The 144,179-nt window shown below is 43.0% G+C and overlaps 2 protein-coding genes across 2 annotated transcripts; one reads left to right on the top strand and one right to left on the bottom strand.

Moving 5' to 3' along the window:
• Positions 1-6,980: 6,980 nt before the first annotated feature.
• ZBTB2 (zinc finger and BTB domain containing 2) lies at positions 6,981-15,458 on the top strand (the record flags this gene model as incomplete). The annotated part of the gene is made up of 2 exons (XM_079716488.1): positions 6,981-7,153; positions 14,087-15,458. 2 exons carry the CDS (start codon positions 6,981-6,983, stop codon positions 15,456-15,458), a joined length of 1,545 nt encoding a protein of 514 aa, XP_079572614.1.
• A 13,915-nt stretch (positions 15,459-29,373) lies between these two features.
• AKAP12 (A-kinase anchoring protein 12) lies at positions 29,374-133,543 on the bottom strand (the record flags this gene model as incomplete). Its single annotated transcript, XM_079716649.1, has 3 exons — positions 29,374-34,358; positions 72,959-73,073; positions 133,376-133,543. 3 exons carry the CDS (start codon positions 133,541-133,543, stop codon positions 29,374-29,376), a joined length of 5,268 nt encoding a protein of 1,755 aa, XP_079572775.1.
• Between the last annotated feature and the right edge of the window lie 10,636 nt (positions 133,544-144,179).

The following is a 144,179-nucleotide window of genomic DNA, read 5'->3' as shown; positions in this document are numbered from 1 at the left end:
GAAGAAACACGAGGTGACATTTTAAAATTGAAAAATCCTTCCAAAATATAGCACACATTAAATTGATGAGAATTTTGGAGTTAATCTAGGAAAAACAGAAACTGAACTTTTACCCCCAAATCACCCAACTAGTCAGGGGCCAACCGATGATGGGAACTCAACACTCTTCTCCTCTCTAAACATGTAGTTTTTAATTTATTTAACAAATATTGAACCTCAGACAGTATGCTTAGGCACATGGGATAAAGTAATAAATGAAAAGTAGCACTCAATGCTGGCTTTCCAGAAGCATCAGGCAGGTTCACAGAGGCTCTGGAGGTAAGAAGACCCTCCAGTCTTGAAGGTCAGGGAAATTTTGCAAAGGACAAGTAGAGCTGGGGGGAGGGGCAGGCAGTCAGTGGTGGTCCCTCTGCAAGTGGCACATTCAAAGGTCCTGCACAGAAGTTCCAAGGCCCAGTTCAAACAGGCCCCGTCTCCTGACCATGTGAGTAGAAATCAGGTTGCTGAGCTGCTCAGCTTTGAGAGGGAGGCCCCTGAGCAGTGAGTGTTATGTTCTGTTAGGAGCCCAAGAACGGCCTGGGCATTCAGGACATTTTCTGGGCAAAGAAAACTGCAGTTTATGTCAGTTCACCCGGAATTTCCCAAGTGAGTGAAATACATCATTCTGTCTTCCTTATCGTCAATATACTCAGATAAAACTGGATTTGTGATCGTGCCTGGACTTCAGAACAGTGGGACACTTGTTGATCACTTGGTAAAGACCACCAAACAGACAGTCTTGTATCAAGAAAACAATTAGGCACAACTTAATGTCATAAAGTAAAACTTGATGTTGCAATTTTTTTTGCATTAGAAAAAAATTTTTTCCATCTGTTGAATATAGTGCCACTGTCCTTCCTCTAGAAGTATATTCTGACGTTATGTCCTGTCTACCTTTTTATGTTGAAAAGCCCTCCATTCCTAGCAGGTATGTAAATATTTTGTCTTTTTTTTTCAAAATAAAGAGGGAGCACACTCTGTTGGACCCTCAGTTTCAAGGTTGCTTGGTTTGTTTTTAGTAGGTCTTGGCAGCCCAGAAGTCTGGAAACCAATAGTTTAGATTAGCACTAGAGCATGGAATTCAGAGTGAGCAGCGGTGAGGTCACCTGTAAGCCGTGTTGAGGAATCTGGGTTTCATCCCGAAGGCGGTGGGGAAACAAGAGGAGGATTTTCAGCAGGATGGTAACATCAGATTTGCCCTTGAAGAGATGGTTCTAGCTGTTCCATACGGATAGGTTGGAGAGGCTAGAGCTGGAAACGGGAAGATGAGTAGGGAGGTAGAGTTAAGGCATGGGGTGGGACAAAGAGTTTAAATTGGTGGCACATGGGTGGCGTATGGGGAGTGAGAGGTAGAGGCCTGAAAGGGGAGTCGGGGTTCCTGGCTTGCTCGAGGGGTAGATGATGGAGCCACGCACTGAGCTGGGGACACAGATGGAACAGGTTTGTGTCGATCGCTTTTATTGTCCCTTTGGGATCTGAATTGTTTTGCCTAGACTGAATTTAGGGTTCCTTTGGGGCAGCCAAGTGAGAGTGGACCAGATCACCACAGAGAGTCTGCAGAGTGAGAAGTGGGCTGTGGACCAAAGGCAGAGGAGCAAAAGAGGAATCTTGATGGGGATTAAAATAGAATAGCCAGAGGTGAGACGAAAACCAAAGTGCGGTGGCCTGGAAGCAGGGCCCGAATATTTATGGAGCAGGAAGAAGGGTATTGAATGCCGCAGAGAGGTCGAATAAGCTGCTCTTCCATTGGGCTGGGGAGCAAGAGGCCATCAGTGACTTTGGTGGGCAGTGCAGGGCCATTTCAGTGCTGGCGGGCAGCAGCAATGTGGTTGGGTGAGCAGTTGATGGCGGTGAGAAGAGCAGATGTCCATTTCCTCAAGGAGGGGGTAGCCTGGAGCACAGCCAGCCCATGAAGTCGCTGCATCCTCAATCTACGCAGCACGGTGCAAGGAAAGCCTCATGGAAATGATGATGAAGGGGGCCGTGATAAGGAAAGAAGATTGGGGAAAGGGCAGTACTGTCAGCTGGATGGGGGTGGGGCGGGAGCTCCCTGAGATGCTCCAAGCCCGGTACCCTCTCCTCCCTCTACCTTCTTACCCCGTTTTCTCAGGTTCATTCATATATGTGAGAATCTAGGGGGTTGTTTTTCTTTTTCCCACTGAGAAAGGCTTTTTGGTCTCTAGAGTAAAGAAGATTTTAAAAAATTGATCTGTATGGGATTTTCCCCCCATGTGAAATATGAACATATGACACATTTTCTTTGTTTCTCCTTTCATTTGGTTTTTCCACTTTTCAGAGACTCCGGACATGTGTTCTGCCTTCTGTATTTGAAAGACACATTCAGTTCATTTCCTATTCTAGATGCCCCTAAATTGAGATCCTAAAATAACTAGTAGACCCTCTTTAAAAATAAACATTTTGCAGTTTTATCATAGTTTTATTCCTATGATCTGAATAAGATACTTACGTTAGTCCGTTTTGGAACAAGGGGGGAGCCATACATTTTGCTAAATCGAAGAGATGATACATATCCGTTCATGTAAAAACCCCAAACCTCAAAATCGTCCTATAAAATATTGATAAATTTGATGAAAATTTTATATGTCAAAAATCTCTCTAAAACAAAAGAGAGAAAAATATTAGCAACATATGTGACAAAGGGCTCGTTTTCTTTATATCCAAAGGGTTTTACAGATTGATAAGGAAAAAGAACAAATAACCTGATAGAAAATGGGCAAAGCTCATGAAGAGAAGCAAGAGGACATAAAAATATACTTCAGTTCATCATTAAATCCATAGAAGGTAAAAAGTGATATTGGCAAAAATTCTTTAAAAAGTGATAATACCCAGTGTTGGCCACAGTGTGGGGAAATGGGTGGGGTGGATGGACACTATTGTGTGTCCATAATATTTGAATCTCTTATAACAAGTATATACACTTTAAAGTAGCCATAAAAAATCCCCTATTAATTTTAAACAGACATACTTGTACGTAGTGTGTTCCAAAAAAATCAAATGAACCCCAGTTTAAACCCTACTTCTTGTTCTTAGGGATTCTATAATCTTGGGCAAGCTACCTGACTTCTCTAAGCCTGATTCCTCTTTTGTAAAATGTGGTTAGCAAGACCTCAAATAGCTCAAGTCAGTGTGAAAGTACATGAATGACATATAGGTATTATACTTTTTGTAGAGAAAGGCAAGTTAGTAAGATGGGAAAGGAAGTGTTCTGGCACTTTTCAGAGAACAGCCTTGAAGGCAAGTTTCTAAAGTTATATCCTGGTGGAGGTCAGATGAGAGCGATATTTCTTAGTCATCCCGGTTACTTTGCCACCTGGCAATGTCCCTGTCTCTCCTTCCTGATCTTCATGCTTTCGCGTTCTCTGACATACGCAGAAAACACTGGGAACTCAGTTCCCGATCCACGCCACTGACGTTCACCTGCAAGCAAGACTACAGTCCAGGTCTCTTCACACTCAAACTCCTGCAAACAGGGATGGCTCTCCTGCCTTTCATGCTTGGATATAGCTCTTGGTAGAAAACACAATACTTGACATTCTGGAGTCTTGCTTTGTGACCAGATCAGTCTCTTAAAGTAGCATTCCACTTGGTTCATTTATTTTAGGGCACACTTGTCCATTTCTGTATCTGCCAGATCATCCCCAGAACCTAACCCTAACCCTAGAACAGGAAAGAGGGTGAGGAGTTAAGCACCAGCTGAGTAAGAATCGATGTGTTTCTGTTTCTATTTTTGTTTTTAAGCTTACTGGTAATGCTTTCTCCACAGTCGCTTCCCTGATTCTGAAGTTAAGCATCGTGGTGATCCATTTTTAATCTAATTAATTAATGTGTGATGGGCCTTTCTTTTTTAACGTTTTATTTTGAGATAACTGTAGATTTCCATGCAGTCACAAGAAATAATACAGAAAGAGCTCATGTACCCTTTACCCAGTTTCCTCTAATGGAAACATCTTGCAAAATTCTGCTCCATCACAACCAGGGTATTGACACTGACACCATTGAGCTGCAGAACGTTTCTGTCACCACAGGGCTCCCTCCTGTTGCCCTTCTACGGCCAAGCATCACTGCCGTCCTCTCGCCTCGCCCCTCCGCCACTAATCTGTTCTCTACTTCCGTAATTTTCAAGAATGTCATGTAAATGGAATCATACAGTATGTAACCTTTGGGGACATAATTCACCCAGGTTGTTGCCTGTTTCTGTAGTTCGTTTCGTCTTAAGGCTGAGTAGTTTCCTGTGGTTTGGGCATACCACGTTGTTTAACTGTTCAGCCATCGAAAGGCATCTGGGGCACTTCTGGTTTATAACCGAGGAATAAAGCTGCTGTGGATATACAGGTGCAGAAATGAAAACCTAAGTTTTCATTTCTCTGGGATAAACGTCCATGTGTAAAATTGCTGGGTAGTATGGTAGTTACTACATATTTAATTTTTAAAGAAACTGCTTACTTTTCCAGAGCGGCTGCACCGTTTCACCTTCCCACCAGCAATGGCATGAGCAGTCCATTTCTCCGCATCCTTGCCGGCACTTGATTGTTGTTCTTTTATATTTGGCCACCCTGCTAGGCATGTGGTGAATCTCACTGTGGTTTTAATCTGCTTTTCCCTAATCGCTATTGAACTGTCTTTTCATGTGTTTGTTTGCCATCTGCATATCCTCACTTAAGTATTTTGCCCATTAGGTTTCTAATCCGATTGTTTTTGTACTGTTGACTTTTGAGAATTCTTTATATATTCTAGATACTAGTCCTTTATCACATTTTTTTCTCCTACCTTTTAGCTTGTCTTTTCATCCTCTCACCAGGGTCTTCCTCAGAACAAAAGTTTTTAATTTTTATGAAGTACAATTTATCAATTTCTCCTTTTATGGTTAGTACTTTGGATGAATCCTAGATTCTCTAAAATTTTATCCCATTTTTTCCCCCCAAAATTATAGTTTTGGTGTTCTACATTTAAGTCTGCGATGCATTTTGAGTTAATTTTTATATAAGATATGCGATCAAAGTTCTTTTTCTTTTCTTTTTTCCTTTTCCTTTTTTTTTTTGGTCTATGGAAGTCCAACTGATCCAGCACCGTTTGTTGAAAACTGTTCTTTCTCCACTGAATTATTTTTGTGCCTTTGTCAAAAATCTACTCTACATATTTATGTGGGTTTCTCTATTCTATTCCATTGATCTGTGTGTTTATCCCTCTGTCAGTACCATACAGCCTTGAATACTGTAGCTATATCATGCATCTCGAAATTGGATAGACTGATTCCTCCCGCTTTATTACTCTTTCTAAGAACTGTTTTAGCTATGCTAGTTTCTTTGCCTTTGCATAAACATTTTAGAATATTCTCATCTGTATCGACAAAGAAAATCTTGCTGGGATTTTGAAAAGAATTATATCAAACCCATATATCAATTTAGAAAAAATTGATTTATATTATGTGTTCCTAAACATAAATACAGTATGTCTCTTCATTTATTTAGATCTTCTTTGATTTCTTTCACCAGCATTTTGTAGTTTTCAGTATACAAGTCCTATACGTGTTTTGTTAGATTTACATCTATGTATTTCATTTTTTGTGTGATTATAAATGACATATTTCTAATTTCAGTGTCCACGTGTTCAGTGTTAGTATATAGAATTACAATTGGGTTTGTTTGTTTGTTTGTTTATTTTTGGCTGCGTTGGGTCTTTGCTGCGCGGCATGTGGGACCTTCCCGGACCAGGGGTCGAACCTGGGTCCCCTGCGTTGGCAGGTGGAGTCTTAACCACTGCACCACCATGGAAGCCCTACAATTGGTTTTTATATGTTTATCTTGTATCCTGTGGCGTGGCCAAAGTCATTTAATAATTCCAGGAGGTTTCGTAGATACCTTGGGATTTTCTGTGTATATAAAAGTCATGTCATCCGCAAACGGGGACAGTTTTATTTCTTCCTTTCCTGTCAGTATGCCTTTTATTTCCTTTCTTGCTTTATTGCTCTAACTAGAATATCCAGTACTATATTGAATAGTGAGAATGGACATCCTTGCGTTGTTCTCAATCTTAAGGCGAAAGCATTCGCTCTCTCTCCCCATTAAGTATACTGTTAAGTATAATGTTGATATTTGTGTGCTGGGCTTTCATAAATGCTGTCTGCCTGTGGGAAGGAGCACATCAGGAGTTTACTGATTTGATACACCGGCTCCCCCAGAGGCAGTTCCCCTACTACAAATAGATTGAGGCCACGTGGTTTGCTGGAGTGAAGTGTGAGGAATAAAGACGTTAGAACCTTGGAGTCAGGGCATTCAGATTTAAATTTTGACTCCCCCCACCTTCTGGCCAGATGGGCCAGGCTAACTACTCGCACCTCTGGAAGCCCATTTCCTCCTCCACAAAAGATGGAGAAGACGACCCGTCCTGAGCCCTCACCCTGGAGGAGTAACCACGTGGGGTTATTATAGCCCTGCCAACGGCAGCCCTGTCCACACGGCAGGAGCTGGAGGATCGTCCAGACTTGGTGAGATCTTGGCCCTACCCTGCTGTGGCTACACCCCAGCACCTTAATTTACTTCTCTCTCTGGAAGGTTGGACAACTTCTGATGGATCATTAGAATTTGCGTTTGGAATCTTAAAGTCAACGACAAAAGAATGTTTGCTGTCTGGCGGGCTGACTGCTCAGGTTCATTTCCTGGTTTCTCCACTTACCATCTGTATAAACTTGGGCAAAGCACGCAGTCCCCGAATTCACCGTAAATTTCATCATCTGTAAAATGGGAGTAACAACAGAGCTACGTCACAGGGCTGTTGTGAAGACTGAGTGAATTTATGCAACATTTCTAGCAGTGCCTGACCTATTAGCCGGGACCATTACTATTGGTGACTCTAAAGACACTACTTATTTGTGAATCGTCTTTCTTAAAACCAAATTGTTTGCTTTGCAGATTTTTTAAAAAATGGATTTGGCCAACCATGGACTTATTCTTCTGCAGCAGTTAAACGCTCAGCGCGAGTTTGGTTTCCTGTGTGACTGCACGGTTGCCATCGGCGATGTGTACTTCAAGGCACACAAATCAGTTCTTGCTTCATTCTCCAATTACTTTAAGATGTTGTTTGTCCATCAGACCAGGTAACTAACGTAGTTGATAATAATCTAATGACTGTAGACTCTGCACTTCCGTGGCCCTCCTTCCCATGAACATGCTCTTTGCCCTCATCACGACCGGGGGTCTCGCTGCCTCTCCCTGGGTTCCCAGTCCCTCATCACCTCACTTGCCCCGAGCAGCCCCTCCACCTCCAAGTAGCCACGCTGGGGGTCACCGACACAGTCAGGATCGGCAGGGTCGGGTCCACTACGAAGGCAGCTTCCTCTCACTCCTCCGGCCCCGTCCCGGCTCTCCCCCAGACTTTGAGTATTTATCCTAGTCTCCTAATGAGAAGCTTGGCGGCATGAATTCCCACAGTTTCCTTCTTTTCTCTCTTAAAATGTCTCAATCTCCTTATCTTCGCACAGTCTTTTTCTTCCCATCTCTCTGTCGTGGAGAAAAGGGCCCCTGATTGTCTAAGGAAAACAATCTTCCTCCTGCCCTTATGCTCCCAGATCCTACCCTGCAGTTTTCATTCTGTACTTTTCATGTTATACTTGTACCCCCACTGCCATCCCCAAGCCTGTGAAGGCTCAGCCCTTCCGTGACACCGCTGTCTACCTGCGTGATGGTGCTGCTTTTCGTTTCACTGTGAAAGTTCTACAAAGGATGACCTATGGCCTCGCTTCTCCTCTCCTCATCCCACACTCTTCCTCTCCGTTGGCACTGTGGTTTCCACCCGTCGCTCCACTGGCATCATTTTTCCAAGGTCGCCTCCTCATCAGAATCACTGCCTCCTCCCAGTCTCTGTCGTCCTTGTCCCCTGCAGCATTTGCGACTGTTTTCTTCCTTCGGAAGGCTTGTCACCTGCATTGTGATGACTCTGAATCCCCCTTGTTTTTCTGCCTTCTCCACAGGCGCCTCCTGCAGTTTTGGTGAGTGGGGTCTCCACGCTGCTTTCTCTCTGCCTCTCCTGATGGGCGCTCATCTTTTCCTGGATCTTGCCTCTGCTGGAAACCAGTTGACAGCTCTGGGCTTGATCTTTCTCTGTCTCCAGAACTCTATTTCCCAAGGCTACAGGCTGCCTGCTGGACATCTAGAATTGAATATCCTCTTTTATTTCATTTTGCATGTCTAAAACTGAATTAAGTCTTCCCTGAAGTCCCTTCTGACTTCCCTATTTTTTTTCTCTTCAAGTAAGCCATACTAAAAATCTCTCTAAAATCGTATCCCGTCGGCGCCCAAATCATGTTTTCTTCATAATTACCTCTCACATTAGTTCTTTCCTTCCCTTCTCACTTCCATTTCCTAATCATTTTCCACGTTACTGTCAGATTAATATTCCTAAGCATTGCTTTGATTGGAGTGTGCCTTTGATCCGAAACCTCCCAGATTGTGTTACTCCTTTGATTGGAAACCTAGAGGACACCCATCACACATCAAAATAGCACACAGATTCCTCATTGTGTCTTTCAAGGCCCTGCAGGCATGAAGCCTGACCTCCTTCCAGCCTCTCTCCGACCTCACTTTGCTGGCCTTTTGCCCACTCCCTGAGTCCTAGTTTACATATCACCTCTTCCGTGACCTCCGCCCCCCTCTTCCGTGACCTCCGCCCCCCCAACAATCAAGGGAGCCCAAATGATCAAAAGCAGTCTCTTCCTCTCTCAATAGCACTTTATTTATGCCGTTTTGTAAGAGCAATATATTTTCCCTTTGTTGTTGTTATCTGCATACTTACGCCCCTCCTCATTTGTAAGATGCTTGAGGGCAGAGACTGGGTTTTACAAATGTTTTTGAACAGTTGCAGCCTATAGTTCGGGGATTTGTGCATAATAGTCACTTGATAAATGTCTAGAGGAGCAGAATGGGGGATTAGTAGGATTAATGGCAGGCGGAGCTTGCTTTATCTTGGGACACTAAGGATGCTCCTGTTTCCTTCATTGTCAGAGACATCACAGCTAATAGGCACTGGAAGTCTCTACGCAATGAATTAAATTGTCTTGCAAAGGGACAGGTTTTCATTTTGAGGAATAAAAGAATATAATGTAATGAGTTTTAAATAGATGCAGGAAACTTAAGTGTAGAACAGTAAGCAGATACCTTTCTAACAAAGGAATGTGATATTGGTGCAGAGTGGAGCCCCAAGTTTGAGCAACAGTGTGTTATTGCCCCAGAGCTGGCACGTGCCCTTTGGGCTGCCTGAGGCCTTGACCACCTCTGGTGAGAGGAGAATACTGCACAAAGACCAGAGCCATGCTTTTAACTGCTGGCTACTGTAGAGAGAGACCAAGAATACAGTTTTTTCACACTTAAGAGAGTGTTTTATGTCTGCAGTTACCACTAGATGTCTCTGTCTTATGGACACTACTCTAAGTGAACGTTTTAAATCATGTATCACTGCAGACTTGGAGCTCTCAAAAATAAAACAGAGACAGGCCTTGCTAAGTACAACCTCTGACAACATCTAACGTTATTTTTAAAGCCTTACTTTCAAAGTTCTTTAAGCCCAACTTTTACTTGAAGGGTCTAGTGAAGGAAAGATTGAAAATGTAAATGACTGTGAAAGTTTACAGGAAGGGCTTGTAGCTGTGCTAAAACTATATTTTTCCTTCATAAAAGTGTTACGTCACAGACATCGGCAAATCAAACCGCTTAGGTGTAAGCATATTGTAGAGAGCTGTGTCCTTCCCAGAGCACTTGGAAATGACCAGAGTGGCCCAGAGCGAGCTTGAGCGAATCGACAGGAGGTCTGGCGGACTGGGAGGGACAGCCGTCAAGGACAGCGATGGCTGGAACATGACATAAGGAGTCTTTTTGGGTTTTTTTAATTGGTTGATAACTTTTTTTCTTTTTTTTTTTTTGGCTGCGCTGGGTCTTCGTTGCTGCACACGGGCTCTCTCCAGTTGCGGCGAGCGGGTGGCCACTCCTCGCTGCGGTGCGCAGGCCTCTTCTCGCGGTGGCCTCTCCCGCTGCGGAGCACGGGCTCCAGGCTCGCGGGCTCTAGAGCGCACGCTCAGTAGTTGTGGCTCACAGGCCCAGTTGTTCCGCAGCATGCAAGACCCTCCCGGACCAGGGCTCGAACCCATGTCCCCTGCATTGGCAGGTGGACTCCCAACCACTCAACCACTGCGCTACCAGGGAAGCCCTAAGGAGCTTTTTTTTTTTTTTTTTTCCGTTCGGTACGCGGGCCTCTCACTGTTGCAGCCTTTCCCATTGCGGAGCACAGGCTCCGGACACGCAGGCTCAGCGGCCATGGCTCACAGGCCCAGCCGCTCCGCAGCATGCAAGACCCTCCCGGACCAGGGCTCAAACCCATGTCCCCTGCATTGGCAGGTGGACTCTCAACCACTGCACCACCAGGGAAGCCCCCCTAAGGAGTTTTTTTAAATAACTTCTGAAGTGCCTTGAATGTGTCTATGTGCTTCTGCTTTAAGAAAAGAAAAAAAAAAGAACAAATCAGGATAAATGGGTGTCTGGAAACCTCCCAGAGCCCTGGGCACTTGCAGTAGACCCCAGGGACACGCCGCTTTCCTCTCCCTGGGGACTCCTCACCAGCTCTGCGGCCCCTGGAGTCCTTCCTTCTCCCTCTAAGCCTGGCTGAAGTGTGGACGGGGCCTCCCCAGCCCCATCCCTTCTTTGCCATCAGAAACTGCATGAAGTTCTTTAAAATTTGAGAGATTTACTGTCCAGTCACCTCCATTCACAGTCGGTAGACAGAGGACAACCTATACAATAACAAATAAGGGGAAATTATAAAACGTACAACAGTTTTTCTGGAAAGGGGCCCCGCTTTGGATTTACGTCTCATGGATGCTGAAAAATATAGCCCTGCTTTGTATTTACCTCTCGTGGATGCTGAAAAATATAGCCCTGCTTTGGATTTCTACCCTTCCCTCTTCTTTGCCCTGGGGACAGGGGGGCTCCCTCTCCCCTCCTCCTGCCTGGAGGAGCATTCCTACCCGCAGAACAAAAGGTGCCCTATAGTCTCCTGGGGTGATTTGCATCTCTGAAGGCCTGTGGCTTCCTGGTTCATTAGGCCTTTGCCTGGCCCTGGAAAGATCCCCACTACTTCAATCTGGAGTTGATTGCTTACATTATGAAAGTATTCTTCACCACACCTAATCCCTGCAGCTTTATTTTGAATATGGGATTTCCCTAAAGCATCTAAATATGTTCTAGTATACACATAATATTGTAGGCACTTACCTTGTGCTTAAAGGGAGGACCACCTGCATTTGCATTCCTATTTAAAGGAATATAAATAACTTAAAGGACTATAAAAAGACTCCCAATACAGACATGAATGATCTGTGTGTCTTTTTTAAAAACAGAGTGACATAAACTCGTCCTCTTTATACCGTCAAAGGGGTGCTGGTTTTTAGGCTTGATCTTTATTCTTTGGCTCCCATACTTTATAGTCAAACATTTTCCACACAATTATTTGTATGCAGTCATGTTGAAATATACACACATTGATAGCGATGCAGTAATTATTCAAATCTATTTTGTCACAAATTGCTATTAAAGTCACTTTACCCCCTTTTTTTAACAGAATAAAATATTAAATTTAGAAGAGCAGAATATACTGATACTATTTTAGCATATTGGAAAATATTTGTTAATAAGATAAATAGCTTAATAGTAATAGTAAATCATAATAGTAATAAGTGGTATAATCAAAAATGATTATAAATTCTAAAGGCATTCAAGGAAGGTGTCTTTAAACTTAAAAAATGCACTGTCCTGCTTCCCTGGTGGCGCAGTGGTTAAGAATCCGCCTGCCAATGCAGGGGACACGGGTTCAAGCCCTGGTCTGGGAAGATCCCACATGCCGTGGAGCAACTAAGTCCGTGTGCCACAACTACTGAGCCTGCGCTCTAGAGACCACGAGCCACAACTACTGAGCCCTCGTGCTACAACTCCTGAAGCCCGGGTGCCTAGAGCCCGTGCTCCACAGTGAAGAGTTAGCCCCCGCTCGCCGCAACTAGAGAAAAGCCCCCGCTCGCCGCAACTAGAGAAAAGCCCGCGCACAGCAACAAAGACCCAACACAGCCAAAAATAAACAAATTAAATAAATAAATTTTTTTAAAAAATGCACTGTCTATAGAATATATTCACTCAGTATGTGATAGCACACATACCTCATAATATGTATTATTATTAATTTTTTTTTTTATGTGTGTGGTATGCGGGCCTCTCACTGCTGTGGCCTCTCCCGTTGTGGAGCACAGCCTCCGGTCGCGCAGGCTCAGCAGCCATGGCTCATGGGCCCAGCCGCTCCGCGGCATGTGGGATCCTCCCAGACCGGGACACGAACCTGTGTCCCTTGCATCGGCAGGCAGACTCTCAACCACTGCGCCACCAGGGAAGCCCCCTCATAATATGTAGATGTACATCTCACTGATTTATAATGATGCATTAGAGTTTCCCTAGTGGCCCAGGGAGAGTTCTTGGGACCTTTATATTATTGCTGCTTGAATCATAATGCTGTTTCTGGGATGATGCAAACACTAAAGTCTAAAAGTTATAAAATCAATTTTGCCACAACTGCTTTAGCTACCTCAGATAAATCATTTAACTTTGGGGGACCTCAGTTTCCATGTCTGTCAGATGGGAATAATCAGATCTGCCTCATATACTACACAGGGTTGTCTTAATGCTCCAAAGAATCTTGGTGCTTTGGCTTAGGAGTTAGACTGAAATTTAAATCCCAGTTCCATTGCTTACTAACTCTGATATTGAGCAAGGTATAAATCCCTTTGAACCTTAACTCCTTATCTGTAAACTGAGAATTAATGGCAATTAAATGAGAAAATGCCTATAAATCCCAGCTGCAGGGACATCCCTGGTGGCGCAGTGGTTAAGAATCCACCTGCCGATGCAGGGGACACAGGTTCGATCCCAGGTCCGGGAAGATCCCCTATGCCGCGGAGCAACTAAGCCCGTGCCCCACAACTACGGAGCCTGTGCTCTAGAGCCTGCAAGCCACAACTGTTGAGCCCATGTGCTGCAACTACTGAAGCCCATGCACCTAGAGCCCGTGCTCCACAACAAGAGAAGCCACCGCAATGAGAAGCCCGTGCACCGCAACTGGAGAAAGCCCACGCGTAGCAATGAAGACCCAAAGCAGCCAGTAAATAATTATTAATTTTTTAAAAGATAACTGGAGAATATTAGAAACAATTTTTTAAAAAATCCCAGCTACAGTTCTAATGATGAGGATGATTACGTTTGATAAGGAACTGAGTTGTCCCAGAGCTGCTTTTCATGCAGTCTAGCAGTGCTGGGGCAGTGATCTGACTCCATTCGAGCTAGAATGTGGTTTGCCTTTCCTGTTCTTCCCAGCTCTACAGCACTCCATCCTCATGCTGGAGAGAGCAGAGGGTTGCAGAGCAGGGGTCGAATGGGGTTTTCCTTTTTCTCACTTTTGTTGTCTTGCTCTTAGGCACTAGTCCAGCGCCCCCATGTTATATTGTTTGACTCTTACCTTGAAAGATCTGCTGAGCTCTGGATGGCACTGGATCAATACAGAGTCCTAGACATTTAGCTAAAAGATCTGCAGGTCAGTGGTTCTTAACCATCTACTGGGTCACAGGCCACTCTGAGATAGAAAGCAATGGATCATCTCCATAAAACACAAAGTTTTTTTATATATGATATAATTTTACGTAGATTACTAGGAGAAAACCTGCTTCAAGAGTCTATGAGTTAAGATACCACATTGGTTTAACATGAATTTTCCTTTCTCAGTCCTTTAAAATATCTTTACTGTATTTCTCTCTGTTCTTAATAGGATTAGAGTTAAATTATATAGGTTCCAGTATTCTAGTTCATGAAACGAACAGTAAGATATATGTGAGATGGTCTTGTTTCATTTGCCTTTGTAAGTACCGGGTTTTCCCCCCAGGCTTTCTGTTGTCATTTGAGTCATGAATTGACATTCACTCACAGACTTGTTTTTTACCTGTTTCTTTCAGTGAGTGTGTCCGTTTGAAACCCACTGACATCCAGCCCGACATCTTCAGCTACCTCCTGCATCTGATGTACACGGGGAAGATGGCACCTCAGCTGATCGACCCGGTGCGCTTAGAGCAGGGGATCAAGTTTCTCCACGCTTACCCGCTGATCCAGGAGGCCAGCCTGGCCAGTCAAGGAGCCTTTTCTCATCCTGACCAGGTTTTTCCGCTGGCATCTTCCTTGTATGGCATTCAGATTGCAGATCATCAGTTGAGACAAGCCACCAAGATTGCTTCAGCGCCGGAAAAACTTGGCCGAGAGCCACGGCCACAGACGTCCAGGATGAGCCAGGAGCAGGTGCCTGAGGCCTCCCAGCTCTCCCAGCTGCCCTCGAATCTGACCCAGGTGAATCGGACACACATGACCCCCTCGGACCCGCTGCAGACCTCACTGTCGCCCGACCTCGTCTCCACTCCTGTTCCTCCCCCGCCCCCCGGGGAGGAGACCAATCTGGAAGCCTCTTCCTCGGACGAGCAGCCCGCGCCCCTCACCATAGCCCACGTCAAGCCGAGCATCATGAAGAGGAACGGGAGCTTCCCCAAGTACTACGCCTGCCACCTGTGCGGGCGGCGCTTCACGCTCCGGAGCAGTTTGCGGGAGCACCTCCAGATTCACACGGGGGTCCCCTTCACAGCCAGCCAGCCCGGAGAGAGCCGCGTGCCCCTGTCCCTCTGCAGCAACACGGCGGACCTAGGAAAAGATGCCATGGAGGTGCCGGAAGCGGGGATGATCAGCGACAGCGAGCTGCGGCACATCTCGGACTCGCCCATAATCGACGGGCAGCCGCACTCGGAGACGCCGCCGCCCTCAGACATCGCGGACATTGACAACCTGGAGCAGGCGGACCAGGAGAGGGAGGTCAAGAGGCGCAAGTACGAGTGCACGATCTGCGGTCGCAAGTTCATCCAGAAGAGCCACTGGAGGGAGCACATGTACATACACACCGGGAAGCCTTTCAAATGCAGCACGTGTGACAAGAGCTTCTGCAGGGCCAACCAGGCCGCCCGGCACGTGTGCCTCAACCAGAGCATCGACACGTACACCATGGTGGACAAACAGACCCTGGAACTCTGCACCTTTGAGGAAGGCAGTCAGATGGACAACATGTTGGTACAGACGAACAAACCCTACAAATGCAACCTGTGTGACAAAACGTTCTCAACTCCCAATGAGGTTGTTAAACATTCATGCCAAAACCAGAACTCAGACGTTTTCGCCCTAGACGAAGGGCGGTCCATTCTCCTGGGCAGTGGGGACTCTGAAGTGACGGAGCCCGACCGCCCAGTGTTAGCTTCCATCAAAAAGGAACAAGAAACAGTGTTGTTAGACTGAATGTTACTTATCTTTTTAAAAAACTGTCATTTTTACAAAGACTATCTTCCTTCCCTTCCCCCAACTCAGAACTCTCGTTCTCCATGGCATGATACAAACAGGCCCCCTCCCCTCCCTCCCCCTCCCCCGACCCGTCCCCAGCCCCCCCTCCTCCGTAAAGGCTTTGTGCATTATAAACCTGGAACATATTTACTTTAATTCAGGGGATATTGGAAAGATAATGGTCAGTAGTACTTATAAGCTCAAATAGACTTCGAGAAGTTTTGGATGATTTAAAAGCATACTTGGAACTAATGACTGGTATAGAACAAAACAAAACAATTCGAATGCAATTTGGTAAGCTAAAATTATGACTCCCTGGGTAATAAGTCTTCCTTCTCAGAAAGACAATGTCTGAAAATACAGCATGCTGCTTAGAGATACAGTGGGGCTCTGTACTATGCAAAATCTAGAGGTGTGGGGAAACTTTAAATCCAAGAAAACGTTCTTAGTATTTATCCTCCAGAGGTCTTATTTCAGAATGCATCCTTTGAGATTATGTCCAGTTAAGAAAAATTATTAGTTAAGAAATCTACTTGAACAAAACACAAAAGAGAAAAAGTAATAATGTGATGGCAATCTTAATTGTTGGATAAAACATGACAAGCTGTGAGTTTGTGTGTTTGGAAGAGAAAACGTGTGGATACTTGATGTAAACAGGTGAATTAATGCAAATGCCTTATCTAATTGCTGGCTTCTTTCAAAGTTGAACAACAACAAAATACTGTGTTTTAGTTTCTGACAAATTTGTCAGTTTTAAAAATCAGATTTGAGGGGCTTCCCTGGTGGCGCAGTGGTTGAGAGTCCGCCTGCCGATGCAGGGGACACGAGTTCGTGCCCCGGTCTGGGAGGATCCCACATGCCGCGGAGCGGCTGGGCCCGTGAGCTATGGCCGCTGAGCCTGTGCGTCCGGAGCCTGTGCTCCTCAAGGGGAGAGGCCACAACAGTGAGAGGCCCGCGTAACAAAAAAAAAAAATCAGATTTGAAAGTACTGTTCTATAGATTGTCTTTCTGAATAGAAAACAACATGCCATTCTAGCAGTTGCCAGTGGTAAATTTGTTTTTAGCACCAGTCAGCTGCTTTTAAATCAGTGTGTATATGTGGGAAAAGATAACAGGAATATGCATCTTACAGGGAAACTTGTGAGCAGCTGTAGCAACTTTAATGAGTTTAAATGTTAATGCTAATAGTTTACTGGCAACATTCATTGAAGCATCAAAAATGGCAAAGAGAAATCAGGACAAAACACTTAACTGCTGTTTGGGAAAAAAACTTAATTTTGATGTTTAGTCTCCAGTTTTTTTTTTTTTAAACACTGAAATTTCCTCCATCGGCCTGAAAGCAGTAAAAGTTGTCCATTAATCTTCCTTTAGGCCAGTCTCACAGGATAAAACAGGAGCCAGAAATAAGGACCGAAGGGGAAAGGGAAGAACAGTTAATAACTGTGCTGTACGTATATGTTAAAAACTGAATATCCCGTCATCCTATCTCATGTATAGTTGAGTTCTCAGATTTGTAAGTTTTTATACATACTTTCATTGAATAAACATTTGACTAAATGGGTACATGGTTTTATCTATGCATTACTTTGTCTACCCAAAAAGATGCAGGAAGGCCAAGTAGACAGCATTGCCCCAAGAGTCAATTTCTTGCTGTGTCTCCTTCTCTCTCTGTCTGTTGAACTTTGGGCAATTCCCCTACCCTGAGTGGTACTGTCTCTATTTGTAAAATGAAGACAATAACTGCATTGGATCATAAGACTGTGAGAATCAAACGAGTCCACAGTATAAGAAGATGCTATGAAGAATCAGGGTTTGACCACGAATGGGTCTAGATATTGTCTTATCCAACTTTGTTTTACAAGGAGGTAAAAAAGAGGCTAAGGTGTTTGCCTAAAGATGACACAAATACAGACTACATAAACCTAGATTATTAAATATTAAGAGGTTTCTACCAATTTCATCTTTTTTAAAAAAAACTACAGTAGTCCCCACTTATCTTCAGGGGATACATTCCAAGAACCTGAAACTGTAGACAGTACCAAACCCCATATACCCTATGTTTTTTCCTATACACACATACTTAAGTTTAATATATAAATTAGACACAGTAAGAGAATATCTGGGGCTTCCCTGGTGGCGCAGCGCTTGAGAGTCTGCCTGCCGATGCAGGGGACACGGGTTCGTGCCCCGGTCCGGGAAGATCCTACATGGGCCTGTGAGCCATGGCCGCTGAGCCTGTGCGTCCGGAGCCTGTGCTCCGCAACAGGAGGGGCCACAGCAGCGAGAGGCCCGCGTGCCGGAAAAAAAAAAAAAAAAAAAAAAAGAATATCTGAATTGCCAGCATCACTACTCTTGCGTTTTGGCGCCATTTTTAGTAAAATAAGAGTTACTTGAACACAAGCACTGCAATACCCTCACAGTCGATTTGATAACCCAGACGGCTACTAAATGACTAACCGGCGGGATACGCTAGGCAAAGGGGTGATTGACGTCCCAGGAGAGATGGAGTTGGTGGCACAGGATTTCATCCTGCTACTCAGACGGCCGCAATTTAAAACTTATAAATTGTTTATTTCTGGAATTTTCCATTTATTCAGATGGAGGTTGACTGCAGAAAGTGAAACCTCGGATAAGGGTACTACTGTATATTCACGTCTCCCAACTTAAATGAGAGTCTTGTGCCTAGTTAACTCCTCTGAATACCTGAAAGGGAAAATCAAGGTGTGCCTCCACAGTCCTTCAGGCAGACAAGGGGTCCTGAAGACCAGAAAGTCATGGGAATCACAAAGGATCTGGTGGACGAAGAGAGGGGTGAGTGCCTGCACCCTGATGGAGATGGAAGGGTAGGTGTGTTCACCTACTCGTGCTGGGGTTCAGGGGCTCTTAGCAGCTTGCGGCCACCTCCTCCACGTGGCAGACCTGGACAATGCCAGTTCCCTCCCCAAACCAAAAGCTGAATACAGATAAGGAAGCCCACCCTACCCTGGGATACTCGATACCTATTTAATCCCAAGAGGTTATAAACTAATAATTTATTCTGCGTTTTTGATGGTACCAGTTTAAATAAGCTTTGGACATTTCAGTTGATGGTATTTTTCCCAGTGATTTTGAGGTTCTTGACGTCTCGTCGCAGAAAGAATTCAATGAGAGACAGAGTTACAGATAAGAAGTGGATTTATTTAGAGAAACACACTCCACAGACAGTGTGGGCCATCTCAGAAGGCAAGAGGGCCCTGAAATACAACGTCATTAATTTTTATGGGCTGGGTAACTTTATAGGCTAATGAGTGGGAGGATTATTCCAATTATTTGGGGGAAGGGGCGGAGATTTCCATGAATGGGCCATCGCCCACATTTTGGCCTTTTATGGTTGGCCTCAGAACTGTCATGGCGTTGGTGGGTGTGTCATTTAGCATATGCTAATGTATTACAATGAGCGTATAATGAGGTACAAGGTCCTCTGGAAGTCAAATCTTCTGCCATCTTGGACCTAGTTTCTTCTATCCAGTTTTTGTCATGGCCTATGGCTATGTCATTCTTTTAAAGGTTTTGCCCTTCCCCCTCTCCTCCTGTTTCATTAAGAGCAATCTGAACACCTAAGCTTTAGAATTAATTTGAGCTGTCATCCTCCATACTTTAGCCCTTATTAACCCCACTGGTTCTATTACTTTTCCTTTCTTAGGGAAAACAATAAACAACTCATTCAACAGATGTTGCTAAATGATAGATTCATAAAGAACTGTAGGATTTTATTTTACCATAGGAAATATGGCTTTAATGGGAAGAAAGCATTCCATTAAAATATATTTATCAATTATTCTTCAATAAAGCTGAAAAATAAATAAACAAGGTAGCTTGGATAATGATAGAAGAATGGAGAGTAGAGTGGACCCCAAACCTCCTTGTTAAAGTCATAAGAACTAGCCGCCATTCTTTTTTGTAATTTCACCTTAAAAGAGAGGGGAAGAGCTGAGACATCCAAAATAAACATTTCAAGTTCAAAATGTCAGACCTCACTCATGCATTTCAGGTAAAATACTAAATTGCTTTGTTTAAAAAGATATAAGGGGCTTCCCTGGTGGCACAGTGATTGAGAGTCTGCCTGCCGACGCAGGGGACACGGGTTCGTGCCCCGGTCCAGGAAGATCCTACATGCCGCGGAGCGGCTGGGCCCGTGAGCCATGGCCACTGAGCCTGCGCATCTAGAACCTGTACTCCACAACTGGAGAGGCCACAACAGTGAGAGGCCCACGTACTGCAAAAAAAAAAAAAAAAAAAAAAAAAAAAAGATATAGGCACTTAGAAGGATGATCGTGGAGGATGGTATGTGCGTGGTACCTCCTGAAATTTGGCTAGGAATTGAGATGTGCAAGGGGAAGCTCTCTTGCACTAATTCACTAGGAGTGAATTCTAAGACAAAATTATGTGTACAGGGAGTACAGTTTATTGTAATGTAATTTAACTTGCTCTTCGGGTTGACTTCGCATTTTTATGACAATTCTTGCTTTGGTTTAGTCCTCCATTTTGGTCTAGAACAAATTATTGCTATATATCACTTGCGGGTAAGCAAGATTTAGGCTTGGAAATCTTTAAGCAAATAAAAAATTAAGATACGATCAGTGAAACTCCTTTTCTAGAACTAGCTCCTAAAACACAACTGGAAGACTATCACTAAACTGTTAATAGCTCTCTAAATAAAAGAAAGACTAGGGGCTTCCCTGGTGGCACAGTGGTTAAGAATCTGCCTGCCAATGCAGGGGACACAGGCTCTAGCCCTGGTCCGGGATTATCCCACATGCCGCGGAGTAAATAAGCCCGTGCACCACAACTTGAGCCTGCGCTCTAGAGCCCACAAGCCACAACTATTGAAGCCCCCACGCCCAGAGCCCGTGCTCCGCAACAAGAGAAGCCACCGCAATGAGAAGCCCAGGCACCTTCAAGAAGAGTAGCCCCCGCTCACCACAACTAGAGAAAGCCTGCGCACAGCAACCAAAGACACAATGCAGCCAAAAATAAAATAAATAAAAATTTTTAAAAATTAAAAATAAATAAAAATTAAACTGAGAATCTTTAGTGTGGGAAAAAAACAGATCAGGATGAAATGATATTGTCGCTTCATTCTCCTCAGGCAGATCAAAAAAGAAATTTTTTTGGCGCCTTGTGTGGCATGCCGGATCTTAGTTCCCCCACCAGGGATCGAACCCTGGCCCCCGGCCGTGGAAGTGCAGAGTCCTAACCACTGGACCACCAGGGAATTCCCAAAATATTTTTTAACGTAAAGAATAGTTATTAAATTTTTGACTCAAGCTTGTGCTATTCTCTGAAAAATATTCAAAACCTACCCTGCCTAAATTCCCTGGTTGTTGTGAAGATCGATCCTTGTGAAGAAGACATTACAAACTGAAGGGCTGAACCTGGGGAAGCAAGATCCTTTTTTTTCTTTTTTTCTTTTGTTTTTTTAACATCTTTATTGGAGTATAATTGCTTTACAATGGTGTGTTAGTTTCTGCTTTATAACAAAGTGAATCAGCTATACATATACATATGTTCCCATATCTCTTCCCTCTTGGGTCTCCCTCCCTCCCACCCTCCCTATCCCACCCCTCTAGGTGGTCACAAAGCACCGAGCTGATGGGGAAGCAAGATCCTTTATAGGGTGTCTGTGTGCTCCTCTCAACAATACTGTCAGACATGTGTCCCATGTTTACAGTTAAGGAAATTGAGGCCCAAAGAAGTTAACGAACTTTTCTGAGGTCACCCAGACAGGATTCAAACTCCCATGTGGCTCAGTGCTATATTCCCCAATGTGCAAATATTTCTGTGGGCTAGAAGCAACTGGGGGGAAGGGATGTCAGGAGAGGGGTGGGAATCTGGAAGGGGAAACCTTTTTCACCTGTTAACCTATTCATTCTGCTATTGAGGCGATTAACTTAAACCTGTTTTATTGCCTTTACTACAGTAGTCCTAAAACTTCAGCACATCAGAATCTTCTGGAGGGCTTGATAAAACAGACTGCAGAGTATCTGATTCAGTCGGTCCAGGGTGGGGCTGAAGAATTTGCACTTTAAACAGGTTCCCAAAAGATGATGATGGAGATGATGATGCCAGAAGCAACATTTTGAGAACAACAGCATCACTATACAATTTGTGTTGTAGTATTACTGCCTTTTCTTGGTTCTACTTTCTTCTCAGAATTGAAATAACCAGGGGAGGGACTTCCCTGGTGGTCCAGTGGGTAAGACTCTGCGCTCCCAATGCAGGGTGTCCAGGTTCGATCCCTGGTCAAGGAACTAGATCCCGCATGCGTGCCGCAACTAAGAGTTCACATGCCGCAACTAAGAAGTCTGCATGCCACAACTAAAGATCCTGCATGCTGCAACTAAGACCCCGCACAGCCAAGATAAATAAGTAAGTAAGTAAGTAAGTAACCAGGGGAGCTAATAAAGGGCCAGAAAGGGATCTGTGCCATTTCTAGCATGCTTCTCTCTTTGAAGCAAAGTGCTCCTTAATGAGATGTGTGCAACATACAGATTGGTGCATGAGCCCTTAAAAATGCATGTTTGAGAGGCCCTAGAATTTATCTTAAACCTCCCTGTTCTCATTCTAAATGCCTTTGTAATCTCTGAGCACAGAAAAGATCATAGCCATAGTAACCAAATACCCTAACTAGTTTTTGAGGAGGTCACCTAGACAATCCTCCTTACTCTAAGAGAGGCAAGGATCTGGATGAGGAAACAAAATGGTGGTAATTACAGAGTCCAAGTCTCCCAATCCAGTGCTCTTTCTGCTATCATCACTCTGCCTAGGAAACCCTTCCTTGCCTCATTTAAGTTTATTTCTATAATTGTTTTTGATTAGCAAAAGAAAAAAGACTAAAGAGTCCTTTTATCTTTCCATTTATATTTAGATGCCCAGAAGCAGACAAAGGTCACAAGGTAGCCAGCCAGAGAGAACTGGGCACCAGGACAATGCACGGTCTAGGGAGTCCTGGGAGTGACCGGGAAGAGACTGCAGGTTTGGCCCCCTCCCAGCCAGAGTCCCCTACCCCACGTTGCATGCCCCCCACCCCAGTCTCCCTGGGGAGATGTGCCAGCAGGCCACAAAAGCTGAAAAGGCAACAAGGAGAGGAGGAAAGATAAGAAATGCAGACGACACACAAAGAGAGCATGTCTGAAAAAGATGTTTATGATATTTTTAGAAAGATCAGTGTCATTATTCTGAGTCTTCCAAAATACTCAAGGACACAACACTCATCAGGTTGCTTCTAATGGATGGTTTTACTAAAACTTCTCTTCTAATTACTAATATTAATGTACTGTGGTGGATTTTGCTTTTTACTTTGTCAAGCACCTTCACAAGAGGAAAATCTTGTGAAGCACCTTGTCATGCATTCTGAAATGAGGAAACGGCTGTGACAGGGTAAGTGAATGCAACAGCCTCACCTTTCTTAGTCACCAATGTTGGTGCATGAGCTTTTAGGAAATGTCGTAGGGATCTGTGTAGGTTATCTCCCCCTCTGTGTCTCCAAGGACGTAGAGAGGACAGAAGAGCCATTGATGTCTCTGTCCTGAACACTTTTCTGTTTATAAGACCCATATAGCCAGCTACTGGTCCTGCATTTTCCCTTGGGGATCTCACAGGCCTCTCAAATTAACATTACCCAAACGAATATCATCACCTACCTCTACACATGTCGGTACATGGCTCCATATCCAGGTTGGCAACACAGAAACTTCATTTAAAAAAAAAAAAAAAAAAGTTTGTCATTTTATTGCTTGGGGGGCGGCAATGTGTGTGTTGGGGGACGGGGGGTTGGTTGTTTATTTTCGTTTTTTGGCTGCACCTCGTGGCTTGCAGGATCTTAGTTCCCTGACCAGGGATTGAACCCAGGCCCCTGCAGTGAAAGCGCCGAGTCCTAACCACTGGACCACCAGGCAATTCCCCGGAAACTTCATTCTTCAGGCCAAGCTGTTCCTATGACAAATAATCAGGTATCCTGCCCTGAGGCCACCTCCTAACATCTGTTGACCCCTTCACACCCCTCCAGCCAAAGTGTCGCTACTTTAACATAGGCCATTTTCAGCTCTTGCTAGGTTATTATAGTAACATGTTAGCTAGTCTCCTCCCAACCTCTGGTCTTTAATTCCCTAGAAGCAATTCTCTAGAATGCTTGGCATTTTAGGTAGAAACTCTCTTTTTAAGAAGGGCTGTCCCGGACCTTGCAGCATCACAAGCGTTTGGTCCCAACTCATTAAAATTCAGTAATACCCTAGCCATTGCGATAAGCAAAAACTCTACAGGGGAGTGGGGCAGAAACACAACCACTAACACTGCCTTGGGAATGGCAGGATAGCATCATTTCTCTGCTAAAGTAATGATACCTTAGGATAAATCCCACTCCTTAAAATGGCCCGCTGGCCAAGACTGTAGTACCCTTTCCATAAGGTCTTTACAAAGAACCCCAATTGCGGGTTTCCCTGGTGGCGCAGTGGTTGAGAGTCCGCCTGCCGATGCAGGGGACACGGGCTCGTGCCCCGGTCCGAGAAGATCTCACGTGCCGCGGAGCGGCTGGGCCCGTGAGCCATGGCCGCTGAGCCTGCGCGTCCGGAGCCTGTGCTCCGCAGCGGGAGAGGCCGCAACAGTGAGAAGCCCGCATACCGAGGGAAAAAAAAAAAAAAAAAAAGAACCCTAATGGTATCCAGGTCTCAAGTCCTAGAGGCAACCGCACCTGCTTTTCCAGGAATCAGGTGAGCTCCTGAGGCTGACAGTGGTTAAGTAGGATCAAGCACAGTGTGGTTTTTTTTTTTTTTTTTTTTTTTTGCGGTATGCGGGCCTCTCACTGTTGCGGCCTCTCCCGTTGCGGAACACAGGCTCCAGACGCGCAGGCTCAGCGACCATGTCTCACGGGCCCAGCCGCTCCGCGGCACGTGGGATCTTCCCGGACCGGGGCACGAACCCATGTCCCCTGCATCGGCAGGCGGACTCTCAACCACTGCGCCACCAGGGAAGCCCCACAACATGGTTTTTAAATTGGCCTAATTTAAAGGATTGTCGTTGTACTCACAATTATACCAAGTTATTAGGGCTTATTAGAACAAACAAGAAAACGCACAGGGGTGAGTTAGAGCTAGGACTTAGCACTCAATATCCTGTTGTGGGAAAATAACACCTTGGGTCCTAATTTCATCATTTATGAAATGTTACTCTACCTCTGGTCTCCAAATATGAGTACTATCTATAAGAAAACTTCTCTTAAGTTACATGTAATACTTCTCTTGTATTAAAATTTTTCATGTCAACAAGAAATGGGAGAATATGAGAAGTCATGAGATTACCTCAGTCCTAAGTGTAGGATACTGTACAGATGGTCTGTTATATTTAAATATCAAAAAAAGGGGTTGATTTCTAAGCTGTGACAGCACTAAAAAAAAAAAAAAAAATCATGATTATCTTTATCTTCACCACCATGCCACCCCCAAGTCCTGGTCACCTTAGCTAAAACCTGTGCTATCACATAAGGGCTGGTGATCTATATCTCAACTTTCTTATTTATAAAACGAGAGCCAGGTCATTTTCCTAATTGTAAGAGATGGTAAGGAATTTGGTGGTGAGGAGAAAACTTGCATTTGCACAAAAAATTGTGCCAGGCTATCCAGCAGATTCATCTCCAGAATCACATTAGAAATGAAGTCATGTGACATTGGTCACGTTCAGGTGCCAACTTCTTCCTGGGAATCCTTGGACTGTGTCCATTTCCTTTCTTGCAGTTGGATGAGAGGTTTCTAACTCTGGTTCTGGTTACCGGTTGGGTTTTCCGAGTGTGGCTATCCAAAAACTACATGAAACTGTGTTCATTTTAGGAGTTGGAGGTGAGCCAGAGGTTTAATGAAAGTCTAATTAAAGGGGCCCTGACCCAAAAAGGTGAAGAATCACTGATAGAGACTTCTGTGCACTCACACAATCCCAGATACATTCCAAATTCCCACGAAGCTTTGTGGACAGTGTCTCAAAGGATGATTAAGTAGTTAAAAGTAGAAGTGAAATGTGTGATGAATCTCAAAACAGTTAAGAGCAATCAAAACTGAATTATGGTGAAATTATAGAAAGAAAATCCATGGCATTTAATTAGGTTGCATTTTATTTAGATAAATGAAAATTTGCCCCCCAAACAGAGCTAGGAATCAAATACTGTCTCAGATGAAAAAGGAAATGGCTAAGCTTGAAGCTTACACTGAAAAACTAAAATTTCCAGCCCTTCACTACCTGTAGTTCCAACCATCAAAGGAAAATACCAGAAAAAAGTATCTGTGTGACAGAGAGAGGCAACTCGGGTGTACCATTAGCAAAAGAACCTGAGGGGGAACATTTTATATTCTTCGATTACAAGAAATGGCGAGAATTTACAAGTCTTGCATTGCTTTCTATTGAACATGGCTCCATAGTAATGCCAAAAATAGCAAAGTTTAGGCACTTGCTCCAACTTCTGCAGTTTGCGTTTGATTATTATGTACTTCACAAATTAACAGCAGCTTTAGAGTTATAATACAGAATTGTATTTCATGCTACTGTTAATAGCATTCCTCCTGTTAGTAAAACAATGATGCTTAATGGACATAGGTCCAGAGCTTGTACGGAAGTAATCCAGGGCACATCAAGAGCACAATCATGAAGCAACCACCACTGGAAAACCAATTGTGATGGCCAGAATGACCTGGCCACGTGTATTAAGACAAGACGAAATACAAATGGGAAGAAGTGGCAGGATGGAATTTAAACCCCCCAAAAATGATTACCACAAACTACACAAATCTTTAGTCTGTTCAAAATAGCACGAAGTTTCTTCCTGCCATACAAAGGAAGTTAGTTGATATTTAGAAGTGTAATGAACTCCTTAAAAACTGCTACCATCTCCAAATTTCAGTTGATCTTCAAAAATTGACACCAGCATTTGGATTTTTTTAAAGTATCAAGTTGGCAAAAGAAGTATCTTTAGATCAGAGGGTGTTTTTTTAATTTGGGGATTTTAAAGTTTAGTAATTAAGCACAAGTGGTTATTATATGTGTGAAAAACTCCCAAAAAGATACTAAATGTTTTCCAACTACAAAACCATATGCTGTTACCATGAGGGGGTCTTTCTAATATGGCCAATTTTTTATCGTCGTCAGGTTTGTTGGTTTATGAGAAACTACTTTCCAGTTTTGACAGCAAACTGTCTTTCTGCTAAAAGACTATTCTAGTTTTGCTAGAATGTTATATGTCAAAATAATTTAATTGGCAGTTGAAATTTAAGTTCTCAAACTGGAGTACTGAGTTTGAGTACAATTTAAGAAGTGTGCACACCAGGCCAGTGCTACCCATGAAAAAGTGGGACTTCCTGGTAGATGGGGGACTGTTCTTTGTGTGGCTCTTGTCTGACAGAATCCTTTAGGTATTAGCGTGAATCAGAAATCATTTTGACACTTTAAAATTTTTTTCTAAGATCACCTGTTAGGTAAGGCATTTTTACCACTAAGCCTTCTTAAAATGTCTTTCTAGAGACATTTGTCATTAACAGATATTAACAAAGAAAACTGACTTTTTCAGGAAGGCACCACCAGATGGTAGCATTGTTTCAGTACCGTCAATCTAAAAAGCTCCTGGTTTATTTCAGCGGATCCCTCTCTGCCTTTGACTTCCTCTGATCCCCAACTCAAACTGGTGTAAAGTGGTGACATCATGTAGTGACTACATTAGAAACTTCTAGCTTCTCTGCTTTTAGAATGCAGTAAACATATGTCCCAGGCTTCCTATTATCTAATAAATCCAACAAATCTAAGTGAAGCAAATGTTTTATTGAAATCACTTGTCAAATCACAATTTATCCAAATGATAATGCTACATTGTTCTTAAAAGAGTGGGCACAAATATGGCACAGACACAATCCAGCATCTATCAAAATACCATCTGTAAAGAACCTGACTTATTTCGTGCTGTGTGTGAATGTGGTCCACCATAGAAGGTAGACTCAAAACCAGTCGATTTTTTTCTTGATAACATGAAAAACATTTCACTACTTTGCCTCAAAATTAAGCACACTCATCTGTCCGTAACAACCGTATAACAATTAGCAGAGAAGACTTCAAATTAATCTGCTACTGAAGAAAAACTTCCTTCCAACCTCCACTGGGGGATAGAAAGAAAAATTTCCCAGTAACAATGGAACATTCTGTATGTTTCCCTCCAAAAAACACTTTCTATTTTTAGTGCACTGTGCGTAATAGGAAAGTGACCAATTTCAGAGCGATACTAAACACTCTGAAAGGACCTAATCCTTAGTGAATTTTAAAACAAGAAGTGTAGCTTCTGATCAGGAATGTTATTTCTAGGAAGCTCTGTTTTCAAAGGTTGTAACTGAGGCAGACAGCTTCCTGAGACTTCACCGTGGTTGCATGCCCCGTCGTATATTGTGTGATACAGAAGGAATGCACTATACTGTAATTTCCTTAAACATTAAGAAAAAAAATATACAATAGATACAGAAGGAGAATTACTTAAAACATACATATAAATACATAAAGAATGATACTCCAGTTTGAGAAGCAGAACTAGGTATTGCCAACTCCAGTTCCGGGCTAAGAATTAAGGACCTTGAATCAGAAACATTATATGGTACCAAGGGAAAATATCAGGGTGGTCTTGAAAGGAAGAAATGTTATCTGGCTACAGCTCCCGATGAAGCCTCAGGATTGTCAGGGGTTCTCTAGAAATGAGAGCAGTTGATGTGTCTGTTCTTCCGTTCCCAAACTTCTGTAAGATTGGTCTCATCAGCAGCATTCGTTTTCTTCTCCCACTCGTCTTCACATTCTGGTCTTGCAAATACACAACTGTAACTGTAGAAGGAAGCCAGAATCAAAAGTAAATAACATCTCCTTCACCTCCCTCATTTATTCAACAACAGAAGAGTTGTGAAAGTGAGTTGCAGCCTATGGGAACCCTAGTGAAAACCACAGTTTAACTCTGTAAGAAAGAAAGATGGGGAAGGTCCATAATACAGCATCCTTTGCTACCCGAACACCAGTAGGCAGGCTCTCACATGCACTGGAAATATTTTTAAATGCTTCTTACTACTGCTGGAAGAAATCCAATTTTTTCCCAGACAGCTACAAACTATAAATTTTAAGCACTACCTTATAAACCTACTTTGGACTTCTAGTTATTTTAAAAAATGCAACAAAGTAGCTGTGAGCACAACATATTTCTTATGTCTTTGAGCCAAACACACACACAGTCACACTGGGGGTAAAACGAAGTCATTACTTTCAGGACATCAGTAAGACTGAAGAGCATGTCAATGAGAAAAAGGAACCTAACCCTGGGGGCTTCCCTGGTGGTGCAGTGGTTAAGAATCCGCCTGCCAATGCAGGGGACACGGGTTCGAGCCCTGGTCTGGGAAGATCCCACATGCCATGGAGCAACTAAGCCCATGCACCACAACTACTGAGCCTGCGCTCTGGAGCCCGCGAGCCGCAACTACTGAGCCCGCATGAAGCCCGCACACCGAGAGCCTGTGCTCCGCAACAAGAGAAGCCACTGCAGTGAGAAGCCCGCGCACCGCAACGAAGAGTAGCTCCGTTCGCCGCAACTGGGGAAATCCCACGCGCAGCAACAAAGACCCAATGCAGCCAAGAATTAAATAAATAAATACATAAATTTTTAAAAAGGGAAACTAACCTGGATCTCCTAGTCTGGTTGATGGTTATTTCCCCAGATGTAGGTTCCGCATAAAATCCTAATTATTTGAATTCCTGCTTCCCTCATAACAAATCTGCCATCAGATGACAGAAAAGAGGGCAAAATTACTTTCAAAGAAAAGGAAGTTACTTACGTGATGTTTTAGGATTCTGTGGGTTCGGGTTGTGCCGGTGCTCTCTCTTGGCCCTGTGTCTCCTCCTGTGTTTGTGTTTTGATCTCTTTTTCTGACTCGCTCTGCACTTTTTCTTCCTGAAATTCTACTTCCTGGCCATCTCCCTTCTCTTTCAGTTTGGGTCCAGTTGTATCTGGAGACTCTTTGGTTGAGCCTCCTGATGCCTCAGCATCTTCCGGGGCTGAGGTTTGGTTGCCGGGGTCATCAGCAGCATCACCTTTTTCATCTTCTCGGGATTCAAACGGTGACTTCTCTGTTCTTTCTCCAAACCTGGCACCACCGTCGTCTTCTGGCACAGACTTTGCTTCAGGGGCTTCTCTCTTTTCCTTGGATGGGAAAGCTACCTCTTCCAGCTGCTGGCCATCTACCCGGGAACTTTCTACCCTGGTGGCCGCCATCTTCTCTAGAGCTTCATTCACATCTTCGGAAACATCTGGATGTGTGTGTTCCCCGGCACTTAGTGGGGACTCCTCTTTGGCTTCCATGGTTTGTGTTTCATCCAATGTGCAGGCCTGAAGTTTGCTTTCTTCTTTCTCGATTTTCTGCCCAGCTTCCTGGCTGTCGGCTTCCGTCAGTTGAACCTGGGTCTGGAAAGCAGCGGCCGTTTCTTCTGTACTCCCCAACTGGTCAACAACTGTCTGAATTACGTTTTGTACAAGCTTGCAGCTCTCTGTCTCAAGTTTCAAAATCTCATTTTCAGCCTTTAAATCTTCCTCTCTTGTTTTGCTTACTCTGCCTTCCTGACAACCAACCTGCTCACCGTCTCCATCTGACTCCCATTTCTGTGATGTGGTTTTATCTCCTTCCAGGTCAGCGCTGATGCCTTTTTCAGGCGTAACAGATACTATTACCGGTATTGATTTGGCCTGAGACTCAGTCCCTGTGGGCACCGCGTCTTCCCCCGGCTGAGCAGGAGAGCCTTCATCTTTTTCTGAGGACTTTCCTTCCGGTACTAAACGTGCCTCTGCAGATTCCAAAGTTTCCGCTGTTTCTAAAATCTTGATAGCTTCTCCTAAGACCTTCTCCCCCACTGCTGCAGCTGTTAGAGCTAATGATGCCTCAGAGCTTTGAACTTGAATTTCTGTGCATGCCTCTTCCTCGTGAACGGGCAGAGAACTTCCTTCAAAACTGATGACTTCCTTTTCACCGTCTATGACGGTTACATTCACTGCCTGAACCAGTTGCTTACTGAGCTCTTCACATGTGGTAACAGCTGGTTTGCACTCAAGTTTCTCTTCATTTACTTGAGTTGGCTCTAATTCCGTTTTGTCCCTTTCCACTTGAACTACCCTCTCTCTCTCCACTGGGGTTGGAAGAGACTTAGCAGGTCTCTGGAGTTCGAGATCATCATTCTTTTGAAACTCAGCTTTTTTCATAACTTCATCCTCAAGGGCAACTTCAGTTATCTTTTTCTCGGTTATTTCTGTGTCAGCAGACACCACAAGTCCTTCGACAGATGGCTCCTCTTTGGCTTCCTCATCAGCACATCGGCCAGCCTCTTGAATCACCTCAGTCTTTGAAAGGATGGGTACAGTTTCCACTGTTACCTCTTTATCTGTATGTTCTAGAACCTCTTCCATTTTTGAATGCTTTTCTTCCTGGGATTGAAAATTGGAAGGTTCTGGAGGCATCTCTTTCAGTTCAGGAAATGCCTCACCTTCTGTGACCTGGTATTGGGTACCGGATGGAACCTCACCATCTTCATCGATTTCCAAGATCTTGGTCTGCTGGCTTACATTTGTAGCTTCAAAATCTGCTACTGGGGTGCTTCCATTGGTCTCACTGTCTGTGAGGGTTTCAGCTGAGTCAGGAGCAACAGCCTGTTCTGGGACAGTCTCTGGTTTTACCACAGCCACGATTTCAGCTGGACAAGTGCCTGTAAGCTCCCTGGCCTCTGCACTCTCTGTGCCTGGAGGAATTTCTTCCAAGCTTTCCGGGGTGGCCTGTACAATCACCATCCCCTGTGTCAAAGTCTCAGTTTTCGTTTCTTGTACATGTTCTTTGGATGCTCCATCCATTGCTTCCTTCTGATCGAGTGCGTGAGAATCCTCTTCTGCTTCTTCCACCTGCTCCAGTATTTTTGCTTGTCCTTTCCGGGTTGTCTGGATGGTGTCGTCTAGCCCTCTGGCGTCAGGCAGCTGTGATTCCTCTTTAACTTTTTCTGCAACGGCCTGCAGCACCTCTTGGATCCTCTTCACTTGGTCTTCCATGTCAGGCACGCTGCCCTCCACCTCCTGAACCGGTGTTGCTTCCTCAGTGGTGTCTGGAAAGTCGGTTAACTGGGAAACAGCCGAAACCATGTCGGTGGTCTCTTCAGCACCAGAGGCTTCTGTGGCTTCTTCGGCACAGAATGCCTCTGTGGTTTCTGCGGCCGTCAGAGCTTCAGGGGTCAATTCCACCTTGCTGGAGACTGTGTCATCAGTGGCCTGCTGGCTCTCTGGCAGCGTTTTGGTATCGACGGGGGTTTCCTCTGCAACGACTTCTTTTTCAAACACCTCCCCAGATGGTGGCTTGTCTTCGTCTTCTGCTTGTTCAAGAGGTTCTGTCACCGAAGCAGAGATCCAGGAAGGTGCCCTTTCTTCAATGCTGGTAACGGCCCTTGTCCCGTCCATGACAGCCACAGTCACGGTGTGAACCAGACTCTTACTGAGCTCCTCCGACACGTCGACAGCCACCTTCTGCTCGGGGCCTTCCTCGTTCTTCAGAGCCTGCTGTGCTTCTGTTTTCTCCCTTTCCACCGCATCATACTCGGACAGAGGCACCACGGCTGGGACGTCCGAATCGTCCTCGTTGACCTCCGTTGGCCCCGTATCTTCCATCGCCGCTTGTTCTTGTTTCCCATCCAGCCTCTTCTTCCTTCGCCCAGGAATAAACTTCCTGATTGAAACCCAAGACTCTTCTTTCCCCAGCTCAGCATCTGAGGCTGAATATTCTAGGCCGGACCCAGCTACCAAGTCTTCACTCTTCTCTTCCAGTTTTGACTTCGGTTTTTTTCTCGAGGTGACTAATCTTTTAAATGACTCCCAGGTGGAGACCCCCTCCCCTTCGGAGGGGCTGCCGGCCTGCTCGGGTGAGGAACTTCCTGGGGGTTGGTCGTGGTCTTGGGAGCCGGCAGGGAGCACGTCTGGGCCCGGCTCCCTGTCTCTCCCTGCTTCCTCTGGTTTTTGGCTGTCTCCTCCCAGGGGTTTTGGTCCCCCTTCGTCGTCGGAAGAGGATGCTTTTCTTGCTCTTTTCTTGGATGACCCCACACAAATCAGAGCTTCCCAGGACACGGAGGTGTCAACCTTGCGCTTTGGCTCTTCCGGCTTCTGCTCCTCTCCGTTTCCTTTCCCCTCTTCCTGCATTTCAGAGGCGGCGCTCTCTGTGGAGGACAGGGTGGCGCTCTTGACCTTGTCCACTTCGTCCTCCTTGTCACTTTCAGAGAGCCTTCTCACGCGTTTCTTGGGCGTCACCATCTTTTTGAAAGATGCCCAGGGGGTAACACCTTCCCTCTTCTTCTCTCCGTCGGAAGCGGTCCCTTCCTCCGTCTCCCCGTCCTGCGGGGCCTCGGCCACGCCTTTCTCCAGGCACGTGATCTCCTCGGGCTCTTCGGGGGACGAAGCCGAGCTCTCGCCCTTGGGTTCGTCTGGGCTGTCGGGAGAATCCGCTGAGGCTGGATGCTGCTCCCCGGACTCCTCATCTCCTTCTCTTTTCCCTTTCTGTTTCTTTCCAGAGAGCTTTTTTAAGCCGCTGCTAGTGAACAGTTTCTTTAAAGGGCTTCCCTGCACCTTAGTTCTCTCCTGCGAGGACGGCACTTCCACCTCACCCGCGACGCCCTCAGGGGGCGTGGGAGGCGCCTTCGCGTCTGCGCAGAGCTCGGCCGGCTGGGCGTGGTCCCCGCTGGGCGCGCCCGCCTCTTCCTGCATCTTCAGCAGCGCCTCCGCCTCCGGGGGTTCGGCGCGCAGAAGGTCGGCGTCCGTTTCAAGCGATCGCTCAGGTGGCGAGGGCTCTACTGCTTCTTCTACCTCGGCTTTCTGCTCCTCCGTGCCCTTCTCTGCAGTGCTGACGTGGACCTCCGCGACAATCTCTACTTTTTCATCGAATACTTCTGTTGCTAACGGGGCGGGTTTCTCTTCGGGAGGTGCTTGCCCTTGGTCTTCGGGGGGCAGCTCCACTTTTTCATACTCAGCCGACAGCCTGGCATCCTGGGCGCTCTCGCGGGCCTCCTGTGAGGGCGGCTGCTCGGAGAGATCTTCCGTCTTCTCGTTTTCTTCTGTGTCTGCCTTTTCTGGCTCTTGTTCCTTTTTCTTCTCTGAAGCCTCCAGCTCATCCTCCCGAGGCTTCCTGAAACTGGTCTTTTTTCGCCAGCCGGCCCAACCTTGAGTGAAGAATTTTTTGAAGGGCGATGCGGTTTCGCTGGCCACTGGACTAGTCGGAGAATCTGGAGATCGGGCGGCTTCTTTCTCTTGTTTTTCTTCTCCTTCATCTTTGCCTTCCTCGGCTGGTGGACCGGACTCCGCCTGAAGGGAGACTTCTGGGCGGCTCAGCTCGTGTCTGGGTGTCTCTTCGGGCGTCTCTGTGGACTGTTTGAGTTCAGTGTCTGTGGGTGTCGCGTCTCCCGTCTCCTGGCTGGGCTCCCGGCCGTCACCAGCCCCGTCGGACCCCCCTGGCCCTCCGCCTTCATCCTTTTTGACGGTGAGAAGCTGCACGGTGTCAGACTTCTCTGTCTTATCCTTTTTCACAGAGAATTTGAAGCCGACAAACTTAAACACCTTCTTAAATCCTACGTCGTTAGCCTGGGGCTCAGCGGGTTGCAGCAGCTCGTCTCCACTGCTTTCTGAGGCGGGGATCTGCTCCATCATCTCAGGCATTTCCTCCTGCCTCTCCTTCGTGATGTCTTGAACCGCCGCTGAGTTAGCAGCCATGTCTTTGTCTGAGTCCCTTTCAGTCACATCTTCAGACTCTCTCTGTCCAACTATTAACAGAAAAAAAAAGGGGGGGAGGGTGGGGAAGAAAAAGGTTGAAAATGATTACAATTCAAGAAAATTAAATAGTTAAAAAACACGGCCAATGAATACTTTCTTTAACATCAGGCAGTTCCAAGATCAGGTAACGGTCTTACTAGTATCTGTAAATCTCAATAGATTAGGCAACAAATTAGTTATGGGTAAGCGGCCGCAACATCACTAAGGGTAGGTCAACCAGACGGCGTATGCAAAATGGAATCACACATCACACCTAGGATCTAGAATCCATCAAGCTTTAAAGATAACTTCCACTTTATAGGAAATATAGGGTTAGAGAAACTAAGCTAAATAAGTACCTAGACAAATCTAGAGGGGCATTCTATGTGATAACTACCTGGCCTCTTCAACAAGTCCCCAAAGGCGACCAGAGCTCCTTGGGGAAATTCTGGGCTAGGTCAGGGAAAGTACAAGGAACATTTTATTGTGACAAAAGGGGGTGCTCAAAAGCTTGAGGGGGGGGGCATATCCAAAGGACACAGGAGCCAGCTTGAAAGGGCTCCTGCTGGCCAAACTTTGAAGCGTAAAAAAATAACAACAATGATAGGTTATAATACACTGAATAAAAATAGAATCTATGAACCAAGAGTGACACTACAAATACAACATTGTAAATCAACTATACTTCAATTAAAAAAGTGATACCAAAAAAGTAAGTGAGGAGTAGGGGATACTTCCTTATGAAAAAACACCAATCAATAAATTTAGATATAACTTGCACTTTGATCCGTAGAGCCATTTCTTTAGAATTTAGAATTCTACCACATCAAGATTCATATTTATTAAGGACGAGAGTTAAGAAAAACGGTTCTTTTATAGACAGTTGTCCAGGCTCTTCCTAGGCCGCAGCAAACAGCCGTTCAGCCTTGAAAATGCAGAGCATCACTGTCTCTAAACACGTATTTGTATCATTCATCAAACAATTAACTTAAAGGAAATAATATAAGTGGATTTTCGCTTGCAGTTAATTTGGAGAGGAGAAAGCCATGTTTTAATTCGCTTCAACTGTAGGGTCAACTGAACTGAACTTTTTCAGTTGCTTAGAAAAATAAAAATAATTTCTCGTTATATAAAATAAATGCAACACTGTTTCATGGCCAATGAGGTTACTCTTTTGAATGTGGGCCTGACTGAAGGCATTTGGAACTAGTCATATCACTATTAAAAATCAGCTATTCAGAAACAAATTCTAAAAAGACAGGAATTAGGGGGAAAGTTTTTAATAGATGAGACTTGGAAGCAAAGCAAGGTAATTGACTGGCTGTAGCTTAAGCGGTTGCCTTATTTGGTAAAACCTAGTTGGCTGTTTATCAGTAGACTTAGAAAAACCACATTTACTAACACCATTCTAATAACTCATTCAGTCAAGAATTAAGAGATGCTAAAACTTTTGGGTGAAAGGTTTCCAGCACACTTACAGTTTTAGAGTATCAACACACAGATTACTTCGTTTCAAAAGCAACAACTTCCTTTATAATGGAGAAACCTGCCAGGCACCACCTTAACCAAGCGATCAGAATTAACATCTCCAGTAATGGGACAAAACTGTCATCATGCTTCGTGGTGTGAGGCACTGAGAAGGCCAATAAATCATCTACACAGTACTCCTGACAAAATGTTTAACAGAATTGGATCGTGTGGAAACAGTCAGACAACAGCCCACATGGAAGCCTGGCCTGAAATATAAATGTCTCAAAGGACAAAAATCAAACAAACACAAATGGATTGTCTGCAAGTAACTTTCAAATAGTTTAAGGGGAGAGAATGAGGGGGTACGGGTAGAGGAGAAAGAAAATGTGGTAAAATATCAGTGAATGGTGAATAAAGTCAAGTGTATATGGGTGTTTATTGTATTTTTCTTTAGGTTTGAATTTTTTTTGTTTTTTTTAACATCTTCATTGCAGTATAATTGCTTTACAATGGTGTGTTAGTTTCTGCTTTATAATTTAGGTTTGAATTTTAAAACTTGTTGGGGGTTAAAGAAGTAAGTCAATGTGATTTAATAAAGGGTGGGATTCTGTGCTAAATTTAAAAATTTAAGAAACATAACAACCAGAGACACCAGGCATGGTCCTGGGTTGGATATTTGTTAGGGCAAGCCAGCTTAATGACAGTTTTGGGTCTACTTGGGATACTCGATGTCAGATTAGAGGAGATGAATTCTTACCAAAATGAAAGGGTAGAAATTTTGACTGAAGAAAAGCAGGTTACCAAACAGTGTATGTACTATGACCTCATTTTGGTTTAAAAACTCTCTCTCTCTCTCCCTCTCTCTCTAGGCCCCAGCAAACAGCCGTTCAGCCTTGAAAATGCAGAGCATCACTGTCTCTGTCTCTGTCTCTGTCTCTCTCTCTCTCTCTCACACACACACACACACACACACACACACACACACACACACACACACACACACACACCCCTCACACACGACTTCCGGAGGATGGGAATGTGATATAGTTTAGTTTTGCTTATCTGAATTTTCTCATTTTCTATTTAGTATTGCTTTCTGTAATAAACAAAAAGGTCAATTAAAACTGATGCACAAAAAGGTCCCAATAATGTTGGAACAACATACTTAATGCCTACTGCACAAAATGAAGCTTAATAATTATAACCAGTTCCAATACCAGTGCTTAGAACGTGGCAATAAGTATTTGAAATACAGAACTACGTGGAAATACAGAAACCATATGCATATCCAAATCCATTAATTCCTTTAATTTATATCATCTTATTTCTCCAAGAAAATAATTTTATACTTTATGTGAAACATTACAAACCTATGTCTACAAATTTCCACTTTACTATTTATTGGGTTTCATTTTGAAAGTGAAGCCTAGAAAGTTCGCTGAAAAACTGTCCAAAGTACCACCCAAGTGAAGACCAGAGCCCGTGTGCAGAGCCGTTTGAACACGCCTTGTACTGTGCTAGAAATCAACCTAAAGTCCTTTTCCCTTGCTTTTCCTTTTCTAACGTTACCAGATTTATGGATAATCACAGATAAAACCTGTGACCATCTGGGTCTCCTCTTCTGCAGAGAGGAAGGAAGGATACTGAGGAGGTGCTCTAACGCTACCCACGTACTTACAGGGCTGGGCAGGGCCTCGGCTTTGGTGACAGTGTGTAGTTGTCTCTGTAAGAGTTTTGAGAGTTTCAGCCAATTTTCATTTTTTTCTAACTGATATCAGCATCTAAGGTAGCATTAAAAAAAATAATAATAAAACCGAACTGAACATTTTTTTTTTTTTTTTGGCCTCGCCACAAGGCTTGCAGGATCTCAGTTCCCCGACCAGGGATTGAACCCAGGCCACGCCAGTGAACGCTCGGACTCCTAACCACTAGGCAACGAGGGAACTCCCCGAACTGAACTTTTTTTTTTTAATTAATTAATTAATTTATTTATTTTTGGCTGCGTTGGGTCTTCGTTGCTGCCCGTGGGCTTTCTCTAGTTGCGGTGAGTGGGGGCTACTCTTCATTGCGGTACACGGGCTTCTCATTGCAGTGGCTTTTCTTGTTGTGGAGCACACGCTCTAGGAGCATGGGATTCAGTAGTTGTGGCACACGGGCTTCAGTAGTTGTGGCTTGCCGGCTCTAGAATGCAGGCTGAGTAGTTGTGGTGCACAGGCTTTAGTTGCTCCGCAGCATGTGGGCTCTCCCAGGACTAAGGCTCGAACCTATGTCTCCCGCACTGGCAGGCAGATTCTTAACCACTGCGCCAGCAGGGAAGGCCCCCAAACTGAACATTTTAGATAAAGAAGGTTTGAAGAAAAACCAACTTGATTACTTTCAAGTACGCTTCTTAAAGGGAACTTTTTCCTTTTCTTTTTAAAAAAAATCAATTTGAGAACCAAACACTGAACTCTAGTTAATAACATGCATGCTGAAGTGTTTAGCGGTGAAGCATACTGATGCCTGCAGCTTACTTTGAAATGCATAAAAGAGAAGTAAGACGGACTCATGAACAGATACAAGGATGGATAGTTGAAGAGATATGTGAGAAGGCAAGTATGGTAAAACATTAATTATTCAATCTAGATAAATATACGTCTAATCACTTTTCTTTCAACTTTTCATATCTTAAAATTTTTCATAAATAAATAAATTTGGGGGGAAAAGCTCCCCAGGTGATAAAAAAAATCACTTTGAAATACACATTTGTGACCAACTTTAGACTTTATAAACAATAAAGGAGGACTTCCCTGGTGGTGCAGTGGTTAAGAATCTGCCTACCAATGCAGGGGACATGGGTTCAATCCCTGGTCCGGGAAGACCCCACATGCCGCGGAGCAACTAAGCCCGTGCACCACAACTACTGAGCGTGCATGCCACAACTACTGAAACCTGCGCGGCTAGAGCCCGTGCTCTGCCACATGAAAAGCCACTGCAATGAGAAGCCTGCGCACTGCAAAGAAGAGTAGCCCCCGCTCGCCACAACAAGAGAAAGCCCGTGCCCAGCAACGAAGACCCAATGCAGCCAAAAATAAATTAATTAAAAAAAAAGACCCAATGCAGCCAAAACTAAATAAATTTATTTAAAAAAATAATAAAGGAAAAATTACAACCCACATTAAATACTGAAGCAAATATCCCAAGAGAAAGAAAAATTCAGACATATGTGATAGGCTGTCCAGAGTATCCAACCCTGACATTCCTTTCCTTCTGGGAACACTCTCTCCCCATTATTTTTTTAAAAGTATGTATAATCTTCTGAAATAAGAATATGCTGTTTATTTATTTCTTGTAAAAATAAAATACAGTGTGTGTGAAAAAAATAGGCTGTAAGTTTCCATTTGTTCCTATTATAATCCAGTTTACACAGTTAAGTCTAAGGATTTCTTGAAGTTAAGTGCATTTTGATGAACTACTTTACAAATTTTCCCAATTATAAAAGCATACTCATCAGAGAACTTCCTGCAAACACTTCTAATGCAACACAAGAGATGTGACCTTCTTTTTTTTAAAGATGGATGATATCATTGGAAAAACACTAGAGGAAAAAATCAAAGCCCAATAAATAATAAACTCTATTCTACTATAAATTTACTAGTAATGCACACATATAAAAATTAAATTTCCTGCCAGCAAGCAGGAGGTAAAAACACTCATTAACTAACCTCTCTAGAAACCATTAGAAAATGCAGAGACGTTTTGCTAACATAGTAGGAGAAAGTAGGTGTTATATACACACCATTTCCCCCATTTCCCCTCCGTGCTCCTAAATCCGTGTTTCAATTTGAAACACCTTTTATAAAACTCTGGGATGACTGGAATGCTTACAGTCAAAACTCGGGAAACAAAGCTGAACAGCTGCTAACTGGTATTACAAAACAACTGTTGATGGTTCCTTATAGCTTAGCAATATTCAGATGTTCTCTTTAGAGTGTTATATGGCTGAACCCATTAAAAAAGAAAAGTATTTAAGATCACAGGAAAATTTAAAATCCTAACTGGTCAACTGGTCTGCAGTCTCTTTTTACCTAAGTAATCCTAGGAGCTACTATTGTCAGAACAATCTTCCAGACTGGGCAAGGCCCCCGCTGGCCCAGATGGCGCCTTTGTGCTTTGTGCACAAGGCTGGACAAACCCAACTCAGCCCTGATTTCCACTTGCCTTCTGTACCAGCTAGACCTGTACAGACCTTACAGAGAGGCCCTGTTTCCTAAAATACCCCTTTGATCACACCATGAAGCTAGCTGCCAAACATCCCTAAAGGCTCCAGGATCTAGGGGAGTGTCTTCTACACTACTAACCTGGCAGCCAAGGCTGTCTAAATTACATTCTAACATATAAGCCAACTTAAAAAAAAATTTTTTTATCAGATATATGCATATGTATAACTGATTCACTTTGCTGTATACCTGAAACTAACACAACATTGTAAATCAACTATACTGCAATAAAAATAAGCCAACTTTGATCGCACACTTGCACTTTAGAGGTCTGTAACCTGCCTCAAACCACGTGCGACCACGTGGCTACCCACTCAGCTGGGAACCCGCAGGTAGTGAAACTTAGATCCTTTTTTTCCAGCCTTGTTTCCTATGACTGGGCCAGGCGCTCGGCGTGCTGCAGCCCAAGTAGCAAGGCCTGCTCCGTCCGGTTCTGCATCTCCCATTTTGCTCGCCTGCCTCTGGGCTCTCCGGGATGGGGGGGTGGAGGTGGGGGGGCGGCGGCTTTCTGGTCTTGGCTAAATCCTTGTGTTTTTTGAGGCCTGTATCGTTTTCTACCTCGCCCGCCTGCCGGGCAAAGACTTTCCCAGGTGACCCCAGCCCGCACAATCTCTATCCCCATCCTCACCCCCCTCCTTCTCGGTCATTGTCTTCCCGGATGTGCCTCTTTCCGGCAAGAAGCAACGTGCAGCCTAGGGCCTCCCTTGCGCTGCGGTTCTGTTTTTCAGTCTCTGGGCGAGGTGCTGGCTCGGAGAGTGCAGGGTTCGGGCACATGCTCCGCGGGCCTCAGCGAACCCTGTGGAGCCCAGAGGGTGGCTCTGCAGCCCTGGGCATGGTGTCCTGTGGTGTCCCTCCCTAACACCCCCCCACCCCTGCGCGCTCCTGCGCCGGCAGCTTGATGAAAGCAAGGGAAAAGAGGAAGGATGGAAACCCACACACCCATCTAACTGACACTTCAGGGGGAGCTCCCGGCGATCTGGCCCGCCAGGCCTCGGGGCTAACCGCCGCTGGGGGGCGCGCGCTACTCACAGCAGAGGATACTCCACCAGGGCCTGGCGCGCGCCGCTGGCCGGCAGGGGCAATCCGACAGAGGCCCCGGAGGCCCCAGCAGCCTTCCTCTGCCGGCTGCCCCATCGCCGCATGGAGACGCCCCTGGGAGAGTCGTGCACGTCAGAGAGGGCGCAGCCTCCTCGTCTGCAAGGGAAAGCCAGGAGGCCCTGAGCATCACCCCCAGGGGCCCCTCTTCCAGGCGAAGCACACTAGATGCGGGAAACCAGCCAAACCTCCCTGGCCAAAGGCCGCCAGACCTCACTGCCGCAGCGTTCCTGTACTGCCTCTCTTAGTCGCACAACATTCCATCGAGTAGTTGATCCAAAACCCGCAATGCCTGTCAGTGGCCCAGGGCATGGCTGGCACCTGTGCCTGGGTGGGTTTGTTTGTAAGTACTTTAATTTCCTAAGTATTAGAATAAGAACTGGGTTCCCATTACGAAGCTATCATTTCCAATCATAGAGCCTTAGAGCTGGAAAGCAGAGGTCACCTGGTCCCCCCAGCTGGTTTACAGGGGAATAAACTGACTTCAAACATGGTTGTATGTGGGAAATGCAAAACGGTGTAGCCACTTGGGAAGACAGTGGGGCAGTTTCTTGCAAAACCAAACACACTCTTACCATCTGATCCAGCAATTATGCTCCTTAGTTTTTCCCTAAATATTCTTGGTATTTACTCATAACCACATTTGGTATGAGTTGAAAACATGTCCACACAAGAACCCAAACATGGAGGTTTATAGCAGCTTTACTCACAATTGCAAAAACTCGGAAGCAACCAAGATGTTCTTCATAGGTGAATGGATAAATAAACTATGGTATATCCAGGCAATAAAATATTATTCAGCACTAAAGACAAGCTAGCAAATCATGATGACATGGAGGAGCCTTAACAAGTGCATATTACTAAGTGAAAGAAGCCAAACTGAAAAGGCTACATACTGTACGACTGCAACTCCACGGCATTCTGGAAAAAGAAAAACTGTGGAGACAATAAAAAGATCAGTGTTATGGGGGTAGGGAGGTGGGAGGGATGAACAGGCACAGCTGAGAGGACGTTTTAGGACGGTGAAATACTCTGCATGATACTCTAGATACATGTCATTATACATTTGTTTAAACCCACAGTACACCACCAAGAGTGAACCAATGTAAACGAACCCACACCAATGTAAACTATGGACTTTGAGTGATAATGATGTCAGTGTAGGCTCATGGATGGTAACAAGTGTACGGCTCTGGCGTGGGACGCTGACAGTGGGAGAGGCTATAGGGCATGTGTGGGGTTGGGGGGTATATAGGAACTGTGCTTTCCACTCTTCCTTGCTGTGACCCTAAAACTGCTCTAAGAAATAAAGCCTATTTTTTACAAAATGGTAAACACAAAGTTTGTCTTTTTAAAAGAAAAATAAACTCCATGTACTCTCAAAGCATTAAAATTCTTTTTTTTTTTAAAGATGATTACGTTCATTTGTTTTTTTATTTTTTTGGCTGTGTTGGGTCTTCGTTTCTGTGCGAGGGCTTTCTCTAGTTGCAGCAAGCGGGGGCCACTCTTCATAGCGGTGCGTGGGCCTCTCTCTATCGCAGCCTCTCTAGTTGCGGAGCACAAGCTCCAGACGAGCTCCAGTAGTGTGGCTCACGGGCCTAATTGCTCCGCGGCATGTGGGATCTTCCCAGACCAGGGCTCGAACCCGTGTCCCCTGCCTTGGCAGGCAGATTCTCAACCACTGCGCCACCAGGGAAGCCCTAAAATTCTTATTCTCCAAACATTGTAACTTTACAATTTGTAAATGCCACTTATGACAAGAAAAATTATTTAGACATGTCAACACCTACACTTAAGAGAAAAATTGCTGTATGTCTGATGTGGACAGCAATTCAAATTCTATTTCAGTGTAAAAAGCGGTTTTCTCATGGTTACTCTCATGCTTTAAAAAAAGAAAGAACATATATATCCTACGTGCCCACTCAAAGATAATGATTCAAAAGATCACCTGAGTACACCTGTAACTTATATTGTACATCAACTCTACTTCAATAAAAAAATTTTTTTAAATGTTGTAACATCACCTGACCATCATTTTGTCACTTTGTCAAGGTAAAGACTGGATAAAAGCAAGAATCAATGGGTGCTGGACTTCCCTGGCGGTGCAGTGGTTAAGAATCCGCCTGCCAATGCAGGGGACACGGGTTCGATCCCTGGTCCGGGAAGATCCCACATGCCACGGAGCAACTAAGCCCATGCGCCACAACTACTGAGCCCACGTGCCGCAACTCCTGAAGCCCACGAGCCCTAGAGCCTTGCTCTGCAACAAGAGAAGCCACTGCACTGCAACAAAGAGTAGCCCCCGCTTGCCGCAACTAGGGAAAGTCCGCATGCAGCCACGAAGACCCAACTCAGCTATAAATAAATAAATAAATAACAAAGAATCAATGGGTGCTAAATGGGGGAGGGGGGAGTTGGGCTGGATACTTACATGCCTAATAGTTGAAAGGGAGGTAAAATCGGACAACAGCTCAACATCAACCTATGAGGGACAGATGGACATTGTGTACAATACCTTGAGAAGGAAACAATGTCATCTGCGGCTAAGAATGCACAACCTAAATTCAATTAGGAGAAAACAAACACAAAATAAGGAGTGTGGTAGAAATGGGAAGAGAACTATATGCTCTGAACATGACAATATCTAAAAGACAAAGGTTATACAGATGTTCCAGATTAAAAGAGGCTAAACAGATTATGACGTAATACCTGACCTGAGGATGGATCTTGCAATGCAAGGGGAGAATGCTAAAAAGGACCTTATTAGATAACTGACAAGATTGAAAAAGGAATGGTAGATTATAAAATAAGTATTGTGATAATGTAAATATCTGACATTGATAATGGTACTATGATTATGAAAGGGAATATCTCTATTCTTAGGAAATACACACTGAAGCATCTAAGAGTGAAGGACCATGATGTACATAACCTTTCCTCAGATGATTCAGAAAGCTCCACATCTCATGCCTACATAAGACATAACAGGAACCTGTATGTTGGTTTTTTATTTTGTTTTGTTTTCCAACATAGAGCGAGAGAGTAAATAATGAAGCAAATGAGGCAAATGTTAAGAAATGAATCTAGGTGAAGAGTACACGACGTGCCCTGTACCATTTTTATTTTTGCTACTTCCTCTAAGTTTGAAGTTATTGTTTTTTTGTTTTTTTGTTTTTTTTTTGCATTACGTGGGCTTCTCACTGCTGTGGCCTCTCCCGTTGCGGAGCACAGGCTCTGGACGCGCAGGCCCAGCAGCCATGGCTCACGGGCCTAGCCGCTCTGCGGCATGTGGGATCTTCCCGGACCGGGGCACGAACCCGTGTCCCCTGCATCGGCAGGCGGACTCTCAACCACTGCGCCACCAGGGAAGCCCTGAAGTTATTGTTTTAAACAATCAATCAGAAGAATGAACAAGTGCAGATGACTAATGAAAATATAGAGAACAACAAAAATGGAGAGGGTAATGATTCACCCTACCTGATTTTAGTGGCTCTTTGCCTCACATTATATACCATAAAACAAATTTTTATCAATGAATTAAATAACAGAAAAACTCTTCCCCTACCCCTCAAAGAAGAGACAGAATTCAGGTAGAAAGGAAGAAGATTAAAGACCAGAAGTTCTAGAGACAGACTGGTGTTTAAATTTCAGTTGCACCACCTACTAGCACTGGGCCCTTGGGCACATCTCTTGAAGTTTCAGTTCTTAGTGCCCTCACCTATAACATAGGTCCCCTCCACTACTAGCAAAGGCTAGTTAGGAGGGTAAAACATCAGCAGGCAGTCTAGAATAAAAATAAAACAAAAGCCATTAGAATGGCTTTTTTTTTTTTTTTTTTGCTTCACTGTTTTCCTCAGAACAGAAATACTTCCTTTTAATTACTTTTTACCAATTCCAACGGTGATCTATATGAATTGTAGAAGATTTAAAAATACAGAAAATTGGGAATAACATCCATAAAGACTATGTCCAATGATAACGGCTATTAATATCTGTACTTTCTTCTGGATAAATTATCTAATAGTCTTCAAAACTATGACATACTGGTTGCATAATTTCTTTTTATGTCCCCTTGTTTTTAGACAATTTATGTTGGTCCAATTTTTCATTATCACACTCACATGTATAAAGTCACTGTCCAAACCCGGGAAGGAGTTTTTGAACAGAAGAGGGCAGTCTTGAGCAGCCTTCAGCTCTCCAGACCTGGCAGCCTTGAGACACTCCTAGACCTTCAGCACCACAAGACGCTGCAGAAACCCATCAATACATAAAGTTTAGGTGCTCTTTCAAGTTCTGTGAAGTCATATTGCACCTGTTTTTCCTCTCCGACTCCCAGCATAAACACTTCAAGGGGGAACATGGGCATCTGAGTTAGCTCCCTATCTGCTCTCTTCTTTATTTGCACCCAGATCTAGATCCTTTTCCCCGATTTTGGACCAAGTTAAGGTCACACGTAGATGAGCCCTTTCTGTCTGGAACTCCCTTCCTCCCTTTACCCTGCTTTCCCAGCCCAACTGTACACAGTACAGCAAAATCACCCCACATTTCCCAGGTTCCGGCTGAAGGCAGAGACTCCCAGACCATCATCCCTCCCACCCACGTTCCAGTTTGTGGTTAGCAGAAAGCTCTTTAAAGGTGTTTCTATGAGCTGTCTGCATTCAGATTCTAGGTGAGTTCAAAGATCTTAGCTTGGGGCTTTCCTGGTGGCGCAGTGGTTGAGAGTCCGCCTGCCGATGCAGAGGACGAGGGTTCGTGCACCGGTCCGGGAAGATTCCACATGCCGCGGAGCGGCTGGGCCCCTGAGCCATGGCCACTGAGCCTGCGCGTCCGGAGCCTGTGCTCCGCAACGGGAGAGGCCACAACAGTGAGAGGCCCGCGTACCGCAAAAAAAAAAAAAAAAGATCTTAGCTTGGTGAGCAAACAAGGAGGCTGTTAAATGCATAAAAGAACGGCTAAATAAATAAATATCAGTGTAAAAATGTAACAATACGGCTTATAATCCATGAAATTATAATCAACTTACCAAAAAAAAAAAAGAAAAAAGAACAGCCAAAAAATGTGGGGTGGCAGGGAGGAGCGGACCACGCCAGCAGGTTCAGCTGTTGGGAGCGGAAGAAGCAGGTGAGTGACAGGAAGCAGATAATAATGGTGGAGACGGCTTTCAGGGAAGATAGTCCAGTGCTCACCTGTTTGGACTTAGCATAGCAGGACCTACTCACAACCACACTTACGAGCATTTCATTAATACATTTACTTTTAATGACTTCAAAACCTCCTCTGTTCTACTCTGACACATCAGCTCCCTATGGAATTGCTGTCTGCCTTAGATTTGTCCAATTGGATAGGAAGAGGAAAATCAAAAAGCTTGATCACCTAAGCATCACTGATTTGGGGATGCACTTTCTTGGCATCCAAAAAGCCCTTCCACAAAATAACTGGTTTAGGGTGGGCCTTTCTGATACAATGTATAATTATCCCTCATGCGGGGCTTTGAATTATCCAGCCATTTTGCAGAACGCTGCTATTCATCCTGCAAGTTTCTCAAATACCCATAAAGTTCAAACACAGTGCTCCCATACTCAGTGATGCTGCGGTTTACCTAAAAACTCCACGTTCTCGTCAGGCATCCAAGATGGCCAAAAGGTTGGGAAAGGGAGTCGGTCAATGTGTCAACTGCGAAAGCTCTAGGGGGTGGAACCAGCAAATGCTTCATCTTCATGCAGTCCTGCTCGTCACTGGTCCTCTCCCCGCCCCACAGACACTCCAAAGGGCGAGAAAATACTACAGTTCTTGCAAGGATCCCCACACTCATCTGCAGCACCCTAAACATAGTCTCACCTGGACACGTGATTTGTGTCAACATGGTTTTCCACTAAAACCGTTAGTGGCATCAACATCGTAAGTCTTGCTTCGTAAATAAACATCAACATAGAAACCAAATATTTCTAGTCCCTTTTTCTGGGAGGAGATTCTAGTCATATGCCTTTGTGAGTGAGTGTTACTATGTTGGAAACATTACTTGGAAAAGAAAAAGATGATTTAAAAATGACATAGGAAGTGCTTTCACTCACTTAATTTTCTGCATATGCCCCAGAAGGAGCCTCTTTAGCGTGGACATACAGCTTTAGAGATGCAGAAAAGATAAAGGCAAGTGACGGGTGAAGCGATGGTGCAGCTTCTGAAGTTTTATCAAAGACTTTGAATAAACTTTCTGTTTGTCTTTCTGTTTTTCTAAGACAAATGAAAGGTCTCCTTTTCTTTTCTTTTTTTAGCCACACTACGCCACTTGTGGGATCTTAGTTGCCCAAACAGGGATCGAACCCTGGCCCCCCGGCAGTGGAAGTGCGGAGTCTTAACCACTGGACTGCCAGGGAAGTCCCGAAAGGTCTCCTTAAAGAAAAAAGTGTGGAAAGTGAAACGGAGAAGAAAAATGACAGCTGGTAGTACATACTTTCTGCCCCTATATTTTTACTTTTAAAAGTATAAACTATCCTCAGGTACTACGTAATAGGAAAACTTATAGCATATCTGTAATAGTAATAACCTATGAGTTGTTTAATATTTTGAACAGCTTAACAAGCCCTTCCAAGGCTAAAAAAACCTACAGAACATTAATGAAGTCAAATAAATGTGAAAATATACGAATAGTTATATCTTCAGTAATGTTGAAAGAAACCAAAACTTGAAAGCATTTCGTGGACAGAAATTCCACTTTGGAAGAGAATTGTCAAAGCTTTTCCTTTTTCGGTGTTATCGTCTACTAAACTATGCTTATCTGCAGATAAATGTCCAGTCAATCCCAATTTATAAAATCAAGCACAAGAGATCTATGAGTATGGGCAAATATACATTTTCCCTGTGAACAATTTCATAATCCTCCACCTCCCAAGTCCCAAAGGGTCCATGATCACAAGAGGTTAAAGGTCCTGTACTGAACCCTGCTTCCCGTGCAGACACCCTGCTCCCAAGCTCCACAAAATGCAACAACCATTTGTGGGTCCAAAAGCTGCAAGATCAGCATTCTTTTCTCACCCTTCCAAATACTCAGCGATTAAGAGATAAAAGTATGACTTGTTTTCTTTTACTTTAGAGGTTTAAAAGAAAAAAAAACTTTTAAGGAATATGTCATATTATAGATTACAAAATGTTAATGTTTTTATCCAAACTTAGATATATTTGTCGGATAAAAAGTGCAATATTGTAAACAGCTATAAAATTGATTTTTTTTTCCATTTAGTATAACCCATGCTCTCCATTCCCCACGCAAATTGGGGCTGCTTGCTGTGACATCTGGAACTGGTTAACTTTCCCCCGTGATTTGCAGCATTGCCCTGAAATTTTTCCAGGAATTCTCCACATTCTAAATCCATCTCTATATCTTACACACCCAACCAACTATTCTCATTCTAATGCTGATCAACCACGAAACCTCCAAGGGGAGATGTGTAACTGGGGTTGAAACTCAGAGAAGCAAAACCCCACACAGGAGCATACAGGTGATGCTCATCATTGGCCCTGGCCTTGATAGTGATGTCCCGTGGTCCCTTATACACCTGGGCAGGCATGTAAAAATGTGGGCACCACGAAATCAGTATCAGCATCCATTACACAACGAGAAAGAGGTCCTTTACAAGCTACTCTACAGCTGTGCTTTTAGTAGCTGTGGAACACCAAGAGAAGCTTAGTTTTCATGTTATAAAGGGGGTTAAAAAACCACTTTTTGCAGGATTTTTGTGGGAAATCATGATAACGCCCACCTCAGAGTGGGCACTCGATACACGGCAGTTACTGGGCCAGAGTTGTGAGGGTATTAATTTCAGGTTTCACAAATCCCTTGATAATTAGTCTGCCTGCACGGCAGAGAGAAGCAGCCATGTGGGGGGGATTTTTTTAATCTTGTAAAGTGATTTGCATAAAGAAGTGCATTATCAATCATCTAGAACTTTTGTGAATATTGGAGGATTCTTTCTTCCCAGTTTACTTTAGAGATAAAGAATACTGTTGCACTAATTCCTCATGATAACTCTACATTTTGTCTCAATACTGTGTGTGAGTTAGGGAAAACAGGAAAGATATTTTCCTAATTCAAAAAGGTGGTGTTTTTTTGCTGGCATGCCACCGATACATGGGTGGGGAGGGGATACCTCTTTCATCATCGTGTCCGATTACTTACTTTCTAGTTTTTAAACTAAGCTACTGCTAACATGATGTGAGGGAAAGACTTCAGGAAAGGCAACAGAATGTGATGTGAATAATAAACCATTTCCTACTTGAAGGTCTGCTGTATTCACTCCAGGGGGTTGTGAGCACAGGGTCTGAGGAGGGGAGAATAATGGTCAGTATTAGGTGACAGCTTTCCCCTGCTTTACAAAATGAAAACTCATTCCTAAGCAGTTCTACAAAAATGTCATCAATCCTGCTCCCTTCCTATTAATTGTGAAACTGAAACACATTCTCACATAAGGCAGTCCTACTAAAGCAGCCGAGAATAACTTTCTCCTATATTATTTATTTATTTATTTAAAAAATATTTTTTTTTTATTTATTTAGGCTACTCTGGATCTTAGTTGCTGCATGCGGGATCTTTAGTTGTGGCATGCAGGCTCTTAGTTGCAGCATGGGGGGATCTAGTTCCTCGACCAGGGATGGAACCCAGGCCCCCTGCATTGGCAAGGATGGAACCCAGGCCCCCTGCATTGGCAGCGCGGGGTCTTAACCACTGCACTGTCAGGAAGTCCCTCTCCTACATTATTTAAATGAGCAATCCCAGAGTTACAAAAAAACCTTTGCTATTCAATTAATCCTGAATGCCAATTTCAAAAGCCTTCATTGCTTTTCAAGATTCTGACCAGTTATTTAAAGACTATTGATTGTAAATCTTCCTCATCAGAATAACTTGCAGAGGAAAAAAAAAAAGATGGTTGAAACTCCCTCTTAATTTTTACTTCTTCCATTATGAAATGTTTATTTGCTGTAAACTTTTTGGAGTTTAAGATTTTCTGCACACTTTCTTTTTACCAGGAAAAAACACAATATTTTGCCACATCCTTCATATCAACATTGTAATAAAACTCAGAAAGCAATTGATCCAATTATTTAAAGCTGCCTTAAAAATTAGACAGCCCTTGCAACTGTTTCCATTCATTTAGCATCTCATTAGGATTATCTGAACCAATTTTCTAAAGCCCCCAAGTATCCCAAGTTTGTTAACTCAGCTTCTGCTTAAAAAGGGCCACCTTCCTTTCCCATAAGAAACTGAGCATGTGCTAAACTCATCAAATAGTGAACATAATAAAGATCATACTGTACACAAAAAGCACCCAGGAAAAGTCATGACCATAGAAGCCCCACCCCCAGCTGTGACACTGCACAAACCACACTCCCAGGCAGGCTATCTCAGGGCTGAGCATTTATATATCTCATTCATAGAAAAATTAATGATCTGGGGAAAAAATGAATTTTGTGTTTTTAATTTTTAAGTTTTGTGTAGTCTAATAATACTTTCTAGGTATCATGTAAATTTTCACACTAGGTACAGGGTAGAAAGGCAAGTTGAGTTAACTTGGGGAAGGAATTTTAAGGAAATTTCAAAGTAAACAAGCTCATCTATAGGAAGTGAGAGATACGGAGAAAAATTTTAAGTCCTAGAAATTCTATACTGCCCTTTTAAGAAAACATGTATTTGGAGAACAAAGATCTCAAATATTTAGAGAAGAGCTGGCCTTATAAACCTAAATTAGCAAATGGAGTTTAATTCTGATGAGGGCAAAGGCAGAAAGGAGGAGAAAACACGCAGGTTCCTAAGGATTCAGGCTACAGTACATCAGCGAGAGAAGATCAAATGACAAGCAAGAGGGGCTCTGAGTACATTCCACAAGTTTGATGTCTGTAACTTATTTGCTGGAGGTAGGTATTAAATATTATCATTCACACTCAACAGCCAGATTTCTAGAAAGCAAGCTTAAGAAAAATCCTTTTTTTTTTTTTTTTTTTTTTTTTTTTTTTTGGTACGCAGGCCTCTCACTGTTGTGGCCTCTCCCGTTGCGGAGCACAGGCTCCGGACGCACAGGCTCAGCGGCCATGGCTCACGGGCCCAGCCGCTCCGCGGCACGTGGGATCTTCCCGGACCGGGGCACGAACCCATGTCCCCTGCATCGGCAGGTGGACTCTCAACCGCTGCGCCACCAGGGAAGCCCAAGAAACATACATTTTTATTATTCACTGCCCAAATACTGTTGCCTGTTAGTCATCAATTTTACAGTAACTATGGCTTTAAGAGAACCACTACACAGGGCTTTCTCACCTTCTGAGATGGGCCACACTCTGTCCTGTGGAGCGTGTTTCCCTCTAAATAAATCCGCTTCTTACCTATCACTTTGTCTCTCACTGAATTCTTTCTGCGATGAGACATCAAGAACCTGAGCTTTATTAAGCCCTGAAACCAGGCAAGACTGCAGCCTCCAGGACCTTCCCTGAGTTCCAAAGGGTGGATTTGAACAGCTGCTAATCAGAGCAGCCAAGAAACCATCTGAGGCCAGACTGAAGGAACCAGAGAAGCTCCTCAAGATTAGGAGACCAACCACCTGAGACCCTGCGCACACTCTCATCTTGTCAGCAGCCCCGCCCCTGAAGTATCCTTATAAAGCTCCTCATCAATTTCTGTCCCGGGTTGGGACACAGTTTTTCAAGGCAAGACCTGATGTGTCCCCTTTCGCCGGCCAAAGCAATAAAGCTATCCCTTTCTACTTCCCCCCGCCTAAAAAAAAAAAAAAAAACCCACCACACAAACCAGAGCTAACATTTTCATCCCCTAAATGGCCAAGTGTACCTTCATTGCCAGTTCTTAATAAACAGGTCAAAATGTCAAATACTGCAATTTCTCAACAACAGGAATTTACCTTTTTTAAATGACTATAGCAAGGAATTAGGCTTTCACAACCTCTTTTCAATTTCACCCCAATCTAACATGCATCTGTTGGGGTGGGGCTGTCGTTCCCCTCCACCAGGGGAAAAGGTGCAACCCCTCACAAAATGCATTCCAGGTCTCCCCGGGCCTGGGTCAGGAAGATTCCTGCAGAGGCAAAAAGAAAACGTTGGGTTTGCTTGGTGCCTGCTGAGCCAAAAAAATGATCTTCTGATCAAAAAGTCAGCACAGTGAGAGCGTTAAACGCCCATCAGGATGTCCAGCCGCTGCCCTGCGGCCCCCGACCCGCCCGTGTCCAAATGCAGGTTCCTCCACCTGCCCCGGAGGCAGGACACAGCTGACCCGGCTTCCGCCTTACCTGTGTTGGTGATGATCCCGATCAGCATCTTGGACGGCGCACTCCGAGCGGGGAGAGCGGCCGCCCTCGGCCTCTCCGGGCGGTTGGCTGGGGCCGCACGGGGTCTTGCCGTTGCCCCGCCCCCCACCCCTCACACCCACCCCCCGGCAGTCTACGCTGTGATCCGCAAGAACGAAGCGCCAGGCCACCCTCGGAAGATCAGGGAGAGCCAGAGGTGCCTGCGGAGCTGCAGCCAGAAGCGGACTGAGGCTGCATTTCCCTGGCTAATTATGCGAGGACTCACCCACTCATCCGGGCCGGCGGGCTGGGGGCCCGGGGCTGGCCCGCCCTCCCTGCGCTCCGGGACTGGGCTCGGCGCTCTCCAGTCATGTGTTTCGCTTTAAAGGAAAGGAGCCCTCCCTGTAGCTGGCCTCTGTTCATGGTCAGTAAGGCTCTGCAGAGAGACCCAGGGAGGGTTTCCGAGTTGCTGGGGTGAATAAGACCAGAGTCAGCGGCATTTTATCTAAACGGTTACTTCATTCCTGGCACCGATTTAATTCTGTCTCTTAGCTCTTAATATTACTTAAAGGAAATAACCACACAGATATTAAATCCCACTGCCATTAAAAAAAAAAAAAAAAAAAAGACTGTGTTCCGTACACTTATGCTTGTTTAGAGGCTGATGAGGTGCAAAAATGCTGTTTCCTTTTTAGTACCTATAGCTTTTTATATTTTCACCACCTGCTTCTCACACAGGCACACACTCTGCACTGATCTGGGGTTGGCAACCCTCAGCTGCCCTGTTTCCTGAACTCTCTGAGAAGGGCTGTTACAAGGCGAACATGTGTCTTCAACACTTGGTCCAGGCACCTTTTTCAAAGTCCAAATACATGAGCATTACGTCGGTTCCCCGCCCCTCCCCGCCCCCCGCCAAGCCATGGTAGAAGTTAGTTAAACTTTCAGATCAAACTACGCCGTATTCCAATTTAGAGACACTATGGCATCTCTAACATACAGGCACACAGCATGACAATCAGTCAGAGCCGACATTTAAAGTTCAGAAATTTTCAAGCAGCCCTAAATTTGTAAAATCTTTTTGTCACTGAAACTTCCGATTTGTTCTATATAAAGACACAGGATAAGTGATAAGTTGGGGGGTTCTTACGATTTTGACACACTATTTCCATTTAGGCCCTCTGGGTTTGTTTCTTTTTTCATCCTTTTTCTCTTTATCTCTTCATGCCTTGCCTGTCTGACCCCATTAGCACAGGCTCTCCCCCTAAGTAAACAAAAGAAAGGTTTACTATTGCTTTTTTTCTTCAGGCAGTGAAAATTTTGTTCATCATTGCTCAGGGGCAGGGAGGAAGGTGGGGGGCTTGGAGTGGACCAGAGTCGGCACAGGAAAGAGGAGCGGAGAGGGGAACAGAATTATCTAGAAAGGCTAAAAAGTGCTTCCCCGGTGGCGCAGTGGTTAGTAATCCGCCTGCCAATGCAGGGGACACGGGTTCAAGCCCTGGTCCGGGAAGACCCCCCCATGCTGTGGAGCAACTAAGCCCGTGCGCAACAACTACTGAGCCTGCACTCTAGAGCTCGCGAGCCACACTACTCCCACGTGCCACAACTACTGAAGCCCGTGGGCCTGGAGCCCATGCTCCGCAACAAGAGAAGCCACCGCAATGAGAAGCCTGTGCACCGCAACGAAGAATAGTCCCCACTTGCTGCAACTAGAAAAGGCCCGCGTGCAGCAATGAAGACCCAACGCGGCCAAGAATTTTAAAAAAAGGAAAAAGAAAAGAAAATGCTAATGAGGACAGACGTGTTGGCTGGCATGGCACGTAGTTGCTCCCTCTGGCCACCAGGGGGCGCTACGCACCCTATCAGGCCTACACCGAGCAAGGTTAAGGCGGCACCGTTTCTGGCAAACAGACCTTGTTACAGAAATCAGTTCAGCCTCCATAGATTGGATTTCCCTCATGTTCCGGCGAACACCCAGCCTGGCCATACGTCCAAGTGGGAACAGGGAGTGATGCGCCTTGTCCTGAGGCCTGGGAGCTGATTCCCAGAGTGAGCCACTTAGCAGTTTCCTAACCTTTATCTTCCCTAGCAGAGCCTTCACTTTGGTTCACAAATTGCTTCAATTACAGTGAGGGTCTGGCGTGTGTGAAACGTTGCTGGTGCTAATGGTCCCTGTGCAGTCCATAGAGTTAAGGGGTCCGGGCAGCTCCACACTCCTCTCTGCCGCCACCCCACCCCCAACCCTCGAGAGTCCTAGCTGTGCAAATCATGGATAAAGCCGACCCTGAAGGCTGCATTTAATGTAGACCACTCTACATTAAATGAGTGGTCTACAGCCTTCCCAAGCGTGTGTATCGGCCTGGGCTACCTCCGGGATCTGACCTCCCAGCTCTGCATCATTTGTCAGCACCAGCAGTTGGGGATCACAGATGGCTATCATCCAACGCCGCCTGAAATACACATATTCAAGTTCTGGGTGCATCTGTTGATTCTCACCTTGCTTGGCTGTGCCACCAGCTCCTTTCCTTTCTAAAAAGTCCAAATTCTAACAGTAGGACAGGCATCAGCTGTTCGCCTGAGCTGAATGGAAGAAACATCACTAGTTACAAATGCAAGGGTCAGGGCTTCCCTGGTGGCACAGTGGTTAAGAATCTGCCTGCCAATGCAGGGGACATGCGTTCGAGCCCTGGTCCCGGAAGATCAGATCCTGAGCCTGCGTGCCTGTGAGCCACAACTACTGAAGCCCGCACACACAGAGCCCATGATCCTCAACAAGAGAAGCCACTGCAATGAGAAGCCCGCACACTGCAATGAAGAGTAGCCCCCGCTCACCGCAACTAGAGAAAGCCCGTGTGCAGCAACGAAGACCCAACGCAGCCAAAAATAAATAAATAAAAAATAAAATTAAACAACAACATTTAAAAAGGTAAATGTATCGCTATTCAGCTTTAGTGTATAAACTTTGTTTCTTTTCAAGACATTGGTGAAGACAGTGACACAGCCCGTTTGATATTCTTGGAGTGGTGGTTTAAACCAGGAGGCCGAGCAAGGGATCACGTGGCAAGTTGTTGCCTCCCTTAGCAGACAGCCCTCCTTTGACCTCCATCCACCTTGAAGAGTAATCAAGGACAGGCCATGTGGCACGGCTGCCCGATGAGCCGCTGTGTGTCTTGGATTTACAAAGAAAGGTCATCAATCAGGATAAAAGCTGGAGTAACGATCAGACTTGAGGTCAGTGTACAATGCAGGCAACTTTGTTTGGTTACTACTTTCATTCCCTATTTGCTTGTTTTTGTTACATCAGAATTTTTAGAGGAAGACGTCATCACCCAAAGCAAAAATGATGGGAAAATGTTTACCAATATCATAAATGGGTGGATGACAAAAAACATGTTTTCCCAAAACTTCATGGTTCATTCAACAAATATTTACCAAGTTCTTGCTCCATGTTAATTATGCTAAGCCCCTAGGGATACAATTGGATACTGTCCTTGACCTCGGGGAGCTCAGTCTTGGGTGGTAGACACACCCAAAGGAAGAAGTAGGCACGCTCCAGTTTAACCCACCACAGGTAACATCTCTGCTAGCCTCTGAAAGGATGGGGGATGTGAGGGGATAGCCCTACCTGAGGCCCAGAGGAAGGCAGTCCCACAGAGGGAACAGCATGCGGAAAGGCATGACGGAACACGACATTTAGGGAATATAAGTGAGTTCTTTATAGCTACCGGCTCTGAGTCTACTTGGGGAGACCAGGAGAAGGGGGGGGACAGAGGTGATAACTGGAAATGAGACAAGAAAGATTACACCGGAGGCCAGGTCATGAAGGGCTTTGAATGACATCTGAAGAACTGTGTAACAAATAACCCACTTAAATAATGGATCCGGAATTCCTCAGCGGTCCAGTGGTTAGGACTCAGCGCTTTCACTGCCGTGGCCCGGGTTCAATCCCTGGTCAGAGAACTAAGATCCCACAAGCTGTGCGGCGTGGCCAAAAAAAGAAAGGATGAAGGATCTGAGTTGATGTGCCTCTAACGTAGATAACACAAATGACCGATGAGCACGTGAAAAGATGCTCCACATCGTGAGCCATTAGGGGAATGCAAATCAAACCCCACAATGAGATATCAAGTCACACTCACTAGGATGTCTGTAATCAAAAAGACAGACAATATAACAAAGAAAGGAGAAACTGGACCCTCATACATTGGTAGTGGGAATGTAAAAGGTGCAGCTGCTTTGGAAAACAGTCTGGCAATTCCGCAAAATGTTAAACAGATTTACCGTATGACCCAGCAATTCTACTCCTAGATATATACCCAAGAAAAGTGAAAACCTACGTCCACACAAAAACTTGTACAAGAATATTGGTAGCAGCATTATTTATAGCAGGCATAAAAGTAGAAGCAACCCAAATGTCCATCAATTGATGCATGGAAGAATAAAATCTGGTTTATCTTTCCAATGGAACATTATTCAGTAACAAAAAGAAATGAACTATTTGTACATGTTATAACATGGAGAACCACTGAAAAAATATTGCTAAGTGAAAGAAGCTAATCACAGAAGAGCACACAGTGTCATATTATTTAATTCCATTAGGAACAGGCAAATCTATAAAGACATAAAGTGGACTAGCGGTTACTCAGAACCAAAGAGTTGGAAAGACTGCCAACAGGTAAGGGGGTTCTTTACGAGGAAATGAAAATGTGCTAAAATTGATTGTGGTGATGGTGATACAATTCTGTGAATACACTAAAAACCACTGACATGTATACTTTTTTTGGCGGGGGGGCTGCATTGGGTCTTCATTGCTGCATGCAGGCTTTTTCTAGTTGCGATGAGCGGGGGTTACTCTTCGATGCGGTGCACAGGCTTCTCATTGTGGTGGCTTCTCTTGTGAAGCACAGGCTCTAGGTGCGCAGGCGTCAGTAGTTGTGACACGTGGGTTCAATAGTTGTGGCTTGCAGGCTCAGTAGTTGTGGCGCACGGGCTTAGCTGCTCCGCGGCATGTAGGATCTTCCCGGACCAGGGCTCGAACCCGTGTCCCCTGCATTGGCAGGCGGATTCTTAACCACTGCGCCACCAGGGAAGTCCCAGACATTATACTTTAAATGGATCAATTGCATGGTATGTGAATATTTCATTAAAGCTGTTTTTTTAAGAAAAAAAAAGAATTTTGTATGAGCTCTGGAGGCTGCAGGGAACCACTGGAGGTTTTAGAGCAGAGTTGGTGGCACAAAATTTGAACTGTGATTTAGAAAAAGTAACCAGGCAGTAATGACGAGGAGGAAGATGCTCTAGAAATAAAATTGATGGAAACCGTGGTGACCAAGGAGAGGAAGGAGTCAAAAGTTACATCACCCACTGTTGGATGAAGGAAGGCAGCAGCAGCCACGTGCATCTCTGAGATCATCGGAATGGTATGAGGCAGGTGAAGTCAAAGGTCTGGAACCCTGAGGAAGAGGAATCTGAAGAAGGGATTTGAGAACAGACAGAGGTTAGCGGCCATCAAGGAGAAAATGGCATCAGAAGCCCAGAGTGCAGAGGATTAGGAGATGGAAATAGTGGAAACATCGGACACAACTCACAGACTGGTGACTCAGGATGAGAGCTGAGGAAGCCTCGCAGTCAGGGGAGGCTGGACTAGTGGACCAAACGCTGCAGTAAAGACAAGGACCGGGCTTCCCTGGTGGCGCAGTGGTTGAGAGTCCTCCTTCCGGTGCAGGGGACGCGGGTTCGTGCCCCCGTCCGGGAAGATCCCACATGCCGCGGAGCGGCTGGGCCCGTGAGCCATGGCCGCTGAGCCTGCGCGCGTCCGGAGCCTGCGCGTCCAGAGCCTGTGCTCCGCAACGGGAGAGGCCACAACAGTGAGAGGCCCGCATACCACAAAAAAAAAAAAAAAAAAAAAAAAATACAAGGACCAAGACACCAGGATCAGCACTGACACTATGTTCACTAACTTCTTCTAAGGAGACGTGAGTATTTAACCCAAAATTGAGCATCATCGGGAACTGTTGACTTGGACTCACACCAAATCCAGCCCCCGTCCATCACCCTATCCTTCCGTTTTCTTTTCACCCCAGTTTTACACTCGGAGGAAGATAAACCCAAACCCAGTGAGGTCACTTTTCCTCTGGCTGGAAAGGGCAGGTGAGATCTAAAGGAGCATCTATGCACTGTTACTCCTTTAAAATGCTTCAGAGATAATCGCAGGTTGAGTTAGAAGCTGCTGCAAACTAATAACCATAAAGAAGATGAATATATACACTGAATTAAATGCACTGGGCAGGTTCTCCTGGGCTCAGTGTATTTTCAAGTCTCTGCTGCTCTGCTATGAACACAGACAAATGCCAGCTAATTGGATTTTACGGTCCAGTTGAGTTGGACATGTTTGTGTAGACATGGTTATTTTGATTCAAAATCCTCAAGACAAATAATCTGAAGACTAGCTCCTCAAAGGGACTATTGTAATACAACAGAAAAGCTAAGGGGGATTTAAAAGTCACTTAACAAGATAATTTATCCAAAAAAAGAAAAAAGAAAAAAAAACCAGTCAAGGGGAAAATTATTTAAAAACTCAATCCAAGTAATAAAAGTGACGCAGAATAAGTTTATTTCTCCTCTTACTGAGTTCACTTGTTTTTATATTTTTTGCTTTGGCAATTCTGCTTTTATTAGCTATGCCAAATGAAAGTATAGATTTATGTATGAAAATTTAACTGCTTGGGACATATAATATTTAAAGAACCTAAGGGTCCCAATACTAGGAAAATAGTACATTTAACTCTTCAGTGGACTATCTGGCAAAACAACATGTTTGAAGCAGTTAATGACAAGGAGAAATGCTTACATTGATTTAGAAAGCCACACACCTCTTTGTTCAGTATATAAACTATATATTCAATATAATCTTAGCTTTGCTTTCTCAAATGCATATATATCTGCACATAAGTGAGGGTGAGGAAAAAAAGAGCCCAGAAAGAAGACTAACAAAAGCCAACCACAGTGGAATTATGGGCAATTTCTGCCCTGATTTTTTCCTACATTTTACACATCTTCTACAACAACCTCTGTTACTTTCACGGTTAGAATGCAGGCACATTTGACATCCAGCTTGGGGTTGCACGGGGTGGTCCAGCACTGCTGGACTTTGAACCTTAGAGCAATACCTCCGATTTTCCATTAAAAATGCAAGGCAGTCTAAACCATGATCAACTCCCAATCATGGAATATATAAATTAGCAAGCAGATTAAAGTCAAAGTGTGATCTTTTAAAAATTAGGAAATAAGCAAAAAGGTGTTTCACTACCAAATTTGGTCAAGTATCTGCATAGATTTCAAATTCTTTCCTGAGTGCCTTGTGTTCAACTCTTCTATTCCTCTTAGGACTCTGAACTCTCATCTTTGGTTTAGTCTAAAGAAGATTCCAAAGTGTTGAAAAACTAGTTGTAGTTCTGGTTCTTCTGATAGCAATGTGGCCAGGGTAAAATATTCTTTTAAATCTCTGGGCTCTGGGCTTCAACTGACAGGAGAATAAATACACCACCCATGCTAATGTTATTCTGAGGTGTAAATAAAGGTTAGCCTCAGCACTACTGAGTGTATTCTAAAAGCATAATAGGGCTTCCCTGGTGGCGCAGTGGTTGAGAATCTGCCTGCTAATGCAGGGGACACGGGTTCGAGCCCTGGTCTGGGAAGATCCCACATGCCACGGAGCAATTAGGCCCGTGAGCCACAACTACTGGAGCTCGTCTGGAGCTTGTGCTCCGCAACTAGAGAGGCTGCGATAGAGAGAGGCCCACGCACCGCGATGAAGAGTGGCCCCCGCTTGCCACAACTAGAGAAAGCCCTCGCACAGAAACAAAGACCCAACACAGCCATAAATAAATAAATTAATTTAAATAAATAAATAAATAAAAGCATAATAAACGTTAGCTATTGTGCTTACTTTAAACTATACATTCCCCCATGGGGTAAAAATTAGTTCATGGTTCATCTTACTCTTTATATATGAAGCACAGATTTTATATATGTGTGTGTGTGTGTGTGTGTGTGTATATATACATACATATTTAGATAGATATAGATATCACATAAACTGATATACAGTATATCTCTTCTATTAAAATTTTAGGCGAGGGGCAGGGACCGTTAGGGAAGAAAATGTCTGAAAAGACTCAGTGGGACAGGGCAGCGGTAATGAAAAAAAGGTTGAGAAATACTGCTTTAAATATAGTTAAGCCTCATTTTAAAAACTCCTTTGAAAAATACTTCTATAAAAAGCAAGAATACCCTTTATCATCAATTTCTCAGAAATGCATCCTAATAAGAGAAGCATCATCTTCCACTAAAAGTAATTAACCTGAGGCTCCCTCTCGATTTTTCAGAAGAGAATGAGACAATCTTTGATTTGCCTGAAGTCTTTCTCAATAGGAGTGAGAGCGAGGGGCCAGCTGAAGGTTCACACTGGGAAGAAATAATGATAATTACCTACCCAAGACCCACTGACATTCCACAGTTGCCCATCTGAATTGTGATGTGAGCCCGTCAGCAAGCCACATGCAAGACTTTAAATTTTCTTTCTTTTTTTGGGAGCCCAGCATGACTTGCAGGATCTTAGTTGCCTCCCGGTGAAAGCGCCAAGTCCTAACCACTGGACTGCCAGGGAATTCCGACTTTAAATTTTCCAGTAGTCACATTAAAAAGAATAAAAATAAACACCTGAGGTTAATTTTAATATATTTTATCAAACCCAGTATGTCCGGTTACGTCAATAGGTACTCAATAAGAAAAATTATTAGGGAAATATTTTACATTCCTTTTTTGTACTATTTCACATGTAGAACACATCTCAAATAGGATCAGCCACATTCCAAGGGCTCAACAGCCACATATGGCCAGAGCACAACTTCTAAAACTACAAAAATAACTGAACATCCCTCCTTTATGCTAACTCATTTCCCAATGACAATTCATGTGGGATCTTAGTTCCCTGACCAGGGGTGCAACCTGCACCACCTGCATTGGAAGCGTGGAATCTTAACCACTGGAACGCCAGGGAAGTCCCCTGCAATGACAGTTCTAGCCCTGCTTCCATCTCCTTGCCTCCTGGACAGAAACAACCAAGCTATCCAATCACAGAACTGCCCTTACTTCAGCATCCAATCTAGAGATGACTCCTTTGTTTTCTCAGAATCATCCAGCATAAGCCCAAATCCTATAATAAAGTCCTCCCACCTCCAACATTATTCCATTACTGAGTCACCCATGCCTAGAATCCTCCCTTGGTGCAGCAGGCTAAATAAACCTAACTTGGTTTGTCTACACATGAGTTCCTGCTGGTCTCTAAGCGGCAAGGAATTAAATTGCCATCGATAGATTTAATTGGTACATCTGTCTCTTTCATTATCTCTTAATTTGAGTTAATATATTCGAATCTGTTATTTTCCCAACAACTTTTACTGTAATCATACACAATGATAAAGTGCTTAAAAAGACTTTTTTTTTTTTTTTTTTTTACTTAAAAGGTCAGCTAGTATATTTATACTGGCTTCAAAAATAATTACAAAGCAAAAATTTACACTTGCAGGAGTAATAAATTTATTTAACCTGTAGTCACATGAATTAAAATTTACTTGTAAAGACAACTTTTCTACAAATCTAGAGTGTGATCTTTAAAAGTATATCTCTTTTTTTTTTTTTTTTTTTTTTTTGCAGTACACGGGCCTCTCACTGTGTGGCCTCTCCCGTTGCGGAGCACAGGCTCCGGACGTGCAGGCTCAGCGGCCATGGCTCACGGGCCCAGCCACTCCGCGGCATGTGGGATCTTCCAGGCCCGGGGCACGAACCCGTGTCCCCTGCATCGGCAGGCGGACTCTCAACCACTGCGCCACCAGGGAAGCCCAAAAGTATATCTTTTTTTAAAGTTAAGGTAGAATTCACTGCCTAGACAAAGAGTAAATTCTGGATGACAGAATTTACTTCTAATCCCTCCAGAAAACACAGTCCTGCTCACCAAAATTTATTGCATAAACTCCAAGGTCATGGGAATTCCCCGGCGGTCCAGTGGTTAGGACTCCCGGCTTTCACTGCTGAGGGCCCAGGTTCAATCTCCCCAGTCGGGGAACTAAGATTCCGCAAGCCATTCAGCACAGTCCAAAAAAAAAAAAAAGGAATGAATGTTTAGAACAAAAAAATCAGTTCTTAGAAATTAAAAATATAGTGACAAGGGCTTCCCTGGTGGCACAGTGGTTGGGAGTCCACCTGCCGATGCAGGGGACGTGGGTTCGTGCCCCGGTCCAGGAAGATCCCACATGCCGCAGAGCGGCTGGGCCCGTGAGCCATGGCCAATGAGCCTGCGCGTCCGGAGCCTGTGCTCCGCAACGGGAGAGGCCACAACAGTGAGAGGCCCATGTACCGCAAAAATATATATATATATATTTATATATATTATATATATTATATATAATATATATATAAATATTTTTATATATTTATATATATTATATATATAATATATATATAGTGACAAGATGAAATCTATTCTCGAGGACATTCTCCAAGAGTAAAGAGATACAAACTAGAGGAAAAAAGTTTTACTTACAACCATTCTAGAAGTTCTAAAATCTGAATAACAGCACTCTCGAAAAGAGAGCAAAGAAAAAGAGGGAAATGGAAGACATAACTTCCTATAAATGAAGCGCATGAGTTTCTAGACGGAAAGAGGTCACACGAACCCAGCACGTTGAATAAGCGGATTCACGTGAAGACCCATCATTGTTCGATCTTCCGAACACTGAGGACAAAAAGGACTCCGTGAGATAATGAGGTATCCAAGGGATTAAGATCAGAATAGCACCAGATGCCAATAGTAATACATTTATCAAGATGACACTGATAGAATCCTACTGTGTTAGAACACTGATCAGAAATGAACACAACTGGGGGAACGGTCAGGGCCAAGATTTGACAAGCGTGAGGAAGACATCCCATTTCGGTACACTGAGCTTACTAAGTGAGGCCACAGAGCTTGCGGGGAATCCTGGGGGCTCTGCAAGAGGCTGCTTGGGGGCAAATGGTGGCTCTGCTAAGGAGACCTTTTCGACCTTCCACTTTATTTACAACTAGCAATGACTTGAAAAGTGGGATTTCTCTTATTCTTATCTCTAGCTACTGTTATCACGTAAAGGCTCTCTGCTTATGATCATGTTGGGTGAAGTACCAACAGGGTGAGTAAGGATTCCAGCGTTAGAAACACCAACGTGTATGGATATTTTCTTCTATTGCCTTCATTCTATTTAGCAGTTGCCCCTTTAGCAGCATTCTTGATAGGGGAACTCCTTTATATACTTCTGAATCAATTTACTTCTCGCCTCCAATCAATTCTTTCAGGACGTAATCCTTGGTTTAAAGCAAACTAAGCTGTTCTTGTGTTTTAAAGAGTCTGAGAAATAAACTCTTCTTTAAAAGTGGGAATATTGAAATTAAAACCCTGTTAAGCTTGGCAAGCTTCCATCAAGCACATCCATATCTGAAATATATATATCAGCCCTGGCGTTTTTCTTTGAATGTGAGACAGCTTGTCTTCTTTGGGGAGGTTCTGCCTAGAAGAGAAAAGATTAAAGGAAAGACACGATAAATGTTTTCAAATACTTAGAGGGCCACGATGTGGAAAAGGGAGGTGAGTTTGTTCTATGCAGTCCCAGAAGGCAGCACCAGAAGCAGGGAGCAGCTGGAGGAGGCATACTCTCACTCCAGTGGAATAACTGGTTTCCTTTTATGGAGAAACTCCCCAAACCTTCCCGTGGTGAAGCAGAAGAGCCTTCTGAGTGGGGGCAGGAGCCTGGCGTAGACACCCTCAGAGTTCCTTTCCACGGGGGCTTCCTGGTCCCAAACCTGGCTTTCCAGCTTACAATCATAAAGGCAGGTGTCCCGGGCTAAACTGCATCCTCTCCAAATTTGTATGTTGAAGCTCTAAGCCCCAGCACATAAGAACGTAGCTGTATTTGGAGAGAAAGTTTCTAAAGAGGTGACTAAGTTCAAATGAGACTGTAAGGATGGACGCGAATCCACTCTGACTGGTGCCTTATAGAAGGGGATTAGGACACATAGAGACACCAGGGATGAGCACACACAGAGGAAAGACCAAATTCTGGAGGATAGAATTTACTTCTAATCCCTCCAGAAAACACAGTCCTGCTCACCAAAATTTACTGCATAAACTCCAAGGTCATGGGAATTCCCTGGCGGTCCAGTGGTGAGGACACAGCGAGAAGCCAGCATCCACAAGCCAAGAAGAGGCCTCAGAGAAACTAAACCTCAGGGCACCTTGATCTTGGTGAGAAAATAAATTTCTGATATTCAAGCCACCCATTCTGTGATATATTATTATGGCAGCCCGACCAAACTAATACAGCAGGATAACTGCCTGGTACTTGGTATCAGTCTAAATACTGCATGTCCGGTTTAAGCCACATTAAAGCAACCAGTTCATTCAATTAATTCAATCCAGCATATATCAATTTTCACCAAAATAACTAATGCATGCATTGTTGACTGGGGGGCAGGGGGGACTACATGATATCACATTGTACCGACACATTAATTACGAAAACAGCTTGTAAAAATTCAAACTATGGTGCTCAAGAATAAGACTCAATTGATAGGCTAAAAAGTTGTAGAACTTAAGCTCAGAGAATACACCTTCCAGAGACATATACAAATATAGATCAGAGGATTTATGTTATCCAAGCATCCTTTCATATAATATAGGGACATTGCTCTAGAATATACATTGCCAGGACCATTTGGGGGTTGCTGTATTAGGTGAAACTGGAGCTGTTTTAAGAACGTCTTTCAGACCTAAATGTCAAAAACCTAAATTTTTTTTTGGCTGCGCCGTGCAGCACACGGAATCTTATTTCCCCCAGCAGGGATTGAACCCGTACGTCCTGCAGTGGAAGCATGGAGTCTTAACCACTGGACCGCCTGGGAAGTCCCCTAAAGGATTTTTATTAAATAAATAAAATGCTAAATTTAATGTTTCCTTTCTTGGCTTAGTTACCATTAGAAAACCATTAACGGCCTCGATTCCTCCAAGGGAAAGGGTCTGAATCTTGGTATGTTACTTGGAGAAGCTATAGGCCATCTTACCTACGCTCCTCCTCAAGTGGGCCAGAGCATCCACCCTATTCATGGGTGCCCTGGAGTAGCTTCAAAATTACAGCCATTTATAGGTAAGTCTTTGCAGTAATTTAAGATTGACTGACAGTCTTTACAGCACTTATCAACATCTTGCACTCATTCTGGGCCAGAACCAACCCCTATTACATGATTCTGATCTCCTCCCATATAGGGGGAGAAAAGCGTTACTTTGTGGCCACATTTATGAAGCTCCTTATCTCTCTTTCATACCTAAATAATTACATATGGAGCCATTCTTGAATGTTTTCCCCTCCTGAACTTTTTTTTTTGTTTTAATTTACTTATTTTTGGCTGCGTTGGGTCTTCGTTGCTGTGCGCGAGCGTTCTCTAGTTGTGTCGAGCGGGGGCTACTCTTCGTTGCGGTGCGCGGACTTCTCATTGCGGTGGCTTCTCTTATTGCGGAGCACGGGCTCTAGGCGCGTGAGCTTCAGTAAGCTGTGGCACGTGGGCTTCCGTAGTTGTGGCTCGCGGGCTCTAGAGCGCAGGCTCAGTAGTTGTGACGCACGGGCTTAGTTGCTCCGCGGCATGTGGGATCTTCCCGGACCAGGGCTTAAACCCATGTCCCCTGCATTGGCAGGCGGATTCTTAACCACTGCGCCACCAGGGAAGTCCCCCTTTTGAATTTTTTGTTCATTAAAGTAAAAACTTCAAATCTAGAAGATGGCTTTTAAGATCAAACTAAAAAGAAAAAACGTAAAAGTGTTTTTATAAAAAGGCATAATGAAATTGCCAAGTAGATTCCCACCTGCCTAAAGTCACTTGCATATCTTCAACAGTGAATCCATCATTGGTTTTTTTAATGCCTATATTACCAATACTGCTGATGTGACTCAGTCACAGAATTTCAGAGGTGGACAAGGATGTTCATTTTACAGATGAAAACTGCTGCTCAATGAGATTAAAGGGAAGTATTCAAGGTCACACAGAAAAACACTGAGAAAAGCAGTCTCGCACACGTTTTACTCTCCTGGAATGAACGGATTATAAAAGGGAGGGAGGATGGACAGAAGTCTTACTCCTCCTTCCTTCACCCACCCCACCCCAAACTTTCAAGTTAGAACAAAAATAAAGGTTCATTGCACTGTCAGACTTAAGCAGACTTCAGAGGGAAAAAGGCTCTATATAGCTTGGATGTTAGTTACTGAAAAATAAATCTGTGTTTCTTTAAAGATGAAAGCGGTAGAGTATTTGTACCAGAAATTTGTCAATGACATAACTAATTTCAGGGAGGCATGCTAAAAATATTGCTGTGGATCAGAGGACTGAATTAAAACCAGTTCCCAGAAAGTGCAGACTGGAGGACTTTTGCCTAAGTTCAAGGCCTATTTTGTGAGTGTTTCAAAACATTACAAAACAGGATACAGCTTGAGAAAATGTCATGTATTAATATTGTATTTGAAGTACCAAAGTGTTGGAAGGGAGACCCCTCTGTCTATCCAGCCCTCATATTTGATAGCACCACTGGGCGTTCTTATTTAATTGCAGGCAGGTCAGGGTCTGATTTCATGTTTCCAGGCAACAACACCTGGATAACCAATGGTGGGCACCTGTGAGAGCCCAGCACGGGAAAGTACCAGCTTTGTCAGTGCTGATGCAACAAGGGAAAGGGAGCCTTGGTTACATCTAGAAAGCTCTGGTATTTACGTAGGGAATGAATTGATATAAAGGGGAAAGCAAACAGATCCTCCTCTCCCATATGAGTGAAAATGTAATATTGTTAACTCTAATTTAAAACTGTGTCTTCACTTATTCAAATATTTTTTTGAGCACTTACTATGTGTCAGACACTGTTCTAGGCTCAGGGGATTCAACACTGAAACATATAGATCCCAGCCCGACCCCCCATCCCAAGAAATCTCTGCTGTCGTGGTTCTTATATTTTAGCAGAGGTGGGAGGTAAGAGACAGGCAGACTGAACGCCAGATGTTGACAACTCATGTAGAGAAAAATAAAGGAGGCATGGAGGGTAGTATTTGTGCAACACACATGTCTTCATGAGAATACTAACAAGGTACCAATTATGTCACAAATTGAAGGAGAAAAGGGATTGACTCATAAAAACATTTCTTCCCAGTTGGGAAAACTGTATCACAGAAAAACAAGTATTTTGGAGAGTCATCTTTTTTTTTTTTTTGCGGTACGTGGGCCTCTCACTGTTGTGGTCTCTCCCGTTGCGGAGCACAGGCTCCGGACGCGTAGGCTCAGCGGCCATGGCTCACGGGCCCAGCCGCTCTGCGTCATGTGGGATCTTCCCAGACCGGGGCACGAACCCGTGTCCCCTGCATCGGCAGGCGGACTCTCAACCACTGCGCCACCAGGGAAGCCCTGGAGGGTCATCTTTTAACAGCAACCTAGAGCAGCACTTGGGGTACTCATTCTTCACATAAAGTTATTAAATGACCAAAAAGCAAAGAAGTACAACTTTTAACTCCCAAGTGGATTTTCTTTAAGGTAACAAGATCCACGGGGAGGGCTGTGATCACTTGGCAGTAATCTCAGGCCTTCCCATATCCCAAAGGCACTGTACACCAGAAGCTGCCAGGTTCAAACAGCAAATTCAATAAAGGCCAAGACAATGACATTCAGCACCTTTAGAAACATGAAATTCTCCACAGTGCTGCAGATTCAGCTTCTAGATAACTGAGCAACGGATCCTCCATTTTTGTTACTGTATCTGCAGGGAAAATATCAGGATGTAGAAAAGTAGAACCTTGAGAAGCATAAGGAACACACTCTCTTAAAGACTTCTGCTTTAAGTGACAAGATTTTTTTGGCACGGGAGGTGTTTTTTCTTGGGGGTGAGAGGATGTTTTCCAGGCTCGCCTCCCAGGTCAGAGAAATCACGTGCAGTGATTCACGTGCATAGTTCCTTAAGCAGCCTCCGCACCATTCTGCTCAGCATAGCAAAGCCTGTTCCCCCGGTTTGCTGGCTGATACTTGCGGCTGACCCCAGAGTAGCAAATGCCAAGGGCAGAGCTCCCAGCTGCAGCTCCATCGCTGCTGGTGTAAATGCCCTCACTCAGGGTATGCAAATAGTATAAGGCATATGTGTACAAAAATTCAAAAACCAAGGAGAGGACCACCATTGTGTGTTTATTCTTTCATACAAGCAAATGTGACCTGTGATGGATGGAGAAAACATAGCATTCACAGGCTTTACAATGTTTGCTGTAGCTACTCTGCAGAAAGACAAATCTCAAAAAACCCCAAAAATAACTGCCTTGTAAATGATACATTCAAATGTACTAAGATCACAGTCACATGATTAACTCATATATGGCAATGAGTTCAGTAGGCACTTTAACAAATATGTTATTATCAAAATAAAGAGGTCTTGGGACTTCCCTGGTGGCACAGTGCTTAAGAATCCACCTGCTAATGCAAGGGACAGGGGTTCAAGCCCTGGTCCGGGAAGATCCTACATGCCGCAAGCAACTAAGCCTGTGCACCACAACTACTGAGCCTGTGCTCTAGAGCCTGCAAGCCAGAACTACTAAGCCCGCATGCCACAACTACTGAAGCCCGTGCTCCTAGAGCCCATGCTCCACAACAAGAGAAGTCACCCCAATGAGAAGCCCACGCACCACAATGAAGAGTAGCCCCAGCTCGCCACAACTAGAGAAAGCCCACGTGCAGCAACGAAGACCCAATGCAGCCAAAAATAAACAAATAAATAAATTAATTTTTTAAAAAAAGAGGTCTTAAGTTTTTTTATTTTGTAATACTTAATTTCCCCATCTGTTTGGAAAGAAAATAACCTGCCCAACAGATACTAAGACTGAATCAAAAAAAGAAAAATCTAAAGGTTTTAATTTGCAAAAATTTGAAATCTAAAGTTGGACCTGGACTGAGATATAATGTTTTAAAAATCATTCTTGTTCAGGCACCCATAGAAACTCATAGAAAACCATATAAATGATAGACTATAGAACAAATGACAATCTGGGTTGGGAGGGGTCTTCTTTTTTTTTAATCTTTTCAGCAGAAGAGATTAAAATCAGCAGAAGCAGATTTTCCACAAAACTAATGGCACTTGTGCAGCCCCTGTGAATGCTAGCGTGGCATGGCTGGATAGAACTTTCTGGTTGGGAAAAGGCTGTATTTCTGTATAAGCATTGTGATAAACAATAAATCGCCTAAAAAGAACTCAGAAAAAAGGGACTAACTCCAAGGCTAAAGTAATTTCCTGTGAATTCTTTTTTTTTTCATTTTAATAAATATTTGTTTTCATGCCTGACTGTACACTCTCTAAAAGATGGCCCCTGAAATTATATAATCTTCAAGCTCCCTCTGAAACACACACACACACACACACACACACACACGTGTGTATATACATATATAGATATATATGTGTGTGTGTGTGTATATATATATATATATATATATATATATATATATCTGAACCCTACTGCATAGTTTTCAAAATATTTAGTAAGCAGATCCCTTTTTCTATCATTTAAAGAAAGTTTACAAGGAAACAGGATTTCATTTTCATTATAGGAAGAGAATTGGTTCTGAATTACCAGTATTTCTGGTTTCAGAAAGAGAGCAAGTCAAGGTAGAAGAATATTTTGCATTCTACATTTGTCTAAATATTGTCTGTCACTTTAAACTAAAACCCCTCAAGCAGGAATGCCCCTCATTTGTAGTTTTCTCCCATCCAACGATCCACCTAAGGCAGGACCAAATTCCACTGCTGGCCAATCCTCCCAGGGACCAGGATGGCTCAGATCTTTCCTTACTGAAGTGGGCGAGAGTAGAAACCAAGGCCCACCAAATCCTACAAATAAGCATTACATACCAAATTATGCCTTCATTTACATTACAGTAAGCTGCCATGTAGAACACGGATTCCTGGAAATACATAAAATCTAACCACAGGTTATCACCTATGTCAAAAGAAAAGCATGAAAAAATACTGTTTAATAATTTAACATAAAGAATTTTCTGCATTTGCATTGCTAGGCAGACAAAATAGGAAAAGAAAAAATAATAAAAACAAGTGTACCAGGCTGCCTCAGAAACACCCCAACAAGCCAAAGCAATAACAGTTCTGCTTAAAACAGTAAAAGCTCATCCCAAAGGCAGAGCCTCCGGAAATGCCTCTGGGGGGGTGGCCTCTGCAGCCCTGGGCCACATGGGGGTCCTTTCTAGGCCCGCAGGCCTTTTCAGGATCTTGTGAAGGACAAGGTATATTAATTACCACTCTTCCTGCAAGAGGCATCTGTATTTGCTCAGACCCCCAAGGCCATGGTAGGCTCAGGGAGACAATGGAATAATCACAGGGTGGGAACAGAATCACTTTCCGTAAAAATCAGTGTTTAAACACATGGCTGAAAAGTGAAAGAAATTACATCTGGACTAAAGGAAGGTAGCCAGCGGATCTCCAGTAAACAGGCCACAGATTAGACAGGATTTCCACGCTACCTAGGATTGTATGGAAACAAGGGCATCACTGAAGCCCCTCCCTTCTCTTTTCAACACTCCACACCAGATCAGATAAAAAGGCCTGGCCCGACACGCCCTTGGGGGCATATTTCACTGATCCCACATTGCCCAAATACCTTCTGAAGCCACCTGCCTTTCAGCAGAGCCCTCCGACCCAGCGCAGTTTCCCTTCTGGGTTTTCGTTCTACCCCTTGCTCAGACGATGTCATCCCAGTGGGCAAGCCTGGGGATGTGCCCTGCACAGCGGGTGAGAGCTCGTGCTTGAAAATCTGCTGATCTGGGTTTGAATCGAGATAGGACTGGTCTCACGGGGTTACTGCTAGAGGCCATACTGCACAAAAGGCACGGTTCCAGGACCCGTAATAAAAGCTTGTGAAGTGTTGGCTGTTCTTATTCTCCTCCCTTCAGCGGGAACTCTGAGCAGCTCTCATCTCTTGCAAAATTCATTAGATAATCAACATGTTGCCTTGTCTTAACTTTTTTTTTTTTTTTTTTTTTTTTTTAGCCATGCGGCCTGTGGGATCAAACCGACCAGGGATCAAACCCGTGCCCCGTGCATTGGAAGCCTGGAATCTTAACCACTGGACCACCAGGGAAGTCCCCCTTAGTTCCATCTTAGGGAGTCTTCCATAGACTAGCTTGTCTCCCCTGATGGACCGTTTCTTAGCTTTCTTCATTCTCCCTGAAGCACGGGGCACGGTGGCTTTGCCCATCCATGGAAGGCTCCGAAACGGCTGTGGCTTGATTTGATTCAAAAGTTATCATGGGAAGGCCAGAGCGTGGGACTCTGGAATTTGAGTTGGGGCCGTTCCAATTACTTTGGTAGAAATTATTTGAAATTCTCGCACTAGGTCGTGCAGATCCTCTTTCTGTGAGGCTGTATGTATTTCTAGCTTTATATGGTGCCTGTGGTGCTATAGAAAAGATCAGGATTCCCACCAACTTCAAAAGCAGCCCCCTGCTTGCAGCAGCTCCACAGGGGCATTGAACACGAGGAGAAACAGGTTCCACATGTTAGAAGAATCTCATCTCACCGAGGCAATGGCCAGTCTCCTTTCACAAGACTTTCCCTTCATTTGTCTTATTCACATTACATGTAAGCGTGAGTTCACTTATGGAAAATGATCATTCTGTGCCTCTTCAACAGCAGTGGTTAAATGATTCCTTTCTGACTAAATGGAACAGCGAGACAAGAAACAGGAACAGAGGAAGGTTCTTCTACAACACGTGGCCTTCACAAGAGACCTACTTGTCGAGGTGCTTGATTCTGACCCCCAGGTGTGGCCCCCAGCCCCTCCATGGGCTGAAATCAAACCAGTGATAGCGTGGTCACAGATTTGCTTTCCAATAACCACCTCTTGAGTATCTCTGGGCTCAAGAGCTATAACACATGCAGCATATCATAGTTTGGGCAAAGAGGTATGCACCTTGAAATGTACACTACCAGGAAAATCTTCGCAAGGCCAGTAGGCTACTCTAGAGTGAGAGATACTGACTCTGAAAGCAGCCAAGACTTCAGCATTTCCAACAAGAATTCACATTCGACATCAGACAAGTAGTTGGAATAAGGCAACAATAACAACAACAACAAAAAGATCATGAAGTTTCAGGATGCCTAAGAAAAAGGAAAAACAACTTCACTTCCGGTACCCAAGCATTACTATAAGCTCCCGTGGGGCTATGCAAATGGCCAGATAAATACTTCTTTTTGCAATCAATCGATTGCTTTTGTTGTCAACATCACCCACCCCCAGGTAGGATGACAGGGCCCATTCTACCCAGGCCTATTTTTATTGTTCTGCGGGGGATCCGTTGCAGGTGTTGTTTGTCCTCCAGCCCCCCGGCAAGGTGACTTACCATCTGGGACAGTGACTTCCTCCTCCTGGCCATTCAGGGCTCCCTCCTGGAGGCCGAGCTCTCCTTGCTCGGCTAAGCCGTTCACAGTGGACAGCTGACCATTCTTCTGTAGTAGCTACGGGGAAGACAGAACCATGTAAACTTAATTTCAATCTTCACAACCAAGTTAGAAACGATACTGTACGTTCGAGAATATAAATCACTTAGAGGAGAAATACAGAGAACTGGAGGGCTAGTGACAGTGAAGATTTAAGTTTTGTTTTTTTTTTTGTCTGAATGATGCGGCTATCTTACAAAAGATACAAGGAGCTATGAGCAAGCAGATAGGACTCTGTATCTGGATAAAGGTACACACCATTCATGCATTCGTTCACTCTTCTCAAAAACCAGGCATAGGCCTGATACACAACACCCATCGTTCCAGGCCTGTTTGAGATTTCACAACGACTAAGTCAGGTGTGGTCCCAGACACTTTGAGCTTACAAACTACTGTGGAAGGCAGACAGCGCTCTGAAAAATAGTTTTTACTTTAAAATAATGTTTCCTTATGATTAGACACAAGTTATGCATATTTGGCTGGAATATATATCTAAGCGACAATGTGTCCTTCTTGGGGAAGAGGGCAGACATTTAAATAAATAATTACTGAATTGCAGCTATGGACACTGTCACGAAGAAGGAATACATACAGCAAATGACAACAAACAGAGGGCCATGACCTAGGCCAGGGTATCGTGAAGGCTTCTCTGAGGAAGTAAAGGTAAAGCTGAGATCTAAGATGCCAGCAAGGGGTATGTGAGCAAACGGTAAAGGGGATGCAAGTGAGAAGGCCCCGTGGTTCAAAGGCCAGTGTATCCAGAGCCAGGTGAACAAAGAAGAGACGCCTAACATGTGTGTTCATGAGTCACTGTATTTTCCTTAAAAATATTACTAAAACAGTGGTTTACAATCGTCCCCCTAGGATAGCCCGTGCAATTGATGTCATCAGATGCAAAAACAGTAGACATATAGACATGCCCAGTTGTTATTTTTTCCGCCGCAGGGCTTGCAGGATCTTAGTTCCCTAACCAGGGATTGAACCCAGGCCCACAGCAGTGAAAGCGTGAGTCCTAACCACTGGACTGCCAGAGAATTCCTAAGACATGCCCTAATTTTTTAAATCCTGAGAATATAGGTAAAAAGTTTTAAGCCAAATAAAAATCGTACAATAACCGCTAGGAGCCTAAGGATTTCAACAATGCTTTATGGTCCACATACATTTCTCTTTTTCCTTAAAACCAACTTAGCGAGGTGCTACTGTTTCCCTTTTACAGATGAAGACACTGAGACTCAAAGTGATTACAGAGGGGAAGGCTGGCCGGCCACGGGTCCCACAGCTCAGCCATGGCCTGAAGGCCAGGGCTCACCACCAACTACTTCCAGAGATTTTTCTTTTTCTTCTTTTTTTTAAAAATATACAGATGGTTTCTTTCTTTTTTTTTTTTTTTTTTTTTTTTTTTTAACTATTTATTTATTTGGCTGCACTGGGTCTTAGTTGCAGCATGCAGGATCTTCAGCTGAGGCATACGGGATCTAGTTCGCTGACCAGGGATGGAACCCCGGCACCCTGCATTGGGAATGTAGAGTCTTTTTTTTTTTTTTTTTTTTTTTTTTGCGGTACGCAGGCCTCTCACTGTTGTGGCCTCTCCCATTGCGGAGCACAGGCTCCAGATGCGCAGGCCCAGCGGCCATGGCTCACGGGCCCAGCCGCTCCGTGGCACGTGGGATCTTCCCGGTCCGGGGCACAAACCCATGTCCCCTGCATCGGCAGGCGGACTCTCAACCACTGCGCCACCAGGGAAGCCCCCAGGAATGCAGAGTCTTAACCACTGGACCACCAGGGAAGCCCCCAGAGATTTTTCCGCAACACAACAAAGTGTTGGAGGACCTGTTACTATGCACAATGACAAAATGCCTCAAATAGTATCCCATAGTACCCAGACCCGATCGTGCCAAAGTAATCTCAAAGCTGGACACTCTGTGTGGCCTCATTCCATGCCGTTTACAGGCCAATGGAGCATGCTGGCCAAACCATAGGCTTCCATCAGAGCCTTGCAGGGAGTAGACCCAATCCAAGACGATCAATCCCGAAGGCTCGAACGGTACTGAAATGGATTTCACCTGGCTGCTCCCTGCTCCCAGCAAAGATGCCCGGCAACTGCAAAAGCTGCCTTCTGAAATACCGTCACTGTCCTCTAATACTCTCACTACAGATGGGACGGCTGGCTTCAAAATGCCCATGCTGAGTCAGTGTATTAGAAAGGATGCTCAGATTACACTTCCACTTAAAGTTTTCTCTTACCAAAATATGAAAGATGGGAGTTTTAAATGAAACCTAAAGACGAAAGCACAAGAGACAGGGCAGGGGGGTATCCTCACAATGCTCATCAGCAAGAATGTCAGCGTTTAAGAGTATTTTAACTAAATTCCACTAGTCTTAGGCACGAGTTAGACTGAGATTTCATTAATAATGTGATGAAGAGCTAGTGGGGGAAAGCAGGAAATGCATATTATTGTGGGCTACATGGTCAACCAATGAACCTTAAACCTAAAAAATTTAACACAGATAGCATGGCATGGCAACCTAAGCCATGGGAGTGAAAGACAGCCATTCTAATACCTCGATTTCAAGTCAAAAAACGTTGGTCAACTGTGCTCCTAGTTTAGGACCCAGAACTCTGAAGTTTATTATAGAGTCTAGAGTTCTACAGAGTTTCTATAATTCTTGAGCTGTTTCTCACAATTCTTCGTGAATTGTCAAATCCAAGACATCTTTAGCAGGAGTCAAACTGAGTATCTTTAAACTTGAGGGCTCTATAGGACACGGCACCAATTTTCATCTACTCTTTTAGAAGTGTTACACGTATACAATGATATATTACAATAGATGATATAAAATAAAATGAGTCTTTGAGATCACCTGCCAGCCCCCTTCATAGTCAAGCGTGATAAGTAAATTGTGGATTAGTTATTCCCCGTGACCCCTGGGCAACTGTCTTTACCTCAGAAAGGCACTTGCTGACTTAACTTTGGTGACAATTTATGACAGCAACATTACTGAAACTGAGTTTTGAGCTTATTTTATTATATGCATAGCTTGGGTCCAGCAAGTGTGCCCAAGCTCTGACCCATGAGTGAAGTCTTGAGCATTCAAAGCCCGTGACACACCAGCCCTCCACACAACAATGGGACGTCATTCCATTCAGCCATACTCAGACATGTCTACCATCTGTGTTTCACTTAGAGATGCTTTTTACAAAATCTCACGTGTTCTTGTAGATAGATAATTCACTTTTTGGCCAACCCAATCTATGGTGTTTTTGTTTTCCTTTTCTCCCATTCCCAACCATCTAAATAATTCATAGTATTGTTAAGGGTTCTGGTGCTTCTGAGAGTTATCAGCACGTTAAAGTCACCTCACATCGCAAGAAACCCAACCCACGGTTCCTTAATGCTTAAGTTCTTTCTGTCTTTTCTATGTGTTTACATGCACACAAGCTTTCTTTTTTTAAAAAAACAAAAATGGGGACTTCCCTGGTGGCACAGTGGTTAGGAATCTGCCTGCCAGTGCAGGGGACACGGGTTCGAGCCCTGCAGGAAGATCCCACATGCCGCAAAGCCAATGAGCCCGTGCATCACAGCTACGAAGCCTGCGCTCTAGAGCCCATGAGCCACAACTACTGAGCCCATGTGCCACAATTACTGAAGCCTGAGTGCCTAGAGCCCGTGCTCCTCAACAAGAGAAGCCACCACAATGAGAGGCCCGTGCACCGCAACGAAGAGTAGCCCCCGCTCGCCGCAACTGGAGAAAACCCGCGCGCAGCAATGAAGAAACAATGCAGCCGAAAATAAATAAATAAATAAATAAATTTAAAAGAAAAAAAGGAGAATACATGCTTTTATAACCTGATTGCTTCATACATTGTGGATACATTTCTTTGTCACTAAACACACATCTGGCTCGTCCTCAGTCTTCCTCTCTTTTCTCTGTAACTCAGATGCCCACAGAAGCCAAGGATTTCAGTTAAGCCCAGATAGACCCTGAAAGACGTACAGACACAACTCAGTGACAAACGGGGTGGGAAGGGCCGGAGCCAGACGAGACGCGAGGGGAGGAAAGCGGTATAGGATTGAAGTTTCCAAACGCGTTCATGCTGAAGCTTCCTCACGTAGCTTTATCCATCCACCTTGTTCTTACTTTTATGAACAGTTAGGCCTTTTGAGTTGAGAACTAGACTTCAAAGGCATGCTTTTTGCACTGAAACACAGCTAACACCGGGAAACCTATTTTCCCACTGGATTTCTGCTTCAAAAACGGTAAACGCCCCCTTTGAGCAAATCAAAACCCTAAATGTTTTCAAGCTTATCTCCCTTGAGTGGGTCAGCCAGAGTTTATTCCCGTAAAGCATTACCACATTACAACTAAACAAGCTTTAAAAAAGAATCTCGAATGCTTCCAGCCACAGTGTTGTCCTCTCATTCCTCTGAGAACAACAACAGAAGACATCAAAATGGTAGTTAAGGCACAGCAGAAAAGCCACCCAATGTCTCTGTCCCCTTTCCTTCTCCACAGGATGGCCCACAACTTGCTCTGAACCCCTTTGCAGAGTAAGCTGTAGGGGTATCAAGCTCTTTAATGAACATGCTAAACCATGAACTAAACGGGTGAACTCTTGACATGTGTCAGGATGCTGGGGGGAAAGGAGGTGAGCCTGCGAACCATTTCCTCACTGAGTGATGCTGCTGGCTCCACCATCTCACTGAAGGACCAGCACAGGTGGGAGTGTCCAGAGCCCTGCAGTCCACACAGCAGATGAGGCTCTGAGCAGTGCAACTGGTCCCAACAATAACAGCAAAACCCAAGAAGCAGAACTATTACATGGCTGTAACCAGGAAGGAACCAGAACCTTGTCAATATAAGGAGGACACATGCACAAATGATGAGAATAAAAAAGATAATCTGGAAATGATTTTAAATCCCATGACAGAACTTATAAAGAAGACTCTTCAGGGACTTCCCTGGTGGCGCAGTGGTTAAGAATCCGCCTGCCAGTGCAGGGGACATGGGTTCAAGCCCTGGTCCAGGAAGATCCCACATGCTGCGGAGCAACTAAGCCCATGCACCACAACTACTGAGCCTGCGAGTCACAACTACTGAGCCTGTATGCCACAACTACTGAAGTCCGTGCACCTAGAGCCCGTGCTCCACAACAAGAGAAGCCACTGCAATGAGAAGCCTGCGCACTGCAACGAAGAGTAGCCCCCACTCTCTGTAACTAGAGAAAGCCCGCGCACAGCAACAAAGACCCCACGCAGCCAATAAATAAATAAATTAATTAATTTAAAAAAATGGTATCAACAAAGCACATGTAATAGTGTAGAGATGTATTTTATGTTGTAATATTAAATTTAAAAAGCAAACTAAACAGTTATAGATACAATACGATTACAAATATATATAAGAACATACCTCAAATAGCTAAATGAGTGGTGATAACAATACTACCAGATTGTTAATATCACAGTATACCAAATAATCATCGGGGAGGGAACTATGAATTTTTCATATCCTTTGTTTTTCTACTTTTCTGTGTTCTGTTCCTTGTCTAATACACCTGATTACTTTTATAACTGGGTGGTGGGAGAGAAGCTTTTCCTTCACAAGTTATTCTGTCTTAGTTTGCTTATTGTTAGTATGGCTGGGAGACAGTTAAGAAAATTTTGCTTTACCGATTGCCCGTCACATGAATTTTCATGGGAAAAGAGAACTGCTTTAAGATAGGAACTTGACATGGAGATCATAGTTCAGGAGCCTTTTCATACAAACTAAGTAAGCCATATTCACTCCTCAACCGTGGATGACATGGTGGACTCAGAAGCAGAGCAGAGGGATGGGTGCTCTGGGGCAAGATGAAATACTTCAAATCTGGTATTTTATCATTGTCGTAGGCTGAAACTTGGTAATTCCAGGTCAGCAGACAGGGGGTGGCTGGGAGAGCAGGGTCTGATCCGCCATCTACCTGATCTCTGGCCTTGGGAACATTATTTAGCTTCTCACAGCCCCCTCTCTTTTTCTGTAAGCTGGGATAAGAATTCATTTTTACCTGCCATAATGAATATCTGCAGCATCACCCCACACATGTGAAGTGGCTAATAAGTCAACTACTAACATAAGTTTTAGCAGTTTTTGTTCTACCATTTGGTCAACAACTGCGATCTAATGGGAATGAATTGTCCTGTGCCCGTTTCCCCTCTAAAATGAAACCTCCAAGACTTCCTTCCTGTTGCCTCCAAGCTCTGCATCCAATAGAACATCTGGTGTGAAGACTCCTAATTAGACTTCTAGAAGAGGAGCAAGGCAGTTTATACAAAGGTCTAAATGGAGGGGCGCCATCTGAGTTTTTTCTTTTCTTTTTTCTTTTCTTAACCCTAGAAGATACAGGGGAAACAGCAGACAGAGCACAGTCAGGCTCCTGTCAGCCATGGAACCTTATCTCTGAGCTCATTTTCCCAATTATAAATTGAAACTAATACCATCTCTGTTTTCAGGCTGGTTGAGATTCAAATGAAATAATATTTGGGAAAGTTCTCTCTCTAAATGGAAAAGCACTCAGAAGCCATATTATGTCTGTCCACTTGATCAAATCAAGGCAAAGGTTGTACTCCAGTATTTTTCCAGCCCTTATATCACACTAAGGATGCCTTTTTTAAATTGTCCTCATGTTTGTGTTAAAGAGGGTTTCTTTCTTTCTTTTTTTTTAAATTTTATTGGATTATAGCTGATTTACAATGTTGTGTTAGTTTCAGGTGTACAGCAAAGTGATTCCGTTTTCAGATTCTTTTCTCATACAGCTTTTTCAGATTCTTTTCTCATATAGTTTATCACAGAATATTGAGTAGAATTCCCTGTGCTATACAGTAGGTCCTTGTTGGTAGTGTGTGTATGTTAATCCCAAACTCCTGATTTATTCCCCCCGACCCCCCCCCGCAAGGAGGGTTTGGAAGGAGGCAGCATTAGATGTGAGACGATAAGGAATCCAACAAAATGAGACATCTGTGTACAGGGACCGCATCTCGCTACACCCACTCACAGGCACTCGAACAGGGTTGTAGCGCAAGACTCAGGCAGCCCTACAGTAAAATGGCTGTAGCCTTGCTTGGTCACAAGAAGAGAAAACAATGGCTGGAGAAAGGTAGCCTTTTCTGCCTAGGATTCCTGCTTGGTTTGATCCTCAGGTAGCAAAAGCAACTTATGCTGCTGTGGGAATGGGGCTGTAAATGACATATCACACATCCACACCTCCACACCCAGAGCTGCGTGAAAGCTGTGAGTGAGTCCATCCATCAACACCGACCAAAAAGCTGACCATCCTTATGGCTGAAGACTCACTTTGTTCAATAGCCACAGCTCCAAACAGTATATTCACTCTAGAGCCATGCTGTCCAAACAGCAAACATGAGGACCATGGTGAAAATACTTCATTCCCCCTTTTATTTAAACACAGGCACCCAAAGCATTTTCCAATGTATTTTAAAATTTCTAGAAATAGGCTGAAAATAAGAAGCTAAATGCAGAAACTGATGACTCCATCAGCAGTCCGTATTTATAAGAATTTTAGGGCTTCCCTGGTGGCGCAGTGGTTGAGAGTCCACCTGCCGATGCAGGGGACATGGGTTCATGCCCCGGTCCGGGAAGATCCCACATGCCGCAGAGCGGCTGGGCCCGTGAGCCATGGCCGCTGAGCCTGCGCGTCCGGAGCCTGTGCTCCACAACGGGAAAGGCCACAACAGTGGAGGCATGCATACCGCAAAAATAATAATAATAATAATAATAATTTTAGAGGGGCAGCAGCCCTCACTGTTGTGAGCAAACTGGATTGAATTCTTTATCCCTCTGTGCCTTCCCCTACACAGCCATGCTTTCCAACAAGTTAGCTTTAAGATGCTGTGTCTTGATATGAAACCTCTCTATCACAAGGACACGTCTTCCTCTGAGATGCAGAAATAAAACCGTATGAAAACATCAGTTGTTAAAATAATTTTTTAAAGATTTTCATTAAGATTCTAAAGAATTATTATTAATTCTATAAAGAGTGACAATAACGTGGTTAGGTTTTTATAAAGTCCTCAACTGGGGGCTTCCCTGGTGGTGCAGTGGTTAAGAGTCTGCCTGCCAATGCAGGGGACATGGGTTCGAGCCCTGGTCCGGGAAGATCCCACAGGCCGCAGAGCAACTAAGCCTGTGCACCACAACTACTGAGCCTGCGCTCTAGAGCCTGCGAGCCACAACTACTGAGCCCTTGTGCCACAACTACTGAAGCCCACACACCTAGAGCCCATGCTCTGCAACAAGAGAAGCCACCACAATAAGAAGCACGCCCACCGCAAGGAAGAGTAGCCCCCGCTCACCGCAACTAGAGAAAGCCTGCATGCAGCAACGAAGACCCAACGCAGCCAAAAATAAATAAATAAATAAATAAAATTTATTTTAAAAAAAAGTCCTCAACTGTTAGAGATATATAATAATGGATCTATAGATGACATATCTTGTATTTCTTTTAAAATAGGCAAATAAAATTTAAAAATTAAAGTTAGACAAAATAAGACTGGCAAAATGTTGGTTACAGTTGAAGCTAGGTGACGGGTACTTGTTATTCTCTACTCTTGTATACATTTTGAAATCTTCCAGAATTAAAAGAAAAAATAAAATTTTCTTTAGTGAACCTTCTCACAGAGTTAAATTTGGGGTATAGCCAATAAAATCTGTAGACTCAAGAAAACCTCAGTGCAGTCGAGAAAATTTCAAAATTTTTATATTTTAAACAGTAAAATGTTTCACCCCTTGGTAATCATCTAATTTCTAATTAGCTCAAGATATACAGTAAGCAGGGCTAAGGCAATTCTTAAATATTAAGAAAGATATATTTCTAGTCTATAAATTTAAAAAAAGATTTAAGGCAATCTATAAAAGAAAAATGAGAACTTTTAACTTACAAAGCTTTTCAAAGAGAGAGAATATGAACTACTTATCAAGTTTCAGAGGTATTGTCAAAACATCGGGCCAAAAGCTCTCTCAAACCACATGAAATTGAGAAGAGCATGTACCCCAGGTCAGGAGTGCTTCTAGTGACCTCTAAAAAGGAGAAGTCCTTGTCTCCAAGAAACTGACCTTTAGAGATCTCTTTCTGATGCCAGTTTCCTCCCGAAAAGGAGGACAGACCCTCCTGTCAGTGTGGCAGCTGCCCCACCTCCTAAAAATCCTGGTGCCCTGAAGCCTCTGATCTTTAAATAAAACCTGTTTATTTTTAATTTCATGCTACTTTTTTCCACTCATCATATTCAACAAAACAAAACCGACAAACAAAAATACCCACTTACTGGCTGGTAACATTGCTTTAAATATGAGCGAGTTCATTTGAAGGACCAGAAAAGGGGGCGGCATCTCATCACCATCACCCAGAGTCAGTGTGACCCCTTTCCTTCCAGCCCCACCCAATGAAAACAGTGGTCCAGCTGTCTGACCCTGCACATACTACCAATTTATCCTGCTGGTCTTTACTTAGAAATCTGACTGTGAGTCTACAGTGCTGTTCAACTAGACAACATCCCCCAACCCACAGCCAGAAGTAAAAATATTGGCCAGAAAGCCACATTTAACCAAGTTTATACCTAATTGGCTGAGCGCAGTTTTGTTGTGCTGCTGTTTATTAATTTAATTTAATCAAAGTGGAAAAAATTCTGATGTTCAGAATACAAAGATTAATCTTATTTTGCTTTTGAAATTGCATTGCTCCCTATTTATGGAAAGTTTCTGGAACATTATCTGCACAGCACATGAGGGTCCTTAAATGCCACTTGGTGAAGGGTGTACATACCAGATAGACAGTCTCTGGTCATTGTCTACAAATCACTAATTTCTTGTTTCTCGTAGTTTTCAGTAAAATTTGTGAAAATTACTTAATATAGTTTTAGGAGGAATAACACAGACTCACCCCTAGACATGAGAAAGAATGAAAACTCGGAGATATCCATTAAAGTCCCTAGTTTGCTTTTAGCCTGCAAAATTAAATTTCAATTCAATTGAATGTTTCTACTCAAATATTCAAATTGTTGAGTGTCTTAGAAAGTAATCTCTCTCCTAGTATTTATTTAAATCCCAAGGGACTTGGCCACTATAGGTGAAGTCATTTTATTAGGAATGGTGTCTACAATTTAGGCCTCTAAATCTCAAAGATCATCATTTTTCAAACTGGTATCCAAGAATATCAGTATACCAGGTATATCAATACCTGTGTATTACCAGACTTCTCTCAGAAGTGTTCTGGGCTCAAAATCAGCTTGTGAAGCTCTGATCTAGACAGTTAAGCAGATTTAATTAGAATTTAGAGACCCTTTAATGTGCATTCTGAACCTCTAAGGAACAAATCATTACAGCATTTTCTCAAATGACTTGCCCACAGAACCCTTTTTGAACCACATCCTTCAACATCTGCCATAAGTAAAGACACCAAGATAAATGCAATATGTTTAAACACACAACATTTCAGTCAAATATTCCCCTATATTAAAAAGTTATAGTTGTTTTAAAAAGTATTAAAACTCCTGGGTTCTCTGGGAAAGTATGTAAAAGAAAACAAAGAGCTCTAAATCCGGTGAGGTAGGAGGTCAGCCATGCTGATTTCAAGCAAAGGGAATTTATAAGATCTCTGCTTGAGATGAAGGAAATAAAAAGCACCACCGACCCAAGATAGCACTTCACTGAGTGAAGATAGGTCACCACAATTCCATTACGTGAAATGCCTACCTGTATTGTTTGGAGTCCTCACACAATTGAGGTCTGTAACACACTTAGGACAGAGAGATGCTTGATAAACACAACTTAAGAAACCTGTGTGGACAGCTAAGTCAGAGGACTGATACTACCTAACTTATTATAAAACTACAGTAATCAAAAGACAGTAGGGTACTGGTGAAAGAATAGACAAACAAATCATGGGAACAGAATAAATTGCCCAGAAATAGACACACACAGCTATAATTCTAATCTTTGACAACGGAGGCAATTTAATAGAGAAAGGAGAGTCTTCTCAGCAAATGATCCTGGAAAAACCTGATGTCCGCTTGCAAATAAAGCTGTGTGAACATTCACGTACAAGTCTTTGTTGAGATACATGCTTTCATTCCTCCTGGATAAATACCTAGGTGTATTTCCTAGGTATTTATATATTTTATACCTAGTTATATTGTCGGTATACGTTCAACTTGTTAAAAAACTTCCAAACTCGGAGCTTCCCTGGTGGCACAGTGGTTAAGAATCCGCCTGCCAATGCAGGGGACATGGGTTTGAGCCCTGGACAGTGAAGATCCCACATGCCACAGATCAACTAAGCCTGTGAGCCACAACTACTGATCCTGCGCTCTAGAGCCTGCGAGCCACAACTACTGAGCCCGTGTACCACAATTACTGAAGCCCACACGCCTAGGGCCCGTGCTCCGCAATAAAAGAAGCCACCGCAATGAGAAGCCTGCACACCGCAACAAAGAGTAACCTCTGCTTGCCGCAACGAGAAAGCCCACGCGCAACATTGAAGACCCGACACCCGACGCAGCCAAAAATAAATTAAAAAAAAAAAAAAATTTCCAAACTGAACAACAGGGATTAATTTTATTTTATTTATTTTTTAAGGTTTTTTTTTTTTGATGTAGACCATTTTTAAAGTCTTTACTGAATTTGTTACAATGTCGTCTCTGTTTTGTTTTGGTGTTTTGGCCCGGAGGCATGTGCGATCTTAGCTCCCCGACCAGGGATCAAACCTGCACCCCCTACATTGGAAGGCAGAGTCTTAACCACTGGACCATCAGGGAAGTCCCAACATAGATTAATTTTAAAATAATTATGCTGAGTGAAAACAGCAAAAGAAAATTATACATGTGGTATATTCCATTTATATACATTTCTAGAAAATCAAAACTGATCACAGTAACAGAAAGAAGATCAGAAGTTACAGAAAGGAGGGGGAGATTACAAAGAGGCATGCAATTTGGGGATGCGTTCGATATGCTCACTATCTTGATGGTGACGATGGTTAGACAGATGTAGATGTACGTCGAAATTTATCAAACTGCACACTGTCGATTATTTCTCAATGAAGTTGTTAAATGCAATGAAAAAAAAAAAAGAAAGAAAGAAACCTGGGAATCCTCGGCCAAGTCTCTGAATCACCAGCGTCCTCCTCTATGTGGAAACTATGCAGAGGAATTAGGACATGAGGCTTCCCTGATGGTCCCCACAGCACACCCACGTGTGCCATCTCCGCAGGGGGTAGTGCTAACACTGGTTAAGAACCAGTCAGTCCTCAGCCTCACAGAATCAGAAATGAACTCTAAGCATTGAACTTGAAGAACTGTTTTTATTTCCCTCCACCAACTTGTCTTAAACTAAGAAAACACAATCCTACTTCTATTATGTTGGATCAATGATACAATCCATCTTACTTGAGTGAACTATGGCTGAACTGAGGTGTCCAACTGGGGGAAAAGACTAAGCATAAGCAGCCCAACAACTCAAAAGATTCTTGTGGGCTTCCCTGGTGGCGCAATGGTTGACAGTCCGCCTGCCGATGCAGGGGACATGGGTTCGTGGCCCGGTCCGGGAAGACCCCACATGCTGTGGAGCAGCTGGGCCCGTGAGCCATGGCCGCTGAGCCTGCGCGTCCGGAGCCTGTGCTCCACAACGGGAGAGGCCACAACAGTGGGAGGACCGCATACCGCAAAAAATAAAAAATAAAAAAAGATTCTTGTGTTAGGACAGGGAACACGTCCCACTCAAGTTACTCCATAAGCTCCAAAACCTGCTGAAGTTCCCTGTTTTACAGAAAAGTGAGCACCTACCATCTGTTGGTTGGTTATTTGACTGTGGCCCCAGTGGGATGAGGCTCTACAGATCTTGTCAAGTTAGACATCTCAGGATACAGACCCGGAAAGCTTATATTCTCGTGTTATGACAGAGCGCGAATGTCAAGTTACTTTCTTCCCTTTTGACCTGTTGCACCCATAAGCTGTACAGGGCAAAGCAACTGACTCCACAAATCCCAAATGCAAAGTAAGAAAAATATTACTGTGAAGAGAACAATAAAAATGAGTAGCCTAAAAACACAAGATTGGTGTTTTGAAACACTTCTGACAACTGTCATGCCTAGTTCCTTTTGAGCCCTTGCACCAGAGTTTCATTCCTGTAGATTTAGGAGTCAAGATCCCAATTCCCACCTAATCCCTACCCACCATGTCACATTCCAGGAATTACTCTCTTGTTAAATGGCTGCTTCTTTCAAAGGATGTGCGTTTGGTAGTAAAATAATTATGTCACATCCTTGCTTAGGAATTCAATAATACAAAATGTTCTGAAATCCACTACATGCCATAGGAAGGCTAAATAGTTTCTGAGCCTGACAGATAAACAATTTTGACAAAGGAGGAAACCAGCATATCTCAAGTAAAGCTTAGATTTTAAGGTTCAAAAAATTTTAGATGCTAATATTCTTTTTTTTTCTTTTTGGCCACGCCCCACGGCTTGTGGGATCTTAGTTCCCCGACCAGGGATTGAACCCAAGCCCTCCACAGTGAAAGCGAGAAGTCCTAACCACTGAACTGCCAGGGAATTCCCTAATACTACTTCTTCTGATGAAAGACTTGTCCCTAAGACACAAGCGTCAGAAACTTCACCAGGGAGGGAGTCGCAAAAATATACAGTGCCCAAACTTTGCACAATAAACTCCAATCGCCAATACAAGACGCACGTCTGGGATTGAGTACGGGTCCAGTGGTAGAGGCTCATCATTACCTGGTTATAGGAGAGAAGGCAGAGATGAGAAAAGGGGAAACACAAGAAAGTCTCTTAAAAGAAGCTCTTCTCCTATTCTTTCATTAGATGTTCATTTGCTCGTTTGTTTTAAGTAGCCCAAGGGAGCATGCATCACCTCCTTTGGCAGGTACTTCTACACCAAGTTATTGTGGTAGCGAGAGATGGAACAGACGTTTACTCCAAATTTTGCCCAACACAAACAACATACTTTTTTTTTTTTTGGCCACGCCGTGTGGCTTGCAGGATCTTAGTTCCCCGACCAGGGATTGAACCCAAGCCCTCAGCAGTGAAAGCACCAGGGAACTCCCAGCGACATACCATTTAATTAGGAATATAATGGAGACCACTGTCAAAGTTAAATAGCATACTTTATCAGTATGCAAATTTAGTGGCCATACTGCTTTTGAACCACATTGCTTAAAATGACTGCTGATTTTTTTTTAAAAATCCAGTTAGAGAGAACATATTGATCAGCTTGTTGCTATTTACTTCAGTTCTAAGCTTGTGATCCATTTGACTGAAAAAGAAAACAGGCAAAGTTGCTTGTCTTATTTTCAGTAAAATGAACTTAATTTGCAAAGATGGCCCATCTAAGATAATATGATTTAGAATCAACAGTTGCTATCCTATAATGTTCTACCCTAAATATTTCTAGCACAATCACTGGAAAAGCTAAGATACAGAATGGAAAACCTGCCAATTGCTACTCCACAAAGAGCCGTGCTGCGTTTGCTAAAAAGCATCTATTGCTTCCTGGCCTGAATTCTAAACTACTTTTTGATTGATTAAATGTCTGCCTCACATCTGCTTCTTTTTGAAGCCTGCTAAGCAGGGGGTTTCACTGCTAGAACCTCTCCTGCCTGAAGCTTTTAGGAGGGAAGGCACCCAGCAAGGACGGAAGAGGAGGGGGCCAGCCAGCGGCCAGCGAGGGCTATGTTAAGCCATCCCCAGGGACGTCCAGAAATGCCTCCTTCTATGTGAAAAAACACTAAAGAAAGTTTCCTATACTCCGTGGCATGGATTATTTAACAAAGTTATTAAACATTTAGCTCTGATAATGGGCTTGAAGATGCCCTTCTGGAGGAATCCATTTAGGGTCTGTGATGGTTAATAGCAGAATTAAAATGATAAATTGAAATGGGTTTCTCTGACGTGTGTGCTTAGCCCTGGACTCCCCGGAATTCAAATGGCCTGCTGCATACCAGAAGAAGTGACGTGATCCAGTCCTGCAGCAACTGCAGCACGGCTACTGTTTATCAGTAAGTCTGGTCAGACTAAAACAAGGCCTTTGTCTAGGCCCACGGATTCATAAAGGCAGTTCATGGCAGGACCCTTCCTTAACCGGTAGAAATGCCACAAAGCTTCTCTGGATCCACACAGCACAGTGCAGCCAATGAAAAGCGGGCATTACAAGCAGACAGATGGGGAGGGGTGCCCAGATCAGTTGCTTATTAGTTGTAAGAGCTTTGAGCACATTTGCCATCCTCTGAGCCTCTGTTTCTTCACCTATACAATGGCGATAATACTATGCAGAGTAGTCATTGTGGCCACACCCCAACTCAATTAGGCCAGCATCTCTGGTAATGGGACCCAGGAGTATAATATTGACAAAGGAACCTGATCATTGGTAAATGGGGATACTGGATTCGGTCACTGGCAGAGTCTGGAACCCAGCTTTCAAAAGGAAAACAAGGGGTGAGGGATAAATTAGGAGTTTGGGATTAGCAGATACACACTACTATATATAAAACAGATAAACATCAAGGTCCTACTGTATAGCACAGGGAACTATATATACTCAATATCCTGTAACAGACCATAAAGGAAAAGAATATGAAAAAGAATATGTATATATAACTGATTCACTTTGCTGTACACCAGAAACTAACACAACATTGTGAATCAACTATACTTCAATTTAAAAAGTAAAGACAAAAAAAAAAAAGGAAAAGAAATAGTGACTATTCTAAGAACAGGTTGATGTTGGTCCATACACTTCTTCGGTCTCAAGGGTAGGCTTCCAAACCATCTTGTTCAGATGCCTCTTCCCAAGCCATGCCTCCTGGACAAATGAAAGCATCTTCAAACCAGACAAAGCAAAACCAAACCCAAACTGACGCAGACCCTAAACACGCTAGTCATCGTGTTCCCTAAGGAATAAAAAGTCACAACCAATGTCTCTGCAAGTTAAGCATCTCTCAGCCTTTACTTTGTAAATTTATTTATTTCATTTATTTTTATTTTCGGCTGCATTGGGTCTTCTGTGCTGCACGCAGGCTTTCTCTAGTTGCAACGTGCAGGGACTACTCTTTGTTGCAGTGCGCAGGATTCTCACTGTGGTGGCTTCTCTTGTTGCGGAGCACGGGCTCTAGGCGCGCGGGCCCAGTAGTTGCAGCACACGGGCTCAGTAGTTGTGGCTCGCGGACTCTAGAGCGCAGGCTCAGTAGTTGTGGCGCACGGGCTTAGTTGCTCGGCGGCATGTGGGATCTTCCCGGACCAGGGCTTGAACCACCGTGTCCCCTGCATTGGCAGGTGGATTCTTAACCACTGCACCACCAGGGAAGCCCCTCAGCCTTTACTCTGAATGAGCTAAGTGTCAAGCCTGTTACTAAAACCTCAGGAGGGAAGGTGACGGGGTCAGCCCCACTGCCCTCACTTACAAAACCGGCCCGGCTGCAGCATCTACACTCAACAGCCCTTGTGGCCCCTTTCTCCAGGAAAACCTAGGCTGGCCTAGGCTGTACGAAGGAAGTCATTCTGAGAGACGATGCCGAGACTGAAAAATGGCAGCTCTGGTTTCTTTTCTTTCTTATTTTTCTGGGTTTTAAAAATTACTCAATAAATGTATGTTATTTACACTGCACAGAACACCAACTTTCTTATCAGGATCAAACTCTACCCAAGGGAAAGGGGAGCGTGTTTCTAAAGAAGTAGGCATTGCACAGAGCCTTTCCACTGGCAAAGCCCTATAAATACCACATCAACTACAAGGTATTTGGGGAGTTTTGCGTTGGTTTGACTGGTTTTTGCTACCAAATCTATTCCCTCACGCTTCTGCTTCTGACACATACAGGTGGTCAGCACATTCACTAATATACACTCTAAAAAGCATCACCTAATGAAAAATGCATTCACAGTCTAACCAAGCATCATGGTGAATTTGCAGAGGAACTTAAAGCTGTATAATGCTCTCTCTCAGCATTTGGGGTGGAGAAGATCAGCTTGAATCTCTTAACCTGCACTCAAAGGGAAGAAAAAAAAATGCCCTATGTCTAGTAAAAAAAAAAAAAAAAAAGTCCTCCAGAATAATACAAGCCTAAGAGGGGAAAGCACTTGCAGTAGGTACTTAATACTACTTGAATAAGTGATCTTATACAAGTGCATTTCCCATTAAAAAATAATCCATTAACCTAATTTATAAATCATGTTATACCTGTCAAAATAGCTTTTAGAGCTGCCACTTATTACAGAGAACATCTAGTAATGCCATTAATACTTTTTTTTTTTTTTTTTGCTTTATCAGTAATACAGGGGAACACGGAGTGGGCCTAATTTCGCACATAAACACACTCAAGGAATCTGTCCTAATTTAGGAAGCAGAAGGCATTCATTTGGGAGAAACCACTCTATTCTCCATTCTGAATGGGGGGTGGGAGCAGTGAGAGGCAATTCAGGTGCAACCCAAACGCAACAAAAATATGAATTAACTATTTCAGGAGATCTCTGTCATCCTGAGTTATAACTACCAAATTCAGAATAGCAATTAGCTTATCACAGCACCTAGTGTTTGAAAAGTCAGTTTGAAGAATGTGCTCCTGATTTTTTTAACCTAAGGAAATATATTTACCCCCATCTCAGCTGGCCTGTCCATCCCAACAACGGTGGTGTCTTGAGCAAGTCAACAGTTGCAGTTCTGGTTCTTGTTTGACTGTTTTGTTCTATAAAATATATAAGCCCTGACCTCCTTTGAGCTCTGAGCTCTAACCTTATTTGAATCCGATCATATTCAGGACTCAGTCAAAAGGAGCAAATTACTCTCTGTTTTGAGACCTGGATAGACAAAGAGTAGGAAAGGGCTTGTTTCCTCCACAAGTGCTTCAATAAATAAAAATGAGCATCTAAGTGGAGATGGCTGATTCTTTTACCACTTGGCAAAAGATGTGTAAGCAAAGTAAATGATTTCCAGAAGTACAGACTTTAACTGCTGGTGAAATAGTCTCCAATACGCCCATCTGAGTGACTAGAGAGGGAAAGCTCCTTGGTTTTTGCTTTTTTAGAATGCAAGCAACACCTTGTCTAACTAGGGTGGGGACTCCTCATGAAGCACTGAGGGCTTCTGGGAAATGCCTTGCCCACCGTGCCATTGATCTTGAATCTTGAAAGCATGCAAGGGAGAAACTACCTGGCTATCAGGACACAGAGCTGGGCAGACAGGTGCCAGCCCTCCCTGCTGACTTTATTTGAAATACGAACAAAATCCTTTCAACTTGATGCTATTCTTCCGCAAGTTTGCTTCCCCAGGGAAGAGAGCTTTGTCTAAACAGTGTCCTATCAGTGACCCTCTCTCAAAATTCCCTTATTGTTTCTAAATTACAGCCTACAAAAGATGATCGTATTATACATGTCAATGATCACAAAGCCTTTGCTCTTTTTGGACTAAATGCTGACTTAAATGAAACAATTTGCTTTAAACTCACAGCATGCAAAAATTACTAGAACTGGAAAATATATATGGCTTTCTTCACCATATAGACTGTCCAAACAATTTCCCTTTTCCTCTACAACTCACCCAAACAGTAAACAGTAATACTTTGAATATTTTCCTGTTTTCTTTACATAATCGACTCCTCCCTTTTGGCATGAAACTTTTTTTTTCCCCTAAAAAAGGGTAAATTGCTACTGGAGAAGTTAGTATTAAAAAAAAAAAACTTTTGATTATCTTAATACTCACTTGTCTCAAACTTGTGCATTGTTCTAAAAAATCCCCTTTTCATCTTTTCCATAAACTCTCCATTGAGGGATCAGAAGCTTTCTGGTAATCAGTAGTTTGAAAAAGACACACACAGAAAATGAAATGCAGTTTTCTCTGATGGGTACTATTACCTCCTGGCAAGGAAAAAATAGTTCAATAGCAAACAATAATGTGAATCATTGCCAAGACAGGAAATTATTTGGTATCCATTCATATAATAATGGGGAAATTGTTTTGAGATTGAAAAGTTTTTATATCAATTAGGTTAGCAAATATCCTATAAAACTGTCTCTAGTTATTGCCTCTGGGAAATAGGGGATGACATTTTGCTTTAATATGTAAGTTTTTATGATGGAATAGTATTACTTGAACTCAATAGACTCCCCACTCTGTTCCTTCATAAATTAAGTTCTTCACAGTAATTATTCTTTTTTTAATATAAATTTATTTATTTTATTTATTTATTTTTGGCTGTGTTGGGTCTTCGTTTTTGCACGCGGGCTTTCTCTAGTTGCGGCGAGTGGGGGCGACTCTTGGTTGTGGTGCGCGGGCTTCTCATGGCGGTGGCTTCTCTTGTTGCGGAGCAGGGGATCTAGGCACACGGCCTTCAGTAGTTGTGGCTCACAGGCTCAGTAGTTGTGGCTCGTGGGCTCTAGAGCACAGGCTCAGTAGTTGTGGCGCATGGGCTTCGTTGCTCCACAGCACGTGGGATCTTCCTGGACCAGGGTTGGAACCCATGTCCCCTGCATTGGCAGGTGGATTCTCAACCACTGCGCCACCAGGGAAGTCCCACATTAATTATTCTTAAGGTCACAGAATCTCATAACTTAGACCACTACACACTCACATCTTGCACTGCAGTCTCCTGACTGACCTTCTAAGTTCACTCTCCAAAGTCAACTGCGTGAGTCTGCTCGAGCTGCTATAACAAAATACCACAGACTGGGTGGTTTAAACAACAGAAATTTATTTCTCATGGTTTTGGAGGCTGGGAAGTCTAAGACAAAGGTCCTAGCCAATTTGATTTCTGGTGAGGGCCTGCTTCTTAGCTTGTCGATGGCCACCTTCCCACCATGCACTCACACAGCGAAGGGAGAGCACCCCCTGGTATCTCTCCTTATAACGACACAAATCCTTTCAGGCCCTACTCTATGACCTCATTTAGCCTTAATTACCTCTCTCCAAATACAGTCACACTGTGGGTCAGGCCTTCAACACGTGAATTTTAGGGGAATGCAGTCTGTCCACAGCAGGAAGTAATCACTAGAAGGGGCCACAGGGAGGTTTCTGGGACACTGAGAATGGTCTACAAACTGACATGGAAGCTCTTTACACACGTGTGTTCATTTTGTAAGAAGGCATCAGGCTATACACTTAAGGTTTGTAGGCTTCACTGGATGTAAGTGGACCATAAGCAAACAAACCTAAAACCCCCTCAAACCACAGGACAGGAATAAAGATGCACACATAGAGAATGGACTTGAGGACACAGGGAGTGGGAAGGGTGAGCTGGGACAAAGTGAGAGAGTGGCATGGACATATATACACTACCAAATGTAAAATAGATAGCTAGTGGGAAGCAGCTGCATAGCACAGGGAGATCAGCTCAGTGCTTTGTGACCACCTAGAGGGGTGGGATAGGGAGGGTGGGAGGGAGACCCAAGAAGGAGGAGATATGGGGATATATGTATACATATAGCTGATTCACTATGTTATAAAGCAGAAACTAACACACATTGTAAAGCAACTATACTTCAATAAAGATGTTAAAAAAAAAAACCCTCAAACCATCAATCTGGCTGCCCAGTGGACAATAGAAAGGAGGCCAAGAATAGAGGAGGGGGGCTGCTGCTGCTGCGTCCAGTGCAGAGCTAGAAGCAGGGAGGAGACCCTGGGGACAGGAAGGATCAATCTGAAATAATGGACATGAAGCCAGCAGGACCTGTCAATGGAAAAAGAAGGACTCCCAGACTTGAGGCTGGGTTATGTCAGTGACAGTTCCTAAGTTTAGAAAAAAAAACTTGTCCCTGTTCACTGCTTAAAACCCTGAGCTTTTGGTCTTTATACTGAATGTCTCTCTCTTTCTCTCTTACACACACACACATTCTCTGAGCCAGAATGTCTATTCCTGACAAGAGACCCTAGCTGCATGGGTCCTTAATCTCTACACAGTGCCTGTGTCCTCATTGGTAGAAAGAGCATTTACAAGTTTACTTGTACAAAGCACTTAAGACAACACCTGACACGTAGTACACACTCAATTAATGTTAGCTATTAGTATTACACAAATGACAAATCATGCTTTGGTCACCCCTTCCCTCTGTTTTGCTAGCCAGCAGTTCATTCATGTCTTTTCTCGACACGACTCTCTAGGAGAGGAATAACATCTCAGATGCAAGAGCCTAGACACTTGGGGATCACCTTGGGCTTTTCTGCTTCTCTTTCCTCCCCAAGTGCCATTCCACCAACTGCCCTCATTTCTTATGTCTTCAATGCTGTCGATACCCATTCCTTGATTTCTGCCCTAGCTCAGGCTTCAGCGTTTCATTGAATCAATGTCTGATTTAATGCAATATCCTAAAAGCTGATCTCCCCGACTCTGGTTAGTTCTCTAACTCAATCTCTCACGCCAGTCTCCTTTAGTTCCTAACCGTGATTCCCCGCCATCAACTACAGAGGTCCAGCCTCCTTATCTAAGAGCCTCTGCCTTTCCATGATTTCCTACTACCCTCTTCCTTAAAGGCTCCGCCCTGAGCTAATCAGGAAGAAATTCTCAACGTTCTTCACCAGTCACCTCTGAATTTTTATACAATGCAGGCTATGCTGTGGGAAGCTTCAAGGGCTAAGCTAAGATAAAAAATCTACTCCATGAGGATGGGGGACACACCCAGCACCTTACACATAATACGCTTTAGGTAAGTAGTTATTGAATTCAAGTGTGACCAGCTTGAACAGAAACTGGAGGTAGACAGCAGGGAACGAATCAAGTCAACAGACAAGAGGCAAAAGGGAAAAAGCAATTACATCAAAGAATCCCTACGAGCGGCAACACCATTAGACCCAGGCCAAAGAGCCTCTCACTTTGGACAGTCCATTCTGGCCGTCCTCTGGCCCTCCCCTCCCCTATAGGAACCAAGAGGGGAAACCTACCTGAAGCTACCATCCCACCCGCCCTGGAACCCAAGACTGTGGAGTTCCCAGGGAACCCCAAGGCCAGGGGCCTGCCAAAGGCTATTTGTTATGATGGAGTTTGGCAGGTAGGGACAAAGCTTGGACAGTGGGCTGGTTAATCACATCCATGTGCTGAAGGCCTCTCAGGGGCAGCCAGGAGTCGGAAGAAGGCAAGCTGGAGGCTCGCCCTCCCTCCAGCCTGCCTCCTTTCTGGTAGGGAAGGTCTCAGGGTCTAAGAATTCTAAACTCAGATCTGGCCTTCTCGGTCATTACGAAGGTATGTTTTTCAAGATAAGACGATAGCATTTCATTTAACAGTGTGTTAGCTTGATTAATAGTTTTAGAATATTTTGACATATAGTACATGTGTCTTCATTTGTATTCTTGTTCTGGGCCCTGCAAACATGAGGGGTGAGCCTATGAGAACCAAATCCGGGTTATGAGCAGCCCAAGGCCTAAAGGGAAAAACCCAGCACCATCCATTAGAGTCAGCCCAGAGGGGTGAAGAGCCAACCTCCAGGATTCTACTCAGGCTCTGCTTCCTGGAGCTGGGTGACCTTAGTTAAGCTGCTTCACCAGTCAGCCTGTGCCTCAGTTTCCTCATCTGTAAAACGGATCTAATAGTACCTACATCTCAAAAGGTTGTTGAAAAGGATTACATGAGTTAATATTTGTAAAGTTCCTGAAGCAACCCCTGGGACATAATAAGCACTATGTAAGAGTTTGTTAAAGAAACAAAATGTATGTGGCGAAAAGGAGCCACAGGAAATCAGGTCCCAACCTCACAAAGAATGCATTAACCACAAAACCCAAGACTTAAAAATCCATGGTATCATTAAATAACAAAGGGTTAAGTTCAGGATTGGGGGCTTGGCCTGTAAACTCAATCCTTATGTGTAGGAAACTTCTAAGGGAAGACACTTCCAGCAACTCAACTCACCAAAAAAATTAGAAAAAATTGTTTGCCGAGGGACTGCCCACAGATGTGAAAATATAAACCGTGAGTTTTGAAGCATATAATAATAGTATATATAATAAGCATAATAATATATAGTATATTATATATATAATATATATAATAAGCATAATAATAATAATATATATAATAAGCATATAATAAGACCCCAGTAGATAAAATGGGCAAAGAATACCTTTCGTAACATGAAACTAAATCAGTAAATCAACACATGGAAAAATATTCACCTGCTCTAATCAAGTGAAAGAATGCAAAAACCAAAGCAAACTTAAGATGCCATCCTTCACCTGTCTAAGTAAACTCTACCAATATCAGTGACACAGCAGTAAAATCTGAACACTTATTTGTTCCCAGCGGCATCAAAATTAGCATCACTTGTGAAAGCACACCCTTAACCACCAATTTGTAGAGGAAGGCTCACAAGTTAAGCCATTTATCTTGGGTAAGTGGCAGACTGAGGATTCAAGTCCATATCTTGATGACAAAATATGTGCTGTTTCTACCATTCACGAAACCGGGAAGTTTACCCTCAGGAAATAAGAGAAGAAGGTCACAGAAACAAAGACACTCCCTGCAGAATGGAAATCAGCTGTCAGTGTGTTCACTGGCAAATAAAAAGAATGACTTAGCTGTAATGTATTTTTTTTTAAATGACATGGAAACACAGGAAATTCTATAAGGGAATGCAAAATGGGAGTGTTTCAAGCTAACTGCAACTCAATAAAAATTCATATGCTTATGAATCACAAATTATGGATTAAATATATTGAATACATATAAATTTAAAATTCTTATGCCAAAAGGGAGGGAGTGTTCTGAGTATTTTTAAAGTATCTAATATTATAATATCTTTAAGAAGGAGGGAGACAGAATACAATTATGAAACATTACAGCTTGATGTGTTCATCTTCGAGAACATCCAGAACAGTCTCTCCATTACACTGCTGAGAACCCAGCCCTGAAAGAATGCTATTTGTCCAAGGTCACAGACCTCATTAGGAACAGAAACCACACTAAAAAATTCTCAGCTTCACGGCCACCGTTCCCATCTCCTTCTCTATCTTTACCTTTCTTTTAAAAAGATAACATTGGGCTTCCCTGATGGCGCAGTGGTTAAGAATCCGCCTGCCAATGCAGGGGACACAGGTTCAAGCCCTGTTCCGGGAAGATCCCATATGCCACGGAGCAACTAAGCCTGTGCGCCACAACTACTGAGCTTGCTCTCTAGAGCCCGCGAGCCGCAACTACTGAAGCCCGCATGCCTAGAGCCTGTGCTCTGCAACAAGAGAAGCCACGCGCACCGCAATGGAGAGGAGGCCCCGCTCACCACGACTAGAGAAAGCCCACGCAGCAACGAAGACCCAACGCAGCCAAAAATCAATAAATAAAATAAATTAATTAATTAAAATAAATAAGTAAATCAATTAATTTAAAAAAGAAAACAATAAATGGCTCTTGGATTCTCCCTCATTGTGAGTCTATCCACATTCATGCATTACAGACCCAAAGATTTCCTTCCACATAGAAATTAATATGAAATTGGAATTCTCGGACAGTCCAGTGGTTAGGACTCTGAACTTTTACTGCTGAGGGCCCGGGTTCAATCCCTGGTCAGTGAACTAAGATCCCACAAGCCATGTGGCGGTGGCCAACAAAAAAAAAAGAGATTAACATAAAATTAACTCATGAACTTTTCAAATACTATCCGAAGTGATACATTTCATTTTCATCATCGTAGATGTTAAGGAAAATATGAAAATATGAAAGAGAAGATGAACAGTGTTTACTATCCCCCTTTCACAGTAGTAAGAAAAAAGAAATGCTTCTTCTCTACTAGGAACACACACACACAGACACACACTTACACAGACACCTATTAGCTGTTCCCTAAGGATCTGAAAGGGAAGGCTTAACAAGTCTCACATATTCCAGTGATTAATGCTTTATTTATTTATTTATTTTGCGGTACGCGGGCCTCTCACCGTTGGGGCCTCTCCCGTTGCAGAGCACAGGCTCCGGACGCGCAGGCTCAGCGGCCATGGCTCACGGGCCCAGCCGCTCTGCGGCATGTGGGATCTTCCCGGACCGGGGCACGAACCCATGTCCCCTGCATCGGCAGGCGGACTCTCAACCACTGCGCCACCAGGGAAGCCCTAATGCTTTATTTAACATTACCAAAAATACCAGTACCAGGCAAACCAATGCAACTGAAGAATAAATTCTTACAAAATCCATACATTACTCTTAATATCTGTTCCTATGTATATTCTTATTAGCATTTAAAATGATTTTTATCTCTGTTCAAAAAGAACAGAAGGGAAATGCTAAAAGAGAAGTAGGATGTATAGCCCTGTTAAAATACAGTATACTAAAGCAAATGGCTAAATAGGAGGCAATAGTCTACTTGCAGGTTAAGCTTGATCATTTTATTAAGGAAACAGGTTATTTTTAAGACCTAAGAATTAAACTCATTCAATAAATACCTACTGAGTGTCTATTACTTATCAAGCATCAAATTTTCAGTTAAAGAAATGTAACGGGAATATTTTCAAAGTATTTCAGTTCTACAAAGTTCACTCGTTGTAAAACTCTAGATGCTTAGAAACTATATGTGTCCCCTTTCCAACTATTTTGCATTTTAAAAACTCTTCTTCAAGAGAAGTAGATCCAGAAAATGAGTTTTATCTGCCTGGGTGTGGTTATCTTAGGAGGATTCCACCCCCAAAGAAAAACTCAAGGCTTTCTCTTAACTTAGGAACATACACATTGCTGAGGAAAATACACATTGCTGAGGAAAGCACTCCAGTCTATGTAACATTTACAACTGACAAACGGTTCTTGTAGCCCCGTCGATTAATAAGTGATGCCCATCTGCTCCAACGGAAATCGGGAGCCCCAGCGTACGGAACCCACCCTGAAACAGCTGCAGAAGCATTTACCCCTAGGGAAGGACGGATGCATTTTCTTCTGTATCTTCGAGATTTTATAAGTCGCTGTATTTGTTTTTAGGTTTGTTCGTTTTCGTGTTCACTAAATGACCACGAGCAAGATTTGTTTAAAATGGCTTAAACTGAGTATGTGCCTGTAGAAATGCACACACAAGGAATTCCACCTCAAAACCGCCAAGAAAAAGGCAATCCTTCCATATCAATCCACGAAGGATAGTCTTTTAAACAACAAGTCCCCTTGTATTCTTACTAATTGGATAAATCAACAAAAAGGGCTATCTAAATCTTTCACAAAAAGATAGGATTGTGATCAAACACAATCAGAGACTTCCTAGGAGGAAAAGGTAAAATAAACGATAAGTAAATAAAATAAATTCCTCCAAATCTTCGGATCTCCCGGTGTACTGTGCTCCTGGAACCACTCCCAGCCCCGCTGGCTTCCCTTTGTGTGAGCCACCGGGAAGCTCTGTCCACAGGGAGAGGCGACGCAGTGAGTGTTAGGCAGGTTCAGAGCTGGGAGGGAACCGTATCCCTTCAGCTGCCTGGACCGCTGACAAAGCTAACTTGGTTTCATTAGCCATCCTTTCTCAGTTCCACTAACGCCCTGAGCAAAGACATAAACAGCAATCCAAGGCATTGGCACCTATGAAAATGTCTTCATCACTTTGCAACGTGTAGCGAACATTTGGAGGAAGAAATCTACATTTTCAATTCCTTCCTGGCTCTGCTAGCAAGACTTTGCAACAATGACTAACCAGCTGAACACCATGCTATTAAACTGAACTTTTACAGCTATAGCTTTGCTACATTTAAATTCTGTGCAAGATTTTAAATAGTGTTCTGGAGGTCCAAGAGGGAGGGGAGACATGTATACATATAGCTGATTCACTTCGTTGTACAGCAGAAACTAACACAACATTGTAAAGCAATTACACTCCAAAAAAAAAAAAAAAAAAAGTGTCCCAGGAACATGGAAAGATAAAAAAAAAAAAAAAATAGGAGATTCATTGTTCTACACTGAAAATTGTATTTCAAGGTCTCTTTAAGCTCACCACTACCGTAATGACGTTTATACACAAAATTTCAGTCTGATCAATTTGTTAAGCAACAATTGTTAGACCAAGAAAAATTGTCAGGGGTGTCATCGATTAATATCATGGTCAATCTAATTTTTATCCTTTAGTAGCTATTTTCTTCCTGCAAAGATGAATGCTAATAAACACATAAAACCAGTCTAGATGTCTAGATAAATAGAACAGTTTTCCAAGTCAATGAGGCATTCTGATGGTTTAACCTGCATAAAGTCATTCAACAAAAATAAGACTAGAAACAGTCCTGCAATCCCCACAGTGGAGTGAAAAATACAAACGCACAACTTGCAGGCAGACAATGAAATGCTGGCGGTTTTTTGAGACAGATGCCAGGAAAATAATTATTTAAAATCTTACTCCTTCCAGCGATAGTCATAGTATAGGATTTCTTGTTTTTAACATTCAAAGTACTAAGTCAATATAAAACGTATAAATGTTCTGATTTTTTTTAAAAAGACTGTTACTGATTCATTCAAATGTCTCCTACAACAAAAATATGAGCCTAGGAAATGTGGCATATCTCCTATAATGGAGTTTCTAAGGGAAGGTCTCAGGCAGTTTTTTGGATCACCTTGTTGGAGGGTAGATTCATTCTGCAAAAATCTAGTCTTCAACAGGTTTTCCCCTTTTCTAGATGTAAAATGTACATGCATTCTTCCAGCATTACTCTGAGGGTTCAACATCCAAAATGCAAATAACATAGGAGACCTCAAACTTGACACAAGGGACACTACGCAGTTCTAGGTTCTCTCAGACGCAAAACCTCTGCCCTTTCCAACGCGTTCCAAACACAGCACGCTAAGGAGCTAGGAAGATGACGGTTTAGGCACCCTTGATGCGAAGCTCAAAATGGCCGTCAGTGTGATCCATCCGCAACACTGCTGGACCACATTTGGGTCAAACAGGTTTGTGAGAACTGGCTTGGAATTCTAACCTCTGCTTTCGTACATTGTCTCTATGAACCTGAGTTTTTGTGTGTGTATTTTTAAGGCTTCTGAAGTTAGAAACTATAAAATTGTGAAATGGCACCCAGTCACAAATATTCCTTTTTTCTAAGAATATGCAAAAGAGATAACGGTTGTATTAACTTGGAATTTCCACTTTTTTCCCCTCTGCTACTTTTTAATCTTTCTACAGTTTCTAATTTCCATATTTATAATACGGAAAGACCCTTACCTGGTCAGGGACAGAACTTTTTTATTTTATTTTATTTTATTTTTGCGGTACGCGGGCCTCTCACTGTTGTGGCCTCTCCCGTTGCGGAGCACAGGCTCCGGACGCGCAGGCTCAGCGGCCATGGCTCACGGGCCCAGCCGCTCCACGGCATGTGGGATCTTCCCGGACCGGGGCACGAACCCGTGTCCCCTGCATCAGCAGGCGGACTGTCAACCACTGTGCCACCAGGGAAGCCCGGGACAGAACATTTTTGTTTTGTTTTATAACTGACAACTTCTTCCAGGAAAAAAAAAAAAAAAAACACTTCTGACAAAATATTTCTAATTCATTTTAATGAAATTAAGGTCTATTATTCTAGTCAACGGCCTTGCTTCCCTCCTACGCTACCCCTCCCTCCTCTTCCATAACCACCACCCACACCCAGGTGATCCTCAGGAACTGAGGGGAACGACTATCTTGATCCCGCTTTTTTAACCAGTCTAAGCAATAACTAAATAACCATTCTCTTGTTCTGTTAAATAAATATGCTCATAACGTTTTTATTGGGAAAAATTTTTTTACCTTTTAGAGGAAAACAAAGGGAGAGAAGAGGGTCCAAAGGAAAAGCTCTTCTCTACAGAAGAACGCCAGATGGAGAAGTGTAGAAAGAATGAGGGATGAGAAGGTTACCACTTTGGACCCCCCAATGGGATTCAGTCGAGGATCATCAACCGATGCTAAAACACTGTTTGGTAACAGAATAATCAGCATCGAACTCTCATATTATCCCACAGGGAAAAGCATACCTTCCTAATGAAGAGATCTGGTGGGGACCGTTAATCAAATCATCAAACTCAGCATCACCTATTGATATAATCGGGCAGCCAGGCGTCCTATGACTCCCGGGGCGATGTAATAGTAGGTACTCAGTAACACCCAGGTGTATTCTTGCTAAGACTGTTCAGTCTCAATCTAATCATAGAAAAACAAATCCAATGAGCCCACTAACCAATAAACTGGCCTGGGCTCTTTATAAAAATAAATCCCACAAAAAACAAAAAGGCAGGAGAAGTATTCTAGTTTAAGAGACTAAAAGAAACATACCTGAATGCAATATGGGACTTTTGATTAGATCCTGGATCCAATTTTTTGAAATGCAGGTACAAAATATGTTTAAGGAATAGCAGAAGTTTGAATACGGACTCTATATTTAGATGATATCATCAATTTTATGTTAAATTTCTCAAGTGTGTTAATGCTACTGTGGTTAAGCAGAAGAATGCAAGAATTTATTCTTAGGAGGCAGCGCTAGACCCTTTAGAAGTTGTTTTGATGTCTAAAGGAGTTCAGTAACCACACATACACACAAAAGTATACAAACAAGACAAGGAAAAGCAAATCTGGCAAATGTTGATGACTGGTGAATTTTCACAAGTAACTGCTACTACGTTATTTGGTGAGAAACATATTTCACCAACAGAAATTCTCACCACCTCCTCACCATGGAAACATTTAATTATTCCATCAACTCCCCCATCTAGAAACAGTATTTCTTATCTATTAAGTCAGGACTGTAAGATCATTTTTCAGAAGCCAGAACGTGCTTTAACTGCCAAGGATGCACAATGCATACTGTTCCCTTGGATCTGCTGTGCTGTTTGCTGTACAAACATTCATTTCAGAAGGCATCTTTAATTTTTAGCTTTACTTGGCTGTATAAGAATACCAGATATTGGGCTTCCCTGGTGGCGCAGTGGTTGAGAGTCCTCCTGCCGATGCAGGGGACACGGGTTCGTGCCCCGGTCCGGGAAGATCCCACATGCCGCGGAGCGGCTGGGCCCATAAGCCATGGCCGCTGAGCCTGCGCGTCCGGACCCTGTGCTCCGCAACGGGAGAGGCCACAGCAGTTAGAGGCCCACATATCGCAAAAAAAAAAAAAAGAATACCAGATATTTAGTTCACTAAAAACAAATGGGATCAACATGATTGGCCATCAGGGAAATGCAAATCAAAGCCACAGTGAGATACCACTTCACAGATTACAAGTACAAGAGAGGATGTGGAGAAACTGGAACCCTCTTGTACTTCCGGGGGGAAGGTACAAGCTGCCTTGGAAACCAGTCTGCTAGTTAACATATAACCCAGCGATGCTACTCCTAGATAAATACCCAAGAGAAATGAACACATGTGTCTAAGCAAAAACTTGTACACTAATGTTCTTAGCAAAAAGTGGAAACAACCCAATGTCCATCAACATGGATGGATGCATGGATAAATAAAATGTGGGGTAGAGCCACACGATACAAAATTATTCGGCAATAAAAAGAAATGAAGTACTGATTCATGCTGCAACATGGATGAACCTGGCAAACATTACACTAAGTGAAAAAAGTCAGAAACAAAAGGCCACATACTATGTGATTCCATTTATAAGAAATGTCCAAATCGGAAAATCTTTACAGATAGAAGGGAGGTTAGTCGTTAACAGGGACTGGAGGGAAGGGAAATGGGGAACGATTGCTAATGGCTCTGAGGTTCCTTTTGGGGGTCAAACTGTTCTAAAATTGACTGTTGTGATGGTAAGTGTACACAACACAGTGAATGTACTAAAAACCACTGAATTGTACACTTTAAATGGTAAACTGGGGACTTCCCTGGAGGCGTAGTGGTTCAGAATCCACCTGCCAGTGAAGGGGACATGGGTTTGATCCGTGGGATCCAGGAAGATCCCACATGCTGCGGAGCAACTAAGTCGGTGTGCCACAACTATTGAGCCTGCGCTCTAGAGCCCGCGAGCCACAACTACTGAAGTCCACATGCCGCAACTACTGAGGCCCGTGCGCCTAGAGCCCGTGCTCCGCAACAAGAGAAGCCACGACAATGAGAAGCCCGCGCACCGCAATGAAGAGTAGCCCCCGCTCGCCACAACTAGAGAAAGCCCGCACACAGCAACGAAGACCCAACACAGCCAGAAATAATAATAAATAAATAAATAAATAAATGGTAAATTGTAGGGTATATGCATTATATCTTAATAAATTCTTCCAGCAATTGAGACTAGGAAATATCTCAGAGGGAAAGTTACCCATGGATGTCTTCCTGGGGTAAATATATCTGTTCATTTCCTTTTAATCACAAGCCAAGATCTACAATGTTTCTTGAGCAACAGTAAAATGTCATGACAAATCAGAGTTAAGTGGTGTTGATTCCTGGAGGAAATAAAATACATCCTTTTAATTATGTAAGCCTCCCCAGATGTTCTGGCCAGTTCTTATGGTAGAAATAAGCTCCTTTTCCACTAAATTTGGAGGGGAAGACTGAACAGGATGACAAATGAGTCTAAAGTGCTACTGAAAGATATTCTGCACTAAATTGTAAAAATTTAAGAAGGATATAGAAAACAAAACAAAACAAAACCTTAAAACTCTGGTGACATTTTGGGATTATCATCCATCTTTGAATGGGCTGTCTGACAGGCCATAGCTGTCTTTAAAAAGACAGTGAAATCTAAAGGAAGCCATCTGTAGCGTCTATATTCATACATCTCCAGAAATCTTTTCACTTAAGATCAAACATCCTTCATCCTGACCATGAGATTTAGTCATCAGACATTAAATATTTTCCACACCTAGTACTGGGGACAGCTTCCTTCCCGCATTCTTAACACAGAACTCATATTACACTAAACTTCGATATGCCCCAAGTTCTAATTTTCTTTCTGTAATATTAAAACAAGGGTTTGAAAGCTGGTCAAATACCCTGCAAATTATAAACACAGGTCTGTTCCAAAATTGAAAGTTTCCATATAATGTAGGTATTTGATTAGATGTCACACCTTCTCTTGTAAAGCAAAAAGAACAATATTGACAGATTCACATTAAATTTAGTTAGATATATGTATAGCTACCAAAGTTTTATTTTTGTTTTAAACACACATATTTGAGAACATGTCCCATTGTTTTAATAATGGCTACTTGCTTGGTCCCATATGAAGATTCCTGGATCTCACTTAGTAGAAAAGAAAAAGATAAAGTGCGGGTCTTGCAGGGGGATAGGGGTGGGTGGCATCTGTCAGGCAGAAAGGTGATGCCCAGTGAGTGTGGGTAGGAATCAGAGTACCTGGGGAGGCCTAAAGGATGATCACTTAGCTCTCTCCATCAGCAATACCTGAAGAGAAAGGTTCAGAGAGCCCAAAGAATGGATGTCTCCCTATTGGCAATGGAAAAAACTGGCAGCCCGGAGACCTTGCCTTTGAACTATCTCAGCTGCCACTAAAAAGAAACCACATCCCACACCTTCCTGGAACTTGTCACACTCTGTTCCTGCCATTATCCCTGTTATGTTTGCCTGTGAAAAAGCCTTATTAAATTAACAGTAATATGTTACCTTGCCAACCTGTGAGAACAGTTATGGTGTCTTTCCATGGTTGCATTCTAGACATTTAATAGGCCCTGATAACAGGAACCAAAAATGGTATACAATGACTACAGATGCAAAAGCAGGTCCCTTGTTCTACAAATCTATAACTTACTTGCAAAACTTATCACAGGAAACAAAGCTGACACTCTGAAGACCACTCTTTTCAAAATAACCCTACTCCAAACCCTACATTCTCTCTGTTCACCAAGGTTTTGTGGATTCTGCTGTGACAACTGTCTCTCAAGGCTCTGAAAATATTCATGAGTCTTTTAAGGACCTAAATCTACACTTTTGGCTTTAATGTAGCAATATCTGGCACTAAAATGTGACTCTGAGGACTAAGTACTATACTCCAAGTAGACACTGACCAGTGCAAACCACGGTACACTATTTCTATTAATATAGCATAAGAGGAACTTCCCTGGTGGCGCAGTGGTTAAGAATCCGCCTGCCAGTGCAGGGGATGTGGGTTCAATCCCTGGTCCAGGAAAATTCCACATGCCGCGGAGTGGCTGGGCCCACGCACCACAGCTACCGAGCCTATTCTCTGTAGCCCATGCGCCACAACTACTGAAGCCGGCGCACTTAGAGCCTGTGCTCGGCAACAAGAGAAGCTACCGCAATGAGAAGCCCGCACACCACAATGAAGAGTAGCCCCCTCTGGCCACAACTACAGGAAGTCCACACCCAGCAACGAAGACCCAATGCAGCCAAAAATAAATAAATAAGTTAATTAATTAAAAAAAAAATATATAGCATGAGTATATTTGGTATTAGCCACCCGCTCTCATTTAATACTATAGTTAACAGAAAATCAATGAAACCCCCAGTGTTTTACTTCCCTTCTGTTTTTTGGGTTTTTAAAAAAATTTTTGGCTGCATTGGGTCTTCGTTGCTGCACGCAGGCTTTCTCTAGTTACAGTGAGCGGGGTCTACTCTTCGTTGCGGTGTGTGGGCTTCTCATTGCAGTGGCTTCTCTTTTTGCAGAGCATGGGCTCTAGGCACGCGGGCTTCAGTAGTTGCAGCACATGGGCTCAGTAGTTGTGGCTCGTGGGCTTTAGAGTGCAGGCTCAGTAGTTGTGGTGCACGGGCTTAGCTGCTCCGTGGCATGTGGGATCTTCCTGGACCAGGAATTGAACCCGTGTCCCCTGAATTGACAGGCAGATTCTTTTTGTTTGTTTGTTTGTTTTGCGGTATGCGGGCCTCTCCCGTTGCGGAGCACAGGCTCCAGACGCGCAGGCTCAACGGCCATGGCTCACGGGCCCAGCCGCTCCGCGGCACGTGGGATCCTCCTGGACTGGGGCACAAACCCGCGTCCCCTACATCGGCAGGCGGACTCTCAACCACTACGCCACCAGGGAAGCCCTGGCAGGCAGATTCTTAACCACTGTGCCACCAGGGAAGTCCCTCCTTCTGCTTTTAAACTAGATCCTCTTTCATCCTAAATTCCCTCCCATGTTGATCTGCTGGTTTCTCAATAAGCTTAAAAAGGGAAAATATTAAAGAAAGTTTTTAAAAGTTGAAATGACCTAAAACACTGTCATCCTAACACCTCTTCCTTTTCATGTGCTCCCTTCAATTTTTAGCCACATACATACACTTGGATTATATACAGTTCCACATATTTTCCCCAATTTGAAACCATAACCGTTTTCCCAAGTTGCTACCAATTCTCCTCATGTATCCTTTAACGACAAAGGATCAGGTGTATGGACCACACAGAATTCACTTAACCGGTCTTTCAAAACCGATAAACATTTGTAACACATTTTATGTAACATAGTTTACCTTCCTTTATATTATTTATTTGCTGAATTTCCAGAACCAGGTGCGCTGGAAAAAAGGCTGTGAACACTTACATGGCTCAATGCATTGTCAAATTGCTCTATAAGTTTTTCTTTTTAAGCACGGGAATGGATGCATTTCATGGATGTTTCAAAGATGTTTTCCTTCTGTCGTATTAGAGGCCCTCCTTGCTCCCCATTCTCCCACAGATCCAGTGCCCTCCTCTGTCTCTACTGGATGCCCTGGGTCTGCTTGCTCCAGTGCACTGAGCTAAACTGGCTCTCTTCTTGATCTCATAACACCGTCACCATACCTACGTTTGAAAAAAGACGTCATCCGGCGTTTGCTTTCTAGCCTAACTTTTCAAAAAATCTTTTGTCACTTTGAGACATCTGCCTTCACTTCTGCTGCAAGGTGATAAAATAGCAGGCAACTCTTAGCAGGATGATCAATCGATTATGTTTATTCAACTGTACGTGTGACTAGACCACATTTATAAGGAGGGGTGCTGAACGACTCAGTTTTGTCAGACCACCATCAGTCCATTCCCCTGAAATCTTACAGTTCAAGAACCTGAACAACAATAAAAGACCAAGAAAGGAAGGGAAAAAAAATTAAATAAATTTGATTATTAGGTTTATTCTTAAGTGAACCCAAGCTGACCTCTAATGATCACCAACTTTTTTCTCACACAACTGTTGAGCAATCCATTCTAGGCTGGGAAGGATGTTATAATCGCCATGATCTGTGGTGCCTTCTGATAAGGAAGACTGACTGATGGGGGGGATGGATGGGTAAGGAGAAAGAAGGGCTTTCATATAGTTACGTATGTACTATCAGATTTTTAAAAGCACTATTATTCTTGAATTTTAAAAACATGAATTTAAGTGGGCCTTTCTCCAGAAAGGTAATATATTCAAATGTTTGTCTTCTGCTATAGTCTTCTACTAGATTTAAAATACAGCAGAAGAAAATGAACTTGAAAGCTACTGGGTTGAAGTTGTTTTAGCTAACTGATTTAATGGGTCATGAAATCCCTACAGTGACTGAAGTTCAAACAGTAAATAGGAGTTCCCTTCCTCTACTTGGATTTTTGAAAAAATTTTTAGCAGGGGCCAACTGGATTCCTATGTTGAAACAGTCGTAAGAACCTAAGTCAAATCAGTTAACAAATATCACTTCCTTTTAGTCATTCAGCAATAACATTTTTTCAGTAAAAAATGTTTTGATTACTAAAAACCATTGAATTGTACACTTTTTTTTTTGGCCGAGCCTAACCACTGGACCGCCGGGGAATTCCCCTGACCTGTAACACTTTAAATGGGTGATATGCATGTTAGGTGAATTACATATTAATAAAACTGTTGCAGAAAGAAAAATATGCTTTCATTTACATGTATAAATTTAACTTTGTCCTTAAAAACGTAAGCTTTTACTACAAATTCTATTTACTACAGACAAATTCGGTCTGTATCATCCAAATAAATGAGATTTTTGAGTCTGAATTTACTTTTTTTTACCAGAAATATTACACACATATTTATATTATATAAAAATCTATCTTTAACAGGCATTTGTGATTCCTACTATCTTGATGTAGAATTTGTTGGCAAAAGAACCACCTAGAATTTTGCATTAAATATAGATCTTATTCTTTTATGATGTTAGCAAGCAAAACTAGTAAATTGCTTTCAACACATATTTTAGAGCTAATAGGTTCTTGTCTATTGTCCTTAAGGCATTCAAGCCTCCTTGCAGGACCACACCTTGCTTGAGCTTTCTTCTTGGTGCACTTAGACTGTTGGGCCATCCACCCAGCTGATGCTCTCTGTTCCCTTCCTCTCTGTCACTCAATCCCTTCTGTGTACCGCTGGCTTTTCTCCCAGAAGTCTCCTCTCCACCTGCCCCAAGCTGGAGACTGCATGGACCATCAGGGAAGAGAGCAGGGAAGGTACAGACTTGGGGTAGGTGGGTTCAGCTTGAAGGGGCAAAAGACAACAAACTAGAGGTGTCCCTGGCAGAGAGATGGATAGTTTCAGGATTCGACAGCATGTAGTTGTATCAAAAGCCAAGATGGTGCACAAGGTATCTCCCAAGAGCTTGTGGAGCTAAAACAACTGAAGAAATAGCAACAGGAGTTTAGTATGTGTTGAATGGATGCCCCAATGACCAGCTTTGCATGGATACAGCTAAAAAAGAACTGAGTTAGAGAAAGCCCAGTAAGTGGTGATTCTAGTTCAGGAAGTAATGGTAATTCTCCTGCCATTAAGTTATCCCGACCCTCAGCGAATCACCATGTGAGTCAAAGAGAAAATTTAAGAAAAGACTCTGAAAAAGTCACATGAACACATTTTTCACCTGTAAGGAAGAAATCTAAAGGCTAACAACTTCAATTAATAAACTATATTTTATATTCAGCAAAGAAAATGGGCTTAAGCTCTGAAGAATAAGGAAATTAAGACCCAAAAAACTTGTTAAAGCCTTAGACTTGAAGTTGTGAAATGTCTCTTTAGCTTTAAAAAAAAGAACTGTAATAGTGTCCACCTGGGAAATAGTCCTGATAAAGAATGGCTTCAACTGTTTTATGACAGAAATTATAAAAAGCTTTAGGAATTTTCTCTTTTTTGGAGGTGGGAAGAGGAGAAGGAAAACAAAGAATTTCTAAACTGTATTTAATTCATACCAGATACCTGCTCGTTGAAAATGAAATGCCAATAAATCAAATGCTGGAACATTTTAAGTCAATTGGCCACGTTTCTGCTTCAGATAGAATTCCCAAAATAAAAACCAACCCAAGAATGGAATAAATTTATAGTCCAAACTATGTTTCTATACAAATATGATGAAGATACCATAGTTTTCATTTATCTTAAGATGCCCGCGGTGGTAGAAAATTGACTTCAGTTATGTAGACATTTCTCGGAGGCCATGTTACTGCAGTACATGGAAGAGTATTTAAAATCAAACAAAGGCAATGAAAAGAGTTTCCATTTATTGCTACATTCACTGACTGAATGGAAGAAAAATATACAGAAGAGCAAAAGAAAGCATCTAACAAACCACCGGTTTTTATCTTCTCTCCCAACCCTCAAGATGCAACCTGGGGAATGAAGGATAACAAATACATAAGTGCGTGACTGGAGGCAAAGAGGAAAAGTCTGGAGAACGCTCTCAGATCACAAGGTTCCAGGTACTTCTACTACCTAACTATCTACATCTATAAAGCAGTCATACACAGAGAAAAATGGCTAGAAGCAGGAAGACTAGTTTGAAGACTAATGTTGCAGTATATTGCATGAGATAATTAAAATTTGGAAATGAGAAAAAGATCTGAGGAAGCAAGTGAAAGGAAAAGCCAGTAAGACAGAACCATTCTACAAGATGCTAAAGGCACCGGAAGAGAGTTCTCTTATGGCAGGGGTCCCCAATCCCTGGGCCACGGACTGGTACCAGTCCTGGAGGTGAGCGGCGGGTGATCGAGCGAAACTTCATCTGTATTTACAGCCGTTCCCCATTGCTCACATTACCGCCTGAGCTCCACCTCCTGTCAGATGAGTGGCGGCATTAGACTCTCACAGGAGCTTGAACCCTACTGTGAATTGCGCGTGTGAGGGATCTAGGTTGCGTGCTCCTTATGAGAATCTAATGCCTGATGATCTGCGGTGGAGCTGAGGTGATGCTAGTGCTGGGGAGCGGCTGCAAATATAGATTACCATTAGCCGAGAGGTTTGACTGCACAGAGACCATAATAAATCAACTGCTTGCAGACTCGTATCAAAACCCTATCAGTGGACTTCCCTTGTGGCACAGTGGTTAAGAATCCATCTGCCAATGCAAGGGACACCAGTTCAATTCCTGGTCCGGGAAGATCCCACATACCACAGAGCAACTAAGCCCGTGCGCCACAACTACTGAGCCTGCGCTCTAGAGCCCGTGAGCAATAACTACGGAAGCCCGTGTGCCTAGAGCCTGTGCTCCGCAACAAGAGAAGCCACCGCAATGAGAAGCCCGTGCACGACAACAAAGAGTAGCCCCCGCTCGCCGCACCTAGAGAAAGCCCGCGTGCAACAACAAAGACCCAACGCAGCCAAAAATAAATTAATAAATTAATTTTAAAAAAAGAAAGAAAAAACAACCCTATCAGTGAGTGGCAAGTGAAAACAAGCTCAGGGCTCCCGCTGATTCTGCATTATGGTGAGTTGTATAATTATTTCATTATACATCACAGTGTAATAATAATAGATATAAAGTGCACAATAAATGTAATATGCTTGAATCATCCCCAAACCATCCCCCTCTGCTGGGTCCGTGCAAAAACTGTCTTCCATGAAACTGGTCCCTGGGGCAAAAAAGGTTGGGAACCGCTGTTTTATGTGAAGAGGAGGCAGGCAAAGGGGACAGAAGAGAACACTGTTCTTGAGGTAAACTTATCCAGTACATAGATGCATATGTGGGACTGAAACTTGGTGGATATAATTGAGTATTAAAACCCTGGGAGAGGGCTTCCCTGCTGGCACAGTGGTTAAGAATCCGCCTGCCAATGCAGGGGACACGGGTTCGAGCCCTGATCCGGGAAGATCCCACATGTGGTGGAGCAACTAAGCCCGTGTGCCACAACTACTGAGCCCGTGCACTACACAACTACTGAGCCCGCGCACCACAACTACAACTACTGAAGCCCACGTGCCACAAGTACTGAAGCCTATGCACCGGAACAAGAGGAGCCACGGTGGGCTTCCGTGGTGGCGCAGTGGTTGAGAGTCCGCCTGCCGATGCAGGGGACGCGGGTTCGTGCCCCGGTCCGGGAAGATCCCACATGCTGCGGAGCGTCTGGGCCCGTGAGCCATGGCCGCTGAGTCTGCGCGTCCGGAGCCTGCGCTGCGCGATGGGAGAGGCCACAGCAGTGAGAGGCCCGCGTACCGCAAAAAAAAAAAAAAAAAAAAAAAAAGTAGAGGAGCCACTGTAATGAGAAGCCTGTGCACCACAATGAAGAGTAGTCCCCGCTTGCCGCAACTAGAGAAAGCCCCCGTGCAGCAACGAAGACCCAACACAGCCAAAAATAAATAAATTAATTAATTTTTTTAAAAAGAGAGAGAGAAAAGAATCAAAATAAAATTAAATATTTTAAAAAACAAAACAAAACAAAACAAAAACCCTGGAAGAGCACAGTATCCCCGAAGGACAAAGCCTTGATCTGGGCTGGCAAATCAGCTGGGGGATGATCCTTAGAGAGGAAATGGAATGGGGTTTACACGGGTACAGTAGGATGGATGATGTACTGGGAGGTCAGGATGGCAGAGCAAAATAGGAAGGGAGAAAACGGTGATTGTAGGTACCTGGCATTCAGTTAAACCCAAATGAAAGAGAGGAATGAGTGGTATCGATTCTTTAGGTCATATGACTTGCCTCCAAGCCCAAGAAGCTCTTACAGCCTGGCATCAGCTATCTCCCCTCTCAGATGGGATGGGAAGAGTGCGGACAGGGTCTGAAATAACCGGTTGGCCCACGAAGATGAATCGTTTGCCATTTACTTGACAGCAGATCGAGTGATACATCCTAAAATACCTAGAGAGGCAGAGAGCCCTGGGATCTGAGGAGGGTCTAGTGTGTCAGAAGTTATGAGGAGCCGTCTTCTCAGCATCACAGCCAAGGCCCATTTCACACTGCAGTGGTCTCATACCCAGCAGTCCCAGCCCGGGAGCTGACCAAACCGGGGGAGTGGTGGGGGGGGTGCCCTCAAGAGCTAGTGAATCCTCCCAAATATAAAATAGCTAGTGGGAAGCAGCCGCATAGCACAGGGAGATCAGCTCTGTGCTTTGTGACCACCTAGAGGGGTGGGATAGGGAGGGTGGGAGGGAGGGAGACGCAAGAGGGAAGAGATATGGGAACATATGTGTATGTATAACTGATTCACTTTGTTATACAGCAGAAACTAACACACCATTGTAAAGCAATTATACTCCAATAAAGATGTTAAAAAAAAAAAGAGCCTGCTGTATAAAAAATAAATAAAATTCAAACAAAACCAAGAAAAAGAGCTAATGAATCAAAACCTCCAAAAATATTCATTTTGTTGGCTCCCTTTTTAAATGGGGATGCTACCACTTAGCTCATAGATCTTATAAGTGACTGGTAAGATAGGAAAAAGCATGTACAAGTGCCCCCGAAACTGTTTGGTGCCTGATAGATACTCAACCTGGCAAATGAGCTGACAGTCAGTGAGAGAAGGGACTATATTTTTTAATATTTCTACATGTACCTGACCCTTAAGGCTTTGGCATTACTTCATCCCCTACAGCTTTCACCCTTGTAATCAACCCAGAAACACACAGTAAAATAACTGTGTGAGGAGCCTCGGACATGGGCAGGGCACACAAAACTGGCACAGCCAGGCTCCTCTTCCACTCACAGAAAGTTCATGCTTTGTTTGAGAATAAGCACAGAAAGTTATGCTGAAGAAAAGGGTCAATGCCTGGGTATATTAAACATGTTTCTATATGAGCTAATTTTTAAAGTAAATGCAGTATTAGTAAATGTTTACTAAGAAGCAGGAGTCATTACTTAATGCCTAGATTGAGTCACTCCCACTTAAATGGCCTGAAGCAATCTTACAAGAACAGCCCTACACTGATTTTTAGGTTTTCCAAAGGTGCGACTTACTTAAAAATTTAGCTCCGTTAACAATCCCAGGATACAGTTATTTGCTTTGATTTGCTTTGATGAGACTCAAGGAAAAAAGAAATCAGTGTGCGTCTCAGCTTCTTATCCGAAGCCAAAATAAGCCAGCTGGTCAGCTCATAGCAAAGGAATCAGAAGCTTTGGGGATTTTTTCCTTCTTCATGACCATAAAAAGCAACAAATGGGTGACATTTCCCTTTACTCTTATTTGCCAGAGGAAGAATTTGCAACTCCATTCAAGAAGGCTCTGTTTTGACCTTCCCCTGATCTTCGTTCAAGTTCACATACAGTTACAATACCTCCAGTATTCACTGCAGGAGCTGGAAAGGGTTTGAGGAACACAATAATTTACAGCATTTAACTCCACAGTAGTCCGATTGTCTCTGGCCCCAGAAAATCTGGTTAAGGGAACGTTTCAGGACACAATGTGGCTTGTCCCAGGATGTTCAGCTCTACGTGCAATTAATTAAGTGCCATAGAAACTGAGTCAGTAAAGTTATTGGACTCACTGCACAGTGAAAATAAAAACTAAACCTGATATGCAATTATCTGGATTATCTGAACAATGAAGTAAATCCAAAGTATATTCAATTCCTAAATTTTTAATCATCCTTATTGTTGCTCCCCGCAACCCCCCAAAATATAGCAGGAACTCTAAACATAACTTAATGAGGATGTAAAAATATGAAATATTTCATCTCAGGATAATCTGAGACATTTCCCAATAATGTACATTTAAAAGCTGGGCTCGGGCTTCCCTGGTGGCACAGTGGTTGAGAGTCCGCCTGCCGATGCAGGGGACACAGGTTCGTGTCCCGGTCCGGGAAGATCCCACATGCCGCGGAGCGGCTGAGCCCGTGAGCCATGGCCGCTGAGCCTGCGGGTCTGGAGCCTGTGCTCTGCAATGGGAGAGGCCACAACAGTGGGAGGCCCGCGTACCGCAAAAAACAAAAAACAAAAAAAAAGCTGGGCTCTATTCCATATTTTTCCATTTTAATCTGAGAGTAAGAGTCTCTCTACATATGGTTCATTTAACAATTAGATATAAAAATGCAATCATTTTTATATGAAAGAAATGAAAATCCATCCTCCTTGCTCCCCTCCAAAAGAGAACAAAGTTCCTTAATATCTCAGAATTATTCTGTCTCAGATTCAAACTAGAAAGTTAAGTCCCCGCCTCCACCCTAACAGATGTAGATGTAGATCCCAATTAATTATTGGCTTCACATTGCCAATTACAATAAATGTAGAAGTCACACTCTGGTATTCAAATTCTCCACGGCAGAGCCACAAGATGCCTCTCCTGGCTTCTCAATCACCACTCTCTAGTTGTGCTCTCTTCACTAGCCTGGCATTTCCCAGTTGTATTTGGGTAAAGATGCATACTATATGTCTCCTTTGGGAGAAGCATAATTAATAATAACATATTAAAGGTTCTGGGACTTCCCTGGTGGTCCAGTGGTTAAGACTTTGCCTTCCAATGCAGGGGGTGTGGGTTCGATCCCTGGTCAGGGAGCTAAGATCCCACGTGCATCACGGCCAAAAAATTAAAACATAAAACAGAAGCAATATTGTAACAAATTCAATAAAGAGTTTAAAAGTGGTCCACATCAAAAAAAAAAAACCTGTAAGAAAATAAAATTAAATAAAATAAAGGTTCTGGGGGCTTCCCTGGTGGCACAGTGGTTGAGGGTCCGCCTGCCAACGAAGGGGACACGGGTTCGTGCTCCGGTCCGGGAAGATCCCACATGCCGCGGAGCGGCTGGGCCCGTGAGCCATGGCTGCTGAGCCTGCGCGCATCGGAGCCTGTGCTCCGCAACGGGAGAGGCAGCAACAGTGAGAGGCCCGCATACCGCAAAAATAAAAAAATAAAAAATAAATTAAAAAAATAAAGGTTCTGCAAAAGTCCTGCAGTTAAAAAATGAAATCTTTAACCCAATTTTTCCTAGACTATTTTTTACTCAGTATTTGTCCCAACATGATGAGGTTCTCTCTTGCCTCCTTATTTCATTATTTATTTTTATTATTTAAAAAAATTACTTAATTATTTTCTTGCCTCCTTCTCTCAAGCATCTCCACTCTTCAGCAATTCAACATAAATTCCATTTCCTCTGTCTTAGTTTGGGCTGCTATGACAAATTACCATAGACTGGACAGCCAAGACAACTAACATTTATTTCCTCACAGTCCTGGAGGCTGAAAGTCCAAGATGAAGGTGCAAGCTGATTTGGTTCTTAGTGAGAGTTCTCCTCCTGCTTTGGAGAGGGTATCTTTTGGGGGGTGGGGAGGGCAGCAAGCTCTCTGGTGTCTCCGTGGCATGTAGGATGTGGGATCTTCCCTGACCAGGGCTCGAACCCGTGTCCCCTGCATTGGCAGGCAGATTCTTAACCACTGTGCCACCAGGGAAGCCCACATCTATGGTTTTCCAGTCACTAGTCTATAGCCCTAACTCTTTTTGGTATTGGGAGTACAGGGACATGTGAATCTGTTCCTTTTAGTCCAGCCCTCCTAGAAACTAACAAGTTAATTTAGCCACCTAATTTGCCTAAGACTAAAGAACCCTGAGTAAGGAGTTAGCGGGGACCCAGCAATCATAAGGACTGCTTGAGAAAAGTTCTCTGACAAATGTAAGGCTTTAAACCATGACCTACTTCCCTGAAGTAGAACGCATTCTTCGCATTCCTCCCTGTCCTGGAGGACTGTTTATCAGGCACAGTTCCAGAAGTGACTTGAAATCTCTGTCACTGTTGCAATTCTAGATAACATTGTAGGTCCTCTTAGCTCCATTTAGGACAAAAATCTTTTCAGCATTCAAAAGACCTTAGTGTGTCTTTAATTAATAACAAAAGAACAACCAATCCGCATTTTAATTGAAGCAAAACAAATTTCCTATATTGCAAACAAAACAGACGGATCTAACACTGCCATCACATTGAATTTAAAGGAAACTTAAACTCCTGAAGGTTTAAAAAAAAATCAGATATAAAATCAAATCAATTTGAGTTTTGCTCCCGGTACTGTCAAGAATTTTTTGTTTAAATTTTATACACTTTTGTCAGGATTGGAGAAAAGATCTTAATAATCAGGACTGATTTAGTAAACTTTAGTGGTGACATTTTCCACTGCTTTTCAGTAACTTACTTCATATAAAACAGAGCAGAACAAGAACAAAAATTTCCACTCAAATATTTAGATTAACATTATAGGAGTCAGGAACTCATGTCTAAATATTGGTTAAACGTGTCATTTCTGAAATAATTAAGAAAAATTCGTCATAGAGAGACTGTCTAATTTTTAGCAATTTCTTGTAGATTTCAATCCTTTCTCCACCTCCCCCATCCCACCCCAGTTGGTACTGCAGTGTATATCAATTGTAAATTCAACCACATCTAAGGTTGAACTTTGCATAGCATTCAACGTTACTGGTGTGGAATAAGACTGTTTTACATACATACCCAAGTGAAGGATAATTTCAAACAAAAGTTTCTTAAAAAGCATTATGCAAGCAGTTTGTTACCTTAGTGAAAAATTATCACCCAGAACTGAAAATGTAAAAAAAGCTAACAACCATAACATACATCAACAATCTTGTTTTATGCATCACAACAATATGCATTTCGAAGAGTAAGGAAAACCATCAAGGATGTGATGAAGCATGGCTTCAGTAAGGGTGGTCAATATCTGCGCAAGGACAGAAAATTGATCATGAAGCAGACAAAACCCAGAGCCTTATGTAATGGCTCAATTCAGTAAGAAATCATATGCTCAGACATGAAGAAAAATAGCAAACCATAAATCGTCCTGCGAACGACACACCAAAGGGCATACACTGGAGATGGAAAAAATTGCGAAGAAGAAATATCTTCTTTGAAAGTGAAGATAAACCTTCCCCAAGCCACCTAGATTCTTTGCCTACAAATGGAAGAAATGTTAGTCAACCATCAGTCTCTTTCATTTTTAGGTGGACCCAGATGTGCTGGGGTAAACTAGTCACTGTTGCATGATGAAGCAGTGACCCAATGGCAGGTGGAGCCAGTGCCATCTGTTTTCTCTAGTCTTCTCCTCTATTAATATTCACTGTTGGTTCCACCTTCTCCCCAGCCGCCACTCTCACCTCCTTCGGTGTCATCATCTCTTATCCTGTGATTTTTTTTTTTTTTTTTTTTTTTTTGCGGTACGCGGGCCTCTCACTGTTGTGGCCTCTCCCGGGCCTCTCCCGTTCCGGAACACAGGCTCCGGAAGTGCAGACTCAGCAGCCATGGCTCACGGGCCCAGCCGCTCCGCGGCATGTGGGATCTTCCCGGACCGGGGCACGAACCCACGTCCCCTGCATCGGCAGGCGGACTCCCAACCACTGCGCCACCAGGGCAGCCCTATCCTGTGATATTTAATCTTTCCCTGTGCCCACCCCCCACCCGCCACTCTGCAAGCCTGGATTGCTCCCAGTGCCGGTGATGTGGGCTCTGAGCAGATCACTACTTAGAGAAACCCTATGGATCTCATGGACGCCCTCTGTCATTCCCTAGACTCTGCTGCAAACCTCTTCTTTACATTAAAAAAAAAAAAATCCCGGGCTTCCCTGGTGGCGCAGTGGTTGAGAGTCCGCCTGCCGATGCAGGGGACACGGGTTCGTGCCCCGGTCTGGGAAGATCCCACACGCCGCGGAGCGGCTGGGCCCGTGAGCCATGGCCGCTGAGCCTGCGCGTCCGGAGCCTGTGCTCCGCAACGGGAGAGGCCACAACAGTGAGAGGCCCGCGTATGGTGGGGGGGGGAATCCCAAGCTGTTACGATCAAGTGATGTTCTCTCGGTTTAAGCGGTTGTTTGGCACAGTTGGTTACACAGCAATAGACAACTGAAACCGACATCCTGAGGGGAACGTCCTTGTCTACTGGAGAAACTGAGGCACTCCGTATTCCAAGTCTTGAAACCTCCGTTGTTTTTGGCTGCCCCCGTGCCGAGCCTACCCCCTGCACCCATCCCACCGCACGGGCTAATATCTGCCCCCCATGCTCCTAGGGGTGTCCTCTCTGCCGAGTGTGAGAGGGTCTGTCTCTTTGCTTTGTTTTTTATCGGAAGTCTTCACTTCACTGGCTCTCTGCCGCCTGTGCAGCTCTTACCATGATTGGCTGCAATTCTATCGGCATCTTCCCATTATCCTCTTACAACATTCAGCTCTTTCATATGCCCTGTACCTCCTGGCCTCCCGACTAATGGCCTTTATCTGCCTGCAACACTTGCCAAGATCTTCTTTTCTTTGTACATCAGTTATCTGGACAATTCACTGAATAGACATGTACCAACTAATGGCAATTCTTCTATTGTCTGCCCAACTTATTTGAATCTTTCTTATTGAATCTTTTCCTCTAGAGGGATCCTATACCTCACCTAGATCCTGAGGTGCTCAAGGATAATGCTGTGTGTAATTTACCTCAGGAAGCATCTAGACCAGGGCCTTTCATAGGCTAAGTGGTTAGGAAATACTTGAGTGACTATTTTTAATGCATAATGTTATCACATACCAAGAAAATAAATTCACTTCTGAAGACAACACAGCCTCCCCACTTTTTTATATTTATGTGTGTATAAACTTATGATAGCCACGAGACAGGGGTGAGCCCAGAGATGTAGAATATAAAAGTATTTTAAACCAGGGGTCTGCCATTAGAATCGATTACATTTTTAGCCACTCTCTTAATGCTTTTAACTACGTGTACAAATAAAGAGTAGGAAAAATTTTTTAAGTAAAAATAAATCAATAAACATATGCATACGGAAACTCGAGTTTTAACCGGAGGGGCTATTTAGTCAATGGTACTGGAACAACAGGTAACCAGTATGGAAAATGAATTAAATTTCTCCCTCTAGACAGAAAATAATCCATTTTAGTGGAATGGGAGCACTTTAACCTTTTTTTTTTTAGCACCGAGCTCTTGGATTTCTCTCTTCTTCAATCCCCAGTTCCTGGAGTACAGGAGTCAGTAAAGAAATGTTAATGAAATCAAGTGGTGGGGAAAGCCACACAACCCTCTTCCTCTTTTTTTTTTTTAATTAAAAAAATTTTTTTTAGACAGCCGCCTCTTCTGATCTTCAGCAACTTGGTTAGGTGTTAAGATTTCTTCACGGATTTTCGGACCAGCCGAAGGCCATAAACTAAGCCATCAGCTACTGTCTACTTACCCAACACAAGTGACATTTTAAATTGATAAATGAGGGATGAGGATTAAGAGGCAATCAGGTGGGAACGAAAAGTGAACTTTGACAAGTAGCTCCTGGCTCAGAAACAATGAGAGCATTTGATTCCACCCCTATTTACCCTGAAGAGCACATTCCATTAAGAAAAAGCCTCTACTAGCAGCACACTTGGTTTCAAGACAGTAGAATAGGGACTTCTCTGGAAGCGCAGTGGTTAAGAATCTGCCTGCCAATGCAGGGGACATGGGTTCGAGTCCTGGTCCGGGAAGATCCCACATGCCGCGGAGCAACTAAGCCCATGTGCCACAACTACTGGGCCCATGAGCCACAGCTACTGAAGCCCTCGAGCCCGTGCTCCGCAACAAGAGAAGCCACCACAATGAGAAGCCGGCGCACCGCAACAAAGAGTAGCCCCCACTTGCCCCAACTAGAGAAAGCCCACACGTAGCAATGAAGACCCAGTGCAGCCAAAAAAAAAAAAAAAAAATGCAGTAGAATAAAGGAGGGAAATTATGTAGGAAATGTTTCCCTTTATTTTCTCCTCTGTTGTGGGAGGGGAAACACCTAATTCTTCTAGCATCATCTGAAACCCTCCCACCCACACAAGCACCAATGTCAATCAGTCTGTGCTGCTGTTACCTCTGAATGCCTCGCCCAAGTCTACACCCCAAACCGCTTCCTCCAGGCAATCGTGGCCTAACTAGACAAATTAGGATCCCTGATGAGCATTAAGGCTACAGAATCTCAGAGGCTGGGGTGGCCTGGGATTCTGACTGAATAATCTAGAAGGGGGCCCAGTGGTGTCTTTAAAAAGCTCCCCAGGTGACTCAACTGCACAACCAGGTTTAGGAACCACAGAAAATTTAATCTCTCCAAACTCCACAATTTGCAATGTCTGCATATGACGAACAGAAGATCTGCCAATGATTTATAGTTAGCTCCCCTTCTTAAAATTTGGCTTATCTCATTTACATAACATCATGAAGAAACTGTAGGGAAGATGAAAACCTTTGAACTTGAATGAACACTTGTATTAAGAGAAGCCTAACAGTGTCTGGGAAAGACCCTGCAGTTTCCAGTGCTTTGATCACCTACGTTTTCCTGGGAAAACACATTTATTCCAGTTAAGAGCCAGGCTGTCATTTGTTATGAGAACTAAGAACAGCGCCCAGGGGAGGGGACTACTGTTTTCCCAGGAGGTGGATTTCTGCCCACAATCCCTGATTCCAACATTTCATGGATCAGATGTATGAAGAAATTTCTGGCAACTGGACGATTTTAGACTGTTCCCAGAGGAGACATTTTTAAACTGATAGCTAAAGAAGTAGGTCATTGCAAAGTCAATCCAAGCAAATAAAATTAAAGACAGTTTACTAATTTGGGAAGGAAAGGGAACAATACCTTAGCCCCCTTTTTACTCTAAACTGCTTTTTCCCAATTTTGATTAATTTCTGGAGGGAAAAAGTCTTTTAAAGCTAACTAACAATAAAATAAACTATACCCTTTAATACTCTGAAAGCCAGTCCAGTTCCTGATGGAGTGGTGCACAGAAAAAAAGCATATGGTACATATACGTGACAGGGCACCCAACTTCATAATTAAAAATGCATCGAGGAAACTGAGGTGCCAACTGAGGTACAGATTGGCAAATACTAGAAAAATCTTCTATCCGCTGAGGCAAGGGCAAGGGAAAGTGAGCACTGCTCTCCACAGAGTAGGGATGCAAAGTGGATGAATCTCTCTGGAAAGTAAATTTAGCAAAGACTATCAAAATTTTAAATGCATGAAAATCCTGTGATCCAGCAATTCCACTTCCAGAAATATATCCTAGAGATACATTCACACACATACAAAGATGTCTGAACTAGGATATTCCCTGTGTCAATTTAATATAACAAAAGACTAGGAAAATCTATATATAAACACAGGGGGATTGGTTAAATCATTATGGTACTTCAATCCATAAATGAGAAATTTATGTAGCCAATAAGAATGAGGGTAGATCTTTATGTCCTGATATGAAAAGATATCCAAACTCTAAAGTTGCAGAATAGGGTGTCGGGGTCGACGTGGGGTCAGCAGGCTCTCTGAGGCGGGAGTGCGAGCAGGGGCGTCAGCGTCGGGCCCAGCGGCTGGAGGCCAGACTTACAACACACACCGCTCTCTTTTGAAAGGGTAAGAAAAAGAAGAGGAAGAGAGAGAAACTACAGGAATCTACATCAGTACCTTCTTCCCTCATCAAAGGAGGCAACCAAAGACCCATCCAGTTCCTCCATTCTGTTCAAAGGCCAAGAGCTCTGGTGTTTTCATCTAAATTAGGGGCAAAACAACTAGCAAGACAGGAACACAACGCCACCCATTAGCAGAGAGGTGGCCTAAAATCATAAAAAGTCTGCAGACACCCCAAAACACACCACCAGACGTGGACCTGCCCACCAGAAAGACAAGATCCAGCCTCATCCACCAGAACACAGGCACTAGTCCCCTCCACCAGGAAGCCTACACAACCCACTAAACCAACCTTAGCCACTGGGGACAGACACCAAAAACAACGGGAACTACGAACCTGCAGCCTGCAAAAAGGAGACCCCAAACACAGTAACATAAGCAAAATGAGAAGACAGAAAAACACACAGCAGGAGAAGGAGCAAGATAAAAACCCACCAGACCTAACAAATGAAGAGGTAATAGGCAGTCTACCTGAAAAAGAATTCAGAATAATGATGGTAAAGATGATCCAAGATTCTATTTCCCAGATCCAAAATCTTGGAAATAGAATAGACAAAATGCAAGAAACAGTTAACAAGGACCTAGAAGAACTAAAGATGAATCAAGCATCGATTAAAAACACAATAAATGAAATAAAAAATACTCTAGATGGGATCAATAGCAGAATAAGTGAGGCAGAAGAACGGATAAGTGAGGTGGAAGATAAACTAGTGGAAATAACTACTGCAGAGCAAAATAAAGAAAAAAGAATGAAAAGAACAGAGGACAGTCTCAGAGACCTCTGGGACAACATTAAACGCACCAACATTCGAATTATAGGGGTTCCAGAAGAAGAAGAGAAAAAGAAAGGGACTGAGAAAATATTTGAAGAGATTATAGTTGAAAACTTCCCTAATATGGGAAAGGAAATAGTTAATCAAGTCCAGGAGGCACAGAGAGTCCCATACAGAATAAATCCAAGGAGAAATACCCCAAGACACATATTAATCAAACTGTCAAAAATTAAACACAAAGAAATCATATTAAAAGCAGCAAGGCAAAAACAACAACTAACACACAAGGGAATCCCCATCAGGATAACAGCTGATCTCTCAGCAGAAACTCTACAAGCCAGAAGGGAGTGGCAGGACATAATTAAAGTGATGAAGGAGAAAAACCTGCAACCAAGACTACTCTACCCAGCAAGGATCTCATTCAGATTTGATGGAGAAATTAAAACGTTTACAGACAAGCAAAAGCTGAGAGAGTTCAGCACCACCAAACCAGCTTTACAACAAATGCTAAAGGAACTTCTCTAAGCAAGAAACACAACAGAAGGAAAAGACCTACAATAACGCACCCAAAACAATTAAGAAAATGGGAATAGGAACATACATATCGATAATTACCTTAAATGTAAATGGACTAAATGCTCCCACCAAAAGACACAGAGTGGCTGAACGGATACAAAAACAAGACCCATATATATGCTGTCTACAAGAGACCCACTTCAGACCTAGAGACACATACAGACTGAAAGTAAGGGGATGGAAAAAGATATTCCATGCAAATGGAAACCAAAAGAAAGCTGGAGTAGCAATTCTCATATCAGACAAAATAGACTTTAAAATAAAGACTACTAGAAAAGACAAAGAAGGACACTACATAATGATCAAGGGGTCGATCCAAGAAGAAGATATAACAATTGTAAATATTTATGCACCAAACATAGGAGCACCTCAATACATAAGGCAAATACTAACAGCCATAAAAGGAGAAATCGACAGTAACACAATCATAGTAGGGGACTTTAACACCCCACTTTCACCAATGGACAGACCATCCAAAATGAAAATAAATAAGGAAACACAAGCTTTAAATGATACATTAAACAAGATGGACTTAATTGATATTTATAGGACATTCCACCCAAAAACAACAGAATACACATTTTTCTCAAGTGCTCATGGAACATTCTCCAGGATAGATCATATCTTGGGTCACAAATCAAGCCTTGGTAAATTTAAGAAAATTGAAATTGTATCAAGTATCTTTTCTGACCACAATGCTATGAGACTAGATATCAATTACAGGAAAAGAGCTGTAAAAAATACAAACACATGGAGGCTAAACAATACACTACTTAATAACGAAGTGATCACTGAAGAAATCAAAGAGGAAATTAAAAAATACCTAGAAACAAATGACAATGGAGACACGACGACCCAAAACCTATGGGATGCAGCAAAAGCAGTTCTAAGAGGGAAGTTTATAGCAATACAATCCCACCTTAAGAAACAGGAAACATCTCGAATAAACAACCTAACCTTGCACCTAAAGCAATTAGAGAGAGAAGAACAAAAACATCCCAAAGTTAGCAGAAGGAAAGAAATCATAAAAATCAGATCAGAAATAAATGAAAAAGAAATGAAGGAAACGATAGCAAAGATCAATAAAACTAAAAGCTGGTTCTTTGCGAAGATAAACAAAATTGATAAACCATTAGCCAGACTCATCAAGAAAAAAAGGGAGAAGACTCAAATCAATAGAATTAGAAATGAAAAAGGAGAAGTAACAACTGACACTGCAGAAATACAAAAGATCATGAGAGATTACTATAAGCAACTCTATGCCAATAAAATGGACAACCTGGAAGAAATGGACAAATTCTTAGAAATGCACAACCTGCCAAGACTGAATCAGGAAGAAATAGAAAATATGAACAGACCAATCACAAGCACTGAAATTGAAACTGTGATAAAAAATCTTCCAACAAACAAAAGCCCAGGACCAGATGGCTTCACAGGCGAATTCTATCAAGCATTTAGAGAAGAGCTAACACCTATCCTTCTCAAACTCTTCCAAAAGATAGCAGAGGGAGGAACACTCCCAAACTCATTCTACGAGGCCACCATCACCTTGATACCAAAACCAGACAAGGATGTCACAAAGAAAGAAAACTACAGGCCAATATCACTGATGAACATAGATGCAAAAATCCTCAACAAAATACTAGCAAACAGAATCCAACAGCACATTAAAAGGATCATACACCATGATCAAGTGGGGTTTATTCCAGGAATGCAAGGATTCTTCAATATACGCAAATCAATCAACGTGATACACCATATTAACAAATTGAAGGAGAAAAACCATATGATCATCTCAATAGATGCAGAGAAAGCTTTCGACAAAATTCAACACCCATTTATGATAAAAACCCTGCAGAAAGTAGGCATAGAGGGAACTTTCCTCAACATAATAAAGGCCATATATGACAAACCCACAGCCAGCATCGTCCTCAATGGTGAAAAACTGAAACCATTTCCACTAAGATCAGGAACAAGACAAGGTTGCCCACTCTCACCACTCTTATTCAACCTAGTTTTGGAAGTTTTAGCCACAGCAATCAGAGAAGAAAAGGAAATAAAAGGAATCCAAATCGGAAAAGAAGAAGTAAAGCTGTCACTGTTTGCAGATGACATGATACTCTACATAGAGAATCCTAAAGACGCTACCAGAAAACTACTAGAGCTAATCAATGAATTTGGTAAAGTTGCAGGATACAAAATTAATGCACAGAAATCTCTGGCATTCCTATATACTAATGATGAAAAATCTGAAAGTGAAATCAAGGAAACACTCCCATTTACCATTGCAACAAAAAGAATAAAATATCTAGGAATAAACCTACCTAAGGAGACAAAAGACCTGTATGCAGAAAATTATAAGACACTGATGAAAGAAATTAAAGATGATACAAATAGATGGAGAGATGTACCATGTTCTTGGATTGGAAGAATCAACATTGTGAAAATGACTCTACTACCCAAAGCAATCTACAGATTCAATGCAATCCCTATCAAACTACCACTGGCATTTTTCACAGAACTAGAGCAAAAAATTTCACAATTTGTATGGAAACACAAAAGACCCCGAATAGCCAAAGCAATCTTGAGAACGAAAAATGGAGCTGGAGGAATCAGGCTCCCTGACTTCAGACTATACTACAAAGCTACAGTAATCAAGACAGTATGGTACTGGCACAAAAACAGAAAGATAGATCAATGGAACAGGATAGAAAGCCCAGAGATAAACCCACGGACATATGGTCACCTTATCTTTGATAAAGGAGGCAGGAATGTACAGTGGAGAAAGGACAGTCTCTTCAATAAGTGGTGCTGGGAAAACTGGATAGGGACATGTAAAAGTATGAGATTAGATCACTCCCTAACACCATACACAAAAATAAGCTCAAAATGGATTAAAGACCTAAATGTAAGGCCAGACACTATCAAACTCTTAGAGGAAAACATAGGCAGAACACTCTATGACATAAATCACAGCAAGATCCTTTTTGACCCACCTCCTAGAGAAATGGAAATAAAGACAAAAATAAACACATGGGACCTAATGAAACTTAAAAGCTTTTGCACAGCAAAGGAAACCATAAACAAGACCAAAAGACAACCCTCAGAATGGGAGAAAATATTTGCAAATGAAGCAACTGACAAAGGATTAATCTCCAAAATTTATAAGCAGCTCATGCAGCTCAATAACAAAAAAACAAACAGCCCAATCTAAAAATGGGCAGAAGACCTAAATAGACATTTCTCCACAGAAGATATACAGACTGCCAACAAACACATGAAAGGATGCTCAACATCTTTACTCATTAGAGAAATGCAAATCAAAACTACAATGAGATATCATCTCACACCAGTCAGAATGGCCATCATCAAAAAATCTAGAAACAATAAATGCTGGAGAGGGTGTGGAAAAAAGGGAACACTCTTGCACTGCTGGTGGGAATGTGAATTGGTACAGCCACTGTGGAGAACGGTATGGAGGTTCCTTAAGAAACTACAAATAGAACTACCATATGACCCAGCAATCCCACTACTGGGCATATACCCTGAGAAAACCATAATTCAAAAAGAGACATGTACCAAAATGTTCATTGCAGCTCTATTCACAATAGCCCAGAGATGGAAACAACCTAAGTGTCCATCATCGGATGATTGGATAAAGAAGATGTGGCACATATATACAATGGAATATTACTCAGCCATAAAAAGAAATGAAACTGAGCTATTTGTAATGAGGTGGATAGACCTAGAGTCTGTCATACAGAGTGAAGTAAGTCAGAAAGAGAAAGACAAATACCGTATGCTGACACATATATATGGAATTTAAGAAAAAAAAATGTCATGAAGAACATAGGGGTAAGACAGGAATAAAGACACAGACCTACTAGAGAATGGACTTGAGGATATGGGGAGGGGGAAGGGTAAGCTGTGACAAAGTGAAAGAGTGGCATGGACATATATACACTACCAAACGTAAGGTAGATAGCTAGTGGGAAGCAGCCGCATAGCACAGGGAGATCAGCTCGGTGCTTTGTGACCGCCTGGAGGGGTGGGATAGGGAGGGTGGGAGGGAGACGCAAAAGGGAGGGGATATGGGAACATATGTATAACTGATTAAATTTGTTATAAAGCAAAAAAAATAAAAAAAATAAAAAAAATAAAAATAATAAAAATAAAGTTGCAGAATATATGTGTTATGATCTTATTTGTTGAAAGCAAAAGATAGAGCTATTCTTATTTATATACTTGCACATGCATAAAGGTTTTAAAAGAATATGCTAGAAACAACCAACACTGATTTCAAACTATTGTTAACAGTGAGTACTTTAGGGGCGGGGAAGAACACGAGGCTTTCCCTTTTTACCATACTCGACAAATTAAGGTTCTCAACCATTAACATTTTTAGAAAAATAAACATGAATGTTTAACAGAAAATGAATCCTGTTTGCTGTGACTTTAAATAAAAATCATTTTAATAAGAGTAAGCAAGTGCTTTTGATCATCTTTTTATAAAGCCTTCATTATTCAAGAATGATGATGTCAGGTCTACAATCAGATTTAAATAAGTAAACTTAATTATTCACGATGAGAAATAAAAATGTATATATAATCAAAATTATTACAGATTAATATCTTCACCTTAATCCTCTTATTAGATGTACTAACAAGTAAGAACATGGGTATAAAACCCATACCCATTCTCTAATAAGGTGCTAACTTACAGGAAAATAGCCCAAAATCTAGACAGACAAGACAAATAATTATAATTATAGATTTTTAAAGAATTTATTGAAAATAAGCTTTCTGGGCTTCCCTAGTGGCTCAGTGGTTAAGAACCCACCTGCCAATGCAAGGGACAGGGGTTCGAGCCCTGGTCCGGCAAGATCCCACATACTGTGGAGCAACTAAGCCCAAGCGCCACAACTACGGAGCCTGTGCTCTAGAGCCCACGAGCCACAACTACTGAGTCTGCATGCCACAACTACTGAAGCCCACGTGCCTAGAGCCCGTGCTCCGCAACAAGAGAAGCCACTGCAATGAGAAGCCTGCGCACCACAACAAAGAGTAGCCCCCGCCCGCCGCAACTAGAGAAAGCCCGCGTGCAGTGACGAAGACCCAATGCAGACAAAAATAAATGTAAATAGAATAAATTTTTAAAAAAAGAAAGTAAGATTGCCTATTTACAAGATATAATGCATCTCCCTCCCAAACCCAGCTTTTTCCATATTTTTCTATTGTATTATTTTAAAATGAAACTTCTTCTAAACTATAATTTTTTAGGTTATAAGAGAACTAAGAATTGGCTTCAAGGATTTTTAGTTTTATATTTTTCATATGATAAAAGTACTGATATATTTTTCTCACAACGCTAAGTGCTGTAAATTCTAATTTCTCACTTCATGAATGACTACAGCATTAAAAATTATAGAGGCCAAGGACGAGCACCATTTAGCTGGATTTTCTTTTCATTGGTATTCCTGTAACACTGAACAGGTGTTAAAACTGGTAAAGAAAAAGAAACCATTTCTTAGTACCTTATATTTTATTTTTCTTTCTTTTTAAAAAAACATTTATTTATTTATTTGGCTGTGTAGGGTCTTAGTTGCAGTGTGTGGGCTTAGTTGCCCTGCGGCATGTGGGATCTTAGTTCTCCAACCAGGGATCGAACTCGCGTCCCCTACATTGGAAGGTGGATTCTTAACCACTGGACCACCAGGGAAGTCCCCTTTGTACCTTTTAAAACAAAACATTTTATTTCCATTTTATTAATTATCCTGTAAGATACCAACCTGGAATCATCCTTTTAATGTAGTTTAAAGCTATCCCGGCACAGAGATTAGTCAATGCACAGCAAATTCAAAGAGGACGCACATTTGGGGCCTGTTCCTCATCAAGGGAAGTATTTTAAGTGGAAATCTTCACTGATCTCACAAATCTAAGAGCTTAAAAGGCTATAATGGATTAAAGGGAAGGCACTGCAGTCCCCACAGGCTATCGGTACCCTAAACGACCATCCTCACACCCACAGCTCCAATTTCTAGACTGTGTTCTAATCAGAAAGTAGTACCTCTTATAATCTGAGGGAAATCCATATGAATACAGGTAGTCATACACAAAAAAACCCACTCTGTTAACATATAATTCTCTCGAAATCATCTTAAATTCTGGCCCTTCTAGTATAAAACTGGTGACAATCACATTACAGCCATCTCCATTCTGATTTTGTAAACACAGGGTAAGTGGGAAACAGCACATACCTTGTGCTGGGAGAGGAATTATGAAATGCAGCTGGCCAAATCAATTGTCTGTTTTAATGCACAAAAGGTAAGGGCGTCCTTAACTTTATTAATCAGGACAGTGGATTCTTCTATTTGAATATATTTGAGTCACAGCTCTTATAACCAAATGGAACCACAGCTTGAAAGACTGACAAGGGTCCCAGTCTCCCCACCTGCCGGGGACCTAGGCCTCACACTGTTGCAACTGAGAACTGTTCCATTTCTAGCTCTGAGTCACTGAACAGAAAAGACAGAAAGGCTAATTTAGAGGATTGTGATTGTCCAGATCTAGCCCAAAGCTTGGCTCCAGAAATCAAGATTTGCCAGAGATATGGAAGTTTGTCACTGGCCACCCCACCCTACACTGCTACCTGAGTGAAAACAGGCTTTTCCTTTTTTAAAAGCAGATGACTGAGGAATACCATGAGGCTTTGCTTACCACCTGTGTTCAGGTGGTCTAATCTTCCTGCACCCTGCAGTGGCCAAAATGGCAAACTCTCAAAATTAAACCTGGAAAATAACTGATCAAGCCATTTCCCCTCAGAATTAACATACAAAGATTGTCAAAGATTGACTGGACGATAAGACTCCTTCCATTTCCATTAAAATACATCACAGATAAAACCAGGACTTGTCTCAGTGCATCTAAACGTGAGGCTTCAGTAATCAAGTTTTACCAATGGGGGAAAAAAATCTGCTAAAAGCCTTTAATTAATGATCAGCATTCTACTGGGGGAGGAGGGAAGCATTAGTCTAAACCTCCCCAAATGTCCACAGACCCAATCAAAAAAGCTCAAGATGTAATTCATCACTAATCCAATGTATGAAGTGGTCTCATCTGAGCCACTTGCATTTATAATGCATTTGTCTATTTGAGATTAAAGGCAATTTGAAACTGCAACGGTAACGAGCCATTCTAAAGAAACAGAAATCAGTCCCCAAATCTTAGTTTTTTGCTAGACATTCATCTGGTCTGTGAATAACCAGACTCACTTTGACTTAGTCACTATCTGATAAGTGACACAAATCATGATGATGAGCAAGTCAAAGAACAAGTAGATGGGCTAAGGTATTCCCCAACTTGACAGTCTGCAATCAAAATCAGGGAGCCAGCATCATCCTACCGGCCAGCCACACACGTCACACATGGGGCAACACCTGTTATGAGCCAAACCAGATACGGTCCCTGCCCTTGTGGAGCATTCAGAGCAGCCAGAAGAACACAAGTCACTAAACCCACAAATATGGAAACTGCTGGAAAGAAGGGTCCGTGGTGCTATGGGAACCCAGAATGGCAGATGAGATTACTCAGAGGTCAAGAACTGGGGCTGAACAGGGCAAAGAGGGGAGGCAAAAGCTATGTGCTGAATCATCCTTAATTAGACCATCCTTTTGAAAAGACTTAGGTCTTCAAAACCTGAGTAATAAATTTTTCTAGTTGAAATGAAAAACTACACATTTTCTAAGGATACATGTAAGTTTATTGATTTGTCTCCAAATTGATAACTGGGCCGTATGCCAAAAAGTTCAATGATATTCTGGATGTCATTCAGGTAATTTTTTAAAGGAGGTCATCTGGCTGTTTCAAGATGGTGGTGACTAAGAAAAAGGGAGGATAAGGTTATGGAAGAAAGACAAAGAGAACAGAAAGGAAGGAATATGCCAAATGAACACACTGAAGTTATTGGGAAGGGAATAAGTACCATATCTCAGTGTGAACTGTTGATAAGACCTGAAGGACTGGTAAAAGCCAAGGAAAAAAATGTTCCCCAACTGCAAGCCTTTAGCAACTACACCTTAAAATGACTTTCATTACTGGACTCTAAATACTGGTTATACAGCCATTTTGACAGTAGTTGGCATCAAAAAGTGATGTACACTAAATATTAAAACCAAACTGAGATCTCAGAAGGATAGTAATTTCTTAGGCATCTCTTAGAAAATCTGGACATTCCATGCACAGTTGGTACTTGTGAGCACCTACAGCTCTAGGGATCCTAGGTTTTACAAGTAGTTATGTTAACGACTAGAGGTAATCTAGTTAAGAGCAGTCTCTCAGCCCAAACTAAACTAGGACAGCTAAAAGGCCAAGGCGATTAGGGCATATAATTCTGTGATTTTTACCTAGATTTCAGGGTGGTTGTTTTTTTCCCCCCCGTAAACATCCATACTTCCTGAGATAACTCCTAAAGGTCCTCATGTACTCCGTATATCCTCAAATTCGACCCAAGGGGGTTTCTTTTTTCCTTTTAAGTATTAAATACGGTTATCCACATCTTCTATAAAAATATCACAGAAAGGGTTGGGTGAAGCCTGGCTAAAGAACATACATGCTGGAAAATAGATCTAAAAGACAACGATCTGAACAAGTCACAATCTTGGCGACTGTAGTCGCCAAGAATAAATATTTCAGCCTTGAAGACTACGACTATAAAATGCAAAATGTCTAGGAGGTTCTGCACTGCCCCCAGAGACCGGAGCAGAGGGAATGCTGGCTTACGCCTCTGACCGCATTTGAGAACTTCTAACTACTCCTCCAGTATTTGTTTATCCAACTGAGTGCAATGAACTGAGCGAAAAGGGGGACGCCGCCGTGTTTGCGAAACCTGTCATTCCTTCTGGAAATGCATCGTCGGCTCAGATTTTCTTTGGCTCCGAGCGAGCTACACCCCAGGCTTTCTCTGCATCAGGAAGGCGGTGTCTGCTCGAGCCGCTGCCTCAGGAGGACTGGGTACCAAACCCGGGTCGCTCCAGACACAGCTGATATCACGGACGGTGCGCTGCGGGGAACCCATGGGTGGAGGGCTCGCCAGGCTGCAACACGCGTCAGGGCCCAACAGCGGGCTTTCCGCTTGGGGAGATAGGAGGGCGGGGGGCTCGACACGCTCGGCTCGGGGGTCAGTTCTCCGCGGACTCCCCCAGGCAGCTCGCCGGTATCGGGCTGGGTCGCTCACACCGGAAGAGCATGGAGAAAGGCTCAGTTAGTGGCGGGCAGCCGGCGGGTTTTATTACTGCGGGTGGCGCAGCCGCCACCCCTGGAGCCCCACTACAAAGATGCAAGCCCCCCGCCGCGCTCGCCGCTGCTGTGGTCACGCCCCGGCGCTAAAGACCCTGAAAAGCCTAGAAAGAGGGATTCATGCTCCCGAGTTTGCAGATGGGCTGGACCGGCCGGGAAGTTATCGCAGGCGGAGATCAAGGGATTCCCCCCCACCACACACACACACACACCCCACCCTCCGCCTCCCCGGGGCAGGTGGCCCGGCGCGCCGGTACCTTGGTGGCGGGGTCCGCAGCGGCGATGGTCGCGTCCGCCGACGATCCGGGCGCCGCCTCCGCCGCAGAGCCTCCGCCGCTGGGCTCGGGCTCGGGCTCGGCCGGCGTCGCGCTCCCCGCCTCCGGCTGCTCCGGGCTCCTCTGTTCGGTGGAGCTCCCGGCGCCCATGGCTTGTCTGCGGTTCTCCCGCGCCCAGCAGCCGGGTTACGCCTTCCCCAAATAGCAGGGACGCGGAGAAGAGCCAGGAGCCGTGCGCCCGCGAGGTCCCAGGAGCGCCTTCCTCTCCCGTCGTCCTCCTCCGAACCCGCCCAGACAGCGAATGAAGGAGACGCGCTAGCAGCAAACTCCTTAAAAGAAAAAAAAAAAAAAGCCACCTCTTTGCCTCCTCCTCCTCCCCCTTGTTTTTCCCTCGCTTCATCACATGAGCACAGCCCCAGACACGCCTTGCAGCAGCATCTCCTGCTAGGCTGCTAGGACCCGAGGAGCGGCCAGAGCCTCGAGCCAAGGGCCAGGCGAGCAGCCCACCCCGACCCCCGGGACGCCTCCCGTTCCTGTACGGGGACAGGAGCTGGGGGGCCACCACCCAGGGCTGCCTCCACGAAGGGGAGGGGAGGGCGAGAAAGAGGGGAGGGCAGAAAGCCCCCCGAGGAGATCGGATTCGCCGGGGGTTTATTAAATGATTGATGACCCGAGGCAGGGCTTCTGCTGCAGCCCACTTTCAACTGGCCCAGAAGCGAACCCAGATCCCTGTTTGCTTGCCTTCAGAGTGTTTGCTTCCTCCCCATTAGCAGGAGAAAGGCAAGCGCTCCTGGGCTCCTGCGGAGTCTGACCATATTAGGACACCTCACGTGGCGGGAGCTGGGAACCAAGAGGTTAATGCAGTCAGACCACGGATGAGGTGGCCCAGGCAGCCCCACGCTCTCCTATCACCCGGAACAAGTGATATCAGGCGATGCCGTGGGCAACACCGGCTGCCCTCCCTCCCCGGGGAATCTGGGGAATTGAGACTGTTACTGGAAATGTGCCTGTCCTTAAGGGCCTGATGCTGGCGGTCCAGGCCACCTCTCCCTCACGCCACCGCTGAAACAGGATGACATGGATCTGCTCGTTTGCCGTCAGTATTTCTCCACAGATAAGGGCTTTCAATAATAACTGCCGAAGTGGCTTGCATTGTCCCTTCATACTCTTGAATATAATACTTGTCATATGAACATAGCGGGCAGTCAATATATATTTGAACTAAACTAAAATGTTAGCTGAATTATCTGGACGTAAGCATGAAGGTAGTGGGGCCGAAAGAAAAATTATCCCCGTTTTAACCGACAACTAAGCGCCTTAGTTTTCATAAACAGAAGCTCGTTAAAAATGAAGAAACTTTTGGAATATTGCCACTAGATACCAGATAAATATCCCATACCCAGATTTAGGACAATCTAGTAGAGAATTGATGTAAACAATAGTTCAGCACAGGATATTTGTGCCTAATTAATTGCATGTAGTAAAATGGCTCCTTGGGAACCATAGGTTAGTTATCCAGTATAAAATTTTTCTGAATTTATCATTTTTATTTGAAAGGAGTACAGAACGGCCACCTTCTCTGGAATCTACCCCTTAAGGAGCAGTATATTTGGAAAATGTTGGTTTTCCAAAGTTTTAAGCATTTCACCCATTTTGACTTAAATATTTAGGAAACATTTGAGTACTTAGTACCAGACATTGTGAATGTGCTTTGTGTGTATAATCCCGTTTCATCCTTACAGCAATACTGCCGTGCTGATCCTGTTGTTCTCATTTTACCAATAGAGTGGGGGAAAGCAGGCCCGGAGATGTTAAATCCGGCCTTCAAGGCTTCAGAGCCGGTACATGGAAGACAGATTCCTCCCTGGCCAACCACTGGCCAACATTTCACTCGCCTTCTGTGGGAAGCTTGGAATGTGCTCTCTCTTCTTCTCAGGGATGTCAGTGAAAAGTGGCATTTAGACCTCACCTGGGATGTTAAGAGCAAAAAGCGCTATTAAAACCTATTTGAGAATGACTAACCTCAGCACATATGAAAATGTACCATTAAGTAGTACAAATACTTTCAAAATTCCCCATTCTGTGAGATTATATTTATACAGTTTTGGGAAATTCTTAAAGCTTTTCACATCACACTAGCCTTTGAATTTTCAGAAGGGATTGCAAGGTCAAAGATTTCAAGCTGGCAGTGTACACCCGCATGCTGAGGAAGACAGTGCCAATGTCTGATTAGATTAGCAATTGCTTGCTTTGTGTTTATTTTTCAGTGTGAAATGCTCAGATTCTTATTTTTTAATTGCAAAATCTTACTTTAAGAAATGTGCATGTGGGCTTCCCTGGTGGCACAGTGGTTAAGAATCTGCCTGCCAATGCAGGGGACACGGGTTCGAGCCCTGGCCCGGGAAGATCCCACGTGCCGTGGAGCAACTAAGCCCGTGCACCACAACTAATGAGCCTGAGCTCTAGAGCCTGTGAGCCACAACTACTGAGCCTGCATGCCACAACTACTGAAGCCCGTGCACCTAGAGCCCTGCTCGGCAACAGGAGAAGCCACGGAAATGAGAAGCCCGCACACTGCAACGAAGAGTAACCCCTGCTCGCTGCAACTAGAGAAAGCCTGCGCGTAGCAATGAAGACCCAATGCAGCCGAAAATAAAATAAATTAAAACTAAATTAAAAAAAAAAAAGAAATGTGCATGTTCTAGTACTCCCTATTCTTCCTGAAACAGCACCATGATAAGGAGGTATTAAGGATAACAGGCTGCTTGGTAGATTCACACAAACACATTAAGTATCTTTGATTTTTAGACTGACCAAAGAATCCTTTCCATCTTACTCAGAGACTGTGGAATTACTCTTTATTTTTTTTAAGATGATTCATTCTTCCTTAAAAATATTTCTTCATCAGATCATGCATTCAGCTTTGTTTTTTTTTTTATTTTTATTGAAATATAGTTGATTTACAATGTTGTGATATGTTAGTTTAAGGTGTACAGCAAAGTGATTCAGATATGTATATATATATATACTTTTTAAGATTCTTTTCCATTATAAGTTATTACAAGATTTCTTTTAAAATAAATTCATTTATTTATTTTTGGCTGCCTTGGATCTTCATTGCTGTGTGCGGGCTCCTCATTGTGGTGGCTTCTCTTGTTATGGAGCACGGGCTCAGTAGTTGTGGCACACGGGCTTAGTTGCTCTGCGGTCTGTGGGATCTTCCTGGACCAGGGCTTAGAACCCATGTCCCCTGCATTGGCAGGTGGATTCTTAACCACTGCACCACCACGGAAGCCCAACCAAGGTTTTCTTTTCCAGAGTTTTGGAGACGCCTTCAGAATTGCTTGCATCAGTGTCAGCGATGGAGAGGAAGGCAGCTGTTCTCTGTTTTCCACTTCTCCGTCCAAGGCTGTCAGTTACCCTGATTTCTCACCAGCATCCCTTTCTCCTCCAAACAGCAGAACGCAGGTGTCCCCGCACATCTTCTCCCATGGGGCAGTTGGTGGTAGAGTCGTTTCCCTGAGGGAGTTAATGCTCTCATAAAAACAGTTAGAGATTTCTCAGAAACAAATACACATTGCCCATATAGTAGGCTGAACTTGTATGTCTAATGCTTACTTCTCCAGAAAGGCAGGTCACATGAGATTTGCCAATAAAATTTAGAGTCATAGCTGGGCATCTTGTGCATACAAAGCATTTTCAAATACGTTTGAAAATAATTCACAGATGTTAATACAGCCCCTTGAAAGCACAATAATAACTATAGTGATTAAAACAGAATCTAAAACCAACACTCTATCCCACGGATTCATTTTCTCGATTGCCTTCAGACAATTTCACTTAAAACTGGCAACTCTTCACCCTTGAAACTACCACTTATCACTTGTTTTCCCTAAATAAAAAGTCTACTTTTTTTCTGAAGCAATTACTTACATCAAGTTATCTAAGAGCCCAACTCTTACTCTCCTCTCCTGTATTTGCTGATTATTAACTAGAACGCTAGAAAAATTAATAACTTTATTCAATTCATGAGTAGCTAATAATCCAATATTTGTATAGAAACTACAGAAAAAGTTCAACATACAGGTTAAGTTCAAAGGTCAACTTCCTGTAAATATACTTTATGTATATAGGCAAATGTTATTCTTCTAACTTTTTTTTTTTTTTTTGCGGTACGCGGGCCTCTCACTGTTGTGGCCTCTCCCGCTGCGGAGCACAGGCTCCGGACGCACAGGCTCAGCGGCCATGGCTCACGGGCCGAGCCACTCCGCGGCATGTGGGATCGATCCTCCCAGACCGGGGCACGAACCCATGTCCCCTGCATCGGCAGGTGGACTCTCAACCACTGCACCACCAGGGAAGCCCATTATTCTTCTAACTTTTAAGGAATGTATTGCTTTGGGTTTAAGTATAAAGCCTGCTATTCATATATCTGTTTCATTTACCAAGATTTAAAATTGGCTCCTGACTCAAATCTAAGATTACTCTAAGGTAACAAAGCGTGAGTTGAGGGTTGTGGAGGTGGGGTGTTGGAAGGGGACAGTTAATTCTTTCATTCATGTCATTTATATATGCGTATACCTTTGTTCCCCCTCCAGCCACTGTGGAAGGCTTTCTAGAAGCAATTATTTACAGAGAACTGATTTAACATAGCTCCCACCACTTTGTTCAAAATATGTCTAAATGTAAACAACTAAACAAATAAAGGAATACTATTGAAATGTAGTCCCCAGTAAGCCCATATAGCTTTGGCTTCTCATTTTTCTAGAGTTGGGCTGCTCTCCACCTATTATGGAGTGACTAGAACGCAGATACAGTAAATGATTTGCCCAATATGGAGGGAGAGTTTCTCAGGATGCATTTATGGAGGGTGCCTGAAGGTATCTGGAAGGTTTCTGCACTCCAGGGCAGATCTAGTTACCATAATCCAACAACTTCAAATCCCTTCACAAATTCTTCAAAGGGTCCTGTAAATATCCAACATCTTAAAAAATATTTTGACTTATTAATTCGAAAAACTTTTATTGAGTTAAGTGCCAGGAAAAATGCTTGGGGCTTTTCAAAGCTGGAAACTGGTTTCATAAGTCAACTTACTGGAAAAAAAGACATTATAGAGACATACATTTTAAATCATTGAGAGATTTTTATGTTCCTCTATTAACTTGAATACCTTTATGAATTTTTAATCTTAGATCTGTTATATGTTGTCTCTGACATTAAAAAATACTTCGGGGCTTCCCTGGTGGCGCAGTGGTTGAGAGTCCGCCTGCCGATGCAGGGGACACGGGTTCGTGCCCCGGTCCGGGAAGATCCCACATGCCGCGGAGCGGCTGGGCCCGTGAGCCATGGCCGCTGAGCCTGCGCGTCCGGAGCCTGTGCTCCGCAGCGGGAGAGGCCACAACAGTGAGAGGCCCGCGTACCGCAAAAAAAAAAAAAAAAAAAACTTCAATTATTTTTTGCGTGTGATTAAGAACCCAATGAAAAGACCAATGCTTGATCTAAAGAATTACTAAAATTGTATAGAAGAGAGGTTGACTATTTTATTCCATGTTATAGAGCTCCCATCCAAATCTCAGATGTTGTCCTGAGATTCTGTATTTGAACTGATCTCAGTTGTATTGGGATTGATCTCAAGTCTATCAGCTGCTTTTTGTTTGTTTGTTTGTTTTTTAATGACTTCTGTCACTCCTACAAATGCAGTATTTATAGGAGAGGTAGTAGAGTCAATGGTAACTTTGAAAAGTGAACGAATCACTTGATATGTTGTTTTGAATGTTATTATGCTCTTTGACAATTCTATGGAAAAAATCATGAGTACAATATTTGAATTTTCCTTTCTGTTGGAGAATTTGAAACACTGATTATTTCAGAGTGTGAAATTATGGGATGTTTTCCTGAGTAAAAATGATGGGTTAGTGAAAATAATATCCAGTAAGTGACTGCAATATCCAGGATTTCAAGCAAAACTTTACACAACAAATTCCATGACTGGAAGTTGCCAACAGTCCCTTATTGTTTTGACAGCTTTATGGAGGTATAATTGCCATAGAAGGAACTGCACACATTTAAAGTGTACAATTTGATGGGTTTTAGGACAAATGTATACATACTTGAAATCATCACCACAATCAAGTTAATGGGCATAACCATTCACCCAAAGCCATTTCTGTGCGTCCTGGTAATCCCTCTATTCAGGTCCTCCCGTTGCCCATCGTGCCTTCCCAGGCATCCGCTTACCTGCTTTCTGTCACTATAGAATAATTTGCATTTTCCACAATTTTATAGGAATTCATAGAAATGGAATAATCTACTGTATGCTCTTCTTTGTCTGGCTTCTGTTACTCAGCATAATTATACTGAGATGCATTCATAATTATATTGAGCTGTTGCATTTAACAGTAGTTACAGGTGATTTTTATTTTTACAAAAATTTGAGGGGGGTACTTCCCTGGCAGTCCAGTGGTTAAGACCCCGCGCTTCCACTGCAGGGGGAAGCGTGGAACCCGCTTCCACGGGCTCCATCCCTGATAGGGGAACTAAGATCCCACATGCCATGCAGTGCGGCCAAAAAGAAAAAAATTTTTTGTGTGTTTATGACTTTCCTAAATATTTAATAGTGAATATGTATCAGTTTTTTCCCTTGTAATGCAAAGATTTAGGCATATGCTCATGATATATGCATACATATCTCCTCCCACTGAAATCTAGAGAATAAAAATTCAACTGGCATTTGAGTCTGAGTTAGAAGAACGTAATTCCATTCTGTATTTAATAAGTCTGTATTCACTTTATGTGCTTTTCCTGGTTCATATCCTTATTCTAGTCTGAGTAGTGCAAGGATTTAGGAAAAAAATTAACTTTATTATCTTTACATAATAGTCATCAGTTTGGCTGGTAAGGATGCATTTTTGGCCATAATTCCAAAATTACATATGATAGCAGTACTTTGTCAACCTAGGGGGAAAATATTATGGGAAGTATAGTCATATGCCTTAAATGTTGTTTTGTAGCAATGTAAAATGACTTATTAAAGGGTATGTCTTACCTGCTTATATCCATGATCCAGATCAAGGTGTGTGAAAGTGTAAAAATTATGACAGTTGCAAACCAATACTGATTTCACACTTTCTGCTATTGATACTAATTTTTGCATTTATTTATGAGATTTCTAAAATAACATATAAAGCTATATTTTCAATATCATCTCAACGTTGAAAGAATAAAAGCTGAATGTGTATATATATATATATATATATATATATATATATATATATATATATATGTTAATGTATGTGTATATGCCTAATAAAAAAAACTAGAATGTTACAATAATTCTTTCTGGATGATAGAATTTAAAATGATTTTTTCCCCTTCATTATGCTTGCCTGTTTTTTCCCCAAATTTTCTTCATTGAATATGTTACTCTTGCCAACAGAATAAAAAGAATGTTAGAAATTTTAAAATTATCCAAGGAAGAGTGAAACCTGAAAGATATAAGTTCACATAGTATATTATGACAACCCAGTACACTGTATTCACAGTATTGAGTGATAAATTATAGTAATATAAAGTTTCATAAAGAAATAAACAAAAGAAGAGACCTAACAATTGAGCAGTATTCTCAAACTTGGCTGCATACGAGAATAACCTGGGAGTTTTAACAAATACTAATACCCGCATCCTAACCCCAGAGATTCTGATTTAATTGGTCCAGGGTGCAGCATGGGTATTGGGATTGTAAAAAATCTCTCCAGGTGATGCTAATGTGTAGCCAGAGGTTGAGAACCACTGCTCTAGGGCCTTGAAATTGAACTGATTTTCTTGATGCCACCTGGCTTCCTGAGGGGAATTAATAGTCAACTGTAATAAGCAAGGATGTGGGAGAAAGGCAATTTCCTTTTAGCACAGTTTTTAAATGATATTACAGGAGGGAAAGGTCTATGCTCTGGAATCATCATAATTACATATATTCAATCTAATCCTTCCAAGAAAATCAATCCACCTGGAAGGGGTCCAACATAGGGTTTCATGGCATAATGAATTTTGTTTTACAGTGGGAATATCTTATAGTGAGACTGTATTTTTTAAAATCATGCCAAAGAAGATGGTTATTCCAGTATACAGTTACAGATAAATATAAAATTATCTATATTCAATTATATACTACTTATCATATTCCTAGGCAGAAAACCATTAGGTTATGAAATGTTGAATATTTGCTCTTAAATATAAAATTTAATCACTATAGAAAAGTATTTGGTCAGTCAAAACCCACATGCCTTTAGTCATGAAAATAATCAGAGTGTGAACTGATAAACATCTTAACTAGGAATAAATTGAAGAAAGGCAGCTAAGTTCATCTAACATTTCTTTTGCATTCTTTTAAGTTGACTTGCTATAATATGCTTTTAAAATAAATGTAAAATAATTTGTAACAATTTCAATAAATCCATACAAATATGATCAACCGATTTTTTACAAAGGTCCAAAAGCAATTCAATGAAAGGAAAATACGCTTTTCAACAAATGATGCTGGAACAATTGGACATTCACAGGTAAAAATACTAACCTTGACCTAAAGCTCATATCTTATTTTAAAAAATTAACTCAAAATGGATCAGGGACTTAAATGTAAAACATAACACTGTAATACTTTTAGAAAAAAAAAATAGGAGAAAATCTTAGGGACATAGGCCTTGGCAAAAAGCATGATCCATAAGAAGAAAAACTGATAAATTATGCTTCTTCAAAATAAAAAATTTTGCTCTGCATAAAACCCAGTTAGAGAATGAAAAGATAAGCTACAGATTGGGGGAAAATATTTGCAGACCACATATCCAATAAAGAACTAGTATATGGATGTACAGATGTCACCAACTTATGATGGTTCGACTTACAATTTTTGGACTCTATGGTAGTGTGAAAGTGACATGCATTCAGTAGAAATTGTACTTCAAATTTTGAATTTTAATATTTTCCCAGGCTAGCAATATGTAGTACCTGCCTCTCTTGTGATGCTGGGCAGTGGCAGGAAGCTGCACTGACTAGACTAGACTAAGCTATGATATTCTGTAGGTAAAGTGTATTAAATGCACTTTTGACTAATGATATTTTCAAGTTACCATGGGTTTATTGGGATGTAAGTTTATTGTGAGTTGAGGAAGACCTGTATAAAGAATACTCAAAACCCAACACACAAAAAAACTAACAATCCAATTAGAAAATGGGCAAAAGAATTGAAGAGACTTCACCAAAGAGGATATATAGATGGCAAATAAATACATTAAAAAGTGTGCAACTTGCGGGCTTCCCTGGTGGTGCAGTAGTTAAGAATCCGCCTGCCAGTGCAGGGGACATGGGTTGGAGCCCTGGTCCGTGAAGATCCCACATGCCGCGGAGCAACTAAGCCCGTGCACCACAACTACTGAGCCTGCGCTCTAGACCCTGCAAGAGACAGCTACTGAGCCCACGCGCCACAACCACTGAAGCCCACATGCCTAGAGCCGGTGCTCCGCAACAAGAGAAGCCACCGCATTGAGAAGCCTGCGCACTGCAATGAGTAGCCCCTGCTCGCCACAACTAGAGAAAGCCCGCGCACAGCAACAAAGACCCAACACAGCCAAAAATAAATTAAAAACAAAAAAAATTAAAAGCAAAAAAACAAGGCAACTACACCTTGGACCTTTTTTTTTTTTTTTTGGTACACGGGCCTCTCCCGTTGCAGAGCACAGGCTCCGGACGCGCAGGCTCAGCGGCCATGGCTCATGGGCCCAGTCGCTCCGCGGCACGTGAGATCTTCCCGGACCGGGGCACGAGCCCGTGTCCCCTGCATCGGTAGGCGGACTCTCAACCACTGCGCCACCAAGGAAGCCCTGCATCTTGGACCTTTACAGACTTATGTTAACACCAAAACCTGTACATGAGTGTTTATAGCAGCTTTATTTGTAATAGCTCCAAAGGAAAAACAACCCAGATATCCTTTAACACATTCAATGGTTAAATAAACTGTGGTATGTCTACACCATGAAACGCTGCCCAACAGTATAAAGAAACAAGCTCCCCATATCTGCAGCAATCTGGACAAATCTCCAGAGAATTATACTGAAAGAAAACCAGCAATCCCCAAAAGTTATATACTGTATGACTCCATTTATATAACAGCCTTGAAATGCAAAATTGTAGAAATGGAGAAGAGATCAGCGGTAGCCAAGGGTTAGGGAGGTGTGAGGGAGGAGAGAGTGGGTATGGCCATAAAACTGCAACAAGAGGGAGCTTGTGGGTTGGGAATGTTCTGTACTTTGTATCAATGTCAATATCCTGAGTGATATAGACTACAGTTTTGCAAGATGTTACCATGGGGGAAACTGGGTGAAGGGTATATGGGCTCTCTCCTGTACTATTTCTTACAACTGCTGTGTCTACAATTAACTTTAAAAAAAAAAAAAAAGATTTAATTTTTTTTAAAAAAGAACAATAAAATATATATTCTTGGATGGGCTAAAATAAAGGTCTAAGATACCTGTTTTTATTCAATTTACAGTCTCCTCAACTTTCCAGCACCCTTGAAATGTCCTGTAAAATGAAAACTAAGCCAAATTAGATCTCAACTCAGTGTTAGTAAGTTGGTATTTTGTTTTGCTTCTAAGCTTGTTAACTCTGAAACAATCAGACTTGATAAAATACAGAAACAATAGATTTCCTGACTCTGCCCTGCTATGTAAATACACTCTTTTAACTCCTTAGCTTCATCTGCCAATGTAGTTGTGGACCCACCTATAATTATCCT

Source organism: Hyperoodon ampullatus, assembly GCF_949752795.1.
Source record: "Hyperoodon ampullatus genome assembly, chromosome: 12".
In the NCBI taxonomy this organism is placed as follows: Eukaryota; Metazoa; Chordata; class Mammalia; order Artiodactyla; family Ziphiidae; genus Hyperoodon; species Hyperoodon ampullatus.
This window is presented reverse-complemented; position numbering and strand designations above follow the sequence as displayed.